Source organism: Ictidomys tridecemlineatus, chromosome 11 (genome assembly GCF_052094955.1).
Source record: "Ictidomys tridecemlineatus isolate mIctTri1 chromosome 11, mIctTri1.hap1, whole genome shotgun sequence".
Taxonomy (NCBI): Eukaryota; Metazoa; Chordata; class Mammalia; order Rodentia; family Sciuridae; genus Ictidomys; species Ictidomys tridecemlineatus.
Genome location: NC_135487.1, coordinates 95,224,981 through 95,369,159, shown reverse-complemented (window position 1 = coordinate 95,369,159; position 144,179 = coordinate 95,224,981). Strand labels below are relative to the sequence as shown.

The 144,179-nt window shown below is 39.1% G+C and overlaps 1 long non-coding RNA gene and 4 pseudogenes across 2 annotated transcripts; 3 read left to right on the top strand and 2 right to left on the bottom strand.

Moving 5' to 3' along the window:
* Positions 1–3,259: 3,259 nt before the first annotated feature.
* Positions 3,260–5,009, top strand: LOC101978460 (BTB/POZ domain-containing protein KCTD5-like; annotated as a pseudogene).
* A 37,192-nt stretch (positions 5,010–42,201) lies between these two features.
* Positions 42,202–45,889, top strand: LOC101978187 (protein arginine N-methyltransferase 6-like; annotated as a pseudogene).
* A 15,765-nt stretch (positions 45,890–61,654) lies between these two features.
* On the bottom strand, positions 61,655–67,772 carry LOC101977907 (PRAME family member 6-like; annotated as a pseudogene).
* A 2,403-nt stretch (positions 67,773–70,175) lies between these two features.
* LOC144368198 (uncharacterized) lies at positions 70,176–117,384 on the top strand. Of its 2 annotated transcripts, XR_013427971.1 has the most exons (4): positions 70,176–70,334; positions 81,508–81,582; positions 88,818–89,061; positions 115,921–117,384. It is a non-coding gene; the product is annotated as an uncharacterized LOC144368198 (long non-coding RNA). The 2 variants fall into 2 exon arrangements; XR_013427972.1 differs by lacking the exon at positions 81,508–81,582 and having other exon boundaries at positions 70,180–70,334.
* Positions 117,385–136,897: 19,513 nt separating this feature from the next.
* On the bottom strand, positions 136,898–138,875 carry LOC101954620 (endoplasmic reticulum chaperone BiP pseudogene; annotated as a pseudogene).
* Between the last annotated feature and the right edge of the window lie 5,304 nt (positions 138,876–144,179).

The following is a 144,179-nucleotide window of genomic DNA, read 5'->3' as shown; positions in this document are numbered from 1 at the left end:
TCTGCTCAAAACCTTGCAGTGGTTTTCCATTGACCTTAGAGTTAAAAAAATCCCTAAATTGATCCATGTGGCCCTCCACCATCTCACACTCCTGCTTTGAGGCTTTCTTCAAAACTTTCTTCCAAAGATATTCACATTGAATACAGAAAGTGAATAGATAGCATCTTTCATGGTTTTGTTTTGTGTTCCTAGGGATAGAACCCAGGGCCTCCTGCATGCTAGGCAAGTACTTTACCACTGAGCTATACCCCTAGCCCTTATCTATTTTTATTTTGAGACAGGGTATCCCTACATTAGCCAGTTTGGTCCCAAACATGCAATCCTCCTGTATCAACATCCTGAATAGATGGGATTACAGGTATGAACCACTGTACTCAGAAAACAGTAACTTTTAAATTGAGAAATAAAGAAATATCATCAAAAGCATATAATTGAATGTCTGGAGGTCATTACCAGAATACTAAAAAAATAAATAAATATTTTTTTGCAGTACTGCCAATTAAAAAGTGGCTGCTGTTTCTACATATTTACAGTCATGTGCTGAATAACACAGCAGTCCACAAACACAATGGTTGTCCTATGACATGATATATAGTGGTTTTTGACATGGTAATTGTTCCAGTTTGTATAAGTACATACTGTGGTGTTCATACAATGACAAATTGCCTAAAAATAAATTTTTCAGGACATAGCCCAACCATAGGCAATGCATGACCATATGTATGTTTGTGATGAGCTGAGAAATAAATTCTTGAAAGATATGCACAAGATTACTTGCAGATGTAACTTTTCAGGGATCAGTTGAAAGGAATACAGGAATAAAAATCAGTATTAAAGCTTTTAGTCTTTTTAACGTGCCCAAAACGGGAGAATATTTGCCTGTGGCAAGTGAGACTAAAAAAGAGGCAAAACACTTGTTTTTCTATAAAAACTCTCCATAGTATTTTATTTTTACCTTGATGAAAATTAAAGACAATCAATTTTAAAAAATAAAAATAATAAATAGTTCTTGGTTCAGTCTAGCACAAACAAAAATATACACTAGAACCCCAAAGTACCATCACAAATGAGATGATGCTAGATTTGGAAATTTTCAAAGTAGTACCAGCTGCTCACTAATAAAATAAAATAACATGAAACATTTGGTTTTAAGCATTTTAACTTCTTGATATCAACCTGCAAAAATTTCAAAATGTTCCTCTATTAACAACATAGTCACTATATGAACATAAGGGCCTCTTCTCTTATTCACCTGTCAGCTGCTGGGGAACTGGTCAAATAATTTAGCATGTAATCTTATTTTTCTTCTTCTGGATCACGTGGTTGGCTTGACCAAATGCAAGTGTAACATGCCAAGCCAAACATCTGTCACTAGGCAGCAGGACCCTTATTGGTCTTATCTAAAAGAGTTTTTTCTACACCAAGAATACTGTAGTCATTAAGTCAAGATGAGGACCCAACCTTGGTGAATTGTGTGGCTGGACTTCAATGTCTCAGGGAGCAGCCAGATTCTCCCCATGCTCACAAAGCCCTGGAGGGCCCAGCCTCTCCTTGTCAAGCAATGTCCAGAAAAAGAACAGGGAGGAAATTCTGATGAAGAAACAATAGGCAGGTCTACAAAGAGTTCTTTGAGTCACTTGTATAGTTTCTATACAACTCAAGGGCTAAGACTAAAAGTGGCTTCTGCTGCTTATTCCTGGGTCAGCCTTGGCATCTGATGCAAATGATATTCCAAACCCTAGCCGGCTGGGAGGGATAATAAACACAGTTTTGTCCAGACTGCAAGCAAAATGAAATTCTGGTATCTACCCCTGATTTTATCCCAGGCAGGAAGGGAAAAAAATAACAAAAGGTTCCTGTATCTCCTCAGCAGAACTTTAGCATAGGAATGAGTATGTTGCCCTGGTTACGAAGATCAATTGACTACAACATAGGTAAGTGCCAATCCAAACTGGCCTATTGTGCCACATGCCTGTAATCCCAGTGACTAGAGAGGCTGAGGGAGGAGGATAGCAAGTTGGAGACCAACCTAAGTAACTTAGTGGGACCCTGTCTCAAAGAGAAAATGAAAAGGGAAGGTAAGGGGTGGGGTGTGTGGTAGAAAAGCCAAAATTTAAGGTGTTTAAGATAACAGGGCCCAAAAAATTTACCTGTGCTTTTATATGTGAACTTTTTAGAACAAAGGCCTGAAGCCTATGTTACAATCAACACAGGTAAATTTATTATGTAGTTTATTAAGTTTATAAGACATTTAACAATTACATCTTGGAAGTGGGTGTTTCCAGAGTAACATTCGTTAGAGTGCATGATTAGAATGTATAAGGCCATAGAATTAGTCCCCAGCATAAAAAGATACAATATAAGTAAAATAAAAATTGGGAGAATGTATCAAATATGACATTCAATTTAGAATTATTAATATCATTCCATTTTTTATCTGACAATGATATTACTCGAGGATTGATTGTCCTTTAATATCATATTTGCTTGTTGAAAGAAAACCCCTATTATCACCTAATTACCTACCGCTCCCCCAATTCTGCAAAATAGTGGGGCAATGGGTTAAAAAGTGAACTTCCTTTTAGAGAAATTTTTTAAAGTCCCCCCCTCCAAGTACTGGGGATTAAAACCGGGGAACTCTAACACTGAGCTACATCCTCAGTTCTTTTTATTTTATTTTTTTTTATTTTGAGACAGGATCTCACTAAGATGCTGAGGCTGGCCTTGAACTTGTGATCCTTCTGCCTCAGCTTCCCCCACTGCTAGGATTATAGGCCTGAGCCACCTCATTCACCTCTCACACTGCTTCTTTATTTCTTAGTTTTTAGGCCTCTTAAACATGATCCCAGGTATGCATTAAGACCAAGAGGGTTTTTTGTTTGTTTGTTTGTTTACCTTATAACAAAAAATTTTCCTAAAATCTCTCCCTTCGCCCACCCTGTTATTTTCATCTGAACATTTTATTTTGATTTATAGCTTCTATCACAGGTTATAATCCTAAATTGTAACTATTTGCCAAAGTATTTCCACTTTCCTCATACAACTGACCTTCATTTCCTGATCTCACTTGCAGTTAGCTGCAGCCAGTTGACTGTTATAGCCAAGGGAATATAGGCAGCAAAAAGTAGCTTCCGGGTCTAGCCTGCAGAGTTCTGCCACATGTATTCCTCCATTCTCTTTTTTCATTCACCAATTTTATAGATAAGATTTAAAGACCCAGAGGAGTATAGAACTGCAAAGTAGAAGTAGGTTAGTGCTTATGGAGAGAGTCCAGGATCCTAAAGACATCAGCAGCAGCCTGGTTGGATCATTCCCTAACCAAAAGCAAGTTTTTACTGGATTAGTCTTTTAAGTTCTCTCTCTCTCTCTCAACTGGACTTTGAACTCGGGCACTTTACTGCTAAGCCATATCCCAAACCCTTTTTTTTTTTCTGAGATAGAAGCTCACTAAGTTGCTGAAGGTCTTGCTAGATTGCTGACACTGGCCTTCAACTCTCATGCCTCCTGCCTCAGCCCCCTGGAATTAAAGGTAAGCAGCAGGGCACCCACATGAGTTTTCTTCTTATAGAAGATTCTAGTTAATAAATTGAACAAAGAATGATAGAATTAGATTACCACCATTTTAAAAACTAATGAATTAATGAATCTAGACAATGATCATCAATGACTGTTATTGTTGATAGAAAGAGGGATCTTTGAGATTATTCACAGAATACTAAGAACCCTTCATTGAGTTCTAGGGCTCTCTTTTCTATTTACATTCACTTTCAGATCATAATCAATCCCAGGTTTTTAATACATCTATACATTGATAACTTCCAAAATTATATCTTCTTCTCTAACAAAATCCAGCAAAGTTCTAGATCTCTATTTTGATCACCTTCTCAAAGTCTCTACTTGGCTGCTTACAAGGAATCTAAAGCATAACATGTCTTCTCCATCTAAGTAGATGAGTCTAGGCCACTATTGTCTATCACCCAGTGACAATCTTCTAAGGGTCCCCCTCTAGAAAGTTCACACAACATCCAGAGCCAGTTACCTTTTCAAAAAAAAAATCAGCACTGTAGCAGGGCTTGCTGAGATCCTTGTGGAGAATCTCTCAGAGCTTCTGCCAGCAGCCTTAGGAGGCCATGGGGCAGGACTGAGAGTTGGCCTATGCTGCTGCAGAAGAGCAGGGCTCAGCAGGCGCCCTGGATTAGGGCTCTGGCAGCATGTCCCAGGGGGTCCTGCTCAATGGGCTCAATGTCAGTGTCACTTACTTCCGCACCCCCCAGCGGACACTGTTCCGGGACTGAAGTCCTTCCTGTACCTCTTGTGGTAGGCCTACACTGACCTGGACTCAGACAAGGTGAGGGCTGCGCAGGCCTGCCAGGGGCCCCGCCCGCGCCTGGGCCACAGGACAGCACTGCACCCTGGCGCCCACTGCTGTCACACGGACCCCTGTAGCTGTGCCAGGGGCGCCCTTTGCTCACTCCTCCCACCTCCAGTGGTGGAGGAGGAGGTCCCCCAGACCCCTGACTAGGCTGCAGATTTACTTTTTCTCCCTGGACTCTGGCCCTGGGGTGGAAGTGGTGGCTACTTATTTGACAGGATCCCAGGGACCTTGGAGCTGTGTTGAACTCCTTGAGACATGAGAAGCTGGTCCTTAAAAAAGACCTCGCTGAGGAAGGAGTGTGGGAAGACGTAGAATTTTACATCACCTCACTCATAAAACTTGTAAAGGACAAAATTAGAGAAGGAGACAGCAAAACATCACAGGTGCCCATGAAGCGTGTATACCCTGTGTTAAGTGTCAGGAGGAGGGGTTCACACAGATGGTGTCCACCATACCTGGTGGCTGGAAATTTGAGCAGCTGGTCAGGATCGGCTCCTCTTACAACTATGGGAATGAAGACATGGCCGAGCTCCTCCGTGTGGTTTCCAAAAAGCTGCCCAACACCCCATATGGCACAACCAGTGAGCCCAGTGAGGAGACCAAGATTTTGCAAGAACGGGGTTCAAGGATGTGAGATGCAGCACTGACAGCCGAAGAAATGATATACTTTTGCCCAAGATTTAGTGAACTGCCATGTCCAGAAAGTACGTCTGTGAGAAGAAAACTGTTTTTGATAATTTCTCTAGTGATCTGAGTCTACATTCTTTTTTGTCTCAGAGACGGCTCTTGAGAGACAGCCCAGCTGTCTCAGGCCAGGCATCCCCATAGACAGGAGGCAAAGGAGCCAGGGGGACTCTCAGGGAGCCTGCTCTGTTTTGTCCCAGTGCTGCATGGGACTGAGGCAGGGTGCTCCCAACTAGCCTGCGCAGATCTGAAGACCATCTGAAGGGCAGGGCCCTTGGTGCTACATTCACAGTCTGTGATAGCAATTCAGGCCTCACCAGGAGGAAGGGGCAGCAGCCATGTGGATTGTCCAGCACACCGTGGCTCAGGTCCAGATGCCTGGGTGATCATTGCTTAAGCACCTGAACATCATTCTCAGGTCAGGGAGGATGCTCTGCCTTCAGTGTGATCAGTTTACAGTTTCTCAAACTTGGCGAAGACCCCTGACAATGGTGGACTCCACATCATCACTACTTTCTGGGCACCTACCCTGAGGACCGGCCTCTTTCAGAGCCAGGCTCTTATTGCAGCCTGCACAGCCAGGACATTAAAGGCTTCTTGATTTGTATTTTCCAGGCAAGAAATTTTTGTAACCCTTTTTTTAAGTGTGGATAAATTACCCAATGTTTATACTCTTTAGAAATGCCTAAGTGTTGCTATGTTTTAGATGGATCTGTCAAATAGCAAAAAGGGAAGTAGAAGTTTTGCCTCATGGGTTCCACCTGAGGGCTCATGGGGGAGCTGGTGCCCACCAGTGCCTTTGTCACACCTAGGATGGAGGCTAAGTGGAGGCCTGTCCCTTAGCTTCTGGAGCTGACACTCCGAGTCACATTGAAGATTCGGGATATTTTTGGTGCATCATGTGTCTCTTCCACTCTGGCTCTGTTTTCTCTGTAAAACTATGCAGTTCTTCTTTCTAATACTCCTGGAGCATTTGAGACTTGACACAATTTACATGACCCAGCCAGCATGCCATCCATGCTGCTGGGGTTACTGTAGAGGCTGCCCCCTGCAGGCTCTAAGACTCTTGAGTGGGGGCTGGTGGCCTGGACCCAGTGAGCAAGCTCTGCCTCTTGAACTCTGTTTCCAGTGGAGCTGTGCAGACTGACCACTGGAGTTTCCTGTGTGAGGTCAGAGGCTCTGATGCTGTCCAGTGTCAATGCTTCTAGAAACTTCTTGCCTAGGTCCTCTTTTTTTTTCTTCTTTGCCAATAACCTGATTAACCAAGTTTTCCAGCATCTAGGATTTACCTCCTCTTTTTGTAAGGCCTCTTGTATGTTGTTAAAGGTTGAGCTTAAACAATTTATAAAAACCTTTCTATAGGGCAGATTTAGTCACTGGCTGAACTGGTCCTCCCCAGCAGAGCTCCAAGGGAAGGTGTCCCTGTTGGCCCTGGGTAGCTGCTGGATACTTAGCATTTTTTGATTTTGACATTGACATAATAGGTAGGCTTGTGGATTGTTTTGTTTTTGTTTTTTAACTTAACAATATTAAGACTTAATTCATTAAAATTTATTCTGAGGTGATATTTATACTTTTTTATTTTTTCAGTATCCATATTTTATCAGCTTACCATTTAATGCCTAAGTTTCTTCTGAAAATAGGAAATAAAATTGTGTATTTATAAATAAAAAAAACACAGAACAGATAATGCCACACACTTATGCAGAATCTTCATACATTCTCCTTTCACACTCAGTAAAATTTAAACTTTTTTTCATGGCCTCTTTCTTCCTGGATACCTCTATGACTTAACTTTATACCACTCTCCTGATTCTTTTCTTTTCTCTACTTTTGTGATTGTTTCTTGAAGGCAATAGCTCCTTCCTGCCTCTGGGCCTTTGCAAATGCTCTTCTTCTGCCTGGTATACTCTTCTACCATGTGTGCTCATGACATTGTCACTCACATCATTATGAAATCCTAGAGAAGCCTTTATGGACAATCTATCAAATAATAGCACCTTAGACAGGCACAGTGGTGCACATTTCTAATCTTCGAAGTTTGCGAAGCTGAGGCATGAGAATCTAAAGTTCAAAGTCAGCCTCTGCAACTTAGCAAGACTTGTCTCATAACAAAAAATAAAAGACAAAAGGGGCTGGGGATGTAGCTCAGTGGTTAAGCAACCCTGGGTTCAATCTCTGATAATCCTCCCAAAATAGCATCTTGCCTCTTTCCATGGCCACCACCCACGTTCACTTGCTTGTTATGTGTCCATTTAAAGCCTGTGGAAGTTCACGAGCATAGGAATTTTGTGTTCCTTGTCCACTGCTGTTTCTTGAGTGCATAGAAGTGCTCTCAATGCATAGGAATGCAATATATATGTGTATATATATATATATATATAGAACAAACAAATGTATTAATGGATTCTAAACAAATGTTCCTGTTTCACTCAATTAGAGTTGTGAATCTAATTTAGCAAACCCTATATATTGCTTACAGATTGGGTAATCTTAGGAGAGTTGTTTAATATCCCTTTGCCTCAATTTCTTCATCTATGAGATCTAAGAAAATGTCACCTATTTCATTAAATATGAGGTTCGAATTAATGAATACATGAAGTACTTATTCTGGAATAATACCTAATCATAATAAGTGTTCTATTAGTGCTTGCTGATATTGTTGGGTTTTGTTTATTTATTAATTTATTTTTTTTTTTGGTGGTGCTTGGATTGAACCCAGGGCCTCGTGCATGTGAGGCAAGCACCCTACCAACTGAGCTATATCCAGCCTCCTCAAATTGTTATTGTTACAAAAGTCTAAACTTTCAAAGTTTAAATTAAGGAGGTAGAAAAAAGGGCCATTTTTCACATTATAAAGGACATTTGAAAATCATATAAAATGAATGTGTATTAGGATTTACAAAGCAGAGGTTAAAAGTAGTAGAGAAACTTGAAATGAAAGTCTTATAAACTTCTGCCAATTAAAAATCAATCAGCAGCTGGGTGTGATGGCACATGCCTGTAATCACAGCAGTTTAGGAGGCTGAGGCAGAAGCACTTTAAGTTCAAAGCCTGCCTCAGGAAAAGCAATGTGCTAAGCAACTCAGTGAGACTCTGTCCCTTAATAAAATACAAAAAAAGAGCTGGGGATGTGGCTCAGTGGTCAACTGTCCCTGAGATCAATCCCAAGTACTAAAAATAAATAAAATAAAAATCAGCAATAAAGACAAAAGAAATCTGAAACTATGATGGAGCCATTCAAATTTGATTAACAACCAAAAAAAAATAGTTTATATATAACTTTACAGGATACCAATTGCAGTATATATCAAAGCACATTTGTATCTTTAAAACTAAACGTCACAATATAAGCAAAGAAGGTGGAATCCTTTCCCACTATCTTTGTGTTCTTACACCTACATAAGCACCATGTCCCTCTTTACTAACAGCTTTGATCTGGAGGAAGCAAAATAATTTTTGCTCCAGCCCAGACTTATCACATTAGTGCAAAGCCTATAAACTTGACCAACAAAAAGGGTTCTACAAATGAAGGTGATTGATTAGCTAAGTGTTAACTATCAATTCTGCACTAAAAATAAGCCAAAAATTGAAGAAAAAATATGAATTATTTTATAAAATTTGATTTTAAGCCAGTTGCTTATGCATTTATCTCAGTTTTTTTCCTACATGTAATTAGGGAAAAAATGTTTTTTTTTTTTTATTTTTTTTGCTGTTGTTATCTGCATTGTTCTGGTGTTTTTACTTTGTATTAAAACCATCAGAATTCTGCTGTACTCTCCTTTTGCCAAACTGACTTGCATAGCATGTAGCATTCTTCTGTTCCCACAAAACAACCTCCCACCTTTACTTACAATTTCAAAATATGCCAATGAAAGGAAATTGTGCTTGATGCCTCAAAATACCTTGAGCCTCAGCCCTCCTGTCCCTCCAACAGCCATACAAAAGAAAAGCTTCTCATTAAGACAGTTCTTATAATTCAAGGGAGAATTAAAAATCAGTGAAGTACATTCTAGTTGAGCCTACTGCATTTTCCTACTGTGATTTAACATTGAAAATGCAAAGCAATAGATATGGAATAAAGTATTGCTTAGGACATTTTGTGTTATAAAATAACGCAAAAAATACAAAAAAAAAATAAATGACTCGCTTGTAATAACAGATCTTCCCTCCCTATTTAGTACCTTGTGAAGCAATTGGTTAAACAATTATTATTATTATTATTATTATTATTATTATTATTATTTCTTAACACCAATTTGGAAATCTGAATATTCTTTCTCAGATAGATTGCCAACTGAGAAATTGTATTTCATTTCATGACAGCAATTGTCTATGGGCTATTTATTTTAATTTTGTTAAGCATATTAGATTTAATCTAGAAAGTCTTTCATTTTAAGTGTTCACAGAGCATGTGAGCTAGAAGCTTAAATCAAGTCTTTCTGAGGATAGACACTTTTTGTTGTTTGTAAAATAAAGATCTTTTGTGCTATTTTAAGAATTCCCTTGGCTAAAGATTTTGAATGCAGTAAGAAAATCTATAGACCTCAGACACTTGGCTAACCATGAAGGTCAGCTTAAAGTTACAAGAAGCATTTTTTCAACCCTTAGTCTGAGAGAATAAATACACTTAATGAATAAAGGAAATAGTATTAAATACAAGTAACCTGGAAACTCATTATCTCAGTGCAAAAATTCAAGATGTCCCCAGTTCCTTTCTCATTCTCATCATTGGCATCAGTTAAAGTCATATATATATATATATATATATATATATATATATATATATATATATATAGAGAGAGAGAGAGAGAGAGAGAGAGAGAGAGAGAGAGATGCATAGATGGATATAGATGTATAAAAATTATGAATTTTTTTTCTAAAATGTAGTTTGAATATGTTTGTTCCTTACAAGATCACATTTTCTAATGTCTACCTAAATCTGATTTTCCTTCTGCATTTCTTAAATTTTCTTGAAGTACCACCATCCTATTTATTAGGGAGACTTTTAATGCCAAAGTTATTTTTTATAAATTCTTTCCCTATTTCATCACCATATGCACTCAGTTGCCAGGTTCTATTGGTTCTAGCTTTGCAATAACCTCTAGAGTGCCCTCCTCTTCAATCTCCCTAAGTTGAAAAATTGCCTGCCCTGTTGTGATAACTACTCATACAATTTGTCCCTGCATTTAGCCTCTCTCTATCTCAAGGCAAATAGTTCTGTCAAATCTATCTTTTAATAAACAACTATGATTTTTAATTAACTTCTCAAATGTCTTACAAACTACAAAACAAAATCTAGATTCCCCTCTCTAGCATTTAAAACCAGAATATGACTATTTTCTACCATCGACCACTGAGCCACATACCCAATTCTGTTTTTTATATTTTTTATTTAAAGACAGAAGTTTTATGGAGTTGATTAACATCTTTCTGTTGCTGAGTCTAGCTTTGATCCTCCTGTCTCTGCCTCCCAAGCTGCTGGGATTACAGGTGTGTACCACAAAGCACAGCTGTTTTTTTGTTTTGTTTTGTTTTTAGTTGTAGATGGACATAATACATTTATTTATTTATTTATTTTTATGTGGAGCTGAGGTTGAAACCCAAGACCTCCCAAGTGTAAGGTGAGCGCTCTACCACTGCATTAGAAACCCAGCACTGTGCCTGGCTTATGTGCATAGTTTTTTAAAAACATTTTTAGTTGTAGCTGTACAGAATACTTTTCTTTATTTATTTACTTTTTTGTGTTGCTGAGGATTAAACCCAGTTCCTCACATGTGCTAGGTTAGCACTCTCCCATTGATCCACTGCCCCAGCCCTTGTGCATAATTTTTAATGGACAATTCACATGAAAGCAGGGAGCTAAAACTCAAAACCTCTGTTCTTGAATTCTGATGAAAGAAAATTTAAAGTCAGACAATGAAAGCCATGTAAGAGAACTTGATTATAAGGAAATGTAAAGAGAAAGTGAGGTGAAAGTAAAGTAAAATCCTATTGAGGCTTAAGCAGAGAGAACTGCCAAGAGAGAGGATGGGCTGTCTCCCAGCAGATAATGACAAAGGAGACAATGCTGTCTCCAGGTTCATTACTGTGTGTTGTTTACCAGGAGAACTGGGGACCACCTTCTGCACTCTTTGCCAATCAGCTGTTCAACCCCTCCTTTACCTCAGGCAGTGGAGCTTTGACCTTAACTGTCTTCTCAGGAGCTGTCATGGTGGCCATCCTTTTAAGAAGTGGGGGCCAGTCATCTACAAGTCAATCCCATATTAATGTGGGTACTTGGGTCAATAGCCAGTTGGAATTTACCTTAGTGCACCTGAGCTACTAAAGGAGCCTTCTTTCCCACACCAATGGAAACCCCTGTAGCCATAATTCCTAGCCTCACACCAGTCTTAATGGGCCCTGTCAAAAGTTAGTCTCATTAATCCTTTTCTCTTGATGTGTGTTCTCATTAGCATCTTTGATTCTATTTATTTTCTACAAATAAACTACCATAATTTGCTTTCTCATCTACTTTGGAAGTACTTTAAAGAACACTTGTGACATTTCCATGCATTTCACTACTCATCACTAGTTACTGCCTAACAGACAGCTATGCAGAACTATTCTACTTTCTTTATTATTAGGATGAAGCCACACTCCTGATTTGGCCCTAGCTTGTTCAAATAACATATGAAACACCATCAATTCTAAATATGTCCCGAGTGAACACAGCACCTGGTAGTAACCATTTCCTGAAAAATAAAGTTTTTGTTTCACTATGAACTTTTTAGATCACCTTAAGACATCATCAGATTTATTCTTCTTTTGTTTTGTTTGTTTTTTCATATGTGTGCCTAGCTAAGTCTTGGTATTATAATAAAACAAAACAGTACCTCATTAAATATTGAATTAATGAATAAGTTAATTAATTAATCAGCCACATAATCAATGAATGAAATGAGCATGTACATAGTACTTGTTTCCTTCTATCCCCATATTAACAAATAGAGCCAATAAACAGCTTGGTTCCTACTATCTCTGTATTAAGAAAGAAAGCCAATAAAGAGCACCACAGATAACAGTAAATACTTGCTATGTTTAATTCATGCAATTTTAGAGCCAAAGAGGACCTTAGAGATGATTCCAGTTATTTCTATCCTTTTATGAGTACATAGTTGTTTTGAATCTGTATTAGCAAAATCATTTAGTTTTTCTCCCTCCTTGAGGGCAAAGACATTACAATGACCAGTGTCCTTTCCTTCACCTCACCTGTTAACCTGTTGCTGGGTGGATAGTAAGCACTCAAAAGCTTTCTGAGTGATGGTGTGAGAGTGCATGTAGCCCTCTGTTGTTCAGTAAGCAGCCATTAGCTACATGAGGATATTTAATTAATTAGAAATAAATAACATTTAAAATTTTTAATTTGTCACACTAGCCTCATTTCAAGTGTCTGTCATCATATCTGGCTAGTGACTACCACATAAGCAGAGAACAATCCCTTCATTGTAGAAAGTTTTATTGGCCAATGCTGGTCTAGACTATTTCCCCCAATTTTCAGAACTGAATGAGCTCAAGGAAGTTGTCACTCGCACAAAAACAAGCTATTCGGAGAAGAACTGGGAGTAAAACTAGAAACTCCTAACTCAAATCCATTGTTGTTTAGTTATAGATGATTCATTGCAGAATTCCAATTATGTGTAATCTTAACTTAGAGTTCCAGTGATATTATATGAAACATGGTCTTTGTCTTATGATTGCTGTAAAAGTTATTTGTATTTTAATTATCAATTCACATATTTTATAAAAAATATACAGCAGGTACAAAATGTATCTAGGAGTTCTGTACTTCTGGTGTAGAAGGAAAGAATGATGCTAAATTTCAAAATTCTTTCAATGTGTTTAGCAAAAAAATATTAAAATATTATGGGTTTGTGCCAATTTAATTAGAAAAATTGATTTATAGAATATGCTCTAATTTTAAAGGGTGCTTTTTATTTTGGTTTCTTTTAATGCAGTCCTAGATTTACTTATTTGTAAAAATTAACTGGATCTTAAACAACAAATGAATACAGTTTGTTATGACTGGAAATTCAAAGTTGGTTTGAATTTGAAAAGATTTTTTTTCTGCTTTAATAGGAAGCATCAGTGTTTGTTTCAATGCTTTTAGAGAAAAAGTCTTATTTTCTACAACTTCCATGATATCTTTATTTATGAAATTAGTGTTTAGTGTTCTCTGGAAAAAGAGAAATCCAGTTCAGCCTGATAGGACCAAAATAATTATAAAGAGGTGATGTGATAGTAGGAACAAATGTTACTCCATTTTGTTTTATGACTTCATCCTGAAAAACAACCATGCCAAGTAGAAGAGTCATAACTTTGGCAAAATGTTTTTTTTTTCCTTTTGCTATAGAAACCTTTAAGAACACGGAACTAACTAATGGGGCATTGTTTCTGTAACTGAGGTAAGGGGGCTCTGTTTCTGTAACTGGGGTGACTGGGCTAACTGTGATTAATTAGGCTTTACTCCGCTTGACTGCACTGTCCCACTTCTGTAACCTGGCTTGCTTGAATTGGCTAGACCCCCTGAACATCTCTTTTGTGGTTTTCAGGCTTATAAGAAGTGCCCTTGCAATTGTTCGGGGATGATCAGAAGAACAGCTTTACGTTCTGGTCAGCCTCCATTGGTGTGCCTCAATAAAGGCTAGATTAAATTATTCATGAGTGGTCTGGAAGTCAGTTTATGAAACCCTGGGACAAAGCTTTAACTATAACAGTGACAAAGCCACTGTTCCTGATCATTCATCTGGCTTCCCTAACAGTTGACAATCAAGAAGGCTAGGTAAAAAAGGACCAAGTAAGAATTTGGAGATCCTCTTCAGGCTATCTTATAGAGAGGACATAGAGCTCTCACAGTTGCTAAGTTGAAGATCACTCTTGATCCACTAAAGTTATGTCCTAACTAGAAAAATATTCTTGAAAAGCATTCTCGTTTTTTTTTCTCTTTGTTTTTTCATTTGAGCTTTCTACTTATACACAGTCGTTGAGTTCATCCCAACAAATTCATGGTATTTTGTTTTGCTTTTTCTTCTAGAAATTGAATCCAGAGGCACTTGACCATGAAGCTACATCCCCAACCCTTTTTTAGTTTTTTATTTTGATCTCCTAAGTTGCTTAGGGCCTTACTAAGTTTTCCAGGCTGGCCTCTAACTTGTGATCCTCCTGCCTCAGCCTTCTAAGTTTCTGGGATTACAGGTGTGCTCTGCCACATCTCGCTAAACATTATAGTTTTTCATAGAAAATTCTACAATCTGATATTTGTTTTTAAAAGCTACAAAGGCAATTTTTCATCTTTCCATAGAAATTTGTACACGGGTCAAAAAAAAAAAGAAATAGTGATGAAAGAGATCTAGTTTTAGTATTAAAAGATAATTCAGAAAGGTTCTATATTTGAAAGCCTCTATTTTTCAATCAGGTAAACCAGTATTAAAGATGATTATGTATCAGTTCTTAGGGATCAATAATATCTATTCAACCACAATACCAAAGAAAAATGTGTGTTTACCACCACATTTCTTCAGAAGTGAACTTTTTAAAAACTTTTTTTAGATGTTCATGGACCTTTATTTTATTCATTTATTTATGTACAGTGCTAAGAATTGAACCCAGTGCCTCACACATGCTAGGAAAGCACTCTATCACTGATCGACAACTCCAACCCAGGAAGTGAATTAAAACAAAACAAAACTTTTTGTTGGCTAGTAATGTAATTATTTTGAGTTCCTTTTTTTAAATCAATCTCTCTCTCTCTCTCTCTCTCTCTCTCTCTCTCTCTCTCTCTCTCTCTCTCTCTCTCTCTCATACACCCCCACACAAATTTTATAGACTTCCAAAAGAGAAACAGGCTGATAGAGCCTTTTCCATCTACAACACCTGGCTTCAAAGGTCATTTTTGACATTAATATGCAGCCATCAGATGGGAAGAAGATTGACAGGATCACACCCAGGAGTTCTTCATGAACCAAGATTGAAAGTTGCACACATTTTGTTGACTGAAATTTTCTTGCAGCTACATCTAATTACTAGAAATAGTTTAAGTAAGAAATATCAGCTTTGGGAGTTGAAAGTGTTTGCTCTAAGAAGTTTATAGCTTCATTTTTTTACAAGACCAAGGTAATATTTATACTATTAGAGCTCTTCATTTGAGGAGTTTGTTTTCAATTAATCTGGCAGTTGGTAGGATAAGGAGGATGATGGTGAAGTATAAGACTGATGCTAGTTGACCAATAATAATGAATGGGTTAGTGTAAATAGGCCAGCTACCAGGATTCAGAATATACACTGACTCAATTGTAGGAACATCATGCTACTTTGTTTAGATATATGGAGTATAGGAAAGAGTATAAGAATTAGGATAGAGAAATCTAAAGCCAATATGCCTCCTAGTTTATTAGGAATAGATCGGAGGATGGCATAGGCAAATAGAAAGTATCATTCTGGTTTAATGTGAGGGGTTGTTTAAAGGATTAGCAGATGCGTAAAAATCAGGGTCTCCTAGGAAGTCTGGTGAGAATAAGACAAGTACTGTGAGCACTAGGATAAGGAGAAGGACACCAAGGATGTCTTTGATAGTACAGTATGGGTGAAAAGGGATTTTATCTGAGTCAGAGATGAGGCCAGAGGGATTGTTTTACCCTGTCTCGTGGAGGAAAAGAAGGTGATTATTACTAGTGCTTCGATAATAAATGGTAGTACAAAGTGAAATGCAAAGAATTGTGTTAAAGTAGCTATGTCAACTGAGAATCCTCCTCAAATTTATTCAACGAGGGTGGTTCCAATGTACGGGATAGCAGATAGAAGATTTGTAATAAAGGCTGCCTCTTAGAGAGATTTTGGCCTCAGAGAAAAACATAGCCTATAAATGCTGTGGCTATTACAGCGACGACAAGATTAACTCATGTTTCATGCTTCAAAGTAGGTGTAGGACCCGTAATACAACCTTTGGCCAATGTGAAGGAAGAGACAGATAAGGAATATGAGGCGCCCTTAGCATGCATGTAACAAATGATTCAGCCATATTTAATGTTTCCACAAATGTGAGTGACAGATGAGAAGACTGTTACGGTGTTTGATGTGTAGTGTATTGCTAGAAATAGCCCTGTAAGAATTTGGATAGCTAGGCAGAGGCCTAAAAGGGAACCAAAGTTTCATCATGGGGAAATATTAGAGGGTGCAGGTAAGTCGATAAAGAAGTGGTTGACAATCTTAATTAAGGGATTAGTTTTGCAGATGTTATCGTTAATGTTTTTATAGTTGAATAACAATGATCATTTTTTATGTCATTGTTCATAATTACATTCCATGTAAAAATAATGACATATGTTACATATTTATTAAGCATACTTTTTGTTTTAGGTTTTGTAGGATTTTCCTCAAAGCCGTTTTCTATTTATGGTAGATTACTGTTAATTTTTAGTGGAGGAATTGCGTGTTAGGTTGTATTATATTTTGAAGGGTCTTTTTGTTTAATTTTTAATTTTTTTATTGGTTGTTCACAACATTACAAAGCTCTTGACATATCATATTTCATACATTAGATTGAAGTGGGTTATGAACTCCCAATGCAATCTGCATTTGGGGTAAAATTGGAGGGTCTTTTTTAGGTTTGATAGTATTTTTAATTTATTTAGGAGATATGTTAGTGGTATTTGGTTATACTACAGCTATAGAAATGGAAGTGTAATAATTTGGGGTGTACTATTGTTACAATTTTTAATGGAGTTTTTGATCGTTATGTTTATGGTATTGTATGATGAGATAGAGATTGTAATTGAATTTAAGAATTCTGAGAATTGAATGATGTTTGAGGGGGGTATGACTTAGGGTTTATTTCTGAGGATTTAATGAGGGTGGCAGCTATGTATAATTATGGGAGTTGATTGATGGTTGTAGCAGGTTGATCATTATTTGTTAGTATTTTTATTATAATTGAAATTACACATGGAAATAGAGTACAGTGATAATTGCTAGTAGTATTGAGATTAGGAAGGATAGGAAATACAATTTGATGATACCCTTTTGGTTTGAGGTTTTAACAGAGGCCCTTGAGTGAAGGTTGGCCATGAGTTTGAGCATGGCTTTTTCTAATCAGACTAGGTCTAGCAGGGTTGATGACAGTTTTTGACTCATAAAGAGGTAAAGGTAGGGAACTGAGCAGTGAATAATAGTAGGGAAATAGCCTCATAGTTTGGAAAACTTTGATGTGCTTGAGTACATTTTAGTTTTAAGACAGAGGGTTATTAAATTTAGTTCCATAGAAATTATAAATTCTAGAATGGTGATTAGTAATGCTGAGATTTTTAGATACATAGGCAATGGCTAGTACTGGAACATTTACAGGCAGGATGTGGTAGGAAAGGATTAATCCTGCGAAGATACTACTGATTAGAAAGCGTTTAATTGAATTAAGTAGCTGGGGGTTGTTTTCATTGCTAGAGTTTAGTGTTGAAAAGCGAGGCTGTCCTTTAAGAGCATAGAAGATAATTCGTGTACTATATACATGAGTTAGGAAAGTGGCAAGAAGTGTGATAGTACAGGCTCAGGCATTGGTGGTATATGATGTGTTTTAAGACTCAATAATTAGGACTTAAAAATAAAATCCAGTTAGATAAGGGGTCCCTGCTAGTGCTAGGCTTCCAATAATAAGTGAGGATGTGGTGAATGGAAGGGCTTTGAATAGACCTCTTATTTTTTGAATATCTTGTTCATCATTTAGGTTTCTAAATTGATTGACCCAGAACATATAAATAGTATGGCTTTGAAGAATTAATGAGTGCAGATGTGGAGCAATGCTAAGTGGGGTTGGTTAATTCCAATAGTGACTATTATTGATCCTAGTTGGCTTGAGGTAGAAAATTTGATAATTTTCTTAATATGATTTTGGGTGAGGGCACAGATGGCAGTGAATAAGGTGGTAATGGCTCCCAGGCAGAGAGTAAGTGTTTGGATAGTCTTGCTATGTTCTATTAGGGGATAAAAACAAATAAAAAGAAATATTTCTGCTACTACTCTAGTGCTGTAGTGGAGTAGGGCTTATTAGGGAGTAGGGCCTTCCATGGCAGAGGGCAATCAGGGGTGTAGGCCAAATTGGGCAGATTTTCTTGTTGCTGTTAAGAGTAAGCCTAGGAGGAGAAGTAGAGATACATCTATTATGAAGAGATATTTAATTATCATGAGTTTGAGTTGAGTAGAAATCATGCTATGACTGAAACAAATCCAATGTCACCAATTCGGTTGTATACAATAGCTTGGAGAGCTGCTGTATTAGCATCTGTGAGATCATATCATCAACCAATACATAAGAATGATATAATGCCTACTCTCTCTCAGCCAATGAACAGTTGGAATAGGTTGTTGGATATGACTAACATTATCATGGTAATGAGAAATATTAGTAGATATTTGAAGAAGTGGTTGATAAAGAAGTCTGAGTGTATATATCATATTGAGAATTCTATGATTGATCATTTAACAAATAGTGCTATGGGCATGAATAGCATAGAGAAGTAATCTAATTTGAAGCTTATGGAGAGAGTAAAAGTTTGAATTGTCATTCAGTGTCAGTGAAATAACAAGTTCATAATTTGAACTGATAAATATTTGTGTTGGAATTATACAAAATGAATACGCATAGATAATATATGTTTTTACATAGTTTGAGTAGTTGCTGTGTTTATAGGATTTGGTTATAGTAAGGAGAATGGGGAAAGTTAGTGTAATAAGTGATATAAGGATGAGTGAAGAAAATATATTAATTACTTTTATTTGGAGCAATTTTTTTCCCTAAGACCAATGAATTACTTCTATCCTATATAAGTTAAGAAAATCATGGATGTAACGATGGAGAGCATGAATTAGCAGTTCTTGCATACTTTCTTGGTAAACAAGGAATTATGATTTTCTATTGTTAGATTCACAAGGTAAAGTTTTATTTAAACTACATTTACAGTATAAAAGTCCCAGGATGATAGTAGGATTTGCTGATAGAATGATAAGTGGGAAGACGGGAAGTAAAATGAGTGTGTTTTCTCACGTGAAAGAAGGATTAATGTTAGATGTGTGGTATGTAAATTTTCCCAGTTGTGTTATGATTAATATATATATATATATATATATATATATATATATATATATATATTATATATATATATATATTGAGTAAAGGGCAGTGATTAATATATTAACACCAGTTAAATAATCATAATATTTGATCAGGTGAATTATGATGTGATAATGAATAGTTCTCCAATCAAGTTAATTATGGGGGGAAGAGCTAGATTAGTTAGACTAGCCAGAACTCATCATGTTGCCATAAGGGGAAGAATGGATTGTAAGCCTTGGGCTAGCCTTATAGTTCGGCTATGAATTTACTCATAATTAGTGTTTGTGAGACAAAATAGTATGGAGAATGTTAATCCATGGTCAATTATTAGTGCTGTGGTTCCTATGAAGCTTCAGGGTGTTTGAATTACAATTGCTAAAATAACTAATGCTAATGACTTACTGATGAGTAGGTGATGAGGATTTTAGGTCTTTTTGTTGTAAGAAGATTGAGCTTGTTATAATTATATCGCATAGCGATAACATAATAAAGGGATATGCCATATTACTTGCAATAGGGTGGAGTATCGCTGAAATTTGGATTATTCTGTATCTGCCAAATTTTAGTAGAATAGCTGCCAGGATTATGGAGCCAGCAACAGAGGCTTCAATATGGGCTTTGGGGAGTCAAATGTGGAGACCATATAAGGGTATTTTTACTATAAAGGCTATAATACATGCCAGTCACAAGATATCACTAGTTCAGGAAGAAGACAGTACAGATGACTGGTGTATACAAATAATAAAGTTTATGGACCCAGTGGGCTTTTGAACAGACTAATGCTACTAGAAGGGGAAGGGTGCCTACCAGAGCATAAAATAGGAAGTACAGTACTGCATTTAGATGCTCACTTTGCTTTCCTCATCGAGTAATAATAACTAATGTGGGGATTAGGGTGGTTTTGAATAGAATATACAATATGATTAGTTTGGTGGCTGGAAAAGTTATAATTAAAAGTGACTGGGCTGGGGATGTGGCTCAAGCGGTAGTGTGCTTACCTGGCATGCACATGCAATGCTGGGATCCATTCTCGCACCACATACAAATAAAGATGTTGTGTCTGCAGAAAACTAGAAAATAAATATTTCAAAAATCTCTCTCTCTGTGTCTCTCTCTAAAAAATGACTGAAAGGAAATTAGTATAAGAATATAAAGTTTTGTTTTTATATCAGTGGCTCTCTGGATAAGTGGTTTTGTCTTGCTAGAATTATAGTGGAAAGAGTAATGGTGTTAAATCAGTAAAGGGGAAGATAGCGGATCTTAGAAGAAAGTTAGTGGGAAAATTAGATCTTTGTTTGCTGTTTGATTTAATGTAAGGAGCACCATTAAGCTGATTATCAGACTATGAATCCAGGGGTTGATTCAAATTATTTAGGGGTTTGAGAATCATATAAGGGGGAGAGTAGAATTGTAGGTATAATAATTTTTAACATTGAAGGATATTTAGGTTCTGAACATAGTCTACTCCATATCTGTTAGACACTATTACAAGGAGAGCTAGCCCTAAGGACGCTTCACAGGCTGCCAACACTAGTAAGACAATAGGGATTAAAAATGATAAGGAAAAGTGAAATTTTAGAATTAGGAGGCAGCATAAGACAAATATAGATAATATTATTCCTTCTAAGCATAGGAATGATGATATTAAATGAGACAAGTAAAGATGTTGTATAAGCTAGGAGGATGTTAAGTATGATAATAGGCATTTTGATAATTCTGGTAACCCATAGTCTAGTGAGTTGAAAACACTTGTTTTATCTTGAACTAATTATCATATTCAATTCATTCTAAGCCTTTTTGAACTCATTTATAGGCTAACCAAAGGATGAAAATTAGAACTAGAAAAAAGTTATAGTTAGTATAAGTTTGAGATTGTTTGAGAGGCTCAGGGAAGGGGGAGAAGTATAGAAATTTCTAAGTCAAATAAAAAGAATGTAATTGCAACAAGAAAAATTTTATTGAGAATAATAGGTGGGTAGATCCTTTGGGATCAAAACACATTTATAGGTACTTGCTTTTTAGGTGTATACATTTATCTGGGGAAATCAAAATGCCACTGAGATTAGTAATTGTGCAATAGAAGAATTGAGAAGTAGGGAGATTATAAGGTTTATTACCCTCTCCTGGGTTTTACCAAGGATTATTGATTGGACGTCAACTGTACTGATTAATACTAAGGGAGTATGAGCCTCATCAATAAATAGTCACATGAAGGAATAGTCATACAGCATCTATAAAATGTCAGTATCATGAGGCTGCTTCAAATAACAAATGGTCATTAGATGTAAAGTGGAAATGTAATTGACGAATAAGGCATACTAAGAGCAAGGTTGACCCAATAATAGGGTGGAGACCATGAAAGCCTGTAGACATAAAAAATGTTGAGCCATATACACCATCTGAGATTGTGAAAGATGTTTCTAAATATTCTGAGGCTTGACGTAAGGTTAAATATAATCCTAGTGCAATCATGATGGATAATGCTTGAATTATGTGTTGTCGGTCCCCTTCAGTTAGACTGTGATGGGCCCAGGTAATTGAGACCTCTGAAGCTAAAAACATGGAGGTGTTGAGTAGTGGAACTTCTAGGGGATTAAGTGGGTTAATTCCCATTGGAGGTCATCAGCTGCCTAATTCTGGATTGGGATCTAGGCTGGAGTGATAAAATGTTCAGAAAAATCCAACGAAGAAGAATAGTTCTGAAATGATGAATAGGACTATCCCATATCATAAACCTTTTTGAAAAATTGTTATATAGTGCCCTTGGAATGTACCTTCATGTACAATATCTCATCATCCTTAGTATATTGTAAGGATGATGGCTATTAGGCCTAACATGAGGAGAAAAGAGGAATTAAAGTGGAATCATCTTACTAGACCGGAAGTTAAGAGTAGGGGAGAAAGGGCTCATGTTAAAGATCGGGGGCTAATATTAACTATATGATAGGCATGGGTTTGGTGAGTCATTAAGTATTATCATGTAAATATAAACTTACTAGGAGGGTAAAGACATAGGCTTGAATTATTGCTACAGCAAATTCAAGTATTGTTAATATACTAGAATAATAAAAGTTAGGATAGCTGTGGGATGGCTAATTGATGTTAATACTAGGGTGGATCCTCAGATTAAGTGTATAATAAAGTGGCCAGCTGTAATATTAGCTGTTAGTCGTTTGGCTAGTGCTATGGGTTGAATAAAAAGGCTATTTTTTAAGAGAGAATGAGAGAGAGAGAGGGAGAGAGAGAGAGAATTTTTTAATATTTATTTTTTAGTTTTCAGCGGACACAACATCTTTGTTTGTATGTGGTGCTGAGGATCGAACCCGGGCCACACGCATGCCAAGTGATCACGCTACTGCTTGAGCCACATCCCCAGCTTCAGGCTAATTGTTTTGATAATAATTAATATTGGGATAATCGGGATAGGAGTTCCTTGGGAAAAAAGATGGGCGAGGTATTCTTTAGTCTTGTGGTGGAAACCAGTAATTACTGCACCTGCTCATAGGGGAATGGCCATTCCTAAGTTCATTGACAGCTGGGTTGTTGGTATAAAGGAGTGAGAGAGTAGACCTAGTAGATTTGTAGAGCCCATGAATATAATGAGTGAAATTAGTATTAGGGATCAGGTTGATCATTTTGGGTTATGTATGGCCATTATTTGTTTTAGTACAAGTTGAATTAATCACTGTTGGAATGACACTAGGTGGTTGTTGATAAGTTGGTTTAGTGAGGGAAAGATGATGTTGGGGAACATAATAATAATGATAACAATAGGAGTCCTATCATTGTAGGGATAATGAAAGAGGCAAGTAAATTTCCGTTTATCTTTCTTCTCATATGGTTTTCTGTTCAGTTAAACTAATGTCTTTGAGGGAAGGGTTAGACGGGTACAGATGGTTTAAAATTTTAAGTTGAAATATGAAAAATAGGGCTAGGATCATTGATAAAATTGTAACAAATCATGCTGATGTGTCTAATTAGGGCATCTCATTATGAGGAGATTTTTGGCTCCTAATCTTCAACTTAAAAGGTTGATGCTGCTGTAGCTTCATAATGAATTTATAACATTGGTGAGGATCAACTTTCAAAATGTTTTAATGGGACCAGATTAAGGACGATTAGCATAAAGCTAAAGATTTTAGAACATTGCCCATAGTCAAGCCCCAACCATGTTGATGTTAAGGTAGCCTGATTAAGTCAACCTGGAATTACATCCATTTTTAAGCCAAGAGATGGGACCACTGAGGAGTGAAGCATTTCTTCAGATGAAATTAGTATTCACACAGGTAACTCTATTGGAAGTACTACTCAGTTATCTAATTCCAGAAATTGAGGATCTCCTGCAGCCAGATCGGAGTTGGAATCATATAGGCATCAAAACTAAGATCTTCATAGTCTGTATATTCATAACTTCAATATCACTGATGGCATATAGTTTTTACCATTAGACATGGGTCGTTAATTTTGTCTATTATGTATAGAATACAGAGTGAGGGAAGGGCAATTAAGATGAGAATAATAGCAGGAAGAATAGTTCAGATAGTTTCTACTTCTTGGGCATCTATGGTACTTGTATGGGTTAGTTTTATAGTTAATATCAATGAGATAATGTAGAGGACAAAAGAGCTAATTAAGAAGACAATTATAAGAGTGTGGTCATGGAAGTGTAGAAGCTCTTATATAATAGGTTATGTGGCATCTTGAAATCCTAATTCAAGGGAGTATCCTATAGAGATATAAAGGAGTTTAACCAATAAGTTAACTTTTACAAAGTTATGTAATTATTTTACTAATATCTCATGAAGAAAGTCACAATGGTTATGGGGCTGGCTTGAAACTAGTTTTAGAAAGTTCAATTCTTCCCTTTCTTGGTCCAGGCTTTCATAAAAGTCGGTTCTTCAAATGTGTGATAAGGTGGAAGGCACCCGTGTAGTCATTCTTAGTTATTAGGTGTTAACTCTATGGTAAGAACTTCTCGTTTTGATGCGAATACCTCTCAAATTATAAAAATTATAATTATGATAGCTTTGAGGGAAATAAATGAGCCCATTAAAGATACAGTGTTTCATGCCGTGTATGCATCTTGGTAGTGGGAGTATCGACATGGTATTTCTGATAATCCCAAAAAGTGTGAGAGAAGAAAGTTAAATTTACCCTTACAAACATTACACTAAAGTAGATTTTAGCTCATATATTATTTAGCATATACCAGGAAAAAAAGGGGAAATCAGTGAACGAACCCTCCTATGATAGCAAATATGGCTCCTATACATATGACATACTGAAAGTGAGCTACAACATAATATGTAACATGTAAAACAATATCTAATGAAGAGTTAGCCAGAATGATTCCTGTTAGCAAGAATCTGCTAACCTCCAATGGTGAATAAGAAAATGAAGCCGAGGGCTCATTGTAATGCTGGTGACCATTTAATATTACCTCCATGTAAGGTTGCTTAGTCAATTGAAAACTTTACCCCTCTTGGAATAGCAATAATTATCGTTGCAGATTTGAAGTAAGCTTGGGTATCATCGACATCTATCCCAACAGTGAACATGTGGTGCACTCATACAATGAATCCGAGAAAACCAATAGATATTATAGCTCATACTATTTCTATATAACCGAATGGTTTCTTTTACCTGACTATATTTTACAATATGGGAGATAATACCAACCCTTGGTAGAATAAAAATATAGATCTCAGGGTGGCCAAAGAATCAGAATAATTGTTGATAGAGAATAGGATCTCCACCTCCCACGGGGTCAAAAAATATAGTATTTAGATTTTGATCAGTTAGAAGTGTTGTAATCTCTGCTCCAAAGACTGGAAGAGATAAAATAACTAATACTGCTGTGATTAGTATGGTTCATAGGAACAGAGAGGTTTGATATTGGAATATAGCAGTGGGTTTTATGTTAATAATTGTAGTAATAAAATTAATTGCTTTTAGAATTGATGATAATCCTGCTAAGTGAAGGCAGAAGATGGTTAATTCTACTGAGGCTCCTGCATGGGCAAGATTTCCAGCTAGTGGGAGATATACTGTTCAACCTTTTCCCGCACCTGCTTCAACTATAGAAGAAGCAAGCAAGAGGAGAAAGGAGGTGGAAAGGAGCCAGAAGCTCATGTTATTTATATGGGGAAATGGTATATCAGGGGCTCCGATTATAAGGGGTACTATTCAGTTCCCAAATCCATCAATCATAATTTCCATGACTATAAAGAAATTTATAACAAATGCGTGTGTATTTACAATAACATTATAGATCTGATCATCATCTAACAGGGCTCCAGGGGTTGGCCTAATTCAGCCAAAATTAATAGACTAAGTGCTGTTCCTTCTATTCCAGCTCAAGCGCCAAATAGGAGGTAAACTGTTCTGATATCTTAGTGATTAGTTGAGAAGAATCAATGGTTGATGAACATAGGTAGATGGTATAATGGCCAAGTAAGGATTAGACTATAAATCTAAAGGTAGAGGTTGAGCTCTCTTTTTACCAAGCCCAGAGGTGAATAATCACATTGAATTGCAAATTCAAAGAAGCAGCTTCAACTCTGCCAGGGCTTCTCTGGCCTTTATACTTACCACAGATGAAGTAGATTGAAGCCAGTTGAATTATGCATTTAGCTGTTAACTTAAGTTTTATGGGTTTAAATCCCATGTAAAGGGCTTAGCTTAATTAATTGATTTGCATTCAGTTGATGTAGGGTAGAGTCTTGCATTTCTTAACTCAGGAATTAAGTGTTGGACACTTACTTAGGGCTTCAAAGGTCCTTGGTCTGGGTTAACCTAAATTCCTACCTCTGAGATGATAGGAGAGGTTTGAGTGGTAGGGAGAGGGTAGAGATAATAATAAAATTTGGTAGAAGGAGAGTTAGTTTTGTATTTTTAAATTGTCACTTTATTTTAGTGTTGTTAAAAGATGGAAATAGATTTAGGAATGTAGAATAAATAAGTCATGTGTAGAAATATAAATTTAGGAGGGCTAGTATTGCTATTAGTATAGAGAAGATAATATTGTTTGAAATAAGTTCCTTAATAATAATTCATTTGGGGGAAAATCTGTTTAGAGGAAGTAATCCTCCTAGTGATATTAGTATGATTAGAATTGATGGGGTTAGTAGGAGAAATTTGTTTCATGAATTTGATAAGGAGAAGGTAGAAGTTTTTTGTTGTATTGGAGAAGTATAAATATATTAATGGTAAGTGTAATATAAATGATTAAGTTAAATATTGTCAAAGTTGGATTATATGTAATAATTGCTATTATTCATCCTATATTCTTGATTGATAAATATGCTAAGATTTTTCATAGTTGAGTTTGGTTGAGTCCTTCTCAGCCTCTTAATATAATAGACAGGATTCCCATAAGTAATATAAGGGTGGAGTTTATGGAAGATGCAATTTGATATGCATAGAGATTGGGGCAATTTTTTGTCATGTTAGTAGAATTAGTCCTGATTTAAGTGCAATTCCTTGAGTGACCTCTAGTACTCAAAGGTGAAATGGGGCAAGTCTCATTTTTATTGAGTGTGCTATTGTGAATATAAATGATGAGATTTGATTGTATGAATTGGATAGGGTCCATTGGCCTAAGTTTGCAAAATTAATAATTGTGCCTATTATTAAGATTATTGATGCAGTGGCTTGAATTAGGAAATATTTGCATGCAGCTTCTGTGGAATTATTCCATTAGCATGAGAATAATTGCCAGCATACTTATTTCTAAGCCTAATCAAATAAGTAGTCAGTGGAAGCTGAATAGTGTAATTATTGTTCCAGAGAATAAAGTAAGGTAGATTGTGGAGGAGTTTATGGAATTAGTTAATACAGGAAGGATATACACCAACATTTTTGGGGTATGGGCCTGATAGCTTATTTAGCTGACCTTACTTTTTAGGACACAGTGTAAAGGTAGCATAAAGAATTTTGAATTCTTAGGATTAGGTTCAAGTCCTATGGTTCTAAAAATAAGAGGATTTAAACCTCTATTATTTACTCAATCAAAGTAACTCTTTTACCAGAGATATTTTTTAGATTAGGGGTGGTATACATGCAGTGATAATGGGAAGGGAGATATGTCATATGCATAGGACCAGAGTGAGGCGTAGGAAGCTTTTTCATAAAAGATGCATACATTGATCATAACAAAATCGTGTATAGAATGCTAAAATTCATAGAAGTTAAAATGAGGGTTTTTAGCGTGAAACTGAGTGTAAAAGTTTTGGGAAGGGAAGGGTTGAGTAATGGCCCTATAAAGAAGGTTGCTGTTAGGGCATTTATTATAATAATATTTGTGTATTCAGGAATAAAAATAAGGTGAAAGGGCATATTCGACGTTGAAACCTTATACAAGTTCTGATTCTCCTTCTGTTAAGTCAAACGGAGTTTGGTTGGTCTCTGCTAGTGTTGAGATGAATCACTTTATTGCTAGGGGTCATGTCAGTAGTAGTAGTCATGTGAACTGTTGAGTAGTAATAAGGGTAGATAGAGTAAAGGAGCCATTTATTAGTAATACAGAGAGGAGAATAATGGCTAGGGTTACTTCATATGAGATTGTTTGTGTTATGACTCATAATGCTCCAATTAGAGCGTATTTAGAGTTGGAGGCTCAGCCTGACACAGGATTGCATATACAGCTAGGCTTGAGGTAGCGAGAATGAATAGTACGTCTATATTTATGTTGGTCAGGGGTTGGGGTATGGGTAGAGGAATTCACATGGTAAATGCCAGGGTTAGGGCTATGGTAGGAGCAACAATATATAGTCTAATTGATGATGTCAAAGATTAACTATCAGTGTTAACTATCAGTGAATTATTCGGTCTGATATAAACTTATGCAGGTAGAACTATCTTCTTGTTACTCATTTTAACATAATTTCTTCTATAAGAAAAATAGATTAGTCCAGTGTTGGTTTAGGAGGTTATTGAGAGTTAGTTATTAAGTTTTGATAATAAGGTTAAGCTTTAATGCTTTTTCAATTGAAGACTGCTTTTAGGCCAACTATGGAAATTAGCAGATTTACTCCCTAATTAAGGTTTTTCCTTGATTCTAAAAAGCTGTCCCTCTTTAGACTAACATTTAAAATTACATTTGGCTTGCTTGTGCTTCAGGTAAATTTATTTATTTATTTATTTTAATTTATTTTTTTTTATTGGTTGTTCACAACATTACAAAGCTCTTGACATATCATACTTCGAACAATAGTTTCAAGTGAGTTATGAACTCCCATTTTTACCCCAAATACAGATTGCAGAATCACATAGGTTAATTAAGTAGATCTAAACTTCTAATCTGGACAACCAACTATCACCAAGCTTCCTAGGCTTTTCACCTCTACTTATAAGTAATTTCCCTGTTTTGCAACATAGACAGATGAGCTCTTATTAGCTGATCATAAGAGCTCATCTGGTTTTGAGGTGCTTGGCTTAAATTCTTCTTGTCAATGGTTTTCTGGTTAAATCATTATGCAAAAGGTAGAAGTTTTAGTCTTTGCTTTTTTACACTATAAAATTTTTTTTCATCTTTCCTTACGGTGCTTTCTCTATAGCTCCTGGTAATAATTTCTATCTCCTCTACTTTTATTTAATATAAATGTTTTATTTATTAAAATTAATCACATTTTAGTGGTAAGTGATTGTGGGCTAGCATTAGTTCAAAATGTTCATAGAGGATGAAATCTCCCGGGTGCAGGCCGGGTGATTTAGTGAATAAGCTACATTTTTATTATTCCAAACACACTTTCCAGTATGTCTACCTTGTTATGATTTATCTCTTCTCATACAGTCTAATCAAGTGGATTATGTATCAGGTTTTATGTAATTATATTTAAAGAGGGTGACGGGTGGTGTGTGCATACTTTATTGCCCAATTCAGCTAAGCTCTCTATTCTTAACTTACTACTAAATCCGACTTGGGCTTATAAGTTTCATAAAAGCTGTCATGAAGATTTGTTCTAAGAAGTAGAAAATATAGTTCATTACTTTCCACCTTATAAGCTACACCTTGACCTAACATATTGATGTAAAATTCTCTTGCTTACTATAAGAACTTGTTAGGGTTTGCTGGAGATGGCAGTATATAGGCTGATAAATGCTAAATGTGGTGAGGTATATCAGGGTTTATCAATTATATAACAGGCTCCTCTACAGGGATGTAAAGCTCTCCCAAGTCTTTTGAGTTTTAGGCCATTGCTAGTAGTACTCTGGCAGACATTCTTGTTTGTTGAATGTTTATATTTAGGGCTTAGCAGAGTGGGTAATCTAATCCCAGTTTGGATCTTAGCTATCATTAATTATGAGAAAGCAGGTTTGGTGATAATCTTGAACTCTATGCTATAGTCCATCCATTTGGTCACCAAATCACCATTTCATCCTTTATTTTTAGCAAACAAATAATATACTCATTCCCTCACCAAGTAAAATAACGTAAAATCCCACCCAGCCACTGCATTAAATTCAAAATACAGGATTTTCAGGTAACACACAGGATTCTCCACCTGACCCTGATATCTCTTCATATTATCCTGTGGACCAATAATTCTCAACAAGAGGTGGTTTTTGTGGAATTCTGGAAACGTTTTGACTGACACAATTGGGGGAGTGAGGTGGATACTATTGGCAACTAGTGTGCAGAGGCAAGGAAGGCTGCTGAACATTATAAAATACACAGGACAGCCCCACAAAAAGAACTTTCCTGTCCAACATATCAGTAGTGCTGAGGGTGATAAACTCTACTGCAACCCATGAACTGATATCTGTTCCAACCTGCACCCAGTATGAAACAATGCAGAAAATTTACTGCAATCAACATGTCCAGGTAGAAAGGCAGGGAAAAGAAGACACTGGCCTATGCAAGGATGAGATTCTGCTAGGAGGCACTGTGATAGACCTGAACAAGAAGTTTCTCCACTAGACCCTGGCACCACTCTCAGTAGGAAACCCTCTTGTGCTTGGTCCTCTGTAGTCACTGGGTTAGTGTTCTGGAAGTTCTTCCTCTAAGCCTGCATTTGAAATTGGTATTGAGAAGCATGACTTCTGTAGAAAGAGTACAGCTTTTAAAATAAGCTCTTAAGTGATTTTCTTAGCAGTACAATTTCTCAAACATTGAAAAGATTTTAGATCCATTTTCTTCCCTGTCAGTTTCATAAGCCAGTAAACATGAAAGTTTCCTAGAGATAATTCTTGATCCTTTTTCTTTGCTATTTCATTCCTATGCCTCTTTTCCTCTGAATTTGAGGGAGCTACTTAGAGACCTTCAATGTGAGGCCACGCCCTAAATCTAATTTTTGCTGCATAACTGAAATTTGTTGCTCAAATGCCTTTTCAGATTTATGTCCTATTTGTTGAAGTATAGAATAGTCAGCTTTTTCAACCCCTCAAGGCTCCAAAGTTCTGAACTCTCTGTATTCCTTTATCATCATGTTTGAAAACCTTTTCATTATTCTAGGAGCTCATCTTATTTTTTCAATATCATGTTAAGTACAGCCAGTGAATATAGCCTACCAGCATTTCATTTTCCAACCTATTCTACAGCTATGGGATTTAGAGGCATTTTATTGTCCTTTTAATTTACTGCAGTCAATTCTTACCAAATGTCTTGTATTATTGTTTCAATACCCAAAATTAGTACTGAAACTGAATCCATATGGGACAGTAAGAGAAAGAACATTTAGCAGGTGTTTAGAGCTCTTCCCCCATGAATGGATTACCTCATTTATGTGATTGATAGATTAACACATTAATGGAATAATGGATTGAGAGAGGGTTTGCTACAAAAGGCAGTTCTCATGGTCCCTCTCTTCTGCCTTGTGATGCCTTGCACCACTTTGGGACTTGGCTGCCAGCAAGAAGGCCATCACCAGATGCAGCTCTTTGACCTTGAAGCAGAACTATAAGCCAAAATAAACCACTCTTCATTGTAACCTATCCAAATTGTGGTGTTATGTTTTTAATAGGAAAAAAGATACAAGACATTTTGCCATGGATTTCCATTTTCCAGTCTCTGGTAAGTTTTCTTGCTGTCTACAGCCTGATAAGTTTGAAGTTTTTAAAATAGCATCTTGCTTCTGTAACAATTTTTGTATGAAGTCAATGCTAGTTGTTGTGCCAAATATACTTTAAAGGGTCACAATATATTTTTGTTTCTTGCTAACTTAACAGTTCAGTGTAAACATTTCCTTGCCAAGGGGGGGTGTGAGGGAGTAACTCTTTGATTCATAATCACCTAGGGATTCAGGTTAGTAGAGGCTCTGTCATCCAATATGTTATATACAATGTTTCCCTTTATGGCAAAAATCTGACCAGAAGATGCCAGAAATGAAGAGGATCACGTAAGGGCAGTCGCTATGGACCAGGCCTCAATTGGTATCATCACTTCTGTTCACAGTGCACATTCATTTAAATTATATTTAAATAAAAGAGGAGTGTGCATCTATTAGGAAGTGTTCTTGAATTCAGGGAGAATACTTTTCTTCCTACCATCTTCTTGCTGACTGAAACTGAGAAATGGTGGCTGGAGCACAAGCAGCTATCATCAACCATCTGGTCAGAACCACACATTATAGAGTATGGCATAACAGTGCATGAGTTCCTGAGGGTCAAGGAGCTCCCATTGCAGAGCTTCAGGTGGTTTACCCACTGTCTTTAAGGAAACAATGAGCTCCTATGATATTTAAGTCAATGCAGTTTTAAGTTTTATTTGCAGTTGAATCTAACGTAACTTACAAGGTATTATCTAATTGTTTGGTATGGCTATTTTCCCTTCTGACCACCTCTACTCCTTTGTATTGATGATTTCTGCTATTTCCTTCTTATAGTCTAGGAGTACTTTCAGAACTCTCAAATCTTTAGCAGGGAGTAGTTTTAGCACTTATTTTACATCTCTATTATTTTACCTGAAAGATAAAAACTTAATATTGGTCCATAAACTTAGATTATTTCAAGAAATATTTTTTGACGACCACTAATGTCATGTCCCAGACTGGATACAAAACATACAAAGATAATTAGCAAAACTACCCCTGCCTTTGAAAAACTTGCATTATGGGTACATTACTGGTACCCTTTCAAACTTCCACTCCACCCTCCTGTTTGAAGAAGTTGAAAAGCTAAAAATGACATTTCTCAGAATCCCTTCCCACTTGAGTTCCAGGTACAAATAAGGTCTGCCAAAAAGATATACTTAGAAAAAAATGTACAAGTAAATGAAGGTTACCTTCCTGCATTTGCCGGTCACTTGTGAGGTTTTATGACATGTATGTGACATTCACACTCCCCTTGTGGTCTTCATGGTGTGAGACTCAGTGCTGACAGCAGCAATAGCAGTTTCTAATTCTAGGTACATTCTAGTCAGAATAAGCCAGGCTTATTAGTAACAAATGATTGGGGGGGTTATGGCTCAGTGGTAGAGCACTCCTCTAGTACTTGCAAGGTCCTGGGTTCAATTCTCAGCACAACATAAAAAATAAATAAATAAATATATAAAATAAAAGGTACTGTGTTTAATTATAATTAAAAATTCAAAATAAATTAAAAATAAAAAAAAAACCCAAATGATTCCCCAAATCTCAGTGGCCTAATGCAGTAAAAGTTTCTTTCTTACATCAAAATGTTTACTTCAGATGTGGACAGTTTCTCTCCATGTTCTTAGAACCTAGGATGCTTCAACTTTGTACCTACTATGTTACCCCAGGGTCACTTCCATGACTTTAGTGGCATGGAAGAGACAGTCTAGAGAGTGCTCACAAGTTTTTGATGGTGTCATTCTGGAAGTGACACATTACTTCCTCTCAGATATAATTGGCTAGAATTAGTCACATGGTCCTATCTACATGTGGACCTAAAAATGTAAGCTTCTATATTTGGAAGTACAGGAGTCACAAAAAAGGAAGCAAAAATGTGAAAAGAGAGCCTACAGAATAGGGGGAAAATCTTTATTACCTGGGCCTATGATAGAGCAGTAGTCTCCAGGATATGTAAAGAACTCAAAAACACCAGCTGGATGTGGTGCTGCATACCTATAATCCCATTAGCTTGGGAGGCTGAGACAGGAGAATTGTGAGTTCAAAGCCAGCCTCAGCAACTGTGAGGCACATAGCAACTCAGTGAGACCCTGCCTCTAAATAAAAAACAAAACAGGGGTGGGGATTAGGCTCAGTGGTCAAGTTTTCTGAGTTCAATCTCAGGACCCCCCCCCAAAAAAAATACTTAACACCCAAAACCAAATAAATAACCCAAACAATAAATGGGCAAAGAAATTGAATGTACACATCGCAGAAGAAATACAATTGGTTAATAAATATATAAAAAATGTTCAACATCTCTATCAATTAGAAAAATGCAAATTAAAAGTATACTGAGATTTCATCTCACTCTAGTCAGAATGCCAATTATCAAGAATACAAATAACAGTAAATGTGGTGTAAATGTGGTGAAAATATGGGAGAAAAAGTACACTCATACATTGCTGATGGGACTGCAAATTGGTGCAAGTACTAAAAAAAGCAATAAGGGATTCCTCAGAAAACTTGGAATGAAACCACCATTTTACCCAGTTATCCCATTCCTGGGAACATTCCCAAGAGACTTAAAATCAGCATATTACAGTGACAACAGCCACATCAATGTTTATAACAGCTCAATTCACAATAGCTAAACTATGGAACAAAACTATGTGCCTTTCAAAAGATGAATAGATAAAGAAAATGTGGTATACATAATAATCGACTCAGCCATAAAAAAAGAATGAAATTATGGCATTTGCCAGTAAATCCACGGAAGTGTAGACAATCATGCTAATTGAAACAAGTCAATCCCTAAAACTCAAAGTTCTGATATCCAGACGCTAACACACAATAAGGACGGGGGTGAAGAGAAAAAAAGAGAAGTTCATTGGATAAGAAAAAAGGGAATGAAGGGAAGGAAGGGAAAATGAGAATAGGAAAGACAGTAGAATGAATCAGATATCATTTTCCTATGTTCATATATGAATATACAACCAGTGTAACACCACATCATATACAACCACAAGAATGGGAAGTTATACTCCATGCATGTATAATACATCAAAATACACTCTACTGTCATGTATAGCTAAAAAGAATAAATATTTTTTAAAAAGGAAGTTAAATAGGACCAGACTAGTAATGTTCATCTTAACTGATGTAACTTTGGACTCACTGGTCTGGGAATTTCTACTTCTCCATTCCTTCCAAGGACCTCAGAAGCACTAAAATGCCAGTTAAAATTCCTTTGTGTTTTGAAATATCTAGAGTGGTTGTGGATTCCTACAGTAAATCCTGGATGAATCGGATTTGTACTGGTAGCTTTATATCATTTTACTACTACCTGTCATTATCATCTCTGCCTCCTAAGGCTGTCCTGTATGAACTGCATATTCTAGGCTCCTTTTCCTTCTGGCTTTGGTTGGGGAAGATCATGGGAGACTCCAGCAGGAGATGAGAAAACAGGAGTTGAGACAGATCAGATATTTATCTCTGCCTCCTTTCAATTCCCCACAAACCTGTGAGTTCTTGATCCAGCCCCCAACTCCGTAGGATCCTTTCATTAAATTTCCCCCATCTAAACGTTTTGAGTATGATGTCTGTTTCAACCCTGACCCATAGTAGGTGTTTAATAAGCAAAGTTTTTGACTATAAGTCTAAAAAAGAGTAACAGACCATCTCTCATTTTCCAGTTTTAGTACACCTGGAGGTCTTTCTAAGATGCATTTCTTCTGCCTTAAAACATTAGTGGCTCCCATCTCTACCCATCACCACAGCCCCACTGTAAACTGCAGCCAGACAGAAGTAATTTCAGTTCCCTCTGAAATGTGTTCTCTTCCTCTGAGTCACTGCACATGCAGAGTAGGCTGGAAACTGCTCCCCACCCCGACTCTCATCAAAAAGTCACTTACCCTCAGAAGCTTCCCTGAGATGGTAAAATACTCTCCCTCTGCAGTCTTTATGTACCATTATACAGAGAGAGTATTCACTATTACTTTGTACTAGGACTGCCTACTTACCAGTGTCCTCCAAGACTGTAAGATCTTGAACAATGAAGAGTCCTAGGACAAGAAATGAGTCTTTCCCACTCTCTGCGTGTCTCTGTCTCTTTCTGTCTCTCATTGACCTGTTGATTTTGTTTTCTTCCATTTATTTGTAAGCCCCTGTGTGTCTTATTCCTTTGTATCTAGATTCCAGCATAATAGCCTGGCACACAGTAGGTCTTAGTAAGTATAAATTTTGAATGGTTAAAACTCTCTCTTGGCTTCCAGATCATCTCTCTTTCTTGATTTTCCTCTTTCTCTGGCTCTTTGTTCTTGAAAGCCTTCACAATTGACTCCTCCTCTGTCTACCCATTAATTATTCTTTAGAGCAACTCATTTTTATCTGCCTTTTGGACTTCAGCCATCAGTAAATATCACAATCTTCAAAAGCATATGTTCAGTCTTAAAATTTTACATGATCTAAGGCTGGCCCTCTCTCTCTGCAAGCAGATCAAAGTCTCATTATTTCTCCATTCCCAACCTGTCCTCCTTCTGCTTCCAGTACTCAGTTCACCCAGTTGTCCAAGTGAGAAACTTCAAAATCTTCCAACTCTTCCCACTGATGTTTTTCCCCCTCTGTCCTGCTGGGCAACAAGTTTTACCCATTCTCACATTTTACACTCTGTTTCTGGGTCTTTATTTTTCCTATTTCTTTTACCAAGAACACTTTCCCCTACTTTATCTCAAATCTTTTACATTATTTGAAATTCAGAAAACTGGTCAATTTCAATTCATTGCTTCTTCCTTCAACTTCTACCTAAATGAATTCTATGTTTTTCTGCTTGTGAAATTTGTTTGTTTGTTTGTTTTTGCAGTTCAGAGGTTTGTACCCAGGACCTTGCACACATGCTATTTATGCACTCTACCACTGAGCTATAGATCCCACACACTTGTTTAAATTTTGAACCAGGGTTTTGGTTTCCCAGGCTGGGCTGCCACTAGTGATCCTCCTGCCTTAGCCTCAGAGCCACTGAGCTTGATGGGTAGCTGAGCCAAGTAGACTCCAAGCACCTAGCTTGATGCCATGTCTTTTAATGTTGGATCTAAACAGGTCTGAATCAGTAAAGGGTAAAATTCTTAGTTTTTTTTTTTTTTTAAATCATTGGGACTATCTTGTGATTGACATTTTATGCAATTAAAATATTTTATATAAATGAATGAATAAATGAATTAACTGTAAATGAGAATCTTTTCAATTACCCCCTTTCAGAGGTTACTGCAAAAGAGTCTTTGAGATTAAAGAATAAAAATCTCAGTCAAAAGACCTGAACTTTATTTAACCATGAGAACATACACTTTAACAAGATATTGCATTTGCTTATACAGGACCGGTAATTGCTATGCATGTAGCAAGATTTTTTCTTTCTTAAGCTTACCCTGCAGACTTTGATTTTAAGCATTTTAAGTTCCGAGTATGGGCAAATTTTAAAAGGGAAGGTGTGATTTTAACTCCTTCTATGCTCTTTTTTACCCTGGGTGACAGGCATTAGATAAAAGAAAAAAAAATGCCTGTATCAGTACAGGGCTGGGTACTTGATAGGCCCTCAACACATTTTAATCCCTTTCCTTTTTCCTCTTCTTTATTTCATATTTGGAGGTTCGCGAATATTGAGTATTTAAAAGAAGTTTTAGTTTTTGGATTTCAATTTGACTAAAACAACGTCATATTCTGACAGTCCCTATTAACTCTGAAACCAAGGGAAAGAAATAGTTAGAAGGGGAGAGGGAGAAAAGAGACGGTGCGAAAACTGAAACCAAAGGCGCCCAGAAAGCTGTAGAAAGAAACTTTTTTGGCTGCTGCTGTTGTTGTTGTTGTTGATGATGTTGTTGTTGTTGTTGTTTTTAACCCCAGAGAGGCGTGATGGCACTAACTGCCATTGAGGTTTAGTTTCCCCCTCGAGGCATCAGCCCGCCATGAATCTCCCTGTCCTCCCCGTGCCTCCCGCTTCCGCCCAGTAGTGCGCTGCACATCGCGGCCACTGGGGGCGCCCCAGCCCGAGTCGCTGAGGTGGAGACAGCGACCATACTCTGAGCTCCCCTTCTCACAGATCTCTGAAGGATGGCGACAAGGGCGAGGTGCTCACCTAAAGGTGACTTTCCCTGGGCCAGCTGCAGCACAACCGCTAGAAGAGGTCAGCCCAGGTTGGTGCCTCAACCGCGCTGGGCCTGGGCTATTGCGAGAGAGAGCTAAGGCATTGCCGCCACAGCCCCTGGAGCCCCCTGCCTTGCCCCTGCGCTCAGCTGGAGGCCCCAGCCCTGGATCTGGGCGGATCTGGGGTTTAGCGGAGCTAAGGAGGTGCACCCGACTGTACTGCCCCCTTGCTGCCCCCTGGCTCTCACAATGTTAAAGAAGTGTAAATTTAAGGTGGACTTTCAGCTTGAGGAGCTCTCTTCTGTACCCTACGTCAATGGGGTCCTCTTCTGCAAGATGAGGCTGCTGGACAGCAGCATCTTCACCCCATAGTCTTCCAGGTAAGGTGCCCTCCGGGCTTCCTGCTCTCCCTGAGCTGTCACGCCCCCTGCACAGCCTTGGCTGGTTCCTGGGCAGCATCCCTTCCCTTGGCCCCTTCATTCCAGCCAGGCAGCCAACCTCCTGAGCTCGCTGTCCTCCAGGGACCGGTCTGAAACCAGTCAGGAATGTATCCATCAGCACAAAGTGCTTCACAAATGGGTTTATCTAGGCTGGCCTTGGCTTCTGCATTCCTGGCTCCAAATGGTTTCTGGTGACAGCTCCTCCCAATTTTCCAGGAATGAGAGAGATGACCAAAGGGAGAGAGGATGCTTCTTATTTTCCTTAAGAAGCATTAAGTGCTTCTTACAAAGTAAAATTGGAGCTGGTTTTTTTTTTTTTTAATTACCCCAGCTGCTGGAGTCCCAAGAATCTGCTCTGAACAGCCTGTGTTTGGTGTCACTCTTTTTTCTGGTGGGCTAGGCAGAATTTTGCATGCCCAGATTGAGGCTGAGGTAGGCCAGGTCAGCCTTAATTCAAGGCAAGTATTCCTAGCAAATGAGGCAAGAGTTCATGAGACTGTAGATTGCACCTCAAGCTCCAAGCTAATGCTCATCGAATTACCTGTCTTGAAGTGACCCACTGTGAGTCTCAATGTGGCAGGAGGGAAGCCCAAACTCTGTGCTCATTTTGAAATGAGCCTCTCCCTGTGTGCCCTGTGTGCTCTCTAGGAGAGACATTAGTAGGTCCCAGAATGCAGCCAGGTGTGGCAATGTTCCTTGAGTAATTTCAGGGTTATTCACAGATTGATAGATTTGCCCTAGGGTGTTTTTTCTTTTCAATAAAATAGAAAACAAACAAACAAATAAGTTTATAACTGAATTTTTAAGTTCTTGAGGTCAAGGAGAAGGGTTAATAATCTTTTTTTAACCCACATTTAGTGGTCACAAACTTTATTTTTAACTAAAACTATTGTACTTTCTTTTTTTTATCTGTCAGCTCATTAAAATTGTAAAGGAAATAATGTCAATGGATTGTGGAATTGGAGCCAGAAAATTGTCCATTGTGTCAATGTTGAAGTCTATGGGAGCCCGATAATGTCTGGTTGGATAAACCAAAGGATGTGTAAAGAACTATTGATTCTCAAAATTAATAAAATAGGCCAATGAGGATAATTTTAAAAATTAAATTTCGGTAACAAATCTGAGGATATTTAGCTAATTAATTTTAGTACATAATGTTTAGCACACCTATAAGAGAATACTGAAATATTATAATATTTAAAATAATATGTGTGTGTGTGTGTGTGTGTGTGTGTGTGTGTGTGTGTGTGTGTGTGATACCAGCTTCCAAGGTAGGAAAAAGCCTATATCAATTCTGAATGTACTGTATGTGAAAGTGACAGTCTTGTTTTGCTGCTAGGTTCTACCCCCTGCCTGGAGCAGTTGGGTGAATATTCCTGGCCCAATGGTGACACCTGGTGGTCAGGACACTTTTTGGCTACCTTCTCAAGTCAGTTATTTAGTCATTGCAGGCAAACTAGTCCACTAGGCATTTTGAATATAAATTTTTTTTTGTACCTGGGCTTGAACTCAGGATTAGTGGACGACTGAGCCACATCCCCAGCCCTATTTTGTATTTTATATTTATAGACAGGGTCTGGCTGTATTGCTTAGCACCTCATCATTGCTGAGGCTGGCTTTGAACTCATGATCCTTCTGAAATATACTATCCTATTTAATTCTCACAGAAAGCCTAGGGATCCACATTTTGTGAAAAAATAATTTAAAGTCCCCACAGTTGATATATGTAATGCCGAGATCCTGATACAGGTGTAACTTTAAACAGGGTGATGCCAGATAAAGGGGGAAAAGTGTGTTATGTGCTGAGGAGTTTCTAAATAGGCAGCTTCCTAATGGTATTAAGGTGCGGTGGGTATCATTTGATTTGTCCTCTGCAAGACTTGGAAATGAAAAACTATCCTGTGATATGCTTCACCCTTTCTCTTCCAACTAACATCTGGCTTTAATCATGGTAAACACAGGTAAGCATATTGCTTGATATTTTGTTCCTTTTTTCCCTTTTAGGCTGAGCAGAGAATGGGAAAACACTGATTTTTTATTTATTCCCCCATTCTTCCTCAATTCTTTTAAAAATTTTTAATTTTTTTTTCAGAATATTATGTAGTTGGAATTGAACAGTTTGGAGCCCTTTCAAACTGGTATCTTCTGCTTAGTAATGTGCATCTAAGCTTCCTCCATGTCTTTTCATGGCTTCCTAACTTTTTTTTAATGCTTAATAATATTCTGTTATCTAGAATTCAATTCATTTGTTTTCATCAGAACATCTTGATTGCTTCCAAGTTTGGGCAGTTATTAATAAAGAAGCTATAAATATGCATAGTTAGGGTTTTATATGGATATGTTTTCAATTCACTGGATTAAATACCTGAGAACATGACTGCTGGACTACATGGTGAAAATGCCATGCTGTATAAAGGTGAATGGTTCACTGGAGGCCAATAATTAACATTCTGCTTTGTAAACATTAAACTTAAGGTCAAAAAAAGTTAAATGATTAACTCAAGTATTACACTAGTAATAAGTGATAGAGCAGGTCTAAACTTTGGGTTTTCCCCCTACTGGTCCAAGAGTTTTTACTGTCTTATATGACTTACTCATTACATGACAGAGAAAAAGTTTAGATTTCTTACCCAGAGGTCTAAGTCTAAAATTATCACAAAGCTCAAAAAAGACTGCAGTAATGTCATACCTAGAACTGGGTTGGGAAAAGGTACAATCTAGAAAAGTATAATATTTTAAGACCTTCAAGAGTGATGAGGATATTGAAGTTTCAAATAAGCCCAAGAGTTTTATTTATATTTAAAACTTGTTAAGTTAATAGTGAAATAGAAACTTATACGAGGGATGAAAATACTTACAAATCCCATATCCCATAGGGTTTAATATCCAGAGTTGGGCTGGATTTTTGGCTCAGTGGTAGGGCACTTGCCTAGCATGTGTGAGGCACTGGGTTCGATTTTCAGAACCAAATAGAAAAATAAATAAAATAAAGTTATTATGTCCAATTATAACTGAAAATATTTTTTTAAAAAATACCCAAAGTAAAGGGCTGGAGTTGTAGCTTGGCAGTACAGTGCTTGCCTAGCATGTGTGAGGCCCTTCATTATAAAAATAAATAAGTAAAATTAAGGTATGTTTCAAACTACAACTAAAAAAATAAATATATTTTTTAAAAATCCAAAGTAAATAAAGAACTCCTTCAACTCAACAAAAATAAAATTTGATTAAAAAATTGGCAAAGGATTTCTCCAAAGAAGTTGCCCAAATGACCAATAAGCACAAGATGTACAGCATCATTTATAATTAGGGAAATGAAAATCAGAACTACAATTAGGAACTGCCTCACACCCATTATGATTGGCTACTATTCAAAAATAATAATAATAACAAGTTTTGACAAGGGAATGGAAAAATAGGAACCCTCTTGTGTTGTTGGTCGGGTAATCAAAAATAGTGCAGCCACTATGGAAAACAGTATGGCAGTTGCTGAAGAAACTTAATAAGCAATTTCACTTTGGTATATAAGTCCCCCAAAAAATTGATAACCAAAACCAAACAGGTATTTGGACACCAATGCTCATAGCATTATTTGCAGTAGCCAAAGGAGTAAGCATTTTAAGTGTTCATCAAAGGTTGAATTGATAAACTAAATTTGGCATACACATATAGAGTAGAATAGTATTCATACTTAAAAAGGAAGGGAATTTTGATACATCATTAATTACATTTAAGGATATGATGCTATGTGAACTAAGGACAAATACTGTATAATTCTACTTAACATTAGTTAATCTGACCAAGAGTAGTAAGATTCATAGAGAAAGAAAGTTAAATTGGTGATTGCCTGGGAATGAATAGTGGAATATGGAGTTGCTAAATGGAAATGGAGTTTTGGTTTTGTAAGATAAAGAGTTCTGAAGTTTGGGCACACAACCATGTGACTTTAATTAAGCCACTGATCTGAACTGTACATTTAAAAATGGTTGTGATGGTGAGTGGTATGCGTAGTCTACCATTAATTTAAAAAAATATGTAAATATTTTGACCAAGCTCCATATATTTATGAGGCTAAGCTAATTACTTATGTGTTATTACATTCAGGTAAAATAAACGAGTGTTAAAAAAAATATTCTTTAATACTCAATTTTTGATGAGTCCAGTCAGTCACTCTACAAACTAATATGATTTAGTAGACATGTAGCTTAGGATTATACAGTGATTAATTTTTATTTGACACTTTTGGAAATTTTCTCCATCATAGTATAACTGTTGAACTCTGAGGCATTGCCAAGTTGTTTTTCAAGAGGCTGCACTAGGAAATGCTTTCTTGACAGAAAGCATCTGTGCAAGCAAGTGTGCTTCAGGTTAGCTGTGTTCTGGGGACTCAGGGTTCTACAACATTTAGATTTCAAGGTCATGGTAAAACATGTGAAGTTCAATGCCAGGACTGTGATGGTACAAGAGGGGAACATTAAAGTACCTATAGGACCCTCAGCAGAATCCTCACCATGGATGGACCCTGAGGACATGAAGGTATAGTGGGGCTGTGATGTGCCTGGCCTCCTGTGAAGGCAGGGAAATTGGGATAGTGTGAAACTGCTGGTGAATCTGCAAAGTGAAAATGGCTCCAAAAATCCGGGGACTGGAAACCAGGAGCATTCTACCTCTGAACTGCATCTCCAGCCCTTTTTACAAACTTTATTTTGAGACAGGGTCTTGCTAAGCTTCCCAGGTTTTCCTCAAATATGCAATCCTCATGCCTCAGCTTCCTGAGTAGTTGGGATTATAGGAAGGTCAAGGCAAAGGTAAATTTCTGTTTTTTTTTTCTTTTTATGTTTTATGTTTTGTTTTGTTTTGTGTTTTTTAGTACTCGGGATTGAACTCAGGTATGCTCAACCACAAAGTCTCATCCCCAGCCTTCTTTTTTTTGTATTTTATTTAGAGAGAGGGTCTCATTTAGTTGCTTAGCCCCTTGCTTTTGCTAATGCTGGATTTGAATTTGCAATCCTCCTGCCTCAGCTTCCCAGGATGGTGGGATTACAGGTATGCACCACAGCACCAGATGGAAGGTCAATTTCTTGATTTAAAATAATCAGGCAGATCTGTGGCAGGGCTGCTTAAGCCTGTGGATAGAGATCCATATGTTTAGTTTTTGTCTCCACCTATTTTTTTTCCCTATTTTCTGTTACTTGTCCTTACAATACACTCAATCATGTATGTGCAGCAAGGCCTGTAAATATAGACACCACCCATTAGTCAGTGGTGGACCTCTCTTACTAAGTGAAAAAGAAACAGTCCAAAATTACTCTAGGAGTAGAGTGGAGGTTGCCAGGGACTGAAAGTTATCTTCATTAAGGGTGAAAATTTGCAATTTTCCAAGATGGAAATGTTCTGAAGATGGATGTTGGTGATGGTTGTACAAATGTGAATGTACTCAATGCCATGAAACTGTAGAGTTCTAGTTAAATATTAAATTTTGTGAGTATTTTACTAATATATATATATATATATATATATATATATATATATATATATATATATTAGAGTAGAAAGGAAATAGGAGGAGGGGGAAGGAGAGGAAAAGGGGAAGTACTGGGGACTGAAGTAAAGAAAATTTTATTCCATGATATATAATTATGTCAAAATGAGCCCCACTATTATGTGTAGCTATAATATACAAATAAAACATTCAGAAGTAAAAAAATAAGCTGTGTTGATGAAGATTTACTACTGATATACCACTCTTTAAAATGCCTTTTATTAATTGATTTTTTTATATGACAGCAGAATACATTACAATTCATATTACACTTACAAAGCACAGCTTTCATATCTCTTGTTGTATATAAAATATATTTACACCAACTTGTGTTTTCATACATGTACTGTGGATAATGATATGCAAACATAAGTCAAATATTATTCAAGTCAAAATATCTGACTTTCTCTCATCTTATTTTCCCTTTTCAGGTTGAATCCTATCACTCCTATTTCAAAACTTAGCTCACATACCACTTTTACTAAGTAGTCTTTTCTAATTTCTCAGCCAGAATTAACAGTTCCATTTTTTTTAACTTACCCTTAACCAGTAATGGGAAAAAGCATATGCCCCAGTAAGTCCCAAAGGTATGTATGCTAGAGAATTGAAAATAAAATGTTCACATAGAAACTTGCACATGAATTTCATATGGCATTATTCATAAGAGCCAAAAATATGTAAATTACCCCATGATCTGTCAACTGAATAAAATGTGTTGTATCCATAAAAGGGAATATTTGGCAATAAAAAAAATGAAGTACTGATACATGCTGCACTGTAGGTGAAACCTGAAAACATCATGTTAAGAAGCCAATCACAAAAGACAACATATTGTATGATTCCATTTATATGAAATATCTGGAGAATCGTAGAAGGGCGGCATCAAAAGAGGGGAGAGAGCTGAAGAAGAAGAGGACGGGGAGCAGCAGGTGGACTTGCCATGATCCAGACCCCAGAGGACTAAGAGCAAGCAAGCAGGACCACCTGTACTAGGAGTGCTACAGGGACATGTCGGGAAGGAGAGAATCTCCAACTGCATCCTCACCAATGCCTACCACCTTGGCATCCTGCGGAACTGGGCAGCTCTGCAAGGCAAGACCTTGTTGGAGGTGGGCGCAGGCACCAGCATTTTGAGCATATTCTGTGCCCAGGCTGATAGTGCCATTTGGAAAGAGGTCCGAGAGGTAGGGCGGCTCAATGGGCTGGAGGACCAAGTGCATGTCCTGCAGGGTCCGGTGGAGATGGTGGAGTTGCCAGAGCAAGTGGATGCCATCGTGAGCGAGTGAATGGGCTATGGATTTCTGCATGAGTCTATGCTGAGCTCTGTGCTGCACCTGCACACCCAGTGGCTAAGGGAGGTCAGTATGCTCCTACTGGTTTTCACTGAGTTCTTTGTAGCCCCCACCAGCGACCAGATGCTGGAGTGGCGCCTAGGCTCTTGGAGCAAGGTGAAGCAACACTAAGGCATTGACATGAGTTGCCTAGAGTTTCGCCACAAGCTGCCTTATGAGCCACTCAGAGATCTTGGTGCAGGGTCTGTCCAGCCAGGATGTGTTGGCCTGGCTGCAGCACTTTGCTCAGCTCCAGCTGGTCTGCGCTGTCCTGGAGCTGGAGCTGGAGGCAAGGTGAGTGGGCGATTACTCTAAAGCTGTTATGACTGGGCACCCATGCATGGTTTGGCCTTTTGGTTTCAGGTGACCTTCCCTGGGGGAGATTCGGAGAAACCGCTGGTGCTGTCTATCTCGCCTTTTCACCAGGCCACACTCTTGAAGCAGGCACTCCTCTACCTAAAGGAGACAGTACAAGTGGAGCAAGGCAGGGACATTTCAGCATAGATCATGCTGCTTCCCTCCCAGGACAACTCTCTTCACCTGCTCTTTCTGCTGTGCTACAAAATGGGGGACCAGGAGAAAAAGACCAAAGACTTTGCCATGGGGGACTGAGCGTTTCTTTTTCTCCCAGCCACCTCCCAAGGCAGCTTGGCCTGTTTGGGAGAGGAATAGGGAGGTCGGAGGAGAAAGGGAGATTTCATGTGCAAGTAGGGGACTCTCTCTCTTTTCCCTCATGGCTCTTGGGGAGAGAGAGTGACTTCAGTCTCCATTAGAGGAGATTCTTCTGGCAATTTATAAAGTGATCTCCTCAATCACACATACAACATGCTTACTGATAGGCTTTTAAGCCTTAAAAGCATGTGGTAACAAGCACTTGTATTTCCATTTCTTTTCTTTCATGGAAGAAAAAAAAAGATGGATAAAATGTCAGTTGATGGTGGGTCCCATGCACAAACTAAACACCTCACACCTTATCTAAGTCTGCAGCTGGGAAAGGGTATAAGAGTTCAGCTCCACTCCAGAAGTTTCCACTATGACTTTACCTTTCCAGAGCCTTAATTTCTGTGTCTGAATTCCCTCCATTGCTAGATGCCTGTAGGTTATGGTAATTGTTCCTCATTGTTCTCAAAATAAAACTCATTACTGGTAATTAAGGGGTGGAGATGAGGAAGTAGTTTATATAGCCCAGTTCCTACTACTTTTATTGGGTGCTAAAGTTTATGAACACATGAAAATGGACTTTATATAATTATATAGCATACCTAAGAATTTCAAAATCCACATTTATGAGAAAAAACTCTGAAAAACTGCGAAGTAGCATGGATTTTAAAAATTCTTATTACTATTAAAACTGAACCAAGAAAACGTCTTATTGTGTTCCATAATATTGGAGTAATTTTGAAACAGACTGATAGAGAAGGTTTCTGGACCTAAAGCCAGGCTTTATTCATTACCATGGGTACATTATCTAAGCTCACTAAAATAAGGAAAATACATACCCAGCTAGAAAAGTGTAATCAATTTAAACATGTGGAGGGATTAAATGACTTGGCCTATTTACATCTAGTGAAAGTTTCTTTCTTTTTTTTTTAACTTTTTTTTTTAAGATGACCCAAATGTGAAAGTTGTGAATTTGGGAAAATGGCTTGTAATGAAGAGTGAATCATGTTGTCCAATTTATTTAACTGATGTTTCCCTTTTTATCTCTATGGCGAATAAAACATTTGCATTTCTATTATTTTTAAAGATTAAGTAAGATTTGTGTGCTGTTTATGAGTTATAATGCTTTTTACCTTTTTAATGCCAGTTCTTAAGTGTTACAAACCCTTCAGAACATAGCTTCAGGGCAATTCAAAGGACTAAAGTATTGTTTTTGCATATTAATAGCTTTTATATGCTAATAGAAAAAGTGAGGGAAGTTGTGTTCTTAAGTACTCTAGCATTTTATTTATTGTAACTTGCATTCTCTTTTTTTAATTGCATATTAAAGTATTTAAGTATAAAATTAAAAATAAAAGAAATATCTGGAAAAAGCAAAATCTTAGGAACAAATGGTAGATAAATTGTTGTCACTTGAGTCTGAGGGGTGGGAGGGAGGGAGGTATAGAATGACTACTAATGAGTGCAAGCTTTCTTTTGGAGGTAACAAAAATGTTCTAAAACTGATTATGGTGATTTCACATACTGAATATACTAAAAAATATTAAAAACATCTTTTAAATAGATAAATTGAATATTATGTGAATTATATTTAAAAAGTTGTTTTAAAAAACAAGTGTTTTCTGATTAATTCTCATCAGACACAATCTAATCCTTTGGACAAGTACATTCTTTTATTTAACAAATACCTGTTGAATATCTACTAGATACTATTTCAGGAATCAAACTACTTGTTATTTTTTTGCTTTTTTTAATACTATGAAATTATTTTTCTTGGTGTTTATTCTTTTATCTGTACAATGTATAAAGATTTTATTATTCTGACTTATCTTGATTTCCATAATCTGTATAGTGGCTATTATTTTTATTAAGTTTAGTTTTTTTAGGATTAGATTATGTATCTAAATTCTATTAGAAAATTTTAACTTGTATGGCAGTTTATACTCAAGAGCAAATTTTATCATGTGTAATGTTAGACTGTGAGTTTTATGTTTATTATTCCTACCAATATATCCATTATGGATTGAATATAATATTTTTTTTTCTTAGGTGATTCTAAATATTGTCCTCCAGCCTCTGTCTTAGAGTTTAGGGAACAAAGTTCTTCAAGTTTGACATTTCCCACTTTTGGCAGATTTGCTAAGACATGGACAGAACCATGAAAGAATGTTGAAAACATAGTGTCCAGCAAGAGAGCAGAGAATGTTTTAGAATATAGTGAGGGACAAGAATGCAAAGTGTATTGAGTATTAGATTTTGTGTGGATGCCAACATAAAAATTGGGCTTACTTCTGTTAGGTGCAGGACAGGCTGAGTAAGCTGTCTGCAGGGCATGCCAAACAAAGTTAGCTGCAGGATGACCTGGCCTCTCAAACCCTCTGTCTTGTTCTTTATCACCTGTTTGCTTTAAGCCCAAATGCCCAAGCCCCAGCTCAAGGCTGAGCACTTTGCCCGCCTGCTCAAGGCTGAACACTCAGCCCACCCCTCAAGGCCGAACACTTAACCCCCTTGTGCCAACAAGGCAGCTTGCAGACCCAGAGACCCCATTAGATTTGGGCTATAAATACTCCCTCCTGCTGGGCCCCTCTCTGTCTCTTGCTATCTCTCTTGCTTTCTGTGTCTCTCTCTCTCTTGCACATGCTCTCTCTCTCTCTCTCTCTCTCTCTCTCTCTCTCTCTCTTTTCTCCTTTTTTGCACTGCTGTAATAAAGAACTCTTGGTTGATCTGAGTGTTGTGGTCACTTTCCTTTCATTGGTGTTGAATCCCAGGAGAGAGTTAAAACCCACTTTTGGGTCCCTCTTCCTTCAGAAGTGCCACTCACTGGACAGCCTGAACCCATTTCCTCGAACACCAGAACTACATCCACCACCGGCCTTCGGAGCTCCTTCCCTTACATGCTGGGTGCAAAATTCTGAAAATACCTAAACTTGGAGTTCAGGGGATTAATTGATTACAGTAGAAGCTGTGACCTCTGAATCTGACTGCAACCAAATAAAACTGTTTTCCTATCTTCACTGCTATCTTAGGTGCCTTGCCTTGTCCATCCCTAGAACAATATAATTATATACATTTAAACATTGTTTATGTTTTCATGAAATGGTAAACAGATTTGATTAATTGTGTACTACAAATAACAAAATATCTCTTATTAAATTGAAATAATTTCCCCAAATTCAGAAATTTACAAGGTTCTAAGTATAAATTTAATAGAAGAAAAACTTGTTTCTGGATAAGAGAGTCTATTAAGTAAATAAGAGGGTTTAAGCAAATGATAAAAAACGTCTGTGTACATTGGATATATAAGTTTAAGCAAGTGATAAAGAAGGTCCATGTACATTGGTTATGTATGTAAGTTTTCTGAGCAAGTAATCTTGAAGGAATTCAGGGTTATACAACTGTGGTTAAACAACAACTGTTATTTTGCAATATTGTAATACATTATTTCTTTAAGAGCTAAACTTGATTAATATGAAAACATCAATGTAATTGTGGTACTATTACTCTTCTTTGTATATTAAATGTGTTCATATTTTCCAGGTATAAAAGTCTTTAAGATAGGAGCTTTAAAAAAATTATATCAAGCTGAGGTTCTACAAAAGATTGAATGGTAATATTAGGCTTATAAAGATAACATATTGGAGATGTATTATAACTGGACCTGTTATGAATAAGATTAATATAAAGTTCTATACTCTGGGTACAATTTAAATTTAATATCATATTGTGTTAGCTAATATTCATGTGACATCAAGCAACAATATATATAAAGTTTATAAAATAATATATTTAAAAAAAAGATCAACTTCAATACTATAACACTTTACCTAAGATTTTTAAAGAGCCCTGGATTACCTGAGTTAAGGTTATGCCTTTCATCTTACTACATGTCAGAATGACCCCCAAGTAGGCCAAACTTCAGCTAAAGCCCAATACTCTTAATTTAAGGTGAAACTAACATTGCTGGATGTTTATGATCAAGACTTAAACTTAAATTAAAATGGCCAAGAAAACCAATATTTGGCTCTTGCCCTCTGAGTCAGTCTGAAATTAGGGAACAGGGAATTTTTCTAAAGTGCTTTGCAACTCTAGGTCACATAACCTCCTGATCAGAGAGACTATTGAGACCACTGGAGAATGAAAAGCCAATCAGTGCATTTGCTATGAAGAGGAGGTTCATTAGAGACAAGAGACATCCCTGATGCTTTCAAGGGAAGCCACATGGTCAAGCAAGACCTGGACCCATCCTCGCACAAATGGCACTAGCAGAACTAAGAAGCTGTTCTCAAGTTCCCCCACGAGTCACCCCTATGGGAACTCAGCTGACTCTTCACGATAAATAGAAATAAAGTCAATTTTGTCCAGCTTGCTCTTAAACACCTACCAAACAGTTAAGCCAAAATACAGACATTCCTAGGAGTAATGAAAGACAAGAACAGCTAGAAAAGAGGAGGCAGGAACCAGGCCAACAGTCTCCATGGGGAATGTTAAGTCAAATATTGCATTGGCTCCTCCCCCTCGCAGGACACTATTAGTTCTCTTTATGTTTCTCCTAATAGCACCATGACTATTGAATTGCCTACAAAAGTTCCTGCAAGATCAGATACATAAATTCACCAACCAGTCAGTCAATCAACTACCAGCCCCTGATGCCCAAGACAGAGACCTGGGACTCAAGACCAACTCCTCTAACTCCAGAAACTCTTTGCCTATCTAAAACTCCCTGTAACCCCTTTTTTTTTTCAGTTTTCACAACCCCTCTTTCACGTCCTAGGAATGAGAACTACTGTCCAGCAGGTCTACTCTGCTTGTTCAGTCTGCTCTACAGTATCCCCACAAGGAAGCAACAAACCTAAACTCCCCACACGTCAGATGAGGAGCTACTAGCCATGCAAAGACTGGTAGATCAACTTCACTCACATGCCTAGGCACAAATAGCTTTGCTACCTACTTACTTTGGTTGATACTTTTTCAGGTTGGATAGATGCCTTCCCCACATCCAGGGAAATTGCTGACACTTTTCTTCATCCTCATTGAGGGAAGCATTCCCAGGTTAAGACTTCCCACCTCCATCCAGTCAGACAACAGTCCCGCCTTTACTTCTTAGGTTTTTCAACTAGTCTCCAAAGGCCTCAACATCACTTAGAGGCTCCACATCCCCCACCAACCCCAGTCCTTGGGTAAGGTTGAGAGGCCTAATAGCATTCTCAAGGATCATCTCACTAAAGTTGCTTGAACTCAGGCTCTTCTGGCCCAATTTCCTACTGTTAACCTTCACCTGAATTCAGATAGCCCCAAGAGCCCCCTCAGGCCTTAGCCCCTTTGAGCAACTATATGGGTGCCCTTTCTTAACCACTCAAAGCTTTCCAATCACTCCTCCTCCCTTTGTGTCCTACATGTCCTATCTCACACTTCTAGAAAAACTCCTAAGGGAAGATGCAGACCAGTGCCTTCCTGTGTCATTCATTGCCTCAATCCCAACACAACCACAAACTGAATTGGACCCTCTTCAACTGGGTGACTCAGTTTTACTTCAGAAACTGCATTCTCAATCATTGGAGCCTTAATGGATGGGACCCCATACGGTCACACTTACTATCCCAATGGTGACCAAGCTTTTGGGCAACTCCCCCTGGTACCATGTCTCCTACCTTAAAAGGAACCTGTTCCAAATGTCCAGTCCTAGACTTCCACCATACTCACCAAACTCAATATTTCTCACCAACCCTCTTCTTCTTTTACTAATCATTATTCTCCCTCAAATTTTTATCTCAAACCACAGATGCTGCTTCTACAACCAAGCCACCAGTATGACACCACCCACTCTCACTTTATGGGTCAAGGCAATTACTCTTCCACTAGCTGCAATCAGGCTGTCACCATTAACATTACTGAATTCAATCAAGCCACTTCAATACTTCCTAGAGACTCTACATCAAGACCAATGACTGATACCAAAGATCTCCTCCCATCAGAAATGCTTTGATGCCATTGACAACCTATGGCTTCAAGGAACTTTTATGGACTTTACCCCTACAAAGTAGTTGACTATAGCCACTGTTATTTTTTGTTGAGAGCCACAGCCTAGTAGAATGGCTCCTGGCATTTTGCCAGAATTATTGGTTGAGAGGCAAGCCATTAAGATGATGCTGGATTGAAACAGGTTGTGTATTCAATTGTATATAGACCCCTGCTGTCCGCCTGGGAAGCCTGCTACTTTGAAGATCTCCTGAGGATTTCTGGGGAGTTCACCTTGGTTGGTAAAGTTCTGGTGGTGGGAGTTCCGGTTGGTGTGTGATGTGCATAGAAGGACCGCGGGGGTGGCGTTTTGTTCTCAGGAGTTCGAAAAATAAATAAAGTTTCTTCTTGCTTGAGCAGCTTGTGATTTGTGCCCAGCCAGACTGCAGCAATTTTTGGTTGCCCTGGTGTTCTCAGACCTGTCCCTGCCCCCAACATTACTCCACTTTGCCTTCTAGGCCAAACTCCACCCACCACTAAGCAGGAAGTAGCCAGAGGACTTTACACAATCCCCCGTGTCACTTAGAAAAGCAAAAAGGGAGGAATTTTAAGTGCAGGACAGGCTGAGTAAGCTGTCTGCAGGGCATGCCAAAAAAAGTTAGCTGCAGAATGACCTTGTCTCTCAAACCCTCTGTCTGGTTATTTATCACCAGTTTGCTTCAAGCCCAAATGCCCAAGCCCCAGCTCAAGGCTGAGCACTTTGCCCCCCTGCACTTCGCCCCCTTGCGCAAAGATGAACACTCAGCCTGTCACTCAAGGCCGAACACTTAACCCCCTTGTGCCAACAAGGCAGATTGCAGACCCAGACACCCCATTAGATTCTGACTATAAAAACTCCCTACTGCCGGGCCCCCTCTCTCTCTCTCTCTCATGCTCTCTCTTGCTTTCTCTGTCTCTCTCTTGTGTTCTCTCTTTCTCTCTCTCTCTCTCTCTCTCTCTCTCTCTCTCTCTCTCTCTTTCTCTCTCTCTCTTCTCTTTCTCTCTTTACTCCTCTGTTGCACTGCTGTAATAAAGATCTCTTGGTTGCTCTGAGTGTTGTGGTCACTTTCCTTTCAACTTCTGTTGCCAGTATGAACTTTAAAATTTTTTTTAGATGTAGATGGACACAATATCTTAATTTAATTTATTTATTTATCTGTTGTGCTGAGGATCCTAACCCAGTGCCTTAAAAATGCTAGGCAAGCACTCTCTACCATTGAGCCATAATCCCATCCCAGCAATATGATGTTGAACTCACTTTTGTACTGAGTCTAAAATTATAACAAGATCAGTATAAAAAATTTGGAGAATGCATAAAATTACCAAGAAGAAAAAATGTTACCCATCAGTGGTTATCACTATTAACATTTTGGAGCATAGCTTTCTAGTTTCTTCTGATTCATTTCTTTACATAGTTGAAACTAAATTGCATACATGTATTTTAACTTATTTGGTTTTAAACTGACATTATAAAATAAGCATTTTCCATGTTGTTAAGAACTTTAGCATATGTTATTTTAATAGTGCCATACAAAATATTCTTTCAGGATTGCAGTGTAATTAAGGATTGTTCGTTTTAGATATCCCTATTGTCTACAATTTACTGCCTTTATTTTTATACATATCTCTTTTGTATCTCTGAATGTAAGGTGCAAGTAAGGTGTATGAAGGTATGTAGATGATTGAGGGATAGCAAATAAAACAATACCCAAGGACCAGAGGATAGAATTTTGGTAGAAAGAGATCTGTTTCAGGAAAACGAGGGGCATGATACACGAATAAATATATGAAAAATAAAACGGCTCTGGCACTGTGTGGATACATGGGGTGGGGTTAGAGATGCTGCCTTTATTTGACAATATATTATCGAGCTCTGAAGGAGACCTTTCACTGAGTCCTAGGAGCAAAAACCAGGTTTCCAGGACTAAGTGAGTGAGCAAGTGGTGAAGATCAGAAGCATGGAGTGTAACTGTATTTTTGGGAGGTTTGTTGATAAAGAGAAAGAAAAAATGGAATGAAGTAAAAGGGGAAAAAAAAGAACAAGTAGCATTTTTATTTAATGTTTTTATTTTTGAAGATAGAGACTGGAACATTGTTTGGGCCAAGTTATAGCATAAGAGAACATAGGGGGTTGGGATTGTTTCTCAGTAGTAGAGCACTTGCCTGAAATGTGTGAGGCACTGGGTTTGATTCACAGTATCGCATATAAATAAATAAATAAAAGACTATTAATAACTATAAAAAAAGAGAGAGAAAATATGGATACAAGTATTAAAAACAAACTAAAGTTTGGAAGTCCATCTGTTGTTTTACATTTTTTTCTTTTCTGTCTTAATCCTGGTAGTTATTTTTAGAAGAAACTTTCAGACTCCTCATAATCATTTGGTATTTCCATGCATTGTGGCTTAGAATCTGACAAACACTCAAGACTTATTTTAGCCTAATGAAATGAGGAACTACACATAATGTTGATTTTAGACTTTGCATGTTTGTTTTTGCTTCATATGTTTCATAGTAGCATAGCATTAAAATAACCTCATTTAGTAACATCCTCTCTGAAATTTTATATATTTTTATATATTTAAATATATAAAAACATACAAAATTATATAAAATTTTATATATTTCCTTGTTCACAGACTGCAACCACATTTCAATAGCAGTTTCTGGGAATTCTCTAGTGCTGATGTCTAAACAAATTATTAACATTTTATCTCCTATTGTTAATCTTTTTTGACCTGTTCAGGTTCCCATAATGTTTTCTATATTTAAAATATCACCTTTATGTCTCCCCTCTGCATTTTGGCCATTCCTTATTGTTAATAAATGACTTCTAGCAAGTTCACCTGACTATCTTTCTTGGATTGTTCTTCTCAAATAAAGACAGCAGCTCTAACACCACCAAATGTATCCACAAAGTGCCAGAGCCATTTTATTTTCTATACAAAAGATTGTTCATAGAGCTTGCAAAAGAAGGTAATTGGTCCTGAAATTTTGCTTTAGACTAAATTAATAAAGAATCTTTTATAAGCAACTGTAAATGAGCCACTATAAATGACACTTACAATTTCTACTAATGGAAAAATAATCATCAGGCTAAGAATACAGATAATATGTATTTGCGATTAAATAAGTTAAGAATTGTAAATTCATAATATTAATAAAGTGCCAGCTTCCTTCAGCAACCAGGAACTCATTAATAACTGCAACATTAGCACTTAGCATTTCCTCATTTGAGAAAACTAATATATCAGCTGATTACGAGTCAAAATGAATTTTTAAACTCTTTTTGTTACTCTAACTTGTATAAAACCTAGCTGCTATATAACTCTCTGCTGAATTATATTACCTTCAAAGAAACATCTGTTTAGCATTCAAAATAATTAAGATTTTTTTTTTTTGCAGTTTTTCTAACTCAGCTACCTGTTCATTCTAGGTTTTCTAGATGTGAGAGGTGGTATCAGACAGGTAAAGTAATGCAATGTCATGCATAAATATGAAGCTTATTTGTACTAATTGTGATCATTATCAGCAGGAAATTCCACAGTAAAACTGTGCCATCATTGCACCAGAAACAATACAACACCAAGAAGAAAATATAGGATCAACATTCCAGCATACAGGTATAGAAAATGACTTTTTCAATAGGACCCCAAAAGCTCAAGAAATAATGCTAAAAGTTAATAAATGAGATGGCACCAAATTAAATGGCTTCTGCCCAGCAAAGGCAATAATTAAAAATGGAAAGAGAGAACCTAAAGAATGGGAGAAAATTTTTGCCTAGCTACTGTATTCAGAGAGGATTCATATCTAGAATATATAAAGTACTCAAAAAAATCAAATGACCCAATTAATAAATATAAACATACTAATGTACTAAACAGACACTTCTAAAAAAAGTACAAATGGCCACAAATATATGAAAAAATGTTCAACATCATTAGAAATTAGGGAAATGCAAATCTCACAACAGTCAAAATGGCAGTCATTAAGAATACTAATAATAATAAATGCTGAAGAGGATGTGGAGAGAAAGGGACACTTTTACACTGTTGGTTGGATTGTACATTAGTATAAGCACTACAGAAATCAGTATGGAGGTTCCTTAAATGGAACCACCATATGACTCAGCTATACCAATCCTCAGTGTTTATCCTAAAGAATTAATGTCATCATATTATAAGGTTACATATATATCCATGTTCATAGCAAAACAATTCACAATAACCAATCTATGGAAGTAGCCTCGGTGTCCATTTACAGATGAATGGATTTAAAAAAATGTGGTGTACATACATGATGAAAATTTATAGAGCCATAAATAGAAATAAAATTATGTCATTTGAAAGAAAATGAATGGAAACAGAGACTATTATGTTAAGCAAAATAAACCAAAGTAAGAAGATCAAGTGTTGTTATGTTTTTCTCTGATATGTAGAGGCTAGAGAGCAAAAGGGAAACAAAAGTTGGGGTGGATCTCCTAAAAATCAGTGGGAGGTCAAAAAGAGGAAAGGGACCAGGGAGTGGGAGAAAGGGAGTGAGGGAACAGTGCTAAAAAATGGTATTGGTCAAATTATATTCTTATAATGTGTGCATGTATTAATATGTAACAAAAATCCCATCAATGTGTATAACTATGATACACCAATAAAAATATTGAAAATGAAATTCATGACACAAAAAGGAAAAGAAAACTATTGCACTAAAGAAATACCCCAGCATGTATGCTCAGTACAGGCCTTTTATATACAGTCTCCATGGAATCTCATCCTTTTACAGATGTGTAGATACAGCCCTTCCAGGCTCCTCCCCAGACCTTCCTTCAAAGTAAAGCTAGCTAGTAGTGTTGCTGTTTCTTTGATGGTAATTTACTTAAGCTGCAGGAGTTTGTATGTTTGTGATATCATTATTGTAAGGATAACCCAGACAGCCAGAATGGAGCTTTATACTAAAGTTTGCAGCATTTTTTGTGGTGTTTTTTCATACTCCAACTGTGTCATATTTACTGTTTCATTTTAATCTCAATAATGTAAACATTTTTCATTCTTCTTCTTAACTGTCTCTCCAAGTATGTCCTGGTGGCCTATACAGGCTTTTCTCACTCCACTACTTAATATTCCTGTTACAGAAAACCCCCATACATTTTACTTTTCTAGAATTATGTATTTCTCTTTTGTAAGAACTTTTGTGGTAATACCAGCAAAATACTATCATAATACATTTAAAAATTACATTAAACTCTTATCCCTTTCTCCTGTATCTTTTCTTTACAATGCAACTACTACAGAACTACATGTAGTAGACTCCAGGAGTTTACCAGAACAAAAGAAATATGTTAAGAAGGGACATAAGAAAAGCTTTGGAGTGAAGTCTAAAATCATAACATTTTGTGGTTTATGTAATGCTTTATGTGTATCTAAAAAAACAGTAAATATTCCTTCTTATAGTTTTATTTTTAATAAGAAACTACTCACATATGTTTATGGGGTACCATGTGATGTTTCAGATAAATTAGCATATGCATCACCTCAGTATTTGTCATTTCTTTGTGATGAGAGCATTTAAAAATTCTTTCTTAGCTATTTTGAAACACACCTTATTGCCAATTATAGCCCTCCTCCTATGTAACTTAACCTCATGCCTGTTTACCAAACTCTCCCCTTTTCCCCAATTACCCTCCTGGCCGCCTCCTGCCTCACTGCCACACACATGAGACTTGGTAAACACCATTGTACGCTCCACTTCTATGATTTTGACTCTTAGATTCCACATGTTAAGTGAGAGCATAGGTTTTTTTCTCCCACTACTTGGCTTATTTCACTTAACATAATATCCTCACTTAACATACTCTCATCCATATTGTTAAAAACGCAGAATTTCCCATTTCCATAGGGTGAATTGTATTTCATTGTGGATGTATACCACCATATCACTTTTTAAAGAATCCCTTCATTTGCGCGGGGACACAGGTTATTTCTGTATCTTGGCTATTGCAAGCAATGCCTCAGTTAACACAGTGGTATATACACTAAGAGCCACAAGTTTCTTGAGGAAACTGCCAATAAAATTATAAAATATGTGCCTATAGAAAGTGTTCACAACTGTTATTTTCACCTGTGTTTTTAGAATTTTCACAAAGGGCAAAAAGACTTTTTGTTCAAATATACAGCACTTTTTAAATAACAGATAACCTCAGTTTTTCTTATTTTTTAAGAGCTTTTTATTTGTTTTTTTTCAAGTTATTGTACATTTCTTTGTCTTATTAAGAAAGTTGTTAGTTTTATGCATCTCTAAGAAACATTTTTACCTTCTTCTGAAAGGCATAGTTTGGACTAGGTATAGACACCACAGTTCACATCAACTTCTGAGTTCCTATTCCCTTGTTGCTTTCTCCATTTTTTTATAATTGCAAGACTGGGATTGAATCTCGTGCTTAGTTGTCCTTTATTCAAAGCTGCATTCCCAACTTTTTTAACAAGTGTGATGAGATGTATCCATCTTAAAGTACTATGCAGAATGTATTCACCATCCAGTACGACTATGTAGTGCCAGTAGAATAGTTCCATTGCCCTAAAAATCCACTAGGTACCATCTTGTCTTCCTTTCTCTACTCCAACCCCAGTTCCATTCACTTTATTTTTAGTTTTACCTTTTTCAGTAGGTCACAGTTCATAAACTGATTTTAACTTCCTATGTCCTCGAAGGTGCTGAAGTCTGGCTGGGCACAAAATAACTGAGCCGCCACAAATAGCAACTCTTTATTTTGGAACTCTCACCAGCACTCTACACACACTTCCTAGGAACACACTCCCTCTACCGGGGTCCTTGTGCAAATTTTTCTGGACCCAAGAGAACTCCAGGGGATCTCCAAAGTAGAGGGCACCAGAGGCAGCAGGATCTGCCCTAATCCCAGAGCCCCAGAGCAGCCCTATTCTCGGGGCAGGGTCACCTTTCAACCATTCCCTCTGGCAAAATACCAGAAGTCCTTTGACTAAACTGTGGCTCTGGACAGGAAGAATTTTTGATCTTATTGAAATTGGGGTGTTTTGTTTGATTTTCTAGACTGGGTGTGTGTTCTCAAAATTTCATTATGAGGTCTTTCCTTGGATTAATCCTGCAATTTTTCTTTCATTTTTTTATTGTGTCTTCTGCGTCTTTATTGTTCTTTCTAGAAAGTGTGGAATTGATGAATTTGTATAGCTCTAGCCAAATGCATTTACTTTCTTCAATGAGTTTGACTTTTAGACCCTATATAAGAGAGACCAAGCAGTATGTGTCTGTATCTAGGTTATTTCACTTGGCATAATATCCTCCAGGTTTATCTACATTGTTGCAAATGGAAAAAAAATTCTCCCCCTCAACCCAGTTCATGGGGCCTTTGCCTTCCTGCGGAGCCCTTGTGCCGGGGCTTCAGTAGCTTCTGGTAAAGTGGGGGTATGAGTGGGGGTGAGGGTGGGGTGTGGCACTCTGCTAGCAATGTCCTTGATGGCCACTCCGACACCATCCAGTTGGCCTCCAGGCACCACATGACCCTGGGAATGTCCAGGAAGTGTGAAGCTGCCACACCTAGCCACATTGCCTTGGCCTGCGGTGCCCAGGCTCCGAAGACCCAGACAGGCCCCTCTCAGCACCTTGCCATGGAGCGTTATCCAAGCCCAAGGTGCTGGCATCCAAAGCACCCTGCCAGTCTTGGATCTGATGCTCCTGCAGCCCTGGGTTGGGCTCTGCCCAGTCTCATCCCCCTCTGGGGATGGGGAAAGGCCCCATCTTTCGGTTATCTTCTTGTCAGAGCTGTAGCACCCCAGCCATAGTGGAAGTCCCAGCTGTGACACTCTGGAGGTCCTCCATGACCAAGGAGGTCATCTGAATAGTGCTGACTTTCTAGCTCTCCCCTGGCTCTGGCGGCATAAAAGTTCCCCCCCCACACCCAGGTTATGAGGTCTCCCACCTGGAGGGGTGAGTCCCCTCTACATGGCTGGGGGGGTATACAAGCTCCCCCTGACACCCAGGTGGGAGGGGTCTCCGGCCAGAAGGGGAAAGTACCCTCTACCTTGGCTGTGGTAGTGTAACAGCTCGCCCTGACACCAAGGTGGTAGTGGTCTAATGCCTGGAGAAGCGAGTCCCCACTACCTTGGCTTCAGGGGTTTTAGGAGCTCCACCCACCACACCCAGGTGGGAGGGATCTCCCTCCTGGAGGAGCAAATCTCCTCCCTGGCTGTGGAGGTATAGGATCTCTCCCACACACACTGGTAGGAGGGGTCTTCTGCCTGGAAGGACCAGTCCTCTTTACCCTGGCTGTGGTGATATATGAGATCCCACTGACACATAGGTAAGAAGTGTCTCCAGCATGGAGGGCGAGTCCCCTCTAGACTGACTGTGGCTGTATATGAGCTCCCACTGACACCCTGGTAGGAGGGGGTCTCTGGCCTAAAAGGGTTGATTTTCCTCTTCCCTGGCTGCAGGGGTTTACCAGCTTTCCCAAGACCAAGGTTCAAGAAGTCTTCTGCTTGGAGGGGCGAGTCCCCTCTATTCTGGCTGCTGTGGTTTAGGAGCTCCCCTCCATACCAACATGGGAGATATCTCCCACTGGAATGGGCGCGTCCCCTTCACCCTGGCTCTGGAGATACATGAGCTTCTTCTCACACCCAGGGGAACGTGGTCTCTTGCCTTGAGGGGCAAGTCCCCTCTACAATGGCTGCAGCAGTATAAGAGCTCCCCCGACAACTATGTCAAAGGGGGTCTCCCACCTGAAGGGCGAGTCCCCTCTACTCTGGCCAAGGAGGAATACAACCTCGCCCTGGCACCAAGATGGGAGGGGTCTCTTGCCTGGAGGAGCATGTTCACTTTACCCTGGCTGCAACAGTATATGAGTTTCCTCTAACACCCAGCTGGGAGCAGTCTTTCAACTGGAGGTGCGTGTCTACTCTACTCTTACTCTGGTTGTATAGGAGCTCCCCCTGATACCCAGGTTATGGTGTCTCCTGACTAGAGAGTTGAGTCCCCTCTACACTGGCTGAGGGGGTATAGGAGCCCCCCCCATAGCCAGGTGAGAGGGGTCTCTCTCCTGGAGCAATGAGTCCTTTCTACCCTGGCTGTGGATGTATAAAAGCTCTTCAAGACACACAGGTGGGAGTGGTCTTTTGTATGGACAGAAGAGTCCCCTCTACCCTGGCTTTTGAGGTATACAAGCTTCCCTGACACCCAGGTGGGAGAGGTATCCGACCTGGAAGTGCGAGTTCCCTCTACTTTACCTTTTGCCATATAAGAGCTCCTAGTACACCCAGGTGGGAGGGGTCTTCTGCCTGCAGGGGCATGTTTCCTCTACCCTGCTGTCACAGTATTGGAGCTCCCTCTGAAAGCCAGCTGGGTGGGGATCCGGCCTGTAGGAGCGAGTCCCCTCTTCCCTGGATGCAGAAGTAATCAAGCTCCTCTGAACACCCAGGTGGGAGGGGTCTCCCGATTGGAGGAGCCAGTCCTCTCTACCCTGGCTTCAGAGGTATAGGAGCTCACCCAGACACCCAGGTGGGAGAGGTCTTCCGTCTGAAAGGGCATGTTTGCTCTACCCTGCCTGCAGCAGTATAAGAACTCTCCCTGACACCACTGTAGAACGGTCTCCCTCCTGGAGCTGCGAGTCCCCTCTACCCAGGACACCCAGATAGAAGGGGTCTCCCATCTGGAGTGGAGAGTTCCCTCTACCCCACCAGCAGTGGTATATGAACTCCCCAGCCATCCAGGTGGAAGGGGTCACATACCTGAAGTAGAAAGTACCCTCTACCATGGCTACAGTGGTATATGATCTCCCTCTGACACCCATGTGGAAGGTGCCTCCTGCCTGGAGGAGCAATTCCCCACTACTCTTTATTTACTGAGTTTAAAAAAAATGCTAGAACTGTGGCTCAGTGGTTTAGTGTCCTTGAGTTCTACTTCTGGTACCAAAGGGGGGAAAAAGGAGGAGAAAAAGAAAAAGTGACTTGGGTACCTTGTTCTGTTGCTGAATTAAATTTTGGGGTGTGGAGTTTTAAAGGCTGTTATTCTGCTTATAAGAGGAATAGGTTGTTATATTTTTACTTGATTTTTTTTAAAGAGAGTACTGGTATCAGAGCATACAGAGGTTCTGTTCAGCTTAAAACGCTCTTTGGGAACTGTAAAAATTTTCTAAATCCCAGAGGAAGCCCAGACAAAAAACAAAAATGACAGCATGTTCACAAATGACAAAGAAGGAAATCCAAATTTATTCCAGAAGAAAACACCAACCCACAGAAACAGACAAGAGAGTAAGAGAGGAAAACAGAGAAAAAGATCTAAAGAGAAATCTGAAAAAGAAACTAAAAACAAATAACACCAGTCAGAAATAATTCTGTATCTTTCAATCAAAAACCTTGAATGTAAAGGGAATAAACTCCCCTCTTTTAAGATGTAAAGTGACTGAATGGATTTTCTTCTTTTAATGGATTCAGTCACATGCTATCTACAAGAAAGTCATTTCACCTCAGGACACACACAGAGTACCAGAGAAGGGATGTAAAAGATATTCCACACGAAGAAAACCAGCAGGAATGGCTAGAGTCCTGTCAGATAAAATACACTACAGATTGAAACACAATAAAAAGAGACAAAGTGATTACACTATGATAAAGGGGTCAATTCAGCAACATGAGACAGAAATTGTACACACATATGTGCCCGACACCCAAGCACCCACATGTGCAAAACAGATATTACTGGAATGTAAAAGAAGAAGTTGACTACAACACACTAAGAACAGTGGGGGCTTCAAATCCCCCCTTTTTTGAGAGAGAGAGAGAGAGAGAGAGAGAGAGAGAGAGAGATATTTAATATTTATTATTTAGTTTTTTTGGTTGACACAATCTTTATTTGTATGTGGTGCTGAGGATGGAATCCGGACCCCACACATGCCAGGCAAGCACACTACTGCTTGAGCCACATGCCCAGCCCAGTCAACTCCCCTTTTCAGCACTGGACAGATCATGTATGCACAGGGTAGACATTTAAAGACCATCCCACCCAACTACTGCTTCGCAAACATCCTTCTCAACAGCACACAACATATTCTCCATGTATTCTCAATAAATCTCCATAAATTTAATAAGAATAGAATCCATAGCAGGGGAACACCTGGACAGTTACAAAGCATGGGAATTCTTCAGCATGTTCCCCAACAACCAATGGGTCATTGAAAAAATCAAAACATTGTCATCTATGTAAGAAATAAGAAAAATAAATAAAAATAAAAAAGAAAGTGTAAAATGCCTGCAGACTAATGAAAAGGGCCACACAAGATATTCAAACCTGGGGATACAGTAAAAGCAATTCTAACTGGAAAGTCCTCAGCAAGAAATAGCTTCATGAGGAAAATAGATCTCGAATAAACAACCCAATATTGCATCTCAAGGGACTGAAAAAAAATTAGGATGTGTCATGCCCCAGTTAGTAAATTTGGGAGAAGGAATAAAATCCTAAAGCTTCTAGAGTACCTGAGATGCCAGGCATGTGCCACTACAACTGACTTTTCATACTTGATTGTTATTGTTTTGGGGATCAGACAGTGAACCCAAGGGTGCCACACCAGTGAGCCCCATCCCAAGGTAGGTTTTTAACACAGGGTCTCACAAACTTGCTTACAACCTCTCTAAGATGCTGAGGCTCCCTTTGAACTCACAATCCTCCTGCCTCACATTCTGAGCTGCTGGAACTACAGCTGAGCACCACCAAGCCAGCTTTTCCAATTGTTTGTGGAAGAGAATCTTTCAGAACATCAATTTGACCCACCTGTCAAGACCAATTAAAGAATGCATTCCATTGTTTTCATGTTGGTTGTGGTTCTTTCCTTTTGAATGTTTCTAACAGATAGACAGCTCTATTTCAATTAAACCTTCCCAATGTGGTCACATCATTTTTGGATTTATTTATTTGTTTACTTATCTCTGTGATGCCTTGGATGGAACCCAGGTCTTTCCACATGCTAGCAAGTGCTCCACCACAGAGAAATGTCCCCAGCTCCCTGAGTTAGCTTTGATGATGTTAACTCATTTCTCTAGAATAGCATGTTTTCTGGGTTTTCTAAATTGTGGAGGTAATATTGGCCAGTGTTCCAGAAGGGGCTGTAGAGTCTTTGGATACAGGTGTAGAAAGGACTGTGCATCTTTCAGTGGCCAAGGAGTGAAACCCAGTCCCCACTTCTTGACCTGGCCACCCTTACAAACCAGGTCATGTTTGTTATGACATCCTACAGTTGTGTGCTTGCTCACAGCACAAATTAACCTAGAGTCAAAAGATGAGAAACTCAAAGGGAGGTGAGTGCTTTATCCCCAGACATCTGAGAAAACAAAGTTTCCTCACAATCCTTCCAGTGTTCAAGGGGTCCGGAAGCACCAGAGTATCTTCAAGTCCCTTTTTCGCTGTGATTACTCTTAAAAGAACACATGATGACAGATCTCATTATGCAGATATTCCTTGACTTCATTTGATTCTTGAATCCAACAAAATAAATGCCATTCAAAACCTTCCACCTGCCCCACATGTGCAAGCTAGACTTAGAGCTGGAGTAAAGTAAGTGCCACAAAGAGGGAGCAAGGCAAAAAGATCACTCTGTGGGTGACAGAGAGGATGGCTGTGCTTCGCCCAGACTCTGCTACCAGTTCCAAAAGTGAGCTGCAGTCTGCTTACATATCAAAGTGTGTTCCAGTTCACTATGTGTGGGGAATTATTCAAGCCACAATTAAAACATGTCCACAGGCAGCTTTAGAATACCTCAAATGAAGACTGGGTGGACATTGTTCTCATTCTTGGATTAGAAACAAAGGCTAAGGTCACTGCACAACCCCATCAGAGCAGTTCTCAGTAGAGGGAATTGTTAGAGGAAGATCTTTCAGTTATGTGCTAAACACGCCCCCCCCAGAGCTTGTAATTGATTTAGTTTCATTTTGAAATATTTTCAAGTGTTATCTACATATATGATTCTACTATTTTGCTGAAAGCGAATTTGGGTACCTTCAATGGGAACCAAAGGTTTAACTGTGGACAGACTACCTAGGTGGATGACAGGTAAGGTTTGGTGAGGCCCAGAGACTCTGATAAATGTGCAACATGGACACCTCCTGCAGCAGTGGGAGTGAGACAATGTGGCCTTTCTTATGCACAGATGCCTTTGCCCAGCACACCCAGAGAACAAGACCTGAGTTTTCTGGGTCTAAATGGAGACCCATGAGGAAGAACCAGCATTGAATGTCTGGGTGGCACTGAGGTCCACTGAGAAGAGGTTTTCTTTCAATGGCTCATGTTCAATGCCTACATAGAATGTTCCAATCCACCTGTGTGAACATGCATGTGTTAAGCCACAGAGTAGCCACACATCATAACCAGATTTCAGTTTGATACCTTTACTTCCTGGGGATGAACCTCATTGTTCACCAAGTACCCCATGCCTTCTTTCTCCATCAGCACCTGAAAAATCCCAAGGTTTCATTAGAAAGCCAGGTAAATTCAGTGCAGAAGATGACAGAAGACTAACCTTGAGATTGTGTTCCTTTTATGATGATTTATAAACCAGCAATGAAAGAAAGTAGCATCTTTCTTTGCCCATCATGCCTGAATCCCATTCTAGAAATCCAGGTCCTTATGTATGTCTCTATAGAGACACATGTCCTAAAGGTCCTATCCTAGGGGGGCTTTTCTCCAATGGAGCCCCCTGCTGTACTTTCTTTTTCCCATCCACTCTTTAGGCAATGCCTGAAATGGTTGTTTCTGTGTTCCCTCTAAGGTTACCTTATATCCTGGTTATATTTAAAATTGCCTAGATGCACACTTTTGAAACACACTCAACTTGGAAGCTGTTGGACAGGAGCAGTGAATGAGGCCCTGGTTATACAGGAACTTGGAGCCACAATGACGACAGGGGACAGTACAGAAAACAAGAATGTTCGGCTGCCTAAAATCCCTCACTATTGCTGTCAGCTCAGCACAGAGTTGGGAACATCTCTCAGGGTGGATGGTACCCCAGGCATCATAGCTCTCCAGAGGGGCAGGGTAGAGCTCTATTCTCAACTGGCTCAGCCTGGCAGTGTGAGGCAGCAGGTCCCTAAGGGCTCACATAGAGAGGCGGTTCCCATGGATGCTCAAGATCACAAACTGGGAGCAGCGGCTCAGGGCAGGCAAAAGAACTTGGAGCTGAGAATCAGTGATCCCACAACCTGCCAAGTCCAGGATGTTCAGTGTGGTTGCACTGCTGTCCAGCACGATTTAGAGGGGCTCCAGACTGAAATGGCTCAGTTTGATGCCCCTCAGTTCCAGGTGTCTGAGCTGTCTGGCGTTTGGATATCGAGAAAGGTAATTCTAGTCAGAATCTGACAGTGGGCAGTTGGTTATTGAGAGGGTCTCCTGGGGGGTCTTCAGGTGCCTAATGAAAAACCAGACAGTTAGTTGTGAGGAGCAATGTCAAGGAGGGAGAAGACAAATTGGCCAAAAACCAAAGTCACCCTGGTGATCTGAAAATGGTCCACAATTAGGATGCTGCCTTTTGCAAAATCTGGTCATTCACATCACCCCTTGTAAGGGTGAGCCTTTCACCACATCTCCTGTGAACAGATGAGTCCACATATCTGTGTCTTCTCCTAACTTACAGGTCTGGCCACAGGAGGTCATGAGGAGTCATGTATGAAGGACAAATTTGGGCAGGATGTAACAAAATCCACTGGGGTTAACCCTCTGAGAGGCACACAACCTATACCCTCAGCAAGATTTCTACCCCTGCTCCTGACCCTTACACCCAGTATCACTACCTGGAGTTCAGAACAGCCTTCCCCAGGTGGGTATAGAGGCAGGTCCTCTGCTCCCAGCTGGTGAGCACAGACCTTCCCTTTTGACAGGTGTCAGTGTTGGGGCTTTCCTTTTTCCAAGCACTCTTCTCTACCTGCTTTCCACCACCTTTGCTGGACAGGCCTTCCATGGAAGGAACATCAATCCCATTTTTAGCTTTTTTCCCTCCCAACTGGATTCCCAGCATGGTGGCCCGTCCTAGACTCTGGACCCTCATTTAGGAGTCTGCTCCAACTCATGTTATGCAAACTAGTTTCAGGATCCAATAGGAACTAAAGGATGAGTTATTAACCTTCCAGTGCCTTATTAACCATGAGAGTGTCAGTGGCTAGTAGGTGCCAATTTCCTGTAACTGGTCTTTAGAGGATATTCACCCCCTCTTACTCACCTCAGCACCTGTTTCAGGTGGTCCTCAAGGAGGAAGACAGCATTGGCACAGAACATCTGCAGGCAGTCCATCCTGAGGAACTGCGAGGTGAGCTGGGCAAGCAGCTGCTCCTCCTCCTTTTGGGAGGTGTAGGCAAGCACATAGACCTGGGAGACAAGCAGCTTCCTCAGGTTCCTCATCTGGCCGAAAAATGGAGCACAAGCATCCAAGGTGGAGGGTGCCCAGGCACAATGCACTTCCACCTTCTGGACAGAGTCCAGCTGCAGCAGTCTCAGGACCTTCCTGGTGTAGCTGGTGGGTTTCCCAAAGATCTTCAGCCTATTGCAACACAGGTTCAGCCTGTCCCTTCTCTGTCTTACCCACAGGAACAAGTGGGTAAGGAATTCATCCAGGGTTTTTTTTCTGAGGCTCAAGTCTATGACTACCTTGAAGGGTGGCTTAGCTGCCATTGCTGGACCAAGTTTCAATGTTAAATTCTTCTTAATTTCAACTGGTGAGCAGGCATCAACCAGGACTCCAGACCACATCCTCCAGAAGTTCTGGAGAACATTCCACAAATCTAGCACCTGCAGTTTCCACCTCCTGCTGGAACAACAGCAGAGTCTCACAACTGAGGCCCCTTGTTTCACCTCTTAGCTGCTGCCCCGACCTCCCCCTCTTCGTTTTGTCTCACTTTCCTCCATCTACTTCTCTCTCATCCAGCCTGGTGCCCCTACTTGTACACACTGAGGCAGAAGCAAGTATAGCCTCCTTCATGTGGCACTACAGCTGCCACAAGAACCTCAACATCTGGAAGCCTTTCCCAGATAAACCTCAGTATGGCCAAGGCCTCTCCTTGCTGGCAGCACACGAAGCCTGTGGTGCACAATTCAGCACCCACTCCTCCCTGCCTATACCCATCCCTTCCCTGGCACCCAGGGTGCTCCCTTCCAGGCCACCTAGTTCCCCCTCACCTGGGGTGATTCTGCTGAGCAAACAGCATGTCCAGGCCATCTAGGGCCACTTGGATCATCTCAAGCTGTGGCTTCCTCATCAGTGCCCCCAGGGGAAGGCGGGTGAAGGGACAGGCCTGAACCATTTTTTTCAGGACCTCAGTGTGTCCCCTACTGAAGGCCTCCACAAAGAGTGGTGAAAAGAGCCCTATGGGATAGTCCTCCAGATCCAGGAAAGCCCTGGACTTGTCGCTCAGGAGGCTGTGCCCTGCCAGCTCCAGCAGTGTGGGTGGGGAATGGATGTTCATCCTGGGGAGTCTGAATGAAGAAAAATCCTGGAAAATGGCCGAGGGAAAATATCACTATCCCATCCATTTCCAGCCTCTTGGAAGGGGGTACTGGGAAGTATACAAGCACATCTCACCCTTATGGGGGAAAGCTTTGGATTATTAATTTGTTATTTTAAAAGGGGGAATTGGAGTGTCATGTGACCTAAACAGTAGGCTCCTAGATTAAACAACTATATAGGTAGAAATAGACTAGCCCTCATATGGATGACATTCCTTTTAATTTTTTTTTTAAATCAGCATTTATAAACCATGTGCCTATATTATAAAACACTTGGAAATTACAACAGAGTCTCATGGATATCTGTTACATATGTGAGATTCTGCCATCATAGGGGGATGTTGAAGAGAACAAACAGATCAGAACAGAGTCTGTGAACTGTTCCATTAGATCATTTGAAGCTTTTGTTTTAATTTTTTTAAACAAATTATAAAAGTACAAAACCACCTAGGCCATACAGTATACTCTTTTAGGGGCCGATATTGGAGACTGAATTTAGTACACTCAACCATTGAGCCACTTCCCTAACCCTATTTTGTATTTGAGATGGAGAAAAGGACTTACTGTTTTGTGTAGCATTTCGTGTTCTGAGGCTGGCATTGTACTCTAATAATCCTGCCTGCTCAACCTCTTGAGTCAGTGGGATTATTGGTGTGTGCCACCACACCCAGCAAAAAAGTATAATTTATAGGCACACAATATAAATATTTCCATCATCAGAAAATAGAATTGCAATCAATTAGAATGAAATAGGAATCCAATGTCCTTGGTGAAGGAAGTGGCTGGGGACCAAACTGGGCTTGATCCTCAGCAGCACATAAAAATTAATAAATAGTGACCTGGGGATATACCTCTGTTATTAGAGTCCTTGCCTCACAAGTACAAGGCCCTGGGTTCAATCACCATACCACCAAATAAATAAATGGATAAATAATTAAATTATATTGTTCATATAAACCTTAAAAAACAAAAATTAAACAAATCAATAAAAGTTGGGCATGTGAGCCTAGACCTATAATCCCAGAGGCTCTGGAGACTGACACAAGAGGATCAAGGGATCAAAGCCAGCCTCAGCAAGAGCAGGTGCTAAGACCCTGTCTCTGAATTAAATACAAAACAGGGCTGGGGATGTGGCTCAGTGGTAGAGTGCTCCTGAGTTCAATACCCGGTACTTCTGAGTTCAATACCTGGTAAAAAAAAAAAAAAAAATTGAAAGTGACATAAAACAAAATGGAAATCCTAATATTCAGCATAAAGGCAAAACCAAACTGAGAGGCAAAATCGATGGCCTAAGTTGGTTCATGAGAAAAGACAAAAACAAAATTGTTCCTAAATCAACACAGGTGAGAAGGGAAGGCACTGTTTCTTAGGACAGTTAGGGACTTACAGGATCTGGCCAGGTGTGCAGGTGCTCTGAGCTTCAGCAGGTCAGGATGTGTCTCCTTAGGCTGCCGTGCCCCCACCTCTATCTGATTGATCAGCATCCAATCAGAAAGCAGTATGTGATCACCTTCCAAAATCTCCACCCACTTAATAATCCTGGGATTTTCTTCCTTGCATTAGTTCATTGAATCTGATGGTCATTCAAGAGTGCAGAATCGGAAGATGTGAGAGTTAGCGATGACTTTGTCCATGCACTCCCCACCATGGACTCAATTTTGTCCATATGTGACCCTCCTGTTTCTACTGTGACACTTAAAAGTATTTAATCCCTAATGTAAGAAGAAAACATTACTGGAAAATACCTTTCTACAGGGATCTTTGCCATATCAAAATTATTTGAAAAAAAATAATTTTCAAAAATAGTTTGAAAATTCCAGAGAGAAAACTGCTTTTTGAAGACAGTAGTGTCATCCACAATGATTATAGAATGGAAACCGTGTTTCCCACAGTCACACAAGTATCAGGTTAACTTGCAACAAATATGAGCACAATAAGTTAGGTAGAGCACAAAGGAAGATAGAATCAGTCTTCTAGACTTAGGGCAATATTTTTTCTGTCTCTTTGTACTTGGGATGAAACCCATTGGCTCTCTTCCAGTGAGCCACAGCCCCATCCCTTTTTATTTTTTTGATTTATTTGGAGGCAGAGTCTCACAAATTGCTTAGGTCCTCCCTAAGTTGCTGAGGCTGGCCTCAAACTTGTCATGCCCCTTCCTCAAGTCTCCAGATTGCTTTGATTACAGGCACAGGCTACTATGCCCCATCAGACTTGGGAACCTCTTAAAGCCACTGAGGGTGGAAGTGGCAGGCAACTTGGGATATTGAAGAGAAAGACACAGGGTTGGACAACAGCTGTCCTTGACTTCAGGAAAGCCACCAATTACAGAGGCTTTCTTCATAATCAGGGACTGCCCCAGGGCACATCTCCCAGAAAACCTTTGCCCCAGGCACTTTCCAAGGCTTTTAGCCTGGGAGTAGAACAGAAGCAAAGGTAAATTTCAAGAGTCTGAGTAAAATGAAATTCTAAAATTGAGGAAGTAGAGACAGAAAGAGATGGAATGCTTGGATGAGCCATGTAAGGTGAGCACTACCAGGGAACATGTAAAAGGGATGGTCTGATGGGTGGTGGTTAGACTATTGAATTTCTGTTTTTTCAGTCTGTCTTTGTTTTAGTTAGCTTTATGGTGTTGTAACAAAAAGACCCAAGGACAACAACTATAGAGAAGGAAATGTTTATTTAGGTGGCTTGGTTTCAGTGGCCTCAATCCAGAGACAGCACCTCCAAGTTGAGACTGAATATCATGGCAGAAGTGTGTGGCAGAGGGAAGAGGCTCACATTACCAGAAAGTAGAGAGAGAGAGATAGCCACTTGCAGATACAAACTGTATACCCATATTCACACTCCAAAGATCAGCTTCCTCTAGCCACAGCCCACCTGCCCCCATTATCCCCAGTTAATCCCACCAGGAATTAATTCACTGGCTAGGTCAAGGCTATAAACCAATCATTTCTCCTCCAAAAATATTGTCACATATGAGCTGTTGGGAGACACAGCATCTAAATCGTGATGGTCTTTTGGGGTATCTTGTTGGAAAATATCCCTGCTCACATCACATAATCATATGTTAGTTGGATAATTACAATTGGCTTAGGTTATATTCGGTTTCTGTTTCACATAATACCTTGCCACAAATGAAACACATTTAATTTCATGTGTGTGTGCAGCTATATAGGATTAAAGCTACATCCAACACTGTCTCTGGTTTTTATGCTCTACAATATTTGAAATCTACTCTCTGATTTAATTTTAAGTTTCTTTGGAATTTTTCTGTGTGTCACCAGCTCAAAGGGTGACTTCATGCCACAGCCCTGACTTCTCTTATTACCCCTGACTTGGTGCACAAGGCAGGTCAAAATGACAATCAACCAAAGTCACAACAGACAGTGGCTCTCCAAAAAACAAATGCAGTCAAACATAATAGGGCAGGAATGCAGCACCCTCAAAGAAATATGAGTCAGATCCCCATCTTGGGGGCATCCAGGGTGTCAAAAGCAGCTTTGAATCAATTATCAATTGCTCCACAGATTCAGTACCAAGGGTGACCTGAGTTCAAGGACAATAGGTGGTGTCTGGCCAGGTGTCCTCTTAGAAAACATGGGGGGTGAGGGTTTGGGTGGATTTTATGCACAGCTGAGGTTGGGGCTGACTGGTTTGTGATAGTTGCTGCCATCAGGTAGGGCTGCCCAGGGACCTTCCCTTCACAGCACCCTGCTTGCCCTTCATCAGGATTTGACACAGTGACTGCCTTTTGATTTGAGCACCATTTATGTTTCCCCCATGGGATGAAAATTTTTTCTCTGGATGTATCACATAATGGTTAGGGTATGATTCTATCTCAGTGCCAGGATACACTTTTTCTGGTTGGTCCAGTCCCCCATTGGTGGGAATTAATAGATTTCTAGGAATCAATGTTGAAACTCATTAAGCCACATTTGAACAACAAGGTGGGATTGGAGGGAGTGGTTCTCAGAGTCCCTCTACCAGGATATTACTTTTAAATTTAATTTTGCCCATTCATTAGGCCTTGGGTATCTCATCTCCAAGCTCTGGCCTTTACAGTTCTATGAAGAGTTAGACTTTTGCAGAAATTTTATGAGTACAGGTGATCATTTTTAAAAAATATTTAGGCCCTGAATTTATGTATTTTTATTTTTTATTTTTTGACACTGGGCATTGAACCCAGGAGAGCTTTACCACTGAGCTACATCCTCAGATTGTTTTAAAATTTGTATTAGTTAATTATTTAGTTAATTAAATTTTTCATGAATTCAGTTTCTGTACCAAGGTTTGAACTCAGGGGATCTACACCACTGAGCCACATCCAGAGTCCATTTTTTAAAGTTTTTTTCTTTTTTCTTTTTTTTTTTGAGACAGGTTCTCACTAAATTACTGAGACAGGCCTTGAATTTGAGATCCTTCTGTCTTAGCCTGCTGAATATATGGTGTTATGAAGAGGCCCTCCAGAAAGAACTCTAAATCTGAATTTCAAATCAAAAGATAGCTTTACTTACCTGACTAGGGACTGTCACCCACCACAGAGTTTCAAGCTCTGTGAGAGGACAGCAGCTTCCTGATCTATCTAAAGACACTATAAGCTCAGTATCCGTAACTCAGTGATTTCCTTATCCTCATGTAAAGCTAGCTAATCATAGAAATTAATATATTAATAAGTGGGGCCTCTGGGCTCTAGGCAGGATCAAAATTTTCCAGTCAGTGAGCCAGCACATTAGCTTTGCATTTCAGTTGAGCAAGGTCCTGGTTTCAAGCAGGTGCTCGACAGTCACAATCTGAATTTGGGTGGGGATCATAGGGATGAGAATCTACTTCAGTCATGTAGACCCACAATAGCATCAAATCCAGAATATAGCTCTCCATGTCCACCAGTGCATCCTGAGTAGGGTACAATTTGTGGAGTACAAAGTACAGAAGTGCAATTTTTTAAAATAAGAAAACAGCTGCCATTTGAGTTTCTCAGAAATATTCTTATAACAGTCTTTCATAGGAGGTAGCAAAATGGAGTCTCAGGCCTGCCTATGAGAGTTCTTGCTTTATAATTGTCTTATCTCACTTTTCAAGTTTTTATATCTATCATCTGTATTTTTTACTAATCTGGAACACATAACTGACAAACGTATGGATTATATTTCTCACTTCACAAAACAGCAGATGGGATTTAAAGTGTTCACCACTACACCCTGTTTTGAATTCCAATTTTGAAAAGATAGAGCATTTGCCTAGAATGCATGAAGCCCTGAGTTTGAACCCTAGTAACAATAAATAAAGAAATTAATAAATGAATACATAGATTGATAGATAGATGATAGATCTGTGTTCAAGTAAACTTGTGGTTTTTGTCTTTATATTCAATTAATCTGATTTTAGTTATGCTCAGGGCAATAATCCAAATGATAACTCCCTTTTTGAGAGAGAGAGAGAGAGAGAGAGAGAGAGAGAGAGAGAGAGAGAGAGAGAGAGAGATTTAATATTTATTTATTTTTATTATTTGGCGGACACAACATCTTTATATGTATGTGATGTTGAGGATTGAACCCAGGGCGGCGTGCATGCCAAGTGAGCATGCTACCACATGAGCTACATCTCCACCCAAATGATAACTCTTGATGCTAAACATTTAGAATTGTCATGGTTAAAAATCTGTTGGGAATTTACGATAGCCAGTTATTAACAAGGTGATTTGATTGGCATACATTTTAATATAGTGTCCAGAATTATGTCTAAAAACATACGAGATTCTTTATGAATTTTTGCCATTTAAAGCAAATATTAATAAAATATCTAAATAAATATAACTTGAAAAATTTATGTTATATTTGTCAGGACTTCCCCTCATATCAAATTAGGCTAATTGCCTTAATGTCTCTCTTCTAGAAATCCCTTGAGCAAATAAGGAGTTCTCTAGAACATCCCAATATTAGCTCAAGGTCAAATGACAATGTAGACTTTGATCATAAAAAGTTAGTCAATAATCTCAAAAGGTTTAAAGCACTTAATGAAACCTGGGGTCCCAAATCATTATAAAAGATAAGTCATTTAACCAAAGTGATGAAAGATATTTAAAGTGAATAAAGAATGTTACGTCCTATGAAATAATACTTCAACTTTTAACAGAGATGATTTAGTTTTTACTTTTTTCATGTAATCAGAGAACTTGATAAAACCAACTTGAAGCCTAAAATCTTACTCTCCCCTCCTCCAGTGCTGAGCATTGTACCAGAAGCCAACTGCCCAGTTCTCTTTGGTTTATTTTGAAACAGGCTTGCCAAACGACCAAGTCTTTCCTGAATTTTTCCATCCTCCTTCCTCAGGCTCCTCAGAATCTGGAATTACAGGAATGGCCCACCTCACCTTGCTTAAAAGAGCAGCTTTTTGAGAGATGTTCAACTGGAACATTTCACGTGAAAGCCATTACTGTTTTCAATTTTCTTTGGAATCATTGCCCACCAGTTGCAAAATGTGCTTGAGAAGAAACCATAATAGAATCCACTGAAGTGCAGAGGAAAGGCTCTCCTGGAGCTTCTTGGAAGTTGCAGGTCCCATTCTGTGTTTTATTAATCTCTTGAGAGCCAATGATAAAAATCCTGTGATCTTCTTTGGAAAGTTAGGAGTTTAGAAGCCATTTGTTGGTGACATGTTGTGGTTTTCGCAGAGTCCTCCTGAAAGTCTATTATCAAACTATCAAGCTCAAAGGCCTTCTCCTGCATGGTCCCCTGCCCTCCACTTTTGTGAAGATTTGGTACATAAATTTCATTTTTATTCTGCAATCTTCCACAGTAGCATCATCAGCTGGGAAACTGTGACCACGGAATATTCTAAGCCATTACATGGTCAGTCTTGGCTCTCTTGAGTAGTCTGAATCTGATGACAATCATTTGGCATGCATGAAGCTTCTGGGCATGTGTGTGTGTGTGTGTGTGTGTGTGTGTGTGTGTGTGTGTGTAGTACCGGGGACTATATACCTGGGGCAGTTTACTACTGAGCTACACCCCCAAACACTTTTTATATTTTTATTTGAGACAGGGTCTGACTATGTTGACCAGGCTGGCTTGGAATTTTTGATCCTCCTGCCTCAGCCTCCCAAGTTATTGGGACTCTAAGTGTGCACCTCAGTATCTGGCCATAGATCATTTAAAACCCTCAAGAGATTACATTGCACCTGGGAGCAAGTGCCATAACTAAAAAGAGAATTATATCCTCAGACTGCAAAATTCCTCTAGATGAATGTTATATGGATACTGAGACCCTGAAATAACTCTCAGACCACACATTTCAATTCCAATTAAGCCTTTATTGCTGGCCAGCAGCAGACACTCTACTCTCTAAATGCAAGATGTTCAGAGTAACATACCACCTTCAGTTATGGCTCATATTTAAGCCAAAAAACCCACAAAAGCGCGATTTGGGGGTCAAGCCAAGGTAAGCAAGCACACTTAATATGTAAAAAAGAGTAGTGAACTATAATTTTATTGATATTTTTATTTCAAGCAAGTTTTAGACTCTGTAATGTGGAACAATACTCTAAAATAACAGTTGCTGTTTCACCAGAGGTATACAAACCTTCATTTGTCCAGTTAGTAGCTCTAGAGAATAAAACTTAACAGACACAATGTAACTAATATTTTAAGAAGTGTTTGTCATTTTAATAGGTAAATCAAACTTTGGTTTATATCAGTACATTAATATTTGCTCTTAGGGAATAACCTTGAACACTTCTATCTAGTTGTATTACATTTATAAACAACTTAGTTATAAAAAAAACATTTTAATATTTCTCATTTATTTATAGATGTTTACATTACTTAAAACCTCTTGTTTACTTAGATGTATTATAATTATGTTTTACCACAAAAGACTTTCTTACCTGGAAACATGTTTTTTACTAAATATATTTTTATATTTAGAAGCTTTTAATAATTGTTGATCCAGGGATTCCTCTTTTTGTTTATACCTTAAAATGAACATTATAAATTTCTGAATTTAGATAAATAATCCATTTTAATAAGAGGAAATATATTTATAGTACTCTAATTGAAATGCAGTTAAAACCACTTGAAAATTTGCATATAATGTAAAGTAAATTGAATTTTTTTAAATCTACCAAAATAAGAAAACACAAAGAATGGTTAAATATTTAACCTTATGAAATTTAAAAAGTTTGATTATTTGGTATTACATTTAATAGTTAACATTTAAACTTTGTAAACCAATCAGATGTCTCCAACAAAAACATCCATGATTAATTTCATATAGGTCAGATCAAATTTACATTTCTTTACAAAGGTTTAAGACTAGTGCATTGAATAGCATTTATATTTTTTCCCATTGAAGACAAATCCTAGAGACAATCGATGTTAGACACTTTATAGACATTACAATTTTATTAAATGTTTGATCACCTAGAAACAAAACTCTGCATTAGTAACTTTAAAGACATTTTGACTTTTATGTATTAACCCAATTTTAATTGAACTTTTTAAATCATATGAAGCAAAAGTATTTGTGTCCATTTTTTAAATTTTAATTTCTGAGCTCATATATCAATTTTTAATACTAAATATATATAGACATGGCAATACATGTAGACAGAGAGTACCTCAGTGCCCCTACACAAAACAGACAAACAAAAGCCTTGTAGGTTATTTGTTAAAAACCTATGTGTATCAGAACAAAATTATGAATTTAACAAATATAGACTTTCAAAACCCATCCTGTCATTCTTCCTGAGGTGGTCCTGCTCATCAAAGGTGAAAAGAATTAAGGGAACATAGACAAATGACAGGGCCTTATTCCTACCTGAAGGAACTTCCCAAAGAGGAACTCCAAAGGTCTCCTCAGGAGATTCACCCAGGTTGGCGTCCAGTTGTATGTTAAATATGAGAGTCCAGTATCCATAATCCACTGAGGTGGGAACTGTGAGTTCATTGGGAAGTTGGGGAGCAGAAGATATGTGTCAAAGGCAAGTGACTCTGATATGGGTTGGATATAAGTTGTCCTCCAAAAGCCTCTGTGTTAATGCAAGAGGTGAAATGATCAGATCATAAGAACTATAATACAATCAGTGGATTAATCCATCAAATGGATATATTTCTCTCTCTGTGTGTGTGTGTGTGTGTGTGTGTGTGTGTGTGTGTGTATATATATATATATATATATATATATATATTCTGTTAATTAGCATGTTTTGAAATCCAGATAACTATTGACAAAAGGCATTTTCAGATTCCCTCTCTGGTTGCTAAGGTCCTCTGACAATGACTGGTTTTAGCTGGGTTTCCAGGTAGGTGCCATTCCAACCAGAACACACTTCAACTTTCTTCCTCAGGGGTTTTCCTGAATCTTCTCTAAAGCTTTTTTTTGTCCAAGGCTTTTTCCAAATCCAAAGAGTCCTGTTCTTTCTGTCCTAAAGTCTTTCATTCTGGTACCTTGTCAGGACTCTCGAGATAATCCTATGACCCAAGCCACTGGAGTGAACAAAGGTGTGTGGGGATGAACAGAATGTTTGGCTGGGAGGTGCCCACAGAAGGCACATAGGAGACTACGCATCATTTGGATCTAGGGGGGAGCAGAAAGCTGAGGCTGAAGAGGTGGCCCCAGGCAAGGCTTGCTAAGTGGCAATTGGCAGGCTTGGGCAGTGTTGGAACATGGCCTGAGGTCTGTTTCCATTTCCAGAAGGCTGTTGAGAGGATCATGCTCCCTAGAGGGAATTAACAAGAAACAGAGAAATTATCAGAGGAATCATTGCCACCAAGGTGAAAAAGACTGGCGTACACTTCAGTGACCATGAGCAGTTTGGCAGACCGCGGAGGTGGCCCTGGGCAACTTGACCTGAGGTTGCTCTTTTGCACCACAAAGAGGAGTAAAGCTTCTTTTGGGCAAAAAAGAAACCTACAGTGGCAAGGGTAGTAAGACTGGCCTTTGGAGGAGTTGGGGAGTTGAGTCCCTAGGTTCCCAGAGGCCACATGCAGCCAGGCTCTGCTTGCACCAGGGGTCACAGGAGTTCTTGTCCAGGAAGAAAAAACACCCACCAGGAAAGCTAGATTCATCAACAAATAGGGTCTACATTTCTATTTTTGTCTCCCCATTGCCCTCCTAGTTGCCTCTACCCAGGTACACCACCAGCCCCTACACACCTTCCAATAACAAAAACAAATAACAGAAAATCACTTTTGGGAGTGGGGGAGATTGGTTTTGAATTAATTTTCATGGCTACTCTCCACAGTCAGTGCCAATCACAGAAAAGTGTAATCTGAAGCAAGAACCACCTAAAAATCAGTGTCAAAAAAGCAAGTAGGGGGCAGGCTTGTCCCAGTGTGTCCTCTTTCCTATCAAGTGACTTTCTACTGCTGGGGTCTAGAGCCAGATGTCATTGTGCCCAGTAGAGGGAATGGGCAGCTTGTACGTGGAGTCTGCCTTAGGTCAGGGTTGTCCATTTGCCCTTAGCTGTTGTTGTTTTCTTTCTCTTCTCCTCCTCCTTCTCCTTATTCTCATTCTACCCCTCTTTCTCATCCCCATTCTTCATCTTTTTTTTTTTTTTTTTGGTACTGGTATTTGAACTCAGGGTACTTAACCACTGAGCCACATGCCAAGCTCTTTTCAATTTTTATTGAGGCAAGGTCTCACTAAGCTGATAATGGCCTTGTTAAGTTGCTGAGACTGGCTTTGAACTTGTGATCCTTTCTGCCTCAACCTCCTAAACCATTGGGATTACAATCATGGCCCACCACATCTGGTTCCCAGCCATGTCTTTGCTGAGACAGGATCTCACTTTGTTCTCCATACTAGTCTTAAAATCATCATCATCCTGCTCCAGCCTCTTGTATAGCTGGATTACAGACAGGTACCAACATGTTCCGTTTAAATGTAAGCAATGCTAAAAGCCACATAGAGTATTTGAGAACATTTGCAAGTAAGAGATAGAAAATGCTAACTTTGAGATGAGGCTCGATTGTCATATGTACCTTGTAGGTGTGACCGCGTGCCACTTTGGAGTGGAGTCCTGGGAAAGAAATAGATCGGAATAGAGTCAAGCGTATAAAAAATATTGTGTTGGCCACAACAGAGAGGTGTGCACCTAAAGGGCGCCTTTTCCCTGGGCCAGCTGCAGCACGACCACTTGCCAAAGGCGGCCAGGGTCCAGGCCACAGCCGCCGCTGCACTCAGGCCCTGGCTGCCAGGAGAAGGGGAGGTGGTTGTCCCAGAGAGGCAGAAGCAGTGGTCCCAGTCCCGGCCTTGTCGGCTAGCACTGCCCCCACCCCAGGTCAGATATAGGCCCTGGCCATGGGTCTGGGCGGATCTGGGGCTCAAGAGTGCTAAGGGGGCCCTTGTCCCTGCAGCCCGCTTGCCAGCGCCTGGCTCTCACAATGATGAAAAAGTTTAAGGTGGACTTTGAGCTCCAGGAGCTCTCTTCAGTACCCTTCATCAATGGTGTCCTCTTCTGCAAGATGTGGCTGCTGTATGGTGGCAGCTTCACTGCAGAGTCCTCCAGGTAAGATGCCCTCCCTGCATCTGGGTCCGCCCATGCCCCCGAACCCCACCTGCGCATCATCGGCTGGATGGTGAAAAGCATCCCTTCCCTTAGCCCCTTCGTTCCAGCCAGGCAGTCAGCCTCCTGAGCTCCTTGTCCTTCACAGACCTGTCTGAAACCAGTCAGGAATGTATCCATCAGCACAAAGTGCTCCACAAATGGGTTTAACTAGGTTGGCCTTGACTTCTCCATTCCTGGCTCCAAATGGTTCCTGATGACAGCTCTTTCCTCCGAATTCACTAAGAATGGGAGCGATGGCCAAAGGGGGAGAGAAGATGCTTTTTGTTTCCCTTAAGACATTTCCATATTTGCAAAATAAAAAGTGGAATTGGAGCTGTTGTTAAAAATAAAAAAGTTCCCACATGTTCTGAGTTCTAAAAACTACCACTATGAACAGCCTGTGCTTGATGTCACTCTTCTTTCTGGTGGGCTAGGACGCGTTTTGCACAACCAGATTGAGGCTGAGGAAGGCCAGGTCGGCCTTAACTTAAGGCAAGTGCTCCTAGCACATGAGGCAACAATTGGTGAGACTGTAGATTGCACCTCCAGCTCCAAGCTAATGCTCATCGAATTACCTGTCTTGAAGTGACCACTGTGAGTCTCCATGTGGGGGACTTAGAACCAGGAGGGAAGCCCAAACTCTGTGCTTATTTTGGAATGAGCCTCTCCCTGTGCACCCTGTGCACTCTCCGGGAGAGACATTAGTGGGTTACAGAACTCAGCCAGGTGTGGCAATGTTTCTTGAGTAATTTCAGGATTATTCACAGACTGACAGATTTGCCCTACGGTGTTTTTTTCTTTTCAAAAAAATAGGAAAAAAAAGTTTATAACTGAATTTTGGAGTTCTTGAGGTCAAGGAGAAGGGTTAATAATCTTTGTTTAACCCACATATACTGGTCACAAACTTTATTTTTACACTAAAATACTGTACTTTCTTTTTATCTATCATCCCTTTAAAATTGTATAGGAAATAATATCATTGGATTGTGGAATTGGAGCCAGAAAATTGTCCACTGTGGCAATATTGAAGTCTATGGGATCCCAATAATGTCTGTTTGGCTAAACCAAAGGATATGTAAAGCACTATTTATTCTCAAAATTAATAAATAGTCCACTGAGGATAATTTTAAAAATTAACCAGCAAGAGAATAATGAATGGTGCAAATTTTATATATATATATATATATATATATATATATATATATATATATATATATGTGTGTGTGTGTGTGTGTGTGTGTGTGTGTGTGTGTGTCTGTGTGTCTGTGTGTCTGTGTGTCTGTGTGTCTGTGCGTGTGTATGAGTGTGTGTGTATAATACCAGCTTCCAAGGTGCAGAAAAGTGTATATCAATTTTGAATGTACTGTAGGTGAAAGTGGTAGTCTTGTTTTGCTACTAGGTTCTACCCCTCTACCTGGAGCAGTTAGTTGAGTACTCCTGGCCCAATGGTGATACCTGGTGGTAAGGACACTTGCTGGCTACCTTCTTAAGTCAGTTATTTAATCATTGCATGCAAACATGTCCACTAGGCCTTTTGAATATAATTTTTTTTTGTTGTTACCAGGGCTTGAACTCAGGAGTAGTGGACGACTGAGCCACATCCCCAGCCCTATTTTGTATTTTATATTTATAGCAGGGTCTGGCTGAGTTGTTTAGCGCCTCATCATTGCTGAGGCTGGTTTTGAATACACGATCTTCACAAAATATACTATTCTATTTAATTATCACAGAAAGCCTAGGGATCCACATTTTGTGAATAAATGATTTAAAATCCCCATAGATGATATGTGTAATGCCAAGATTTTGGGACAGGTATAACTTCAAACAGGGTGATGCCAAATAAAGGGGGAAAGTGTGTTCTGTGCTGAAGAGTTTTTAAATAGGCAGTTTCCTAAAGATTTTTTTTGTGCAGTGGGTATCATTTGATTTGTCCTCTGCAAGACTTAGAAATGAAAAACTATCCTGTAATAAGCTTCACCCTTTCTCTTCCAATTAAAATGTGGCTTTAATCAATGTAAACACAGTTAAGCATATTGCTTTTTTTTTCCTTTTTTTATCTTTTAGGCTGAGCAGAGAATGGGAAAATTCTGATTCTTGACTTATCCCCCCTCTTCATCATCAATTCTTTCTTTATTTTTTTATTTTTGTAGCTGTAGATGGACAGAATGCCTTTGTTTATTTTTATGCAGTGCTAAGGATTGAACTCAATGCCTCACACTGGCTAGGTAAGTGCTCTGCCACTGAGCTACAGCCCCACCCCTCTTCCTCAGATCCTTTCATTACAAATTTGTTTTTATGGAAAAAAAGAATAGTGCTTGATACAGCCAAACAAACAAACAAAGAAACAGAGGTTGAGGAAAATGATTCAAAATAAGAATTATGTGCCTTTTAAGTTAGGTAGAGAGAGTAAGCATAAAGCTAAGAACAAGAGTTTGAAATGAGATAGGTTTAAGTGTAATTCCAGTTCCACCATGGTAGACCTGGATGTGGTTACTTAGGCTCTCAAAGTTAAAAATCTGTAAAATTAAATCTGTTACTAACACTTGAAGTAATTTTTAGGATTTAGTAAGCTGATGTGCCTAAGATGTGTCCAACAGTGATTTGGCATTTGGTTGGCACTTAAAGAGTAGATGACAAACTTATTAAAAAAGGTCTGCTTGCTTTAGATGTTATAGTTAATTCATTTTTCCTGACAAGTACAAAAATGTTGATTTAAAAAACATTTCTCATTTTACAAGGGAAAAAAGAAATCCTGAAATACCAGTGTAAGTAAATTATTTCAAAATTACATAACTCTTACCCAGTGGATGCCAGTCTAGGAATGCAACTACAATTAAATGCTAGGTTTTAATTTCTAAAAATCCATTTTTCTGACTCTTTTAAATCAGAAACATTAAACACTGTAACATTTCTCCCATAAAAAATGTTAAATCAATAATATGTAAAAGATATAATAAAGCACACTCAAGACTGCTCTCTTTAGAAAGGTTTACCAGGTTGTTCTTGGCTAGTGTCTGGGAATCTGAGATCTAAATATTTTGATACCTGATATAAAACTTCATCTAAATGATACAAGCTGCTTAATGTGCCTAGATTGCACAAAGTGTGATTCTTGATAAACACCTTCTGAGAGTCATGCATTTGGGTCCAAATTAAGCAAAGAGTGCTAAAGTAACCAACCTAATAAAAACCTTCAGCACTGGGTCTCTAATAAGTTTTCCTAGAAGACAACACATGTGACAATTTGATGCTAAAAAAAATTGTGCCTGAGTCTTCTTTGTATCCTGTTGCTGTAATAAATCGTAGCCATAATACAACTATATGCTGAGTCCTATGAGTTTTCCTGAGGAATCACCAAACCTAGGAATGGTCTTGAAAACCCCCCTACATGAACTAGTGTGAAATAGTATTTTTTTGTTGTTGTTGTTAGATAAAAGTCTTGGAGATATATAGAAAATTATCTGTCTCTTACACACACATACACACACACCACACACTTGGCTTTGTATAAAACCTAAACATGAAGATACTTCATTTTTCACCAAATATTAATTGTGCATTTACAAGTTTCTAGCCATTAGAAACTGTGAGAAGTACAACAAATAAAGTGTTCACAAAAAATTACCTCAAGTTAAAATAAATAATTATACTTATTTGTCAGTAGGAGTCACTATGACTTGCTGCCCTGTTCATGGGTCAGACAATATGTAAGCATGAAATTATAAAGAAAAAGAGTTCATTTACAGCTGTACTGGTTACTGAAAATTGTATTTGCATTTAAGTTGAGCATGCTGGGAGGATGCATTTGCATTGACAAGAAAGTGAGGTGGGAGGACAGCTTGAGCAAGACACTCATAGAATTGGTTCCAGATCATCCTGATTCCACAGAGTTCATATGAAGCAAAAGCAGAAGACTAGAAAAAGCCTTTGAATGCCATTATAGTTTGCTTTCCACTGCTCATAGGATAAAATTCAAGCTAGGATTCTTGAACTGAGTTGTAGTATGATTAAAGTGATATTTGAGCTTCCTGGGAGGCTGATGATTTTGAGTTCAAGAGATAATAGATGAGATGAGGAGATAAATTAGGAGCCTATTAAAATAATGCAGGCAGGAGCTAATGAGATCCTGAACTTAAGTTTCTCATATGAGTGACTGATAAATGAAAATGCTGTGATAGATCCCTTGATGCCAGGAGAGAAATAACGAAGTCCAGAGAATTCTGTTTTGTTTAAGGAGAATATTGTATATGGTTGTAGAAGATATGAAGACTTAAGTTGATAAAATGATAACATGATACATTTGGAGGTGACAGTGAGCCCGATAAACAGTTGAAGTCACATTTATTGTGATATATGTGTTTCTTAAATTCTAGTCTATGAGAGCCATACAAACCTGCTTATTTCTCATTTAGGTCTTCCTTATACTGTTTTGGCCTTTTAGTGATTGTTAGTGAAAATTAATTTTAGAAGGATCCAGTTTATTCAGGGAATGTTTGCTCAGAGAAGAGGTTAAAAAGAAATAAGACTAAAAGGTATTTATTTGTAATGAATGATGTTGTTATTATGATTTTGGTACTGGGAATTAAACCCAGGGGTGATTAACCACTGAGCCTCATCCCCAGCCATTTTTATGTTATATTTTGAAACAGGGTCTTTTTAAGTTGCTTAGAGCCTCACTAAATGCTGTGTCTGACTTTGTACTTGGGATCCTCCTGCCATTACCCGCAATGCCCTCAGTCATTGGGATTACAGGGGAGAGCCACCATATCCAACAACAATTGTTATTAAAATGGTCAGGGTAAATGGTTAATTTTTGCATAACCATAATTATTATATCATTTGGAAAATACCTTGTACAATTATATTGGTCTATTCAGCTGAAGCCAAATTCTTGCATAATAAAATATTTTCAAATATCTCTTAGATAAAATATTATATTTTTTGAATCTTTTTAGAGTTCTTCTTTTTTAAACATTTAAATCACTTTTGAAGTTTTATTAAGACTGTCATTAATTAAATTTAATTTTGTTCTGTTTAAATAAAGGAAGAAATATTTTTTACATATTTTAGGTTGATTTTTTTCCTATTTTTTCACCTGTGTGAGTGGGTGGGTGCTAATAGGTAAAGTAATTTTTCAGATTTCACATGAGTTTTTGGCAAAAACTCATGTGAATTCAGGAAATGTTCAGGAAGCTCTTGAGCACTTCTGTTTATTACATCTTTTACTTTGTAAACAAGCAAAAAATATTTTTCTATTTTTTGTCAAAGACTGTCTTTATGTTTTTAGGATTTTATTTGTTTAACTTGTATAACAAATATTTGTCTATTATTTTAACTAAATTATTTATTCTAATTTGGTATACATGGTAGCAGAATGCAGTTTATTTCATATGACACATATAGAGTACAATTTTTCAAGTCATTGATTTTACACAAAGTATTTCACACTGTTAGTGTCTATGTACATGTATTTAGGGTAATCATGTCTAACTCATTCCACCATCATTCCTACCCACCGTGCCCCCTCGCTGTTTTCAAGGTTTTAAATCACTGAATTGTTTATTTCTTTTTACTAATTTTTCCATACTTCAAAAGTAATATAGACTCATGTGGAGAACTTAGAAAAGCAAAAAGAAAATAACAGAAATTGCCCATAAATGAGCAATACAGAAATAAACACTATTACTTATATTTTGGTGTATGACTCAGGAAACTCTATCAATCCCCACATATACATACATACATACATGTATATGCCCAACCTTTCCACAATTATCAAATTCTTTTAAAAGAGGTCATAATACATTTTTTACTTCTATATTATTAAATATTAAATGTTAAAGTGCTTTAAAATTAGCACACTATAAGGATCCATGCATTCCAATGTTTATACCAGTGCAGTGCACAATAGCAGAGTAATGGATCCAGTCTAGGTGCACATTAACAGATGAAAAGATAAAGAAAATGTAATATATATAGTGGAATTCTACTCAGCCATAAAGAGGGATAAAATCATGGCATTTGTTAAGTAAAGAAGACTCAGAAAATCAAGGGCAAATGTTTTCTCTCATATGCTGAAGCTAGAGCAAAATAAGAGGGAAACGGCAGGGGGCCCATGCAAATAGAAGGGAGACCAAAGTAGTAAAAAAGGAGGATTTAAAGGGAAGGAGGAGGGACAGTAAAGGGGAGGATGCAGAATAAATTGACAAAATTTATGATCTGAACATATATGATTGTACCATGATGAATTCCACCTTTATGTGCACCTATAAAGCACCAATTTAAAAAAACAATAAATACATAGGAGGAAGATCATTAGAGTTGAGGAAGGGAATAGAGACAGAGAAGAGGAGAGGGAAAGAGGAAGTATCTGGGACTGAAATGAAGCAAATTGCATTCTAGTCATGTATGATTGTATCAGAATGAACTCCACTATTATATATAATTATAATGTGCTAATAAAAACGAAACTGTTTTAAATAAATGCATATCATTCTATTTTATTAATTTATATGATTTATTGTACCAACATTTTTTTGTAGCAGTCAGATTCTTGTTGTTTTGAGATGCTGGGTATTGGACCTCTACCTCTGGTCCACATCCCCAGCCCTTTTTTCCTTTGTAATTAATATTTTAATAAATAAACCACCATAAGCATCCATGTAGCCCAATCTTGTGCATGATTATTTAAGATCAACACTTAGAAATGGAAATATCTAATAATGCATGCATGCTTTAAAAACTTTTGACATATACTTCCAGTTTACCCGTTTGCATTAAACTGAGTTTTGCTGATGGAAAAAACACTAATAAGTATTAAATATCAAAAATAACCAATATTAGAAAATGCTGTTTGACCATATGGCAGATAATTGTTTACACCATGGTTCCAGCAATCGCCTTCTGGGTATATAGCCAAAGGCTATTAAATAAGTATGCTGAAGAGAAGTCTGCACTCCCATGTTCATTGCAACATTATTCACAGTAGCCAAGACACTGAAACATCCTGTCTGTTACAGATGAATGAATATTTAAAATGTAGTATATCCAATGGAATAAAATCCAATCTTTAAAAAGAAATAAATCCTGTCATTTGTGACAAAGTGGATGAAACTGGAGGACATTATGATAAATGATATAAGCCAGGCATAGACAGTGCATATGCGTAACATGAAAAAGGCCAACTCATGGAAGCAGAGAATGGAATGGTGGTCTCCAGAGCATAGAGGTGAAAGGTATGGGGAATTTCTAATTTCTGTTAGAATGAACAAGTCCCAGAGATATATTGTGTATCATAATTATTAGAGTTAATGTACATTTAGAAATTACTGAGAGTGGATGAAAAATGTTCTGACAATAAAAAGCAAGTAAATTGGTGAAATTATTAATTTAATTGAACCATTTCACAATGTACACATATATCAAAACATCATTGTATACCTTGTAATAACACATTATGAAATAAATATATAATTGAGTGCACAACTTTTGTGTGTCAATTATGCATTAATATAAATAAATATATAAGAAGAACTCTTTATATCCTCACTGGAAATGGAATCATCAATTCACATTATTATAATAGCTATAATCTACTAGTAGCTAACACTTATTTGAGCATTTTCCTAATATATATATATATATTTTTTTTCAATTAAATTATATGTATATGATCATTTGTATGTATAAAAGTACAAATTGCTCATTCACTAAACACCTTCTGAATACCTATTACGCACCAGACATTGGGAAGGATGTTAGGAATCTATAGTAATGACGACATTGATACTGCAAAGGTAACAGCAGACTTTTCTCTTGAGCCTTCTATGAGATAGGCATGGAACAGGAATCCTCCACCTGATTTAGTTCCCATTTTATAACTAAAGAACAAAGAATTAGAGAAAATGTCTAATGCAAATGATCCGCTATACTCGCAAAGCGGTTAACTAACTTATGGTCTGTTAGGATCAAAAATGTGTCCAGCTATGTCACACTGACCTCATAGAGAATTCAGATCTACTTTTCCTGAAGACCAAGGGTCACAAAGGACAGTAGATGTGCAGACAGTGAGGAGACACCATGGTACATGCTGTCCTCCAGCAGGAACTTCATGGATCTCTAACAGAGAATGGTCCGACCAATAATACAAGGTCCATGGATTTTTTCATGCATATTTTCTCTGTCTCCAATGCTTCCTTTTTTAAGTCCCTTCCTCTGGAACTGTAAGGTTGACTCAGTCAGGTTGCTCTGGCCTGCAGGTCACAGGTGCAGAGGCCTCAGGACTCACTTGGTGCGTGTGGCTTGAGGATGCCCCCATGAGGGAGTAGGGCAGAAGAGCACACACCAGCTCAGCACACTTCCTAGCTGCACTGTCACCAAGCAAGACCAGACTCCCTCACGGTGAGATACTAACAGAATGACCAAGAGTCAGAGAGGGCGGAGTCTATTTGTTTGGCCAGCAGAACCCCAATGGAATCAGCCACTTGTTTCTGCTGATCTCATCTTTTCATCTCTTCCAAGACCTGATCAGTTTAGTTTTCGTTAAGTTGTGTTTATGTTAGTCTCAAGCAGTGGCTGTTGGTGACCAAAGAACCTAGTTAACAGAGGGTATCTATGTGCTGGGGCAGCCAAGTGCTCCACAGGGTCACTTTCTTTAATTGTCAGCAAAAGCAGATGCGGTAGAAAGGAAATGATGGACCCTACATGAGAAAGCTGGGGCACAGAGATGTCAGGTCAACTTCTTCATGCCACACAGCTAGGCAGTGATGGAGCTGTGACTTAAACTGGGGTCTTTCAGACCTCCGAGTTCATATCCAGAGCCTTCCTGCAGCCACCACCTCAGTGAAATGTGAGGTACACACAGTGCTGTGGGGCCAGGGAGATGAATGTAGTCAACCCAGCTTATGGGTCAAGAGGGACATTGCGGCCCAGCTGAAATCCATCAGATGCAGCCACAGAGAGGGGACAAGTGAGCCAAGCACACTAGGTGACCAAGTTAGGAAGGACATCACAGGCAGAGGGCCTGTCCAGGAGACCTGATCTCTTGCTGGTCTTCCAGAGTCCAGGAAGACAGATGGCCCAGCACTAGTTGATTCATGGCTCATCCCCCTCGGAATGAGGTTCTGCATTCACTTGGCCTCTGTAGTCCCACCCTGACTCTTGGGGTTCCAGCAAGCAGTCCCACCTCTCTGTGACCTGTCTTGGTGCTTGCTTCTGCCTGAGCATAGTTGGATCCCAGGCCTGGCGCTAGAGCCAGCTGATCTGCTCTCTGTGTTCACCTTACTCTGGTAAACGCCCCAGAGAAACGAGTGGTGTCTCCGATGTGCAGAACTTGATGGCAAGGTGCAAGGCGGCTGGGCCTGGATTCTTGGGCAAGTCATGGTCCAGAACTCGGTGGTCCAACTGCAGCCAGTTCTGCTGACCAGTGTCATCTATGAACAAAAAGTACTTTTTTTTTCAGGTTGAAGTGTGAAGCCATCAGATCCAGGAGCTCTCTTGACAGAAGTTTGGGCTGAACCAGAAGCTCCAGCCTTCTGTCATCCAGAAGGTGCACCTGGCAGTGCCTGTCCTCTGTCATCTGGTACACATCTGCAGCCTGCACATGTCCACAGCACCTGGTGGCAAGCCAGCAGCCGCTCTGTAGGCCATCTCAAGAGCGTGTACACTGTCAGGTTCCACAGGAAGGGTCTGCTGGTGAACAGCAGGTATTCCATGCCACACATGAACACCGTGGCCATCCTCTTGGCTTGGGTGCGGGGTCCCCACTGCCATATCAACACCACCTTTGCGGGCAGCTGTGTCAAGCCTGCTTCCTGGCTGGTCTAAAGCTCACACCCTGGCCAGTTCTGGGCAGCATGCCGCGGGATTGGTCACCAGCCAGCCAAGTGTCGCAGTTGGCACTAGTGGCCTGAGTTCGCTCAGACCGACCGCAGGCTGCGCTAAGCTCAGCCAGCTCCTAATATATTTTTAATTCTTTATGTTACTTTTCAAAATAATCCTATCAGGATGTACTATTATTTTCTCTTTACTATTGCTATTATTACCATTGTTGTTATTATTACTCTGATTTTATACCTGAAGAAATAGAAACACAAATAAATATTGAAAGTTAGTAAGCTAGTAAGTGCAGAGCCAGAAGTCAGGAAGGCTCCAGGGTCCATTTTTAATCACTAGACTTTAATGGTTCTTACGTTTTGGATTGTATGCTTTCTCAGCTTTATGTTTTAGAAAACAAATACATAAGTCTATGTAGTATGACTTTTCCTGAATGTTATAGGAAATTGGTTATAGGAAATTGGTTCCAATATGTGATACTACTAAATGGGTTAGTAGACCTGGACCATTTACATTTACCTCAAGATAATTGTATATAAAAGATAAGAAACATAATACTCATGCATATACTCTATTATTTAAGCTGTGGCTTTCTAGTTCTAAGTTTGCAGTATTCAGTCTCATTACTAGGTATTCATGCCTTGTAAAACTTTTGCTGACACCATTTTATGCCACTAAGTTAATATTCACTATTATATCAGTAAGCCATGCACATAAGGCAGGAGAATCTAAAATTCAAAACAAGTTTGGGTTACTTGGAGAGAACTCAAAATTTTAAAAAGGGCTGGAATGTGGCTCACTGGTAACATACACCTGAATTCAGTTCCTCATTAAAAGAGAGTAGGGGAGAAATGAAGGTTTTCAAATGCTGAGAATTGAAAACACACACACACACACACACACACACACACACACACACACACATATATATGCTTTTTAGTATATAAAATAAAACATTCACATATATTCTAGCATATATATACTATATATGCATGTATATTTTAAATTCCTAATTTTACTCAATTCTTACAAAACCCCTTTAACAGAAGTAAAAAACCATTGTTACTCTTCTTGAATTAGGAGATATGTCATAACACATTTTTAATTTTTTTAATGTTAAGAAAATTTATTATCAGATGAGGGGTTAGAAAAAAAATATTCAGAAAAGACCATGCATCCTATTACGTGAGAGATCGTTGAAGTGCTAGATAGTTTAGGAACTACCTCATAGAAAATAAGTAGATCTGGGGCTGGGGTTATGGCTCAGCAGTAGAGCCCTTACCTTGCACATGTAAGGCCCTGGGTTCGATCTTAAGCACCACATATAAATAAATAAAATAAAATAAAGTTAGAAAAAAAAGAAAAGAAGTAGATCTGACTTTACTGTCACGAGAACACAAAATGAGGACTAATAGGAGGGAGCTCCCGAGGAGTAGGTTTGTAATCAACCTAAAGGAGCACTTCTTAATGCTTTGTACTGAGTCATCATTGAATGGGTTTCTTTGAGAGGATGGTGGAGTCCTAAGCACTGACTGAATGACTGTTTTGGGAACTGTTGAAGAGAGAATCTTTGGAAGTTTATTTTAAATACTTTTTTAGTTGTAAATGGACACAATATTTTTTTATGTATTTATTTTTATGTGGTGCCAAGGATCGAATCCAGTGCCTCACAAATTTGAGGCAAGTGCTCTATCACTGAGCTACCATACCATCCTAGAATCTTTACAAGTTTGCTAAGTATTCTGTTCCCTTCTCTCTGCAGTAGATTAAATACCTGTGGAACTCAGAAGTGATCATATAAGTTTCTCTGACAAATGAGTTGTGAGCAAAAGTGATATCTGCCATTTCTGGGCAGAAGGTTTAAGAGAAATGATGCAATTTGCTGTGTCTCTTTTTTTTTTACCACAAACAGCTTTCCATGTGTGGCCAACCTTGTTACCAAATGAATATGGTATGGGGCAGAACCTCAGGTGACCTCCACTAGACATTAGATAAACAGAAAAAAACCCTTGGATGTTTTTTGAACCATCAGAATTGGGGGGTTGCATATTAACTGAAGCATAATGGACCCTATCCTGATTGATACAGATTCTTTTTGATTTAGGTGACTTCTAAAACCACCTGAAGTTTATAGATATGGTATCATCTGAAGTAGTTTTTAGTTGTTTATTTTCTGTATTTCCTTATAATTGAGTTGTAATTTTCAAAGGTTATAGAGTCAAGAAAAAATATCATGAATTGTTGGGTTGTAACTCAGTAGTAGAATGCTTGTCTTGTAAGCATGAAGCCCTGGGTTTTATCCCCAGTACACCTCCCCCACATACGCAACACACATGAATCATGGATTGTCAAAGTTACCCTTAAAAATAATGAGAAATACCCACAAAACCAAAAAGGTAAATGCATATAGCATATCTCTGTTAGTATTATACATAAATTTACAATGAAGTTGTTGGATCATGTTTTTAAGGTTTATATTGCACATAGTACATATCTTTAAATTCTAGAATTATATTTGTGTAGCAAGATGTGCATGTTTTAATAGTTACCAGGAAACTAAGGACAATGTTACTGAAAAAAATTAAAATTGGTGTCTCCCATTTCATGCTTACTGGGGGCTTGTGCTCTCTGAGTGGCGTGGTGAGGGAGACCCTGTGCTCTTTTTCCCCACTATAACTTTAAGTGTTATGTTCCCTATGTTACATGTGCCATGCCGTGATGCAATTGTACAATAATTCTTTTCTTCCTTATAGTTTGAGTATTAAGGGCTGGGGTTGTGGCTCAGTGATAGAGCTCTGGTCTAGCACATGTGAGGTCCTGGATTCGATCCTCAGCACCACATAAAATAAAATAAAGATACTCTGTCCATCTACAACTAAAAAATAAATATTTCAAAAAAACAGTTTGAGTATTAGAAGCTAGCTTAGGACATGAAGCAAACTTTTATGTGACCGGAGATTAGAGGAGACCAACAAATTTGGAAAATATGTTCTTGTGTTATAACACACTTATTTTAAAAAAATAACAAGTATCTTAAACAAAATAGAAGTTTATTACTCTCATATAAAGTCCAAACTGGCATGGTAGTTCTGCCTTGTCAAGTTGTCAGGGGCCTGGTCTCTTATTATCTTGTTTTCAGGGTATTATGCTCATCCACAAGGATTAAGTTGGCTCACTCTACATCCAAATTCTAGCCCCAATTTTTGGGAATGACGAAAGGGAATAAGGAGGTCTCTTCTGCTCAGAGTCCATTGACCAGAACATAAGCAGAATATCATATTCAATTTTCCAGAATGATAAAAAATGTAATCATTGCTGTGTTCTATATACCTAGAAAAAAATCTAATTATAATAAATGAAGGGGACAGCAGATATCTGGAGACAATTAGCTTCTGTACACCTCTTTTTTAGAGATGAGAAAACTGATCCTCAGAAAAGTATTTGTTCAAGGCTGCACATAACTGAGATATTCGAAAAACTGGCCCATAAAGAGGACATAGAGTTATGCTGGGTACATCAGAAGACAGAACTAGGACTGGTAGGGAGACATTTAAGTTAATGTTTCTATACAGTTAATATTAGAACAAATAATTTTCAACATTTAGAAGAGTACAATAATGAATAGGCTACCTCAGTGTTACTACCAATTGAATGGCCTTGTGCATTTGTCAGGGACATCATTCTTACTTAGGCACCATACCTGAAATCCCAGCACATTGGCTGAGAAAGAAGGATTGCAAGTTCGAGGCCAGCCTCAGCAACTCAGACTCTCAGTAACTTAGCAAGAACCTATCTTAAAATTGAGAGATACAGAGAGAGAGAGAACATTCTTCATTAGGAAGATGGCACTTAGGTGACTCCTAAGGTCTGTTCTAAGTCCAAGAGTCTGTTTTTGAGCTTTCAGTTTTGTCTCCTAATACCAGTGTTCCTAAACCTTTCTTTTTTCATCCAGGACGAGTCAGCTTATATTAGCAAAATATGTATGTGTTTGTTTCCTTGGTAACCTATCTTTTCCCTACCTCTCCTTCAAGCTTCTTTTAGTTGATTCACATTCCAACCTTTCTTCAAGAGCTAGATATAATTTAATGTCTCATCAGTTTGATTGCCATACCTGTCCCAAACTACAGCCTACCCACTTATTTGTCTCCAATCCTTGGTGTACATACTAAATATGTTGATAATATGTTGGTTATTTGTTTAATGAATGAAGAGCCTCCCTCACCATCTTACTTTGACTTCTCACTCAGTTGTTATAATTCTTGTTCCTATTAGTCCCTTCACACTAAATTTGTTCTTCAAATTAACTTTATGGATAATTACCATACCATGTAAAAATTGCAGGAATACAAATAATAAGAAGGAGAAGGAAGAGGACGAGAAAAAGAAGGAGGAGGAGGAGGAGGAGGAGGAGGAGGAGGATGAGGAGGAAGAGGAGGAGGAGGAGGAATGTAAGAAGTATTTAAGTGCTTTTTTTTCCTTTTTTCATTGAGGGAAGTTAGGAGACATGGAAGAGATTTCTTTAGCAAAGCTTTTTTTAGTTTGTTTGTTTTTTAAGTCTAACTGGAGGAAGAAATTGAGTGGCAGAAGGAACAGCATACACAGCAGTCTGAGCAACATGGTGTGTTGAGGGCACAGTGAGGATACTGGTATTTTATGCTGCCACAGAAAGATAGTGAGAGGAAGTGGTTATTTCAAGGAGTCTAGACTTGTGTGCATTCTGTATTTAGGGAGCCAAAACCAGATGTGTGACTTAAACAAAGTGGTAGGTTGGCTTTAGGCTGAAATTGAGAGGAATTCTCATTTGACAGACCACCTTAACTTTCTCAGCAATTAAGAAATGTAGACTAAGGTATGATAAAATATCAGAAAATTTTCTGCAAGGGATGGAATAGGAAGTAGAACAAAAGAAATTCTAAAAGGCCCCACTGAAATTTTAAAATATGAATTTCACTAACAGTAGCATGCACATTTATACAGTTTCCTTCAGCAATGCTCATAGGTTAGGTGTAGGAGAAAATGGATGGTAGATTTGATTCATGTTTAGAAGTTGATAGCTAGTTTGAAGGATCAATAGGCAAGGGATTAAGAGTGTTGAAAGAAATTTAAGGAATCAATTATGGGATCCAAATTGCATAAGGAATGAAACCAGGCCAGGAAGATAGATCTGGAAAGTATAGAATGTTTGGAAGATGAAGGCCTCAGTGATGTCAAAGAAGGTGTGTATTTAAGCAGTAAAGCTGTGATGCCTGATTAAGCTGGAGGAGAGAGAGGGATTCAAGAGTGGGTTCTTAAAGCCTGAGATTCCTTCAGTAAAGCAGTGTAGAGTGGGCAAGGTCAAGTGCATGGGTGTTGCTGAAATGGTATGAAGGTTTGCGTAGGGCAAAGAATGCTGAGCCTAGTATGTTCGGTTATTTGTCTAGTATTAGGGTAGCTAATATGCTTGCAGGTGTTGGGGTGAAGAGAGAGAGACTGCAAAACAAATATTTCAACTGTAGTATCAACTAGGAGAAGAGCAAGGCATAACCAAACATGTTGTACCTTAAGATATTGAGTCTTAAGGTTGAAAGTAGAAGGGTGACAACCTGCAAGTGACAAGGTGCTGCAAAGTTCTGGTGCTGCCTCTGGACCCTGTGAGAGATGGAGGTGGAGAATTAACCTCCTACCAGCAGGGGCATAATTCCAGTGGTATTCTCTTGAGGTAGCCAGTTTTCAGTTAGGAAGTAAGTGGAGGGTTAATGAAAAGACTGAGAACGTGAGGGTTTGTTGAATCCTGGAACAAAGGTTTCAGTTGGTGTGACAGAATGAGAGGAAAGAAATTTACAATACGAGAATGAATCAGAGTGAGGTTATGTGTAGGAGAAAATGGATTGTAGGATTGATTCAGGTTTAGAAGTTGATAGCTAGATAGAAGGGTCAAAAGACAAGGGATTAAGAGTGTGGAAAGAAATTTAAGCAATTAATTATAGGATCCAAATTGCATAAGGATGAAAACCAGGCAAGGAAAGTTTTTTAAAAATCCAAAGTGAAGAGTGAGAAAAGACAGAGGACATTGGGGACTGAAAAAGAATAGGTGACCAGGACTTCCATTTTCATCTTCTCCTGTCGATTGTGAGGATGAAAGGTATAGGTAGAACAGAGGACTGAGTATGTCCAATATGGACATGAAATAGTTTATATCAAAGGCCCCAGAGATACAAGGCATCTCTCTCACCCCTCTACCTATGGACTTAATCCTCATTACCAACTTCCTATTAGGCTCTCATTTCAGAAATAATAATGTTCCTTCCATTTCCTGCCATTCCTATATCTTTCACCCAAACCACATCTTATTTCCTTCTCCCTGTTTTTCTATGCAATTCTGACCCAAATTTCATGAAAACATAATCTATATTTCCTATTTCTCAAGCATTCTTTTTCTCCCTTTTAGCCCTTACTCAGTCTTGTTGTACCATTTGACTCAAAAATTGTTTTTGCTAATATCATCAGTCATCTCCAGTTGACATAACTAATCAATATTTTCTCATTTGTACCTTTGTGCTCTTCTCAGAACTCTATTATTACCTATTTCTTGAAACTTGAATATTTTGGTTTCATGAACCATATTCTCTACTTTGGCCTCCCACTTCTTTATTTTCTTTACTAAATTCTCTGAGGGTGTTACTTCTCCCCATGTCTAAAAAAATTATAATAATTTTATTTTAAAAACAAGTACATAGTTTCTATATACCTACTGTGCTTCCACTCAAAGAGCCTTCCCCACCATGGTCATCCTGCGTTTGTTACAGTGGTATACTTGTTACATTCAGCAATCCACACAGACACTTCATTGTCCCCTAAAATTCATCATTTCAAATAAAGATCGATCTTGGTGTCAGGTATTCTATGAGTCTTGACAAATGTATAATGACATGTATCCACCATTCTAGTATAATACTAAATAATTTCTCTGCCCTATAAATTCTCTGTAGGTTTCCTATTTTCCCTGTCTCCTGAACCACTAATCTTTTTACTTTCTCCAAATTTTTTAATTTTTTTTAGAATCAAATCTTTTAGTTAGAATCAAACAGTATGGAGTCGTTTCAGACTGTTCTTTCACTTAGTAATATGCATCTAAGCTTCCTCTAAGTCTTTTCATGGCTTCCTAACGTTTTTTTTTTCAGTGCTTAATAATTTTCTGTTATCTAGATTTCAATTTATTTGTTTTCATTAGAACATCTTGATTGCTTCCAAGTTAGAGAAGTTATTAATAAAGATGCTATAAACATGCATAGTTAGGGTTTTATGTGGATATGTTTTCAATTCACTGGATTAAATACCAGAGAACATGACTACTGGACCACATGGGAAAGTATTGTCCACACTTTTCATAGGCGAATGGTCCACAGGAGGCCAGTCATTAGTATTCTGCTTTGTAAACATGTAACTAAAGGTCACAAAAGATAAATGACTTACCCAAGGATTACACAGTAATAAGTGATAGAGCAGGTCTAAACTTTGGGATTTCTCCCTACTAATCCAAGGCTTTTTACTATCTTAAGTGGCTTCCTCATTACGTAAAAGAGAAAAAGTTTAGATTTCTTACCCAGGGCTCTAAATCTAAAATTATCACACAGCTCAAAAAAGACTGCAGTAACATCAAAGCTAGAACTGGGTGGAGAAAAAGTACAAGCTATAAATGTGTAATATTTTAAGACTTTCAAGAGTGATGAGGATATTAAAGTTTCTAAAAATTCAAGAGTTTTATTTATATGTAAAACATGTTGATAGTGAAATAACAACTTATGGAATGGAAGAAAATATTTACAAATCACATATTTCATAAGGGTTTAATATCCAGAGTTGAGCTGGGTTGTGACCTAATGGCAGGGCACTTGCCTAGCAAGTGTGAGGTACTGGGTTTGATTTTCAGCACCACATATAAAAATAAATAAAATAAAGTTATTATGTCCAACTACAACTAAAAATATTTTTTTAAATACCCAAAGTAATGGGCTTGGGTTTTGGCTCAGTGGTAGAGTGCTTGCCTAGCACATGCAAGACCCTGCACCACATATAAATAAATAAGTAAAATAAAGGTATGTTTCCACTAGAACTAAAAATTAAGTATTTTTTTTAAATCCAAAGTAAATACAGATCTCCTTCAACTCAACAACAATATAATTTGATTAAAATAGGGGCAAAGGACTTCTCTAAAGAAGTTGCACAAATGACCAATAAGCACAAGATGCACAGCATCACTTCTCATTAGGGAAATGAAAATCAAAACTACAAGTAGGAACTACCTCACACCCATTAGGTTTGGCTACTATTCAAAAATAGTAATAATGACAAGGGTTGACAAGGAAATGGAAAAATAGGAAACTTCTTGTGTTGTTGGTGGGGTAATGTAAAATAGTATAGCCACTGTGGAAAACAGTATGGCAGTTGCTGAAAAACCTTAATAAAAAATTCCACTTTGGGGTATAAGTACCCAAAAGAATTGATAACAAAAACCTAACAGGTATTTTGACACCCATGCTCATAGCATTATTTGCAATAGACAAAAGGTGTAGGCATTTTAAGTGTCCATTAAAGGTTAAATGAGTAAACAAAATTTGGCATGCACACACAGAGTAGAATAGTATTCATCCTGAAAAAGGAAGGGAATCCTGATACAATATTTTTGAAATTTAAGTATATGATGCTATGTGAACTAAGGACAAATACTATATAACTCTACTTAACGTTAGTTAATCTGACCCAGAGTAGTAAGCTTCATGGAGGCACAAAGTTAGATTGGTGGTTGTCAGGGATTAAATAGTGGAATGGGGAGATGTTTAATGGAAATGGAGTTTTGGTTTATAAAGTTAAAGAGTTCTGAAGATTGGGCACACGACAGCATGACTGTAATTAACTCACTGAACTGAACTGTACACTTAAAAATGGTTTTGGTTGTGAGTGTTATGTGTATTCTACCATTATTTTAAAAAATGAGTAAATATTTTGACCAAGTCTTAGATTTTTATAAGGCTAAGCTAATTATTAATGTGTTATTATTTTCAAGTAAAGTACATGAGTGTTAAAAAGATTTTTTTCAATACTCAATTTTTGATGAGTCCAATCAGTCACTCTACTAACTAATATTATTTAATAAACTATAGACATATAGGTTTAGACTTCTACAGTGATTAACTTTTAATAGAAACCTTTGGAAAGTTTCTCCATCATAGTATAATGTTTAACTCTGAGGCATTTCCAAGTTGTTTTTCAAGAGGCTGCATTAGGAAATATTTTCTTGACAGAAACATGAGTGCAAGCAAATGTGCTTCAGGTTGACTCTGTCCTGGGGATGCTGGCTTCTACAAAATTTAGATTTCAATCCAATGTCATGGTAGAAGATGTGAAGTTTAATGCCAGGACTGTGAGGGTATAGAAGGGGAACATGGAAGGTGCCTACAGGACCCTCAGCAGAATCCTCACCATGGATGGGCACCTAAGACATGAAGCTATATAATGGTGCTGTGATGTGCCTGGCCTCTTTTGATGGCAGAGAAACTGTAAAAGTGCTGGTGGATCCACAATGTAGAAATGGCTCCAAAAGTCAATTTCTTATTTATCACTCCCCAGTATGGGGACTGTAATCCAGGAACATTCTACTACTGAGCTCTATCCCCAGCCCTTCTTAAAAACTTTATTTTGAGACAGGGTCTTGCTATGCTAAGCTGTCTAGATTGCCAGGCAAACTTGCAATTCTCATGTCTCAGCTTCCTGAGTAGTTGGGATTATAGTAAGGTTCATTTCTGTTTTGTTTGTTTGTTTGTTTTATTATTAATTGTTCAAAACATTACAAAGCTCTTGACATATCCTATTTTATACATTTGATTAAAGTGGGTTATGAACTCCCATTTTTACCCCGTATACAGATTACAGAATCACATTGGTTACACATCCACGTTTTTACCTACTGCCAATTAATGTCATATTCTGCTTCCTTTCCTATCCTCTATTATCCCCCTCCCCTCCCCTCCCCTCCCTTCTTCTCTCTCTACCCCATCTACTATAATTCATTTCTCTCTCTTGTTTTTTTCCCTTTCTCCTCACTTCCTCTTATATGAAATTTTGTATAACAATGAGGGTCTCCTTCCATTTCCGTGCAATTTCTCTTCTCTCTCCCTTTCCCTCCTACCTCTTGTCTCTGTTTAATGGTAACCTTCTTCTCAAGCTCTTTTTCCCTGCTCTGTTCTGAGTTGCCCTTTTTATATCAAAGAAGACAATTGTCATTTGTTTTTTAGGTATTGGCTAGCTTCACTTAGCATAATCTGCTCTAAAGACATCAATTTCCTTGCAAATGCCATGCTTTTGTCATTTTTTAGTGCTGAGTAATATTGCATTGTGTATAAATGCCACTTTTTTTTTTCAATTTGTCTATCAAAGGGCATTTAGGTTGGTTCCACAGTCTAGCTATTGTGAATTGTGCTATGAACATCGATGTAGCTGTATCCCTATAGTATGCACTTTTAAGGTCTTTGGGGAATAATCCGAGAAGGGAAATATCTGGGTCAAATGGTGGTTTCATTCCCAGCATTGCAAAGAATCTCCATACTGTTTTCCAAATTGGCTAAACCAATTTCCAGTTCCACCACCAATGTACAAGTGTACCCTTTTCTCCACATCCTCACCAGCACTTGTTGTTGTTTGACTTCATAATGGCTGCCATTCTTACTGGAGTGAGATGGTATCTTAGGGTGGTTTTAATTTGCATTTCTCTCACTGCTAGAGATGGTGAGCATTTCTTCGTGTACTTTTTGATTGATTGTATGTCCTCCTCTGAGAAGTGTCTTTTCAGGTCCTTGACCTATCTGTTGATTGGGTTATTTATTTCCTTATTGGTTAATTTTTTGAGTTCTTGGCATACTCTGGATATTAGGGCTCCATATGAAGTGTGAGGAGTAAAAATTTGTTCCCAGGATGTAGGCTCCCTTTTTACCTCTCTTATTCTTTCTCTTTTTGAGAAAAAACTTTTTTAGTTTGAGTAAGTCTATTTGTTGATTCTTGTTTTAAATCTTGTTCTGTAGGTGTCCTATTAAGGAATTTGGAGCCGGACCTCACAATATGTAGATTAAAGCCAACTTTTTCTTCTATCAGACAAAGAGTCTCTGTTTTGTTATCAAGCTCCTTGATCCATTTTGAGTTAACTTTTGTGCATGGCAAGAGAAAGAAATTCAGATTTATTTTGTTGCATATGGATTTCCAGTTTTCCCAGCACCATTTATTGAAGATGTTATCCTTTCTCCATTGCATGCTTTTAGCCCCTTTATCAAATATAAGATAGTTGTAATTTTGTGGATTGGTCTCTGTGTCCTCTATTCTGTAGCATTGATCCACCCACCTGTTTTGGTACCAGTACCATGCTGTTTTTGTTACTATTGCTCTGTAGTTGAGTTTGAGGTCTGATATCGCTCTATCGCCTTTTTCACTCTTCCTGCTTAGAATTGCTGTTTCTATTCTGGGTCTTGTATTTTTCCAGATAAATTTCATGATTGCTTTATCTATTTCTAAAAAAAAATTTCATTGGGATTTTGACTGACATTGCATTAAACCTATAAAAACTTTTGGTAATATCTTCTGTATTTCTGTAGTGTCTGTTGTGATATTGTCTTTTTCATCCTATATATTAGTAATTTGAGTTCTCTTTCTTCTTCTCTTCATTAGCATGGCTAAGGGTCTGTCAATATTATTTATTTTTTCAAAGATCCAACTTTTGGTTTTGCAATATTTTAAATAGTTTTTTTGGTTTAAATTTCATTGATTTCCACTCGGATTTTAATTATTATTATTATTATTATTTTTTTTGCCTTCTGGTACATTTGCTGTTGTTTTGCTCTTTCTTTTCTAGGGTTTTGAGATGTAGTGTGAGCTCATTTATTTATTTTTTTTCTTCTTTTAAGGAATGAAACCCAGGCAATGAATATCCCTCTTAAAACTGCTTTCATTGTGTCCCATCGATTCTGGTATGTTGTGTCTGTATTTTCATTTATCTCTAAGAATTTTTTGATTTCCTACTTTATGTCTTCTGTAACCCATTGATCATTCAGTAACATATTGTTCATTTTCCAAGTGATGTAGGATTTTTCCTTTTTTTTAAATCATTGATTTCCAGTTCCATTCCATTATGATCAGATAAGATGCATGGTATTATCTTCACACCGTTATATTTACTAAAGGTTGCCCTATGGCATAATATATGGTCTATCTTTGAGTAGGATCTATGTGCTGCTGAGAAGAACGTGTATCCACTTGATGATGGTTGATATATTCTATATATGACGATTGAGTCTAGGTTATTGATTGTGTTATTAAGTTCTATAGTTTCTTTATTCAACTTTTGTTTGGAGATTCTGTCCAATGGTGAGAGAGGTGTGTTGAAGTCACCCATAATTATTATGTTGTGGTCTATTTGATTCTTGAACTTGAGGAGAGTTTGTTTTATGAACTTTGCAGCACCATTATTTGGTGCATAAATATTGATAATTGTTATGTCTTGTTGGTGAATGATTCCTTTTAACAGTATATAATGTCCTTCCTTATCCCTTTTAATTAACTTAGTCTTGAAGTCAATTTTATTTGATAAGAAGATGGCCACACCTGCTTGCTTCTGAGGACCGTGTGCGTGGTATAATTTTTCTCAAACCTTCACCTTCGGTCTGTGTATGTCTTTTCCAATCATATGTGTCTCCTGAAGGCAGCATATTGTTGGATCTGTTTTTTTTTAATCCAGGTTACAAGCCTATGTCGCTTTGTTGGTGAGTTTAAGCCATTAACGTTTAGGGTTAGTATTGATATATGGTTTGTACTTCCAGTCATGTTTGATTATTTATCTTTTTTAAAAATTTGGTTTGTTTCTCCATGATTAGCTTTTTTTTCCCTCACTCTTGTTTTACTGAGGTACTTCTCACTGTTGGTTTTGGTTGTTGTTTTTTATTTCTTCCTCATGTAGTGTTTTGCTCAAGATGCTTTGCAATGCTGGTTTTCTGGCTGTGAATTCTTTTAACTTTTGTTTAACATGAAAGGCTTTTATTTTGTTGTCGTACCTGAAGCTTAATTTTGCTGGATATAAAATTCTTGGTTGGCATCCATTGTCTTTCAGTGTTTGAAATACATTGTTCCAGCATCTTCATGCTTTCAGCGGTGCGTGGTGTGATGAAAAATCAGCCTTTAACCTTATTGGTATACTCTTGAATGTAAACTGCCTTTTTTCTCTTGTAGCTTTTAATATTTTTTCTTTGTTCTATATATTGGATATCTTCATAACAATGTGTTTTGGTGTTGGTCTACTGTGATTTTGTATGCTCGGTGTCCTGTATGCATCTAGAATTTGTACATCCATTTCCTTTTTTATATCTGGAAAGTTTTCTAAAATTATTTCATTCAACAGATTGCTCTTTCCCATTTGCTCCACTCTGCTACTGATACTCTTGTTTGAGTTTTTAATTTGGTTCATAGTTTTCTTTATTTGTGGAATTATTGTTTGATTTTTTAAATAATCTCTATCTCCTAAAAAGTTGTTTATTGGCTTCATTAATCTGTTTATGTAATTCATTTTAAATGTGTTCTTTCATTATTTGAATTTTGTGTCTCATGTCCTCTATAAGATTCCATTCCATCTGTATAAGGTATTTCTTGAGTTCTTTATTTGACCATTTTTCTGATGCCTCTAGGTTCTCCTGTAGATTTAGGCTGTCCTGCAGTGTTTGTACTCCTTTTCTTCATTGGTTTTTAATGCTGCTCATGTTACTTCCAGTTCAGTTTGACTGCTGAGTTACTGTTTACTCCTACAAATTTATTTTGGTTTTGTGTATCTCCAGAGTCTCTCTTTTGTGATGGGAGACTATGACTAGAGATAATAAATTTTATTGCACTTTAAAGCAGATTCATTTGTTTTGTAAAATGCATATGGATTCTGATGGCATATAGCGATCTGCGGTTTGGTCTTTGGACTTATGTTTAGGTCGAGTGATATGATGGTATAGAGGTTGGTATATCTTGTCAACCTTGGAAGATTGCTCTACTGACGAGGGATATTAACAGGAGAAAAGTCTGGAGTATTTGGGGGTAGCTGGGGAATTGATAGTACTATATAACACCTCAGAACATTTACCTATACACATTTAGTAAATTACGTGTTATAAGCAGCATCATAATGCTTGGGAGGAAAGGTATTAGAAGAGGAGGGAAGAAGTTGCTAAAGAGAATGAGAGTAAACAAGTACAATTCAAAAAAAGAGGAATAAGGAAATTGAAAAGAAATGAAAAGTCAAAAAAATAAAAATAAAAATATAAAAATAAAAAAATTATAAAATGCAGTGTTACAGTTCGATTAACTTCTCTTCCAATAGGTGGAGCTGTGCCCACCGGGCCATGCTTCTCCTCTCAATACACAGGAACCAATTCCTGTGAGTTGGCTCCTCCTCCCCCATTGGTCAGCTCTCCAATTCTGGGCACCCAGAGCCTTTCCTGAACACCAGTCAAGTTTCCGTTTTCCTCCAGCTAGGCCCCTCCCACTGATGACCTTCACCACAAAACTGGCTACATGCCTGGTCTGCCGCTCCCAGGACCCCTATTTTCTTGAATGACTGGGCACATTCTCTCTGTTTGCCATTCCCCGAGACCCTAAGGTTTTGGAGCGCGGGGGCTGGGAACTGTTAGATTATTCTGCCTGCCCTCTGGTAGCCATGCCCATGGGAGCTGGCACCAGAGACCTTGATTTTCAGTGCTGGTGGAAGCGGTAGCCAGGGATCATGCTCCACTCCTAACTCACTCGGTCTGACAATCATGCTCACGAGAGAGCTGGGTGGGGGGCCCTTGAGATTTCCCTGCTGTGTGGAGAGGAGGGGCCCGAGGGTAACACACCGGTAGACTCCAGTTTCAATGAAGCTGTCCCCTCCACTGATTTTTAGTGACGTCAGGTCTCTGCCATGGTGGTGTCCATTGCGAAGGGCGGCCGACCATTCCCTTTGCCAGGTGTTCAATGGGAAGGGTGGGTACCGTCCGGCTCTGCTAGGTCCTGTCTCAATCCTGGGCCTGCTGCCTATGAAAGCTTTGTTGGTATCACCTCAAAAGGTCCACAGAGAAACTGAAGAGTTGTTTCTCTATTTTATGGAAGCATCTGTATCACTGAGTCACGATGGCTTGGCAGGGAGATGAAGACAATCAACTAGAAACTGCATACAGAGAGACTGAATTCAACCTCTCCGGGCTCGGTGTGGGTTCTGAGGGGTGCAAACTGCTCACCCCAGGTCCACATTGGCCCAGCATTGCCTAGTGATCCTGAGCAAACAGCATTCAGTTGGTTTAAGACTCCCTTTTTCCACACAGCTGAAAAGGTCACATATTGATCTCTCAGTGCCCTCCGCCATGTGCCTAGTTCTCTTAGTTGAATCAGTCAGCAATACTCGATGTATTGCCATTGAGGAGGGCTTAATTTCAGAGTGTCTCATCCAGAATAATGGGAACAGCCAGAAACATCCACTGCCAAGTATCTGAACAAAGAGAGAAGGCGGAATTGCAATCTTCACAGTGAACTCTACAAATGTTGAGGCTTTTGCTGCAGCAGCCTCTATAGACATGGTCCCAGGGAAGACAGGTCAGAACTCAGACAGAATGTGGGTGGAGGCATTGGAGCAAGACCTGGAAGGCTGAAGCCAGTTTCTTTACTCACCAGTTTGGTGGCTCTGCCCAGCTCACTTATTCCCTCCAGCTTTTGTGGTCTTATAGGACAAATGGACACTGGTCACTACCTAGCTCCAGGATGCACTGAGTATTCACTTACTTTAAAAATACCCCTCACCCAGTATCTTGGGGACAATTGGTTTCTTCCTTTTTTCTTGTTTTCTCCAAGGCTTTCTCAGTCTTTCTACAGCTTTACCTTGAATGTTCTCTTAAAGCAACTTAAGACTCTTTTCTATCATTCAGAACCTGCAATTTTTTCAACAGGAACCTTGAGGTTTACTTTGTGTGCTTGGAGAGACTAATAAAATGCTTGGCAGGTAGTTGAATGCTACATGAGCTAATGGCTTATACGTCCTTCAAGGGGGTGGAAATAATTCCCAAAAATATTCATAGTGTTTTAAATAAGAATCATCAACAATTAGGCCTATAGAAATTATATCTGGCCCTCTGATTGTACAATATGATTATAAATTCTTGTACTTCATATAGGAATACAACTCAGCATTATTGAAAGTAGATTTTTCTTATGCATCTACAATTTCCTCCTTTTTTTCATTTTTTGGCAATAAAATTGAGGTAATGAGAATGCTTTTGTTAAAAACGACCAGTTGGAACTATTGCACAGTAAAATTTTTTCAGACTCACTATATAAATGAAAGGTATTTTGCTTTAACATTTAATGAGGTTTTATGTATTTTTTTTATTTTTTTGAAAATACAACAGTCTCTTTAGGCAAACAATTAAGAAACAAATTTTTTCTTTAAGAAGCATGTCTGAGACTCACTACTGCACTGTGTTGCCTGATGCTATAGTGACATGTCATTCAGAAATTGCAGAGTGGTGTCTGAGGGATGTTCAGCCATCAGCACATGCAGTCACTCATTTTTTTCTTGGAGAAATGGAGCCCCAGAAAGGGGAGCCACTGAACCTCAGTTTTCCAGCAATTAGGCAGAGCACAGAGAGGATGGTCCCCAGCAACAGGTTCACAGTTTCGCTTATACCTCCTGAGTGTCCATGGCATCTCATGAATATGTACCCTGCTATCAGCCGGTCACTTCACATCAGAGAGGAAAGCATTATCTGCAGCCTGATGCTGGGTCTTTTGCACAGAGCACAGCCTGGGCCTCTCTGGTCACCAGAGATCCCTAAGGGCCACTGTGCCTCATCACTCTTGAGTGCCATCCTGCTCTATGGTGGCAGCACACTCAGCTGTGTGAGAGCATCTAGCTCACTGGCTGTACTTTTGAATCTTCTCTGATCACTGGTGTGCACCCCAGCCAGCCCCATGGAGCACAAGGCCTTGACTGCTTGCTCTGGCCCCTACTTACAGTGCCCAGTACACAGTTCTGGTTCCTAGATGCCAAGACAAAAGGCTATTTAATATGAGAGGACATTTTCTCCAAAGTCAATTATGGCTCAATTTAAGGTGTAAAGAGTTGATTTATGAGCAATATGATTATCTACACATTCAGGAGTACATTCAACCTCTGCAGAGTTAGACATTGGGACTGCAAAAGAAACTAGGAAGGGCCGGTTCTCCTCATCTCTCCAGGACTTTTCATCCCTAAGTTTGTATAGCAATATACACCAAATGCCACCAAGGCCAGTCATCCCTTTTTCTTGAAAAGGCAAACAATTGGATCAACTTCATTGAATAACTACATTTCTTTTGCATGTTCATGGCAAGATAGTCTTTCCACCCCTCAAAATACTAGGTGTATTTTGAGCTCTGTATTTAGAATGAGATGGAAGAAGCTTAATATCTGCCAAGAAAGATCTACTGTGTCTCTCCTTTCTATTATACTTTAGGGGGATGCCTGATGACCAATGTTGCTTCCCACCTGCACTGAGCACATGAGCTCCTGTGACTGAAAGCCCAACATGGTGAGCCTCCCTTCGTCCTTCTTCCCTCTGAAAAATGCTGCACTGGCTTTGACTACATTTAGAAGGAGATTGGATTTTCCCTGCTCTCTTTGAGTAGTAAAAGTCTATCTTTGGTCTGATGTTAATTCAACAGCAAGGAAACCCTTTTTAACATAGAGGCTGGGATGCTTTTTCCTGGAAACACCTGCAGATGGGGTCGTGTGTGGCAACTGTGATTCAGAAGGGCCTGGGAAGGAGCTAACACAGACACATGTTGGAGTGACTCAGGGAAGGGCAACTCCCTTCCAGTTTAGAGGGCAGCAAAATTAACATAAAAATTTCACTGATTTTCAAAGCCCAGTCAACATTGAATTTGGAGAGAGAAGTCGTTAAAGTCTGACCTAACTTGGACATATGATTATATTCCCAATAAATATTGGGAACTTCTTATGTTACCAAATACATCTGTAAAATATATAAAACAAATTATCTCCCAGCAAAGCTCCAAGACTGGGGGGTAGAGCTGTGTGAGCGTGCTTGAGTCTCCACTTTATAAGTCTTCCCTGACTGATGAATGGCTTCCCGAGGCCCTGGTCAGGACAGCTGGAAGGTCTCTCCAGTCACCCTTGCAGGGCCCATGCAGTGTCCTGACAAGAGTCTTCTCCCTTCCTGGCTTCTGTGGTTGGTCCCAGCTCAGTGAGAAGTGCCCACACCCTCAGGTGTGGCAGAAAGAGTGACCCCAGAGTACAGGGAGGGGCATCTACATAGAAAACCATGTTGTTCACCTCAAAACTTGCTAGCAAGCCCCTTTGGTTTTCTTTCATCTTTTTAGTGCAACACAAATCTATCTCTGTCTTCTTACCAGGTGCCTCTCTTAGCACCTACAATGCCCTTCTCGCTCCCTCACAGTCCCAGGTCCTGGTCCCTGAGTTATTTTTGTCCTGCCACATGGAGACCTTTGCTTCAGCCCCATCTTGATTGGCAGGAAGCTTTCTGATCACATGACCCAGCAGAATTCACCTCTGGCTTCACTTGTTGTCTGTCCTCAGCCCTGCAGGTGCTGGGCCTTGGTCCTGCGAGGGTCTGTTCGCAGCCAGGGCCTCTCCCAGGCAGAATTGCTTCTGTGGGTTGGAAGTCATCCAATCAATGGGCCTCCATCCTCACAGGCAGCTTGTTTTCTAAACGTTCCTTTCATGCTTGCCTTGGATGCCTGCATTTGTTGGGACTTTCCTTTTTTTTTTAGTTCTCTCAATTCCTTTCCTCCACCAGTTAGACCACACAGAGGTCCCCTGCACACATCTTTCCAAACCTGGGTTTATCAGAGTCTGGATACCTTCTCTTCCCTGTGCCTGCCAGGCCTCTTGAGCTACTGGTCCTTTAAAGCTTCACCTAATTCCAGTTTCCTTTCCTCCACATCTTCTTTTCTGGGTTCCCTATTTCAAATATGAGACATGCTTCTGGCTACGAATGCTAGGAACAGTAGGCACCCATGTCCTCTGTCTTTCTCTTCCATAGTCCCCCACACTACTCTGATGCTCTACCACTTCTGCTCCTTCCTGGCACAGCCCTGGGGACCCCATAAAGAAATTCGCTTTTAATAATCCCCTGCCTCAAGCCTCTCCCAATGGACTGTGCCTCATTAACATCTGGGAACTTCATTTTCTTCAGTTTCTTAAAATACAAATATGACTATGTCATATATAGAATCAAGGTTGGCTGATTGTTTATTTCCAAATAAATTGAAATCATGTTGCTCCATCCAGCATCCAAACCCAGAGAGCCACTTTGCCACTGAGCCTCCATTGCTGCCTCTTGGATGTAGATCCAGTTGCCTCAAGTCCCAGGGAGGTGGGGCTGCTGAGAGCCCTGCATCAGCCCAGCTCTGCCTCCTCCAGGTTTCTCCCAGGTGGGGCTTCCATTCAGTGGGTGCAGAGCATGGACGCTTGCTTTAGGGCCTCACATGCGGGGACATAGTGATGGCCTCATGGCCTGAAAGGCAGAAGGTTTGGTTTTAGATGAGGAATTTTTCTCATGGCAAATTTAATCTGTTTGTTTGAGATTGAAAAAAAACATTTACATGAAAGGAGGACTAAGTAGACCTGGAAGTCACAGATGGACCAGGTCTGATATAGAGCTGCCACATGGAGAAGAGAGATGGTGCCTGCTGCTTCAGTTCTCCCAGCCACTCCCACTGCCCTGCGCCCCAGGTGTCCTTGTTCAGGGTCAGCCATTGCATCTTAACCAACCTCCTGCTTACTTTCCACCTTCTCAGACTGGTCTGTGTAGTAGCTGAATCCTCTCCCCACCTTCTCTGTGCTCTCCACCTGCCTTCCCTCTGCCTTCTTCTGATTCCTTCTGAGCCCTGGTCCCCATGTCCTCTTTGTACTCTCTATTAGCCATGGCCACATCTCCTAAGCCTCTTAGCATTCTGGTGATGGCAAGTCACTATGTATACTCATGCTGCTTCTGCAAGGGCCAGACTCAAGTCACAGGGATATCCTGGCACAACTACAGAAATGCCAGATAGCTTGCCCACCTGGAGAACTCTGCCTCCTGTACTCAGAATACAGATGAACACAACCACACCCACCTGTCCCCAGCATACACCTGTCAGCACAACTTCTAACCTGAGTGCATTTCTATGGACTGCTTCAGTAGTCTGTCTGTAAGAGCCCCTGTGCATAGAATGCTTGGTGGCTTCAGTGCTGGCCCCCTGGGCCCCCCAGATCTTGCTAAACTGAAAGGGCACTGCCTGCCCTCAGGAAGCCTCCACTCTCCTGGCTTATTCTCCTCCTTAGAAGCATTGCTGATCACTGAATCACAGTTGACATGTTTGTCTCCAACACTGGAACATCAGCTTAAAAGGAGTGTTGTCTTGTACGTCTAAGAATTCTGGTTTCTTGTGTACTCAGCAGCCTGAAATCAAAAGGATGATCAATAAAAGCTGGTTGAACTACTTTTATTAATTGCAATAAATGCAGTAGCAAATGAAGTAAATGCAAATGCACTTAAAAAGATTTTCTTTCATTCTTCTGATTACTAAAGATAAATGCACGAATGTGATTATGAGGTGGTAATTAGAAAACTGTCTATGTCTATATATCAATGTCTATATCATAGATATATAGATATAGTATATATATATATGTAGATAATTTTATGTATCTAATATATGTGTGTGTGTGTGTATATATATATATATATATATATATATATATATATATATATATGATGCAGACATTCAAAATTCAATAAACTAGGTGGAAAAATATTCCAAAAATAAATTTTCTATACTGATAAAAATAAATTTCAAAAAATATACTCAGCTTCAAATTATTATAGAACAATAGAAAGATTTCGTTTCTAGAATCAAACCACACTACAGATTTAACATTTACAAAAATTTGTCTTTTTAAAATTATAACAAAAGTAAAACAAAAGTGGTTGAACCTGAAGTCTAATTGCTAAGAGCAATAGCCAAGTAATATGATGCATGGCATGTTTGGTTGATAGGTGAAGCCAGAAAGCAATTGATATGATATGATTATGATAAGATCTGCATTCCTATAGATATTAGACACCTGCTGTCCACCTTGGCCTGCTAAGGGACACCTGGAGAGTTCCCATTGTTTGTTGAAGTGCGGTAGGAGGGCATTCAGGAGAAGGGACTTCCTGTTGGGGTCCAGGAGAACGCCTCCTGTGTTGGTCAGCAGTCCCCCCCCCGCCAGCATAAGAAGCATTGGCGCAGCAGTTTCAAAAATAAAGTTTGTTCCTGCTTGAGTGGATCATGATTTTGTGCACAGCCAGACTGATAAATTAATTGCAAAATCGATGGTACAATTATTTTATTAAGAAGGTACTCAAGGCTTGTCAGTGACTCAAACTAATTTGTTACAAGAAGAATGAATTTCAAATTTCAAAAGTCTCAGTGCAGTGGAAAAGCTCTCTATTTTACTGAAAATAAAGAAATTGGCAAGCAGTATTCATATTATGTTTGTAAAAACCAAGTTAACTAAACAGTTAATGAAAGCATCCCCTGGTGAGTGGAATGGTTGGTTTCTAGAGGCCATTCCATGGGTGAGAGGAGACGCTGAACAAGAAGAACACCAGTGGATCTCCCAGAGCAATGAAATGCTACGTGTCTCAGAACCCACTTATGATGGAACAACCATATTCAGGTACACTCTGTTTACACAGTTTTATATATTTTATTATTACTACTAAATTAGAATAAGATTTAAAAATGTGCTTAGTATGAAAAATAAGAAAGCTATCTTTGACAACTAAAAGAAAGTGAACATGCAGTTGGGTGAGAAAGTACTTTTTCCTTCATGATGAGGGGCTTTTGAGAGGAGGGAAGAAGATATATCTCACCTACTCACTGTCTGAAGGCTCAAAATGCACAAAAGCCAGAAGTGGGATGGGGGAACTCCCATTGTTTGCCTTTGGTCATTTATTTAGAAAGAATTTTAAAAAAACTATTAAGTGCCACATGATAGATGTTATCAGTAAAAAGAAAAAAAAAAACATCTCTACGCTTAAAAATATCAGTGAAAAATAAATACATGGACCATTAATAACACCTGTAGACTGTAGTGCAGTACCTTAAATTTGGGGTCAGACAGACTTGGACTCTCAAACACTGACATTGAATTGTGATCCCTAATAGCTACCCAGCATTCACAAATCACTACAAGTTAAGGGATCATAATGGAGTAAATAAGATAGTGTAATGACCCCCTGCCCATCGTTGTTTATCCATACCGTATGATCAATTGGTTGATTTCTCTGTTAGTGAATTTGTAATTCAGAGGTGGCTTCTATTAGCATTACTCTAGTTTACAGTTTAGATTGATACCACGTTTCACCCTTCTGACTTAAAAATACATGAACATAGAAAGATGAGTGCCTGACTCTGATAGCCCCATGTATGTTCATGGTTAGTTGTTCTGAAAATGAAAAATGCATTTCAAAAAACATAGAAGCAATTTAAATAAAAGGTAGAGAAACCAGGTCATGTCTCAATCAGAAGAGGCTGGTCTGTTTCCATTTATGCTGCACTTGTGGTGTGTGCAGGGTGCAGGACACAAACCTATTACTGGGACCAAATCTCACCATAGCTCAGCTCTTTGCTTCACCTACCTGAGTCCCAACAGCCTGAAGCTAAAGCAATGAAATCAGCAGAGTTTCCTGTGATAAGGGGAGTGATCATCCCTGTGCTCTCTAGCATGGTAACCCCTGACCACATGGGGCTACTGGGAAAATGAGGGACTATTGTTCAAATTGGAGTAAAATATGCATAATGTAGAATTTGCTATGTAAGCACATTTAAATCTGTGACATTAAAATCATTGACATTGTTGTGCCTCCATAATCAACATCAATTGCCAGAATTTTCCATGTTTAAAATATATATGTGTGTGTGTGTGTGTTTATGTGTGTGTTTAGTTATTGTTGGATACAATACATTTATTATATTTATCAAGTTTTATGTGGTGCTGAGGATCAAACCCAGCACCTTGAATGTGCTAGGCTAGCACTCTACCACTGAGCTACAATCCTAGCCCCAGAATTTCCCATCTTGAAAATGTAAAACTTTGTTTGGACTAAACAAAAATTCTGAGAACCTCATTTAAGGAGAATCACATAATATTTGTCTTTGTGACTAGATTATTTTACTTAGTGTACTGTACTCGAGGTTCTTCCACTTTGCAGAATGTACTAGAGTTAATTAAGTACAAATAATATTCCACTGTGTATACATACCACATTTTGTTTATCGATTCATCCATCACTGAAAGTGTGAGATTGTTTCATCTTTTGAATGTGCAGAAAAACTGAACAGATATCTCTTTGTGTCCTGAGAAGTTTGTTTCTTAGTTCACTTACTTTTAATTACTTTAAATATGACTGGCAACATGTGTGGTGGCTACCATATTGGGCAGTGATATCAAGGGTTTGGCTGGTACACAGAGCCCTTCTGGTCACTGGAGTGACATCCCTCGGAGAGAGACAGATAGGGATAACTTAGGTGTTCTATGCTTGAGTCTTGTTGCTCACTAAATTGGTTGACTGTGTTTCTAGTTGTAGTGAAATATTGAGAAAGAATGAAACCCACAGCAACTCTGAGCAGGAAAAAGTTGAACCTGGTGGTGCAGAAGTGGGGGAGACAGAAAAATGCACCTTTGTTTCTACTGTCATTCCAACTATGTTTCAGAAGCCACAGCGCCCAATCTGTCCTGTTGGTATTGAATGAAATACCTGCAACTGCTCTATGATTAGGATCAATATCCAAGCCATTATGCTGGCAAGAGAGGTAGCAAATTAATTTACGTGGATTTTCAGATTCATTATTATAAGCAGATGACAGCCCATGCACTACAATTCAGACCACAAAAGACTGATATTATTTCAAATTAAAATCTATAATGCTAATATGCATCAACAAGTGCTTGTGTAGGCTGAAGTGCATTAATTTCCTCAATGATTTGCTGAGGTGCATGATGTTTGCACATAAGTAGGGCTACAAGGAGGGCTTTTAACTAAGAATGGTTAACACTTATTCATACAGATTTATAGAAGCTAACATACAATTTTCCTTACAAGTAACTCCCTAATAGGAATTAATGGGACATTTTTAAACAGAAATTCCAAGTTCAGAGGACTCTGAAAGAAATATGCCAAAAGAAGAGAAGCAGGGGCTGTGGCTGTGGCTCAGTGGTATTGCACTTGTCTGGCATTTGTGAGGTACTGAATTTGAGTCTCAGCACCACATACAAATAAATCAAAAAAGGCCAACAACTATACGTAAGTAAATAAATAAATAAACAAATAAATAAATAAATAAATAAGAGAAGCAATGTCATGCTCCACTGCCTAACTTCATTAGATCTTTGTATGTATTTAAAATGGTGCAGCCAGTCTGCTTTCAGTCAGATGTGAATGGAAAAGATCATGAAGTGTAACTCTCAGAAGTACAGCCCTGGGTAAAAAGAAAGTTTTTTCATAAAATAATTTTGGAATTTTTGCTTCAAACTGAACAATAGTAAAGAAAAGTGTTTTTTTATTTGTTTGTTTCAAAATACAGAGATCAGACACTGTCTTGTAATTTCTCTATGAAAAGTGATATTTTATACTGTCAAAGCTTGCATTTTTTAATCATATGCACCTGAGTTTTTACTCAGAAAGTGATATGTAAATTCTATTTGCAAGCCTTCAAAAAGAGAAAAGTTTAGTGATTGATTTATGGTTTGGATTTTCCAGTTATTTCCCCAATATTATTAAAGAATTATGATCAAGTACATGGAAATATCATGGAAAATAGACTGCTCAGGTAAAGAAAATTTTCCTTTTTTTTTTTTTTTACTTTGAAGATAACTTCACTGGTGTAAAGCATATTTACTTGAATTCATTTATATGAAAAAATAGATATATCTCCTCAATAGATAAAAACCTATATTTTGGCATACCAAGGTCTGAACTCAGGGGCATTCCACCACTGAGCCACAAACCCAGCCTTATTTCGTATTTTATTTAGAGACAGAATCTCACTGAGTTGCTTAGCGCCTCACTTTTGCTGAGGTTGGCTTTGAACTCCTGATCCTCCTGACTCAGCCTTCTGAGCTGTTGGGATTACAGGCATGTACCACTGGGCCCGGCTAACATCTTTTTTTTTCTTTTTCTAAACAGTAACTCATTTATTCCTCGGAAATTGCAAAATTTAATTCACTCTTTTTTATTTATTTTTTTATATACTGAAAAAATAATCTTCAAAAAATAAACATGACATGTAATTTATTAACTGAGAAAACATGGAGATGGCAGAGTTAAAGAACTAAAGTGATTTCTGCCCTGAAAAGACTGCATTTCTTCTCTTCCCACAATGACAGATCAGAACAAAATTGTCCAAGTAAAGGCAAAGTCCGTTCAGTGGTGCTTGTAAGATGAAATTTTTTTTCTACATCCTAGTAGAAGGGCTAGTTATAAACACATTCATTACAAGAAAATAAGGTAATGTCTTGTTTATACAACAATCCAAATTTCAGCTATCCAGTTACCTAGAGCAGAGCCACAAACCCTCAAAGAAGTGATTCTGGCCTCAGAGGTTAAAGAACAACTTTGATGAAACTCAACTGAAATATTTCAGGTGAGAAAATAAAAGCCCAGAAATGTCAGTATGATTGAGCCACACCTTGATTAGCTCCAAGTGGGCAATGCAAAGGCTTCTTTGGGCACCAGAAACCATCCCTGTAGTGATGAAAGCCTTGTGTGAGAGGAGAAGAGAACACAGCTATGGGATTCAGAGAACATCCTGGACAGAACTCCAAGGTGACTCCTTGATTCCCTGCTCCTTTGTGCTTACACGGTTCAGGCCTTGCCTTTGGGGTGCAATGTGGTCATCACAAAGGGGTGCCACTTCTGCTGAATGATCATGTGCCACATCTGATGGACTTGGTGTATGATAATGATCTCAAAATCATATTTCCTACTGATGTTGCAAATACCTTAGTTAGGGTAAGCACAGTTTATTATGTTCAGCTAACAATAAAATCACCTTACAGTGATCTCTCAGAACATGCCCTACTGCTAAAGGATGACTGACTTGTATTTGGGAACAGCCCTGGGTTTGGGGTAAGGTAGCCTGGGAGCCATTGCTGATGTGGCCACTTATGAAGTACATTGTCTGGACTGGATTTCTGATTTCTTTTTATAAAAAAGGAGATGATAAGACCTATTTTTTAGGGTTTCTTTGATAGTAAATAAAGTGATGCATATAAAAATCTGTTGTGTACCCTTTGGTATTGTGAGATTTACACAGTTAGGCCATTCAACATCTTCTTGACACTAAAGTTCTTTGTGTACAGTGAACATTCAGTGAAAATCTTAAAAGTCCTTTGATAGAAAATCCTTTCTATCAAAAGGCATAAACAAGTCACTAATTTTGATGTATATAGACCACATGAACATGAAGCCAGCATGGTCACAAGGCACATTGAAGGTCACATAAGAAGCTTTCAGGCAGCACTAGACTTGTTTGTTTAGTTCTGAAAGATTCAGGTTCTTTCAGGTCTTTTCACATTTCTTACTTTGTGAAGCCCTGGGATCACTTCCAAGTGCATGTGGTTCTTTTCTCATGTTGATTTGTATTTTTGCCTCTAGAAATTTGTCTGAAGGATTTCAGTGTCAAAGCAAGAAGAAGACCTGCTTACACAGCCTCAGACATGGGAACAAGGACCCAAACAAGCTCACACTGTGGATTCAAAGCTGCCAGGGGCTCAGAATCATGGGGATCTGCTTCTCTTCCTCTGGTGGCTCAGCTCCCCCCTTATGTCTCCCACCCATCTCCAACCATGATCAGTGGCTCAGCTCCCCAAGTCTCTTCTTCTACCTGTAGACTGTCTCCCTGAGCTCTATCTGGAATGCTCCTCAGTGAAGCTCTTGCCCCCATCTGTCATGTTAAATGAATAGGAGTCCTTATCAGAGGCTGTGGTCATGCTTTGAATTCCTGTAAAACAAATAGCCACCCAATGTAGTTCAAAAACAAATTGGAAACTAAACTCAGTAGTATAAGGAAGCAGCCAAGTCTCAGCCAATCACACATAGCTGAGCTTCAGCCAATCACAAGCTGCCTAGCACCAGACCATGCATGACCAGAAAAAACAAACTTCTGGGTCTCAACAGGGGAGCCCTGTCTGTACTCAACTTCCCAGCTTGATTTGAAAATGCCCACCATCTACAGAGCAGAGCTCTCCAGCATTCTCCTGATTCTGAGAACTGCCTGCTTCAGGAATATTCAGGAATATTATTTGTTCAAATAAACTGTTCAATTTAACTTCCACAACTTTCCTGTTAAAGTCTTAACACACCTTCCTTTCAATGTGCCCTCTGAAGTCAATGATGACCTCCACATTGCTGTGAAATCAATGGGAAATTCTTGGCCTCATGTGATCAAAACCATGAATGGCATTTATTGGATAGTGTTAAGACCACAAAGGAGGGGTCAAGCTCCTGACCCCCTCTTAGTGAGAAACTAATATAACTGCATTTATAAAAATAAATAAATAACAGCAGCTTCTATTTCAAGGCCTGTCCTAAGGAAGAGGGCATGACCCTTGTCTTTGGAAAAACCCACAGAATACTCCTAAGCACATACCCACCCTGCTGAGCTGTTTGTCTGCAAATAACAGGAGAGGTCTGGGGCACCAGGTGTTCCTGATTCAGTTAGGCTAGGTGAGGACCCATAGCAACCCCCCTAGCAACCTTCAATCAGCATGAGACAGGGAACATACCTAAATGCCAGATGACCCCCAAGTAGTTTATGGTGGTTGATAACATGTTGGGAAACCATGTATTATAGCACGTATATCCCTCATGGCCTAAACCAATAAGTTCAAACAAATCACCCTTTTGTATTAACCAATCACCCCTACAACTTGTTCCCGCCATTGAATGTGCTAATTAATGTTGAGTTGTTGTTTGACTTTCCCGTGGTATGAAATGATTTGCTGTGTGATGTTGTGATGCATACAGTATTCCTCCCAAACCTATAAAATCTCACTGAACAAAGGGCCGGGACTCACTCCTGCATTGGGAATGGTTGTGAGTCCAGGCTTGAGCTTGCAATAGACTCTTGTGTGATTTCATTGGATTCAGCCCCTGGAGGTCTATTGGGGTTCCATGAATCTGGCATAACATTAGCAGTTTTAAGATCTCTTAGCTAATTCAAGAACTCAGAATGACACTCTTGTCCTGCTTCTTTCCAACCCAAATGGCTGTGCAATCTTAGGAAAAAAGCAACTTCTTCGCTGTTTTCCTAACCTCCTAAGTCAGTTTGCCTTGGGGCTCAATTCTTGAGCTCCGTGTGTAGGTCTTTCACTGAGGCATTGTTCAGTTTCCTGACCTTGGATGCCAAGTCTAAAACAATAACTCCACCCCCCAGATTCTTTTTATAGCCCTGTTTTTTTTCTCAGTCTTTCTTTTATGTAGTATTTTACATCCTCTTATCATGACAGAAAATATTCAATAGGAAATATCACAATTGCCTTATTATGTAAATGAGAAAACTGAGGTACAGAGAGTAAGAAAGCTGGGTTTGAAGTCAAGTGAGAGCCCCAGGTCTGTATTCTTAACTAATGTATCAATCCACCAAATATGGCCAGTGAATGTCTTAGGAGAGCCAGTGATTAATTCTTTTTAGTTGCTGGGAAGTGATTTTTCTCTCCTCTGCACCACCACCCATTTGTTGGCTTTGTCCATTCAGGAAATAATAAATTAATGTTTATGTGTGTTTTGTGGAGCTTGCATTTGGACTCCACTTTCTAGTCTCCAGAATGATCTTTCTTTTTCAGAGAAATTATTATAATTATTTTATTTTATTATTATTAATCTCTTTTTTAGCTTCTCATTTTTAAAATTTATTTTTATTGACTTTTTAAAAAAATAAATGACAGCAAAATGCATTACAATTCTTATTATACAAATACAGCATAATTTTTTATATCTCTGGTTGTATCTAAAGCACGTTGACACCAATTCATGTCTTCATACATGTACTTTGTATAATGATGTCCATGAAATTCTACCATCCTTGCTAACCCTTGCCCCTTCCCTTTCTCTCCCACCCCTCTGCCCTATCTAGAATTCATCTATTTTTAGGATGCATTTTCCCAACAGATTCTAGGGTATATAGGGCAGGAATTGTGAGTTTTTCTGTCATTTCCATTCTAGGAGGTGTCTGAACCAGCTTGGTATTCCTCGACTCTCTCAGGAGCTACAGGTATCTGAGGAGAGGCCTGGGCACTCTACTTCCCTAGGAAGGCCTAACACTTCTCCGTTTCTCATCATGGTTCACCCCTCTGTTTTTTAAACCTTCACCAAAGACCCTCAGATCACCTCTTGTTTTGCATTCTCCATGCCCGTCCCTTGACAACCAGAACTTTGGAAGGTCCTATTCCAGCTCATGGGCAGATCTCTTCCTGAGAAGCTGCCTCCATCAACCTCTCTCACTCTGATATGTGTCCTTTCTGCCTCAAAGAAACAAAATATAACATCAAATAATGCGCACTCTCCCCCCTGAGAAGCAGAGTTGGGGCTAGAAGCTGGGTCTATTGAGAGTCCTTGGAGGCGTTTCCAGGAAGGTCTCCTAGAGCAGGGTCCCTGATCTGTGACAATGTCAGATGTTGCTTTACCATGCAAGACATGGCTTGCAGCCTTCTCACTTAGGTAGCTGGATTATTATTCCACTTTTATTTTTAGAGCCAGAGTAGACATGATCAATGTAATTTCAATGCTCTGATCATAAACCTCCATGTTAATATTTCCCCTTTAAACTGAGTATTTATGAGTACTTTAAGAACCACCTGGATATTCTATCTTAAGGTCCCAAAGTCATTTAGCTATAAATTATTGAATATTCTCTTAGAATTTTTTCCTTGGTCTGGACTTGATTATTTCTAATGATCATAAATGCCCCTCTGACATTTCAGACATGCACTGTTATAGTAATGCCATCAGCCAGAATTGAAGCAGGGTACGGAGTCACCCATGTTTCCCAAGCCCAGTGCTGAGAAGTGTAATGACCTTCACACCTTTTATTGTACAGGAGAGAGGGTGAGGAGGATGCTGTGTGAGGGGTCCGATCTTATTGAATATTTCTGTCTTACCTTCTGGAAACATGTGCTGGCCTCTCACCGAACTCTGTGAGCAGTGCCTGGTGATATCTCTGAAGCCAGTTCCTTATAAACATATTCAAAAGTGGTATGTAGCATGGTCCCTAAAACAATGTGGGCTCATCCTTACCTTCAGAGGTAAGGACAGTTGAATTTTTCCAGGCTGCCATGCAGCCGTCACTACAACCTTGTGTGGCTCAAACTCGCTCCTGTGCTGGAGCCAGGCCCAGGCTCTCATCCTTACTTCTACTGACACCTCCTGACATGCCTGTCTTCACACAGCTCTTCTGGTAGACTGAGCAGCTGCAGATACTGGTGCTGAGGCCATCAGAAGGTGCAGGCTGCCAAAGCACAGTTACAGGGAGGCGAGAAGAAGGGCAACCTCTGACTGGGCTCTGACCTTTTCTGTTCTGAGCTCTATTCCAGAGCCAGTGACCTGACAGAGCAGCGGCCCAGGAAACCATCTTCTCCTCATGTGATCTCACAAACCAGAGATGCTTTTCCTCTACTCCCAACTCCCTTAAAAAATCCTGACGTATTTCTGGGCTTAATTTGGCAAACATTTGTGCCTGGGGCTTTGGCCGGCCTGGACCCAGCACTTGCAGCCCTTCACCGGGTACCTGTCCATGTGCTGTCTAGTCAAGCTGCAGCTCTTGAAGGTTGTTTCCCATGCCCTGGATTATTACTCCTCCATCCAAAGAAACTCAAATAAATCATCAGCCAGGAGAAGATGGGAAGTCCATAATAAGAAAGCAGAAAAGAGTGAAAGAAAGTCTTTAAGCCTCACCCTGCCTCCAGAAGAGGAGAAGAAATTGGAAGATTTGAACTGCAAGATAGATTTAGAAACTTTTGCCCTTCAGTTTATTTTCAAACAAAATGTGGTAATCTCCAAAAGACGTTTTATTGAAGTCATAATAACTGGGCTTTCTATTACTATGTCATGAATTAACAGAAGATTGAATTATTAATTTGCTTTTAAATCATCATTAGGTTTATTAATATTAAAATTACTCTGCTCATGAATACCTTTTAGATGGTTTGCTGTGACACTGTGAACTAAGGGGAAAAATGTTATTTGCTAATGACTTTAGGTGACAATTCAATAGATACTCACTTTCTGTTTAAAAACAGATAAAATAAAACCAAAAAGATGTTCATGGGACTACACCAGCATTTTGGAAACCTGAAGACAGAGGTGAGTGTAACTGGCCCCATTCAACAACTCATGAGAAGTCTGTGGGTTTCATATTAACCATCAATCCTGCTCTCTAGAAAAGCTGTGCCACCAACAGACATGGCACAAGGTACCAAAAAATGAGAAGAAAAGTTTCCTGAACAGCCCTCTGGGAGAAAATGCACAAATCACTCATTGCTTTTATTAAAAAAAATTGTAGTAAGTATACCAGGGATTGAACTCAGTGGTCGCTCAACTACTGAGCCACATCCCAGCCCTTTTTTGTATTATATTTAGAGACAGGGTCTCACTCAGTTGCTTAGCATCTCACTTTTTCTGAGGCTGGCTTTGAACTCAGGATCCTTCTGCCTTAACCTCCTGATCTGATGAGATTACAGGAATATGTCACCATACCCATAATCACTCATTGCTTTTAACCTTCTCTCAAGCCATCCAATGATTAACAAATATTTTTCTGCAGCAATGAGTTCCCAGGTGCTGCAAAGCTGGCATATCAAAGGGCCAGGGGTTGCAATCTGCTCACCATCACTACTTATCACAAACTACCTAATCACCAACTTGAAATCCTGAGTCCCACCAGACACCCCTCAGCATCTTTCCCTCTTGGCATCCACACCCCACAGTCAGCACATTTGTTTCCAATGGCCTCACCTTTCTCCAAAGCCACCAAGATGGGCATCCAAATGCCTTTTGACTGCCAGCCTGTCCTCTTGCTCATCTGTCCTCTACCCTTTGCCCTGTACTCTTTGTACAAAGCATATCTGGTTGTGCTCTTCACTTGCTTGAAACTAACTTTAAATCAGGGCTCAGATATCTGCATCCTGAGAGCATCCTGTCTTGCAGGGAGTCCCAGACTTGCAATGAGAACCTCTTGGTGAGCCTTCAGATATGTCCTTTCCTAAACTCATTCTAAGACCAATAAATGTGGATGTCTGGGGGTGAGCTCCAGGCACTAAGAACTTCCAAGGTGACTCCAGGGACAGCCAAGATTCCACCGTTCTGTTCTCTGCTCAGATGACTGAAAAATGAGCATAGGTGTGGGAAAGTGCCTCTCCTCAGCATGGGGCCTTTGTTTTACTCTTCCACCTCCATCTACTGCCACCAGAAATCCAAGCACATCATTGAAACATTGATTACCAGTTTTCCTATGTTTCATAAGATATCAGATGCCAAAGATTCAATTGCCCATAACTCACATTGATAACACACTTACATTGTTCATACTGGCCTGCTTTTATTAAATTTTTAGTTATGTCTCATAAACCTACCTTGAAAATTCAAGTGTAACAACTTTCATGGAAGTATACACTTTCCCCTGCCTCTTTTCACCTTTAGATGTCCTTATTCTCTCAATTTTTTTTGAAGTTGTATTGCAGCTGTTAGTATTTCTAACATTATATGTGTATTTTATGTGTTTGTGTGTGTGTACAAATGCATATAAATGTATAACATTTTAGTGATCCTTTAATTTAACAAAAATATTCTGTTGAATGTATCTGCATTCTGTGTAGTCTAAGAAGAAATAAAAAGAGAGAGAATGGGAGAGAGATTAGTTTTGATGTGTTGTTTCATATTATGGAAGCAGACAATCTGAAATCCATGGCACTTGTCAGCAGGCTGGAAATTTAGGAAAAAGTAGATGCTGCAGTCTCAAGTCAATTGCATAAGTTAGATGCTTGGAAACTCAGATGAGTCTTCTATTTTGCAGCCTTGAGAAGAATCCTTTCTGCTTTAGGAACCTCAGTTCTTACTCTTAAGGCTGTCAACTGATTAGATGAGGCCAACCTACACTATAAAGGGTGGCCTATGTCACTCAAAGTCAATGTTAATCACAGCTAAGAAGTATTTTTCCACATCTAGACTGATTCTTAACCAAACAACTGGGGACCATAACCTTGCCAGCTGGACACATAAAAATTTCCATCAAAGAGTGGTGGTCCTTAAACTCACCCACTGTGCTCACTGGTTTTGACTGGAGCAAGCCTGTAGATTTATCTGGTTGCCTTGCTCACTCTTTTGCTTTTGCACTTATGAGAGGTCTCCAGGTTTTTGCTGCTCTAAACCTCATTTCTATGAGCTTTAGGCACAGGCCTCGCTTGTTTGAGACTGTCCCTGGTATATGTTCTGGGAATGTGGTTACTGGTCACAGGGCATATGAGAGGTCAGTCCAGGGGTCACACCCAGCTCTCTTCCTAGAAGCAGCATGAGTTGCCACAGTGTTGATCACATGTGAGATATCCTTGGTCTAGTCTCCCTGAAGGTGTCCAGGCACTTTATCATGGTCTCTTAGTTTTTGGCAATAAAACTTTCAGAAGCTATTTCATTATGAGGTCTGTATTTATTGCCATTGATAATGTTACATTCCTTTTCTGTGTTTGATAGTCATTTGTATTCCTTTGTAAAATTTCTGGTCATTATATCAAAGAAGACATTTGGTATTTGTTTTTTAGGGATTGGCTTGCTTCACTAAGCATAATCTGCTCTAGTGCCATCCATTTCCCTGCAAATTCCATGATTTTGTCATTTTTTAGTGCTGCACAATACTCCATAGTGTATAAATGCCACATTTTTTTAATCCATTCATTCATTGAAGGGCATCTGGGTTGGTTCCACAGTCTAGCTATTGTCAATTGTGCTGCTTTGAACATCGATGTGGCAGTATTCCTGTAGTATGCTCTTCTAAGGTCTTCAGGTAATAGACCAAGAAAGGCAATAACTGGGTCAAATGGTGGTTCCATTCCTAGCTTTCCCAGGAATCTTCATACTGCTTTCCAAATTGGCCGAACAAATTTGCAGTCTCACCAGCAATGAAGAGCAGGAAGAAAAGATTGACATTAAACAGAGGCACGAGATATGAGGGAAAGAGAGAGAAAAGAGAAATTGCATAAAAATGGAAAGAGACCCTCATTGTTATAAAAAAAACTACATAAAAGAGGTTGTGAGGGGAATTGGAAGAAAAATAAAGAGAGAAATGTATTACAGTAGATGGGATAGAAAGAAAAGATGGGGGGAGGGGAATAGTAGAGAATAGGAAATGAAGCAGAATACAACAGTCACTAGTATGGCATTATGTAAAAATGTGAATGTGTAACCGATGTGATTCTGCAATCTGTATTTGGGGTAAAAATGGGAGTTCATAACTCACTTGAAACTAATGTTTGAAATATGATATGTTAAGAGCTTTGTAAGGTTTTGAACAACCAATAAAAAAAAATAAATAAATAAATAAAAAGAAAAAAATTCTGGTCATATATTTTGGTCATTTTTAACTAGATTGATTATATTTTCTTACCAATTTGTAGGTTATATTTACATATTTTTAATTTTCAAGTGTGTTAGTTATATTGAAACTCTATCAGTTATATTGAAAATATATTCTTAAATTTCTAAACATTTTTAGTTTAAGACATCTTTCTTCCCCCAGATAATCAAACATCGATTACATTATTTTATATGCATTATTTATACATGTAAATGACAATGTGTCTCTTAGTTGCTTTGGGTATATGGGAAAAGTTAATCCTTGTGAAAATATTATTAACAATCACACAAAATTGAGTACTACTTAAGTCAATGAACCATAAGTCAAACTTCAGCAATATGGTAAAAACTACTAATCTTTACATTAAAAAATAAATGCATGAACTTCCTATAACAATATGGGCATATAATTTAAAAAACTTATACTCACTTAATCTTCACCATGTGGGATTAGACCCCAACTTCCTTAATAAGACTCTTACTGTACAAGAATTAAAACCAAGAATTTATAAATGGGATGGAATCAAACTAAAAAGTTTCTTTTCAGCAAAAAAAATATATACAATCTGTGAAATGAACAGAGTGCCTACATCCTGGGAGAAAATCTTCACACCTCACATATCAGATAGTGCACTAATCTCTAGGGTACATAAAGAACTCAAAACACTAAACACAGAAAAAAACAAATAACCCAATCAACAAATGGGCTAAAGACCTTAACAGACTCTTTTCAGAAAAGGATATACAGTCAATCAATTGACATAAGAAAAAATGCTCATCATCTCTAGAAATCAGAGAAATGCAAATCAAAACCACTCTAAGATATCATCTCACTCCAGTCAGAATGCCAACTATTATGAAGACAAACAATAATAAGTGTTGGTGAGGATGTGGGGAAAAAGGTATACTCATACATTGCTGGTGGGACTGCAAATTGGTGCAGCCAATATAGAAAACAGTATGGAGGTATGGAACCACCATTTGACCAAGCTATTCTCCTCCTCGGACTATATCCAAAGGACTTAAAAACAGCATACCACAGGGACACAGCCACATCAATGTTTATAGCACCAAAAATCACAATAGCTAAAGGAGCGAAAGGCAGAGATGTGGGGATAGGTAAGATAGTAGAATGAAATAGAAGTGAGAGAACATGATGTCTTTCAGTGGATGATTGGATAAAAAAATGTGGCATATATACACAATGGAATTTTACTCAGCATTAAAAAAGAACAATTCTATGGCATTTGAATGTAAATGGATGGCGCTGGAAAAGATAATGCTAAGTGAAGTAAGTCAATACCCCTCAAAACAAATACTTAATTTTTTCTCTGATATAAGAAATTTGACTCATGGTGGGGTTGGGAGGAAGAGAATGGGAGAAATAGGGTAGAGGGGTGGGAGAAAAATGAAGGGGGCAGGGGATTAGCAAGGATGGTGAAATGTAATTTATTAAGACTTGATTTGGGTGTCAACATACTTTATATACAAACACAAATACAAAAATTGTGGTATATATGTGTATTAAAAAAATAGCATTACCTTAGGTAGAGGGAAGTGAAAGGAGGGGAAGGCAGTGGATATGAGGATAAGAAAGATAATAGAATGAAGCAGACATTATTACTTTATATATATATGACTGTATGACCAATGTGATTCTAAAATGTGTACACTCAGAAAAAGATAAATTATATCCCATCTACGTATGATATATCAAAGTATATAGGTGCATATTACTGTCATGTATAAGTAATTAAAACAAATTAAAAATTAAGAAAACGAGAGAATTGTGGCTTTGACCAATAGCGTTGCCCGCTGCATCTCCCAAAAGAGCAAGAGTGCATGGCTCTCGGAAAACTCCCTCTGCTTAGAAGCCTTGCTTACAATAAGTCTGGTCCTCACAACTAACCTAGTACACTGTTACCAAGAAATCCTAATGTGTGCATAGGAGTGGGTATGTCATTAGGAATAGAACATTCAGACATTTAGATTGTATATTGCTTCCATTCTGCATTCTTCTTGCACACTACCCTAGTGTGTAATTTTGCAATGAATTTCCTCTTGTATTTTACTGAACATTTTTTGTTGAGGGCCACAGCTCAGTCGGGATGACACATGGCATTTTGCTGGAAGGCAGTCGTTCAGAGGTGAATCCAGCGAGCCATTGAGATGATGATGGTTATGCTAAGCTGTGTATTCAATTGTATACGGACCTTAACTGTCCGGAAATAGAGCTGCTCTTGCTGCCTATGGCACCCTCTACTTTGGAGTTCCCATGGAGTTCTCACCATCTGAAAGAGTGGGGGCAGAGCCAGGTGGAGAGCTGAGAGTTCCTGGGGAGTGTGCGTGGAGTGCTGGTGGAATTGGGGGAATAAAGTTTCCTGTTTGAAGATACAAGTGCGTTGTTGCGGCTTGGTGATTTGTGCCCAGCCAGACTGAGGCAATTTTTAAATTCTTCAAAAACTCTGTGATTCTAGAATGCTGAGTTGTTTTGTGAGCCTCTGTGTTGTCATGCAAAATGAAATGTCTAATTGATAGGAGGTTGCTGTTACATCAAAGTAATTTTGTACTTAATGTAATTTCTAGGTCTGCACCTGCATTTTACTATTTTAATCAGAACAACTTTATAATGACATTTGCTTAATTTATAATAATAATAATAGCTTAATAGTTAATTGATAGGCCAGACCCACTCCAGGTTACTCTTTAGATTTCATGGTGTTTTAGCCTTCAAAATACTTGGGTGGAGGGAGGATTACTGGGGATTGAATTTAGGGGCACTCTACCATGGAGCCAAATCCCCAGCCCTATTTTGTATTTTATTTTAGAGACACACTCGCACTGAATTGTTTAGTGCCTGCTTTTTCTGTGGCTAGCTTTCAACTAATGATCCTCCTGTCTCTGCCTCCTGACCTGCAGGCATTACGTGTGTGCACCACCTCACCTGGCTACCTTAAAAATTCTTTTAACAATTACCTAGACTAAGAATGAAAGAATTCCCAACACAAAGACACTTTTCCAGGAGAATTCCAATTTTACTGCAAAAAGCTGTGTTCTTATAGAGAAGTAAAGGGGCGATGGTAGGGCTTAGATAAATGGCAGGCCACCGGTTTATTGGCAAGTTCTTCCAGATATCAGCTCCAGAGCCCAGGAATTAGTTCTCATTGGGGCTAAGGTTCCCCGCCAGCGAGATTTGAAATTGGCGCCAGTGGGAGAGTTCACAAGGGTGAGAACTTTTTGCGGCGCCACTGCAGAGAAGAAGAAGGTAGGAAAAAGAAGTCCTTAGGTGCCATGTTGGGGTTTTTTCTTTGGGGTACGACTGCCACTTATACTTTTCCCAACATTCCTCCCTTTTTGTTTTCTTAGGAATTGGAGCGTTGTTGGTCAGATCTGGCTGCTTCCTGCTGTGTGGGGGCTCCGTGGGGCCTAGAAAAAAAAGTGGAGGAATGTTCGGGGGGCAGGTCTAGGGATATCATGGCAGCCAGAAATAAAACCCAGTGGCTATAGACAGCTACTTTTGTAGGGGTGAAGTCTATTAAAGTTCCCTGAAGCCACAAGTCGTCCATGGCATCGAACCAGTCCTGGATGGACGAGATTGTTGGTATCAGCCATTGGTCCTGTAACAGAGACTCTAGAAAATACTGAAAGCGTTGCCTGTACATGGCATCATCAGCACCTGAAGAAGATCAGAGTGAATAAAAACAGGGCTGGGGATGTGGCTTAAGCGGTAGTGCGCTCGCCTGGCATGTGTGCGGCCCGGGTTCGATCCTCAACACCACATACCACCAAAGATGTTGTGTCCGCCAAGAACTAAAATATAAATATTAAAAATTCTCTCTCTCTCTCTCTCTCTCTCTCTCTCTCTCTCTCTCTCTCTCTCTCTCTCTCTCTCCTCTCTCATTCTCTCTTTAAAAAAATAAATAAAAACAGAATGAAGATAAAAATTAAAGCAAAGGTCAATTTTTTGCAGAAGTTCCATGTTGGGGGACTGACAGAGAAGAGGCCAAGGGCCATGAGGAGGCTTAAAAGGACATAAAGATTCATGAATCTAGAATGGCAGATTAAGAGGTTCTCTGAGCTCCTTGTCTCCCGCTGTCTGATTTCTGTTGCATTCCATCGTGCCTGGTAGGGAGCTTCAGCACTGAGTGAACTGATCTCTTGGAGATGTTGGGGGTTCATTGGTCATCAGAGGCTGGTAGTGCCTAAGCAGAAGCTGGTTGAAAGTTTGATTAAAAATTTTCTGCAATTCAGTTTGAAGGAACTTCATTATGCAGGGTAAGAGAGCACAAAAAAGGAGCATCCTAATAAGGGGCCCTAAGATAGGTAGGAAGTACTTGGCAAGAGAGGATTGAAAGAACCCTGTTATGGGATTAGAGGAGGTGGGTTTGAGCAATTGGGTTAATAATTCCTGCAATTTAACCACATTTTTTTTATATTAGCCCAGACTCATTAACATAGTAGCAACATTCTTCTCTGAAGAACAGGCATAGGGGCCTTCCCATTTTGGGGTAAGAGGCCCTTTTACCTCTGGGGTATTATAATAGACTAGATTCCCAGGTGTTAAGGGAGGAGTGTTTGGAGAGGAGACTGGGTCCAGAAGAAGCCAGTCCTGATATTTCCAGAGTTCTGAGCAGAGATGAAACAAGAGAGGCAAAGACAAATTTCGGGTAAGAGGTCCTTGTGAAATGACCAACTCATTGGGCATAAGAGGTCTTCCATACATTATCTCAAAGGGAGACAGTAAAGATGGTTTCTTAGGGAGAGCTCTGATTTGAAGCAAAGCCAAGGGAAGGAGTTTGACGCAGTCTAAGTTTAATTACTTTGTCAATTTGGTAAGGACTTTCTTTAGAGTAAGATTTACTTTTTCCACTTTTCTTGAAGCCTGGGGCGATATGGACAGTGGAAATGCCACTTGAAGGAGAGGGCTTTAAAGACCTTTTGTGTGATCTTAGAAATAAACTCAGGGCCATTGTCAGATTGTAAGGAAGTGGGAATACCAAACCTGGGGATGATGTCTGTAAGTAAGATTGAAGTTACAGTGAAAGCCTTTTTATTGGAAGTGGGAAATGCCTCAACCCAACCAGAGAAAGTGTCCACAAAGACAAGGAGGTATTTAGTGTGCCGTACTGTAGGCATGTTGGTGAAGTCTACCTGCCAGTCAGCAGCAGGAGTGTGTCCCCGAGCTTGGTGGGAGGGAAAAGATTTAGGTCTTAAAGAAGTATGAGGGTTGGTCCACTGACAGATCTGACAATTAGAGGCTATATTCTGTACCATGGCTTTGTCAGAGGGGGTGAGGGAAAAGAAGCTCTGTAAAAAGAGGGTCAAAGATTGAGAGTTGGAATGGAATAGAGTATGAAGAAACTCGAAAAGATCCTTGTTCTTACTGGAAGAAGTAGGGGCTTCAGATGAGCTGTCTAAAGTGGCCATTATATGTCCCCCAGGGGGGCCATAATTAGAAGTGGTAGCAGCCATTCTTGCTGCCTGGTCAGCCTTGGCGTTGCCCTAAGTGATAAGAGAGCCATCCTTCTGATGGGATCTACAATGGACAACTCCCAACTGGGTGGGTAAGTGGGAGGCCTCTATCAGATTGGTTATAAGAGCCGAATTAGTGATCTCATTACCTTTGGTGGAAAGTAGGCCTTGCTTTTTCCATATTGCAGCATGGGATAATAAAATATGGAAGACATATTTTGAGTCAGTATAAAGGGTGAGGGATTTGCCTTGTGTTATAAGGCAGGCATGAGTGGCTGCTATGAGTTCAGCCTGCTGGTTGGTAGTTCCTGAAGGCAGAGCTTTGGCCTCTATAATCTCAGTGGCTAAAACTACAGCATATTCAGAGTAATGAGTGACGTTCTGCCTAAAGGAACTGCTGTCAGTGAACCAGATAAGGTCAGGCTTGGTGAGTGGTCCCTCAGAAATGGAAGAATGACAGGGGAGGAAATCATCTAAGATTTCCAAGCAATTATGAGTTGGTGAGTCAGACATGGGAGTCATTGGGAGCAGTGAGGCAGGGTTTAGTTAAGAGCGTGGGAGGAACGTAATATTAGGGTTTTCCAGAAAGGAAGTGAAGAGTGACAGAACTCTGGATGGAGGAAGGGTTTGAAGCCCCTTATAAGCTAAAAGATCCTTCAAATGATGTGGGGAGTGGATAGTTAAAGGGGCCCCAAAAGTCAGCTTAGAGGCTTCTTTGTGTAAAATTTGTCCAGCAGCCAGAGCTCTTAAGCAAGGGGCCCACCCACAAATGGTAGGGTCTAGTTGCTTGGACAAATATGCCACAGGTGCAAATGTAGGCCCATAGTTTTGACCTAAGACCCCAAGTGCTTGCCCCCTCTTTTCATGGACATATAGATGAAATGGTCTTGAAAAATCAGGAAGGTTAAGGGCGGGTGCCTTTAGGAGGAGTTGCTGAAGCCTGTGGAAGTGGTAGTTGGGGGAGGAGGCAAGAGATGCACTAGGGGTCCCTTTGCTAGGTCATACAGGGGTTTGGCTAGAAGAGAGTAATTTGGGATCCAGACCCTAAAATAACCTACTAGTCCTAGGAATGATAGTATTTCAGCTTTCGTATGGGGAACTGGAAGATTAGAGAGGAGTTGCCTCTTATCCAGTGTTATTTCCTTTTTCCCGGGTGTAAGGCAAAAACCAAGGTAGGTGACAGAAGACTGGGAAACCTGGGCCTTGTGGGGAGACACCCTATATCCCTTGTCTGCTAGGAAATTAAGAAGCTTGGCGGAGTGGGATTCAGAGTGTTCCTAAGAGGGACTACATAGAAGAAGGTCATCGATATATTGAAGGAGAGTAGAGTCAGGACAGGTGGGTTGACAAAATGTGAGGTCCTGGGCAAAAACTTGGCCAAAGAGATGGGGGCTATCCCTGAATCCTTGCGGGAGGACAGTCCAGGTAAGCTGATGAGAATGGCGGGTGTGAGGGTCAGACCATGTAAAAGCAAAGATATCCTGAGATTCTGAGGATAAGGGAATAGAAAAGAATGCATCTTTGAATTCTAGGACTGAGAAGTGGGTAGTAGTGGCAGGGATCTGAGAGAGGAGGGTGTAAGAGTTGGGCACAAGTGGATGGATGGGGACCACAGAGTAGTTGACAAGGCGAAGGTCTTGAACCAGCCTGTAGGACCCGTTAGGTTTTTTAACTGCCAGAATGGGGGTGTTGAAAGGAGAATATGTAGGCCTAAGGTATCCCTTTCGTAATAAATCCTGGATGATGGGTTCTAATTTGAGGAGGGCTGTGGTTGTGAGTGGATACTGTGGTTGACTAATATATCTTTAAGTGTCTCGTAAGACAATATGAATAGGACTGCATTTAGCCATAGAGGGTGTAGTTGTGTCCCAAACCTCAGGGTTAACTGTTTTAGATAGTTGTGGAAGAGTGTGTGAAGGAGGTGTTTCTGCCCCTAGGAACATCATGAGGAAATGAGAGGTAGGAGAGGTGTGGGGTGATATGTGAATGGTGACTTTCAATAGTGAGAGTATGTCCCTTCCCAGAAGGGAAATGGGGCAATGGCTCATAACGAGAAAGGAGTGTGTAAAGGACAAAAGGGATTCCTGCATATAACATGATAAAAGAGGGGTTTTTCGAGGGAAAATCTGTTTACCTCCTACCCTGACAATAGAAGTTTTTGAGGGTGTGGTAGAACCTCAATACTTCCTCAAGACTGAAAAAGCGGCACCAGTATCTAAGAGGAAGGTAATGAAGCGTCCATCCACCAGGAAGGTGACCCTAGGCTCTTGCTTCTTGATGGTAATAGTCGGGAGGGAAGGCCCAGGGCTCCGTCAATCCTCCTCTGCCAAGCCCAGGAGAGGCTGAAGTTGCCGGGCGGCTGACCAACCTCCTTTTTGGGTGTTGGGCAGTCCACCCCCCAGTATCCCCTTTGATGGCATTTTGGGCAGGGGGTGGAGGGTGTCCTCGGCGAAGGACAATCCCTGGCCCAATGTCCCTCCTTACCACATTTGAAGCAAGCTCCAGGGGGTGTCTTATTAAGACGGCGTGGTGATGACCTTCTCTGAATAACCTGGACCAACATTTGGAATTTGGCACTTTCAGCCCGCTGCCTAAGGCGTTCGCTTTCATCCTCTCTACCATGAAAAACCTTGAAAGCGACAGTGAGGATTTTGGTCTGAGGAGTAGCAGGGCCCTGTTCAAGTTTTTTAAGCTTGGCTTTAATGTCAGGGTAGCTTTGGGCCAGAAAATATGTCATTAAGACATGATGGCCATCAGGGGTTTCTGTGTAGAGGTTAGTGTACTGTTGAAGGGCCTTGGTTAGTCTATCCAAGAATTTTGAAGGTGTTTCTTCCTTTCTTTGAATGACTTCCTGCACCCTTTGAATGTTAAAATCCTTGCGGGTGGCCTTTTTCAGGCCCGCCAAGAGACAGGATGTAAAAAGGTCAGGAGACTCTAAGCCTTCAGGGGTGTTGTAATCCCATAGGGGATCCTGATCTGGGACAGCATGAGGGCCCTTGGGGTGGTTGGAATTGGTCCTATGATTTTCATCAGCATGGGCATGGGCTAGCTCCCAGACCTGTCGCCTTTCCTGGGCAAGAAATGTATTGGCCAAGAGCATGTAGATGTCATGATGAGTGAGGCTATGTGCTTGCAGGATCCATTGAAACTCCTGAATGTAAGTGGTGGGGTCAGTGGTAAATGAGCCTAGCTTCCTCTCTAGCTGAGTAATGTCTGAAATGGAGAAGGGCACGTGGACTCTTATGACACCCTCGGGACCAGCTACCTCACTAAGGGGTGCAATTGTCTTCGGGGTGGGAAGGAGTCCCTTAGACCTGGTAACAGGAGGACTGAAAGAGGCAGGCGGCGGACAGAAAAGAGCTGGAAGGGAAGGGGGTGTCTCTGCGGAGGAGGAGGTGGAGCAGGCAGAGGAGGGCGGAGGGGAGGGGGATAAAATGGAAGGCTGTGGATCCGTGGAATCAGGCAGAGAAAGAGGAGGGTATATCAGGAGAGAAGGAGATGGGGCTGGGGGATAAGATGGGGGTTCATCTGCTGGGTCAAATGAGGAAGAATCTGCGAAGTCAGGAGTAGAAGTAGGGGAAGAGAGGGGTTTGCAAGCAAAGAGGACTTGAGAGGGAGAGCAGGAGATGCAGAGAGCAGGGTGCTCTGCAAGAAGGCTAAAACCTTCAACGCAGGGAATTTCCCTCCACTTTTTCAGATGCTGGCAATAGTTAAAAAGGTCTCGGAGGATCTAAGGATCACCAGAAGCCAGATAGAGCATGGGAACCTGGGATGTTCACACAGAGTATAGAACACACTTAATGTCTGATACACCATCAACAGCCAGGAACAGCTCAGAACAAGGGAGCCTCCTCCCTGTTTGGACTAATCAAGCAAGGGGACCTCAGCAGCATCCACCCAAACCTTAGACATCTTCCATACTCACTACTAGGACTCTTGTATTCTCATGCCACTCAGCTCCCCTGAGGGGACTGCCTGGAGTCCATACATCTGAGCTCCCAGAAGAAAAGGAGGTGACTGTGTACCCGACTCTTGTGGCCAGCACAACTATTAGACCATGGCACCTGGGGAATGGAAATACTGCTGGATTGTGTCTTGCTTAGGTGACAAATAGCCATGGCACCCCACCTTTCCTGAGACTTAAGCACTGCTAAACCACCCACACTTGGTGGCCTGCCACTCCTGAGCTCAGCCCCTGTCATAGCCTCCCTCATTGGGCCAGGCTGCAGTGAAGCCCCACATCAGTGCTCCCAGTCTTTGGTGCACCCTGCCCCTTAGAGCAGGCTGGGACTGTATGCTGCCTCCTGGAAGAGGCATCTGAGTGCCCACAGCAGTCATAATCCACATCTTACTAAAGTTTCACATCACTTCTTGGGACCTAGCTGAGCAGCCAGACTTGCAAGGGCTGAGATGAATGTAGTGCCATGGGTTCAGAAAACAGAGCATTGGCTGAGCTGCATCCTCACCCTACAGGTCAGAAAACCCTACAACTCCGGGTAAGATCCAGGACCCTGCAATGCTGGAACTGTGTGAGCTTCCTAGACCTTCCAGACCTAGAACTGGATAGGAAAATGCTTGTCACTCAGCTCTGTCAGTCACTTCCAGTGATCTTGCCACATTCAAAGTGGCCCTAGATTGCTGCCCTAATCCTGGAAGTAGCAGAATGTGTCTTCATGCTTAGGCATGCCTTCCTATAACCCCAGGGGTCGAATTACATTACCTGTCCTTGTAACCCTGCCCCTCTTGACGTTTTTTGGATGGAATTTTCTAAAAAATGAGGGTCTCCCCTGTAAAAGTCCACTCTTGGACATGTTCACTCTCACAGCCCCTCGTGACATTCCTTGCTCTCCCATTTGGGGAGTTTGAGGAAGAGGAGCTGTCCTTGCCGTTTTATTTGGTATCTTAGGAAACTCACTCAAACTTTAGTTTGGCTGCCTGTTCTGCTGGGGACAGCAGGCCTCCCAAGATTCTGCAGTCCTAGAACTGGTAATAATCCTAGACCCTACAATGAAGTGATCTCCCAGAACCCTGCAGTTCTGGAACTCAGTGAGTTTTCTGGACCTCCCCCCATTCCTGGAACTGGGTGACCCCCAAGCTGCTGAGCTGCTGAGCCACTTTGCTCCCTAGAGAGGAGTCATTATATATTTTTTTCCCTTACCTATGAAGTGCAGCACTGTGGAAGTCCATCCTTGAACTGACTGAGTTTACTCTCTGGCTAGGTGTGAGGTGCTCAGACACTTTTAATGTGGCAGAGCTCTCCCCACCCTTCTTGGGTTTGAGAGCTTTTCCATGTAGAGATGTGGAGGAACATCTCACCAGTGCCCCAAAGATCCAATCATTGCGCCTGACCTTGCCACATTGCCCCCACTTGACCTTCATTGAATTAAATTTTCCCCAGAATTTTTTGTTTCCCAATAAAAGCCCTCTCCCTAGTGTGCTCTTTCTCTCTCTCTCTCTCTCTCTCTCTCTCTCTCTCTCTCTCTCTCTCTCTCTCTCTCTCCTCCCCTTCAGTAAAACCTCACTGCCCCCCTGGGGAGCTTGAGGCTGAGGGTTCAAGGAGCCATCCCAGAGCTGGTTTAAAGGTAAAATGGTGTCTGCGTCTTTAATTTAAGCTCCCTGAGGATTTTCCAATGTGACCAAACTGTTCACACCATCTGCACTGCCTGTGGACTAAATAGCACCACAAACTCTTCTTTCAATCACAAAATGAGGAAGGGCCAAGTCTTATGTAAATTAATTAGGAGTTCATTTGAGTTTTTTGAGATGAAAAGTGCTTAGAACAGTACCTGACCTAATAAATTCTCAGTACACTTCACCATCACCTGGTTAAGATCAACCTTTCTTACTCTCAAAATGAACTTAAATACATTATTGTTCCATTCTAATGACATATATGTTTTCACTGGTTGATAGTGCAGGTAGAAAAAGTATGTAAAGTGATTTATAAGTCAAAACATTTCAAACAAAAGGACTTTTTTGGGGGGTAATGGAAATTGAACTAAGGGACACTCAACCATTGAGCCACATCCCCAGTCTTATTCTGAATTTCATTTAGAGACAGGATTGTTAAGAGTTTCGCCATTGCTAAGGCTGGCTTTCTACTTGAGATCCACATGTCTCAGTATCCCAAGATACTAGAATTACAGGAATACATCCAAAGGAATATTTTTAACCAAACCCTCAAAATGTCAAGAGAAAATGCATTGAAATTAAAAATATCCTAAGCACGCATTTATTAAGACCATTATAAAAAATACAATAAAGGTTAAAATTGACATAAATGTATTAAAATCATCTAAAGTCAAATAAGACATAATTTATCTATATAATTTAAACTATAATATTATGTAAATATATTGCATATTATATAATACATATATAATATAAATTAAAAACAATATATTTATATAACATTCTAATTTATATTATATAATATATTTATTTTATCATATATACATATAATAAAAATATATAAATTATATATATAAATTTTATGTCTATTAATATATAAATATATTATATATGCATATTATATATTCATAATCATATAGTATATATAATTCATATAATATATTTACATAACATATTTATACATTTATACACAAATTATATATATTTATGTATAATTATATAAGCATATATATTATATAAATTATATATATTACATATCAAAATATTTATGATTTATACGTATTTAAAATAAATTAAATATAATATATGAAATACATATATATTATCTACACATATAATATAATAATATATATAAAATAAATGTATAAATATTATTTTATTATATATAACATATTTATTATATATCATATAATATATTTAGATTTATATTAATTTATATTATATTACATATCATTTTAAGGTAATTATATAATAATATAATTTCTATAATTAATAAGATAATAATACAATTATTATATTAGTATAATTTATATTAACACAATATATAAAACATATGGATAATATTATAATTATATATAAACAACTTATAATATATTATATAGTTATATGTAAGTCTATAATGTGTTGTATATAATATACAATACATAATATATAATATATAAACATATTATAATTTAAATTATATAGTTTTTTTATTTGGCTTTAGATGTTTTAATGCTTCTGATACTGTTTTATCCCTTAGATTTATCTGTACAAATTTTTATTTTGTGACAGTTCCTAACTTTTAGTATTTTTTTTTAAATAACAAACATTTATTGGTCTTACTTATGGTAGAAAAGAAGTTCCTACACCAGATGTGCATGACCCAATCATTAAATTGAACATTTCTGAGGTGAACACATATTCTGACCTATATTTTTATATCCAGTTTCTAAAGATAGCCAATTCCTCCTCTCTCTCTTCCCCAAAACATGTGAGCAACTGCTTATGAAAAGCAGAAAACAGCCACTTGGGCTATAGCATTTTCAAATCTGATCTGTGGTGAAGATTCCAATTACATTCCAGACTTAAGTTCTCTTCGTTTTCTCCTAATGAAAGTTCTGAGTCCAGTATTTACAATATTACAGCACTAGCAGATCAGTGTCTTCAACTCATCTCTTTCTGCTCTATCCTCTTCACCAGTTGGGGGAGGGCCTACATTTCCATAGAATTTGCTGCTAATTGGATGAACAATTTCTTCTAGTTCCTTCTTTTTAGTTTTGAAGTCTTCAATGTCAGCTTTTTGGTAGCTTTCCAGCTATTCAGTCTTTTCTTTTTTTCTACAGCTTTTTTCCATGGTCCCCTTATCTTCAGAGGAAAGTTTGCCTCTCAACTTTTCTTTATCTCCAATCTAATACTTTAATGAGTAGGCATAGCTTTTCAACTCATTCCTACTATCAGTGTGCTCCTTGAGACTTTTGTCTCCCTCAGCAAACTTCTCAACATCATTAACCATATTTTCAATTTTTTCAAGTGTCAGGCAATTTTGTTCATTGGAAATTGTAATCTTATTTTTGTTCTCTGTACCTTTGTCTTCAGCTGTCACCAAAAGAATAACATTGACATGTAATTCAAAAGTTACTTCAATCTGGGGGACCCTACAGGAGGAATTCCAGTAAGATCAAATGTACCTGGAAGGTGGTTGTCTTTTTTCAGGGGTCCTATACCTTCATAGACCTTGATTGAAATGGTAGGTTGCTTATCAGAAGCTGTAGAAAAGATCTGAGACTACTTGGTGGGTACCACAGTGTTCCTTGGTATCACTTTGGTCATGACACCTCCCATAGTTTCAATACCAAATGTCAGGGGACATACATCAAGCAGAGCAAGATCACCTGTATCTTGATCATCAGAGAGTACACCAGCCTGGACAGTGTCACCATATGCAACAGCCTCATCTGGGTTTATGCCACAGAATGGCTCCTTGCCATTGAAGAACTCTTTAACAATTTGCTGAATCTTTGGAATTTCACTAGAGCCACCAACAATAACAATCTCATCAATATTAGACTTCTACAAGTCAGAATCCTCCAATACTTTCTGAACAGGCTTCATGGTAGACCAGAACAAGACCATGTTTTATCTTCAAATTTTGCCTGAGTCAGGATTTCAGAAAAGTCTTCTCCTTCATAGAAGAACTCAATTTTAATTCTTGCTTAATGTTGGGCAGACAGGGCCCACTTGGCCTTTTGTACTTTATGCTGGAGTTTCTGCACAGCTCTGTTTTCTTTCCTACCATATTTGCCAGTCTTCTTTTTGTACAGCCTGATGAAATGTTCCATAACACGCTGGTCAAAGTCTTCTTCACCTTGATGAGTATCTCTATTGGTGGCCATGACTTTGAAGACATCAAATTGTCAATGGGGAGAAGAGACACATGGAAGTTTCCACCACTCAGATCAAACACCAGGATGTTCTTCTTTTCCTCCCTCTTATCAAGGCAATAAGCAGTAGCAACTGCTGTAGGCTCATTGATGATCCTCATAACATTCAGGCCAGCAATAGTTCCAGCATCTTTGGTTGCTTGCCACTGGCATCATTTCAATAGACTGGTTAAGTAACAATTGTATGGGTAACCTTCTTCACAAATAAGCCTTCACAGTCTCTTTCATTTTAGTGAGAATCATAGCAGAGATTTATTATGGAGCAAATGTTTTAGTTTGCCCACCTCCAATATCAACCTGAATGTATGGTTTATATTTCTCTTCAAACACTTTGAAAGGCAAAAACTTAATGTCTTGCTGCAAAGAAGGGTCATTTCCATTGCTGCCAATGAGCTGCTGGGCATCAAAGACCATGTTCTCAGGATTGGAGGTGAGCTTGTTCTTGACTGTATCGCTGATGATCAGATATTCTTCTTCAGGGGTGAAGGGCACATTAGACAGCCTTATGCGGTTTCCCTGCTAATTGGAGATGATCTCCAGTGGCCATTCTTGAATACCTCGATGCAGGAGAAAGTATTCCCCAGGTTGATGCCCAGCACAGTACCCACGTCGTTTTTTTGTCATCATCCTCAGCCATGCTGCACAGAGCAGCAGCAGAAGCATGGCCACCAGAGAAAGCTTCATTTTGCCCTAGCTGTTGGCCACTTGCTCTCCTCAGCAGATAGCCAGAAGTCCCAGGCAATGCAGCAATAGGCTGCAGCTGAGAGGAGTGAGGGTATAGGTCTCTCACACTCGAGATGCCTCAACTCTGTCAGTCATTGTTGTCTCTGCCAATGTCTCAAACTATTTAGTATTCAAGTGCATTTTCTTTCTACAATGATATTAATTACCATAAGTAAAAATTGACAAGTAGAATGCTAGTAAACACATATTTGCAAGCTTTTAGGCCACTATGTAAATATTGAAATGTTAAGTAAATTGCCAATGCTTCCATACATGCTATAACAACACAAGTCGTCAAAGATGCACTAGACCATTATATGGAAGAAAATATATTCATACCCAATCAAGGTTTTTTAGGCACTTTCATTCAGAAGCATTTTATAAATCAGCACCAGGTTTTCTCCAAAATAAATCTCATTTTCCCCTACTGCCCCTATATGTTGAAAGCAATATTATACATTAAAGATGCATTTACATGAATCATTTTATAGAGAAAATTATTTTAAATTTAAAATTATAATACTTATTTTATGCATAACCTCAAAAACACAGAATTTAAAGACAATACCAGTAAGGCACTATCATTCTATATGACTAAAACACTACCATTCTATATGACTAGCAAACAAAATTCAAGGCAAAAAGGCAAAATATACACTTTGGCAATCCTATACAAAAGGGGTTCTTTCACTGCATTCTTTCATAAAATAAACACAATACATAAAAATGAAACAAGAAAATGAAAAAGTGAATTTTGTCAACCCTACACAAACTGTGGCATTTCAAATTCAAGGTCTTGACTCTCTTCCACTTGTTTTAGCCTGAGTCCCTGGCACATTGAATTCATTTCAGGCAGGCCGAGCTCCTCAGAATTCTCTTTAGGCTCAGCAGCTAGCTTCAAAGCATAAGCTGATGTGCTTTCTGCCTCTGGAACATCTTTCTCCACATGACTCAGGGGAGTAAGAGCTGTACTAGGAGGCACTGTTGCTGAAGGTGAAGCTCCTCAGTCCCCCTGACTTTGCTGGTCAGGGTAGGTGGTTTGTTGTCCCGACTTGGGATTGCAGTATTCTGGGTGCTCTTGCCAGAGAAAAACGGTGAGAATGAGAGGACAGTCTCACTGATATTTCTCTTGCTGAACTGGCTGGCATGTTTGGCTGTGTGTCATCATTGAAATGGTCAACACTAACCTTGATGCTCATTGTCACATTTTCCTGGAGTACACTTGGCACAATCACTGCACTCATGCCAGTTAAGTTCTCTGGTTCACATTGTTGTCCCTGAGTTTTTTGTGGAATCTGCTTATCAAAACCCTTAAATTGGGAGCCAACAGGGGTATCTTTTTTATTAAGTCCTTCAAAGGTAAGATTTTGGCAAAACTTGTCTGAATTGACATTTTCCAAATTTCTGCTGTTTTTCTCATTAGGAGAGCTTGCAAGATGGAACTTATCTATAGGCAAACAGGAAGATCTGATTTTGGTGCTTGGCATAGGCCTCTGTGTATCATTTGTTGTCACATCAGATTTCAGACTAAGTGGTTTCGTGGTTTTACATGTATTGTCCATTATTTGTGATGGTGATTTAAGTTCCTTGTGATCTGAAAAAAAAGAGATTTTTTTTTAACTTAATGGAGCTTGGTTAATAAGGAAGTGTGGTTATTTATTGATGGGCATTCTCTCAAACAACAGAGTCTTACATATTTTTTCAACATTATTTTCTCAGTTATCTATGAAGAGGAATTAAAAATCCATACAATATTAAAGGCACATTTTTAATTAAAGTATTACTTTTAAAAATTTATCTTAATAGAACTAATATGTGGTGAGCCATTCCTGTGGACTGTGGTCACCATTACATGATGGCGCTGGCTCCGCTGTGGTCTGTGAAGGACAACTCCATATCAGAGAGAGTTGGCGTACTGTTAACTCCTTATCAGAGAAAGTTGGCATGTCGTTTTCTAGCACCCTGTGAGAAGGGTCCACGTGGCAGCTTCGCATTGGGGTTCGCGGTGCTTTATTAAGGCTGGGAGGGGCATCTGAGGATTATTAGGAGAATTAGAAGAATTATTAGAAGAATGTCAAGGGCCTGAATAAACTGCTGAAAGAAGATTCCTGAGTCACGTCTTCCTTGCGGGCAAGGGGGTCGTGACAAGTGGTGCCGAGACCCGGGAGAAAAAACCCAGGAACCAGAACTTTCAGCAGTCAGGGAGGCGCGCCAGTAAGTCCCAGGTAAGGTGGGACCCCCTGTTAAAAAGTGGAGGCTCCTCTATACATAAAGAGGGAGCGTTAAAAGGTACCTGCTCTTCTGTAAATAAAGAGAGGGCGTTACATCTCATAGCAATTGCACTCTGTATTTTCGTTTTGTTTTCTGTGTATTTTCGTTTTGTTTTTGTGTACTTTCACTTTCGATTTCTGTGTTTTCTTGTGTTGCGTCATGGGTGCCGTGACTTCAAGTCCACTTCTTCTGGCCCTAGATGGCCTTTTACGTTCCAAGGGACTGGAGGTGAAACGCAGTACCTTAGAGAAATTTTTACAGAGGATAGATACAGCTGCACCGTGGTTTGCATTTTCAGGCAGCCTCACTACACCCAGCTAGGATAAATTAGGCAAAGACCTTGATTTTGCTCATGAGCAAGGCATGCTAGAGGTCGGGGTGATACCCCTCTGGAAGATGGTCCGTAGTTGCCTTACAGATGGCAGATGCCAAGAAGCGCTTGTTAAAGGGCAAGAAGTTTTAGAACAATTACATGAGGAAAAATCAGAAACAACAGAGAGTGAAGTGTCTCAGGAAGAGGGGAGTGTGCGGGGCGTGGAGAACGGGAGGAGACTGTATCCAGATCTCAGTGTGCTGCGCACGCCCCCATGCGAAAGTGGGTCAGAGGTGGAAGATAATGAAGAGGAGGAGCTGGAGACGCTGTCTCGGCAGCTAGGGAGTTTAGGTACAGGGAACAGAGATAAGCAAGGGCTCAAGAACGAACAGCCTCCCGATTCGCCTCCGTATGGCGGGGGGTGTTTCTGGACGAAGTTTCCACGCCCAAACATGGAGGGCTGTTAACTCTGAGATGGGTCTTGCTTATCCAGTTTTTCAGGATGATAATAGGGGAAGATTTCATGAGCTTTTGGATTTCAAAATTGTAAAGACCCTGGCGGAGTCTGTGCGCACTTATGGGGATGATGCCGCTTTTACACTAACTCAGGTAGAGAATCTGTCCAGATACTGCATGACTCCCTCTGATTGGGCTAGCCTCGTTCGGTCTTGTGTCTCCCAAGGCAAATATTTGGACTGGAGAGCATTTGTGCTAGAGGGCGCAGCAGAGCAGGCCGCCCAAAATCATGCAGCAGGACACCCCCATTGGGACAAAAAAAATGCTTTTGGGACAAGGGAGATTTGCTACTGTTTCTTTTCTATTCCTTTGCATCCTAAAGACTCACAGCGTTTTGCCTTCACCCTTCCCTCGTGTAATCACGAGGAACCAGATCAAAGGTTTGAGTGGGTTGTTTTACCACAGGGAATGTCTAACAGTCCTACGATTTGTCAGATGTATGTAGGGAAGGCACTTGCACCTCTCAGACAAAAATATCCTTCCATCAAGATTATTCATTATATGGATGATGTATTATTGGCAGCCAAATTACAACAGTCAGTTTATGAGGCCTATAAAGACCTGGTGAAGTTGTTAGCTCAATATGGATTACATATTTCACCTGAAAAGGTTCAAACAGGGGATTCTATTCAGTATTTGCGAGCGACGATTGGATATGACATGTCAAAACTACAAAAGATTACTATAAGAACTCAAGATCTCCAAACTCTAAATGATTTTCAAAAACTGTTGGGAGATATTAATTGGATAAGAGGTTATTTACATATTCCTAATATCGTGCTCCAGCATTTGTATGCTATTCTTAAGGGTGATCCAGATCTTACTTCCCCTCGTACCCTCACTAAAGAGGCCAGAGCGGCCCTTATAAAAGTAGAAGAAGCTATACAACATGCTACTCTATGCAGGCTCCAGAGTGATAAACCTTTCCAGTTATGTGTGATTGCCACTATGCGGCAGCCTACTGGAGTACTGTGGCAAGATGGGCCTTTACTATGGATCCACCCACATGTATCCCCAGGAAAGTCTTTAGAATACTATCCTGATGCTGTTGCAGCGTTAGCACTTAGAGGGATTCAACAGAGCATTCAATTTTTCGGACAAGCACCTTCTTCTCTTATCATACCCTATTCTAAAGTTCAAATTAATGTTTTGTGTGCTACTCTAGACAACTGGGCCATTCTATGTTGCTCGTTTCAAGGGGATATTGATAATCATTACCCTTCTCATCCATTACTCCATTTTGTTAAAGAAGATCCTATCATTTTCCCTAGAGTAACTTCACCCACTCCAATTCCGGGGGCTGTTAAAAATTTTTACTGATGGCTCTAAGTCTGGAATGGGAGCTTATGTGATTAATGACTCTCCCCCTGTCCAGCATCAATTTGCTCCTGGAAATCCACAATGGGTAGAACTACAAATCGTCATTGAAGTTTTTAAACAGTGTTCTTTTCCTTTCAATCTCATTTAGGACTCCATCTATGTGGTGCAGGCGCTCAAAATTCTGGAGGCTGTAGGAGCTATTAGTGACACCCATAATGTATCTACTTACTTTAAACAGCTTCAACAGCTTATCTGTAGCCGTACTGCCCCTTTCTATCCAATGCACATTCGGGCTCACACCTCTCTTCCTGGTCCGTTATCACAGGGTAATGCCTGTGCTGACTCGGAAACTAGAAGCCAGTTGGTATGCTTGGCCTCCTCCTTAGAAGAAGCTAAATTGTTTCATCACAACTTTCATGTCAATGCTCTGACACTGTGCAGACGTTTTTCCATCTCAAGAGCGGATGCTCGTCAGATAGTATTACAATGTCCCCATTGTGTCACATTTCTTCATCCTCCTACTTATGGTGTAAACCCATGAGGATTGAAGCCATTGGTTGTCTGGCAAATGGACGTAACTCACGTGCCTTACTTTGGTAACCTCAAATATGTACATGTTTCTATTGACACATACTCTGGAATTATTCATGCTTCTGCTTTATCGGGAGAAAAGGCACGTAATGTCATTACTCATTGCTTAGAGGCATGGGCAGCATGGGGTGCACCTGCATCCCTTAAGACTGATAATGGACCTGCTTATACTGGCAGACAGTTTACATCTTTTTGTTTTACTATGGGAGTACAACTTGCTCATGGGTTGCCTTACAATCCTCAAGGGCAAGGCA